This window comes from Haliotis rubra, unplaced genomic scaffold (assembly GCF_003918875.1).
Source record: "Haliotis rubra isolate DU_JTF1 unplaced genomic scaffold, ASM391887v1 Scf256, whole genome shotgun sequence".
In the NCBI taxonomy this organism is placed as follows: domain Eukaryota; kingdom Metazoa; phylum Mollusca; class Gastropoda; order Lepetellida; family Haliotidae; genus Haliotis; species Haliotis rubra.
Window position 1 is genome coordinate 1,001,594 of NW_025766625.1, and position 131,474 is coordinate 1,133,067.

The 131,474-nt window shown below is 42.1% G+C and overlaps 4 protein-coding genes across 5 annotated transcripts; 2 read left to right on the forward strand and 2 right to left on the reverse strand.

Annotated features, from left to right (window-relative positions):
* Nucleotides 1-369: 369 nt before the first annotated feature.
* LOC124279754 lies at nucleotides 370-21,829 on the reverse strand. 2 transcript variants are annotated; one of them, XM_046715622.1, is made up of 4 exons: nucleotides 21,749-21,829; nucleotides 21,368-21,449; nucleotides 2,077-2,213; nucleotides 370-815 (listed from the first exon to the last, which is right to left on the reverse strand). In XM_046715622.1, exons 1-4 carry the CDS (start codon nucleotides 21,777-21,779, stop codon nucleotides 736-738), a joined length of 330 nt encoding a protein of 109 aa, XP_046571578.1. In that variant the 5' UTR covers nucleotides 21,780-21,829; the 3' UTR covers nucleotides 370-735. The 2 variants fall into 2 exon arrangements, with proteins under 2 accessions (XP_046571578.1, XP_046571577.1); XM_046715621.1 differs by lacking the exons at nucleotides 21,368-21,449; nucleotides 21,749-21,829 and adding exons at nucleotides 3,053-3,134; nucleotides 4,092-4,210.
* Nucleotides 21,830-26,718: 4,889 nt separating this feature from the next.
* On the reverse strand, nucleotides 26,719-45,301 carry LOC124279753. Its single transcript, XM_046715620.1, has 4 exons — nucleotides 45,177-45,301; nucleotides 44,386-44,467; nucleotides 43,392-43,528; nucleotides 26,719-27,217 (listed from the first exon to the last, which is right to left on the reverse strand). Exons 1-4 carry the CDS (start codon nucleotides 45,205-45,207, stop codon nucleotides 27,138-27,140), a joined length of 330 nt encoding a protein of 109 aa, XP_046571576.1. The 5' UTR covers nucleotides 45,208-45,301; the 3' UTR covers nucleotides 26,719-27,137.
* A 42,563-nt stretch (nucleotides 45,302-87,864) lies between these two features.
* LOC124279782 (uncharacterized protein K02A2.6-like) lies at nucleotides 87,865-88,797 on the forward strand. Its single transcript, XM_046715661.1, has one exon. It carries the CDS (start codon nucleotides 87,865-87,867, stop codon nucleotides 88,795-88,797), a length of 933 nt encoding a protein of 310 aa, XP_046571617.1.
* A 27,687-nt stretch (nucleotides 88,798-116,484) lies between these two features.
* On the forward strand, nucleotides 116,485-127,767 carry LOC124279755. Its single transcript, XM_046715623.1, has 5 exons — nucleotides 116,485-116,885; nucleotides 119,624-119,953; nucleotides 120,930-121,046; nucleotides 123,518-123,593; nucleotides 123,840-127,767. The coding sequence occupies exons 1-5, from the start codon at nucleotides 116,804-116,806 to the stop codon at nucleotides 123,904-123,906; spliced, it is 672 nt and encodes a 223-aa protein (XP_046571579.1). The 5' UTR covers nucleotides 116,485-116,803; the 3' UTR covers nucleotides 123,907-127,767.
* Nucleotides 127,768-131,474: the final 3,707 nt, after the last annotated feature.

The following is a 131,474-nucleotide window of genomic DNA, read 5'->3' on the forward strand; positions in this document are numbered from 1 at the left end:
TCAAGTCGGAATCTACATGTTTCTGTGTGGGGCAGGACCTCGATGTAAGAGTAATAGGGTACTGATGCCGATAGTTTTTCTACACTTCATCAACTCTGTCTGCATCAGTTTGCGAAGGCGTGGCAATGCATTTATGGCAACACTACAGAGTGAGTGAGTGTATGAGTTGGATTATACGACGCTTTTAGGAATATTCCAGAAATATCACGGCGGGGGGACACCAGAAATGGGCTTCACACATTGTACCCATGTGGGAAATCGAACCCGTGTCATCGGCGTGACGAAAGATCGCTTTGACCATTGGGCTACCCCACCGCCCTTACAGATTCAAGAAAAAAACCACTAAACACAACAAAACAAATTAAATTGGTAAAATAATCATTTATAATCAGAGCAAAATCATCGAACAAGTCAACATGCGACTATGTTTTATGTTACTCGTAGGAAATGTTCCAGCAATCTCACAACAACAGCATTCCAAAAGTGCTATATATACACTGCATGTCAGGCCAACGCCAAGTCAAGGAAGATGCCATGCACATATTCTCTTATGCTGTCTAACATACAACTATAATAATAGTGTAATGATTTCTGTAACATTTTTTGCACAAAATTAACCACTGAACATTCATACATCTACATAATTATTCGATAAGTGACATTTGTTTCTCGATGCAATCCCAAAAAACACTGAGGAATAAAGGCATTTAGTTGTTCTTAAAACAGCCTTTCGGATTAAAAGTGAGTTTTGATCAGCGTTACCACTACGGACAGGATGAGAGCCATGCTGGAGATGCTTGCAAGGCTGGCACCACCTGGAAAAGAAAGTAAATAATACTTGCATCAGTTGATGTACACTTGCGTTAGAAAAAGATTAATTGCAATATATATTCCGTCCATGAAACAACCGAAATATAAAATAATCCCAGCGTGAATGATTAAGGGAAGGATATCTCAAGGACAATAATTTCTCGGGAAACAAGGTCATTTCATGGAAAAAGAAGGTGTACATATCATCTGACCAAGGAATTGGAGCGGCACAAGGACAGTGAGATTATAGCAGACAGGGGGACAATAAGACATTACTGGGAACGAATACATCACATTACAAGGATCACAGGTTAAGTCACTACTCGCAGGATAAGGACATCTGTGATTCAAGTGCATCTCGGAGGACAAGGACACCTCAGGTCAGAAGGGCATTTCAGGTTATAAGGACATTTCAGGTGATAAGGACATCTCGTGGAATAAGGACTTCTCGGCTGATAAGAACCTAGATCTCCTAGTACTATACTGTGCGTTTTATTTGATATCGACAATATATTCTTGTTTCTATTTTGGAAATGTGTGAGCTTGAAATTTAATTGCATTACCTACAGGATGAATAATACTGCTCTGAGCAATATTCCAGCTCTATTATGACTCTCTGCGAGCAAAACAGTGATTGCAAACATGTTCAGCAATCTGAACAATCATCCAAGTCACATAGCCTGACCTTTCGATCAAAAACTAACACTCTTGTGTGTTTGTATGAATTTATTGTTTATGCAGAAATGACATACTCTGCCTCTGTGACACTCTGTCTTGCCACATCCTGTATCTGTTTATGTAAATACTGACCGTTTCATTAACAGAACTGATTTCAGTCTCTTTTGAGGGTTATGAGGCTGTGCCTTCTCGTGTACTTGATTATGGATAGATCGCCGGATATCACTATCTTCATTCAAATATACTCATTCCAATAATGGTTGTCACCCCCCTCCCCACCCCAACCCCACACACACCTCACACCCCCACCCCACACCCCCTCTCCAATTAAAACAATTGAAGGGCGTGACAACCATTATTGACATGAGTATATAATCACCAAAAAAAGGATCATTCCAGTATCTGTGTGACATTGGTAATGGTCAAAATGTTCAGTGAAGCTTATAGATAGGGAATCTGGAAATTCAATCGCTAACATATACCCTGATTTAGTAAGGGCATATAATTCGTTCTCCTGAAGAAGATGAAACTAAAATAATATTTGGAAAACAATCCATATATATATATATTTATTTCATCGGTACTTACTGCAGCCCAAAAGTGCTCTTATAGCTGTGTTGCTGGTGATGGCGGCGTCGATGAGTCCCTTCTGAACTAGATCTGATGTACCGCTGGTACAGCTGCCGGACTGGGCGGACAGACAATCGAGATAGTCCTTGTAGCTCCTGTGTGCAGATAAGACTAAAGTAAAACACTGCACCTCCAGTGACTAGTTATATTTTTGTTATGATTTCAATTTGCAAAAATGAACGGGATTATGAATTTGAATGAGTGTCGAGTTTGGATATAATGAAATCTCTCCACTTTTGCACACTTGAGAAATAACAAATCTGAAGAAAAGACAACATTAAATTGAGTATATGAAGCAGATTACTTGAATGTTTCTTTGGAAATAACGTGTAAAATATATTTCATCGGAGCTGGACTTTTTTGAATGGTAAATTCTACCTATGTGCCAAAATTACTCCCTCGATCGCAGTTGTACGAATATGATTGGAGTCACTTTTAGGATGGGTTAACCAAATAACAATCATAACCAGAGACTTGTCATTCAGATCACAGACTTGTCTTATACTGTCATGCTGCCACTGGGCCATGTCGGGTGGCAGGGTAGCCTTCTGGTTAAAGCCATTCGTCCAGTATTTCTGGTATAATCTGCCACAGTATTGCCGGACTATTGCTAAATGCGGGTTAAAACCCGAAATGTTTGATAACGCATCACATTATTATCTATCTCAGTTTTGAACCATAATCCCCAAACATAAAGATACATTATTTGAACAGTTACAGGTATATTTCAACAAGGTTATTTAAAACATTGTAATTTTCTGTTAAAACGGTGGGCGAAAGTTGTAAAGAAACAAGATGTGTTTTTTCAAGCTACATTCAGATGTGGCAAAATAGAGTAACTCAAACGTATTCCCAATGTAACTACAGTCGATCTGTCTCGACAATCAAAACACCTAAGCTGGGGCTCAATAAAACAACAAAATATGTCACATACGTGCATCCGGCTGTCCCCGTCAGCGCACCCGTCAGGGAGCAAGAAGCAAGGTTGCAGGAGGCCACTGACCCGAGCAGGGAACCTGAAGCAAAAGCAAATCTTCATTTGGCGTTCATTGTAATATATTTCGGTCCGGTTGAGAATCATTACTCCTTGCCCCGTGGTAATCCTGGCGGTTTTAGTGGGAGAGTCCAGATATGTTGGATAAAGGGATATGTAAATGAAAATAATTCGCTGACATGTTGTTGAAAGCAAATGGGCAAACCTTGCACTGAAAATGCATGGGGTATCATGAACATTCCCTGACCTTGTTATCATACAGACTGACTGTGTTGCTATGTTTTTGTTCAGGGATCAGCACATTTTATGCATGAAAATAGTGTAAACGTCCCTTTGTTCACTTGATTATAGATACATAAGAAAGGTAAGGTGAATCATCGCTTACAGAAAAACTCAAGAAGATGACGTGGCCCTTATAACATGACTGCTATACCCTTGATGACAGAAGAAGGAAAATTAAACTCAAGTAAAAATATACAATATAGAAATATAGAAGGTATAGAACAAAACGGGTAGCATATGCATTACTTTTTACTATGGAGAGAATAATGATAAGCATGTAGCATTAAAATGAGCCCTTCGACCGAGGAGCGTGTGGCAACCTTCGACTATGAACGGAACATTCGTATTAGTTGTAGCAACTTTTCAGAACGATAATCAGGCGCTGTACCTTTGAATGAGAACTTAAAGTGTGGAAGTTATGTGTATTAAAACATCTAAGCGAAGACAACATATCCGTATCCTCAAATCAAGATAAACGAATTGCAAATAAGAACTTTTCTCCTCTTTCAGATACAACTTTCACACAGAGTAAGAAGCCAAATTTATATATTAATTCTATAATCATTTCATATTAAGCACCATATGATATTGCTGGAATCAGGAATGGCAGTATCATAAATTTAGTTCACTGTTATTATGTAAAATGTATACTATTAGTATGAACAGATTTTACACCTGTATAAGTTAAGATACTTACCAAGCAAAAGAATTGCTATCGTAAATTTCATGGTTGCAGGCCGCTGGTTTGATAAGATCGTGGTAGTGACTGGACAAGAGTTGGCTGTGACGATAGGTGTAGTGTTTCGCAAACCCTCAAGCTGTGGGTCTTATACCTGTGTACGTGCCGTCATGGTGATGCCGGCAATTGTGAACTGAAGTTCACCAAGAAACAAAACTCATTTGATCCCTTCTCTCCCACTCCCTCCGGGCAACCCCTCCCCCTCCATCACAATGCTGACCTGCATTTTGACATTGTTTTATTTATCGCACAGTATACAAGGAGGGTACCCTTGGGTAGGCGGGACAATTTCTTTTAATTCAGTAAAATAAAGCTCACATTTGACTTTTATGTTGTGTTTATCACTCTCTTCCCTCTTTGGAACCCCAGGTATCACCAGTAGTGATTCAAAATCACATGCTCAACATATAGTCCGATTCGTACTATACTAGCCACATAAAGAAACTGTGCATTGTCAAAATATTATCCCAGTACGATAACAATGTCAAAGGTACATATAAACTTTAATGGAAGGATCATGAGACCATAACAAGTCGGGAGAATTTCGATTGAAAAGTCAATCACAATGACGTCACCAATCCACAAGCGGGACAGGGGTTAAACGACCAACGATCATGTCACAAGCTCAATAACGGGTATGTCCACCATCGGCATTGAGAACAGCAGTGCATCGACGACGCATAGAGCCTATCAAACGTGCAAGGAAGGCTTGTAGGATGTCACGCCAGATTCTCTTAAGTTGTGTTGCAAGGTCAAGGACGTTATCTGGCGGATGAGGAAGAAGGCGTAGACGTCGATCCATCTCGTCCCAAACATGCTCTATCGGGGAGACATCCAATGAATTTGCAGGCCAAGGCAATAAGTCAACGTTGTGATGTTGCAAGAAATCCATAGCAACCCTTGCCGTATGAGGGCGGGCATTGTCCTGTTGGAATGTTAACCCAAGGCCATGACGTTGCAGAAAAGGAATTGCCACAGGTCGAAGAATCTGATCCCTGTAGCCCCCACCAGTTAAGTTGCCCTGAACAATCACCACAGGAGTTCTTTGGCGTGCTGTTATTCCACCCCAAATCATCACGGAACCACCACCAAAGCGATTCCTCTCCAAGACACAGGCCTGTGCATAACGTTCTCCCACGCGTCTATAGGCATGTTGACGTCCATCACTATGGGAAATGTTAAACCTGACTCATCAACAACCAAAACAAGGGTCTGCGGACATGATTTCGGCACCACATTCGCCGAGCTTGTCGATGACATCGTGTCAGGATAGGCCGTATGGCGGGACGTCGTGGTCTGATCCAGTGATGTCCTAAACGTTGTCGAACTGTGTTGGGTAGGATACGGCGAAGTCCTGGGATGGTTCGGGCAGTCATCACTGCAGTCTGAAACCTGTGGCGTCACCCTTATCCATACGTCCTGTCTTGGCGTTGTTACACGTGGACGTCCAGAACGTGGCCGATCGATGACGTCACTTGTGTTCTGGTAGCGTCTCACCAGTGCAGAAATGGTGTTCCGGTGGCAGTGGAAATGTGCAGCCACTTGTCGTTGAGACGTTCCCCCACGGACCATCCGAATGGCCTCATGGCGTTGTGCAGACGTGAGCCTTGGCATGCTATGCGTTTCAATAGCCGTTTAATATTTTGAACGATCGCAAGGGCAGGGGTTGAGCTTTCCAAAGTGACAGTATTGTGTGGCATTCAATTGCTCTGTTTATCTTTCCAGGGATGCACGTGCAACAACGTATTGCACGTCTCAAGGACGAACCCACTGACGTCACGGAATGTGGCACGTGCATGCATGTTGGATACATGTCACTAATCTCTGGGTTTGAATCCTTATGTGTCTACACAGGTTTGATATATTTAGATTTTAATTTTTGTATGCACAGTTTCTTTATGTGGACGTCCAGAACGTGGCCGATCGATGACGTCACTTGTGTTCTGGTAGCGTCTCACCAGTGCAGAAATGGTGTTCCGGTGGCAGTGGAAATGTGCAGCCACTTGTCGTTGAGACGTTCCCCCACGGACCATCCGAATGGCCTCATGGCGTTGTGCAGACGTGAGCCTTGGCATGCTATGCGTTTCAATAGCCGTTTAATATTTTGAACGATCGCAAGGGCAGGGGTTGAGCTTTCCAAAGTGACAGTATTGTGTGGCATTCAATTGCTCTGTTTATCTTTCCAGGGATGCACGTGCAACAACGTATTGCACGTCTCAAGGACGAACCCACTGACGTCACGGAATGTGGCACGTGCATGCATGTTGGATACATGTCACTAATCTCTGGGTTTGAATCCTTATGTGTCTACACAGGTTTGATATATTTAGATTTTAATTTTTGTATGCACAGTTTCTTTATGTGCCTAGTATATAATCAATGAATGGATAAAGCTGTTTACAGAGGTTACTCATGATATAGGTAATGATTTTTGTCGATTACGTGTATTTGATATCTGTATCAGAAGCTGAAGATACTTTAATCGATAGTCAAAATATCTTAATACAAGTCCTTCCGTATTGTCTTGCATGAGAAACTTCATTACAAACAGTATTCAACTCCTACACCGACTCATCTCTATTGTTTGAGGCACATTTGTTTGGTTTATCAATCAAGCAGGCAGGTGTTCGTATTAATCAGATATATTTATACTAGTATATTGTTATTTCGGAGGCAAAGGGTCGGTCAACTGAATTTTCATTCGCAGGATTTACAAGTTTGGTTTGGAGAACGCACAAATCTGTTTCCTTTTGTTCAGTCTTACAACCAGTCTTAAACAATCATATGACCAAGGAATTGAAGCGGCACAAGGACAGTGAGATTATAGCAGGCAGGAGGACAATAAGACATTACTGGGAACGAATACACCACATTACAAGGATCACAGGTTAAGTCACTACTCGCAGGATAAGGACATCTGTGATTCAAGTGCATCTCGGAGGACAAGGACACCCCAGGTCAGAAGGGCATTTCAGGTTAAAAGGACATTGCAGGTGATAAGGACATCCCGTGGAACAAGGACTTCTCGGCTGATAAGAACCTACTAGTACTCCCCGGGTACACATGCTTTATGCGTGAACCACCCCATGTCTTTCTCTCAGTTGTTTAAATTCCATACTAATTGGCTTCTCTCCAAGGCTCTTGAAATTGAACCGTGGCTTTTAGTTGCGCAATATGACGACCGAAGCGTTATAAAAAATATTCTTAGGCGTCTTGCGTGTCAATGGTAACTGATTAACAATTCGTACCTGGAAGCAGAGTCGATTGTGCAATTTATGTCCACCATCGGCATTGAGAACAGCAGTGCATCGACGACGCATAGAGCCTATCAAACGTGCAAGGAAGGCTTGTGGGGATGTCACGCCAGATTCTTTTCAAGTTGTGTTGCAAGGTCAAGGACGTTATCTGGCGGATGAGGAAGACGGCGTGACGTCGATCCATCTCGTCCCAAACATGCTCTATCGGGGAGACATCCAATGAATTTGCAGGCCAAGGCAATAAGTCAACGTTGTGATGTTGCAAGAAATCCATAGCAACCCTTGCCGTATGAGGGCGGGCATTGTCCTGTTGGAATGTTAACCCAAGGCCATGACGTTGCAGAAAAGGAATTGCCACAGGTCGAAGAATCTGATCCCTGTAGCCCCCACCAGTTAAGTTGCCCTGAACAATCACCACAGGAGTTCTTTGGCGTGCTGTTATTCCACCCCAAATCATCACGGAACCACCACCAAAGCGATTCCTCTCCAAGACACAGGCCTGTGCATAACGTTCTCCCACGCGTCTATAGGCATGTTGACGTCCATCACTATGGGAAATGTTAAACCTGGACTCATCTAACCAAAACAAGGGTCTGCGGACATGATTTCGGCACCACATTCGCCGAGCTTGTCGATGACATCGTGTCAGGATAGGCCGTATGGCGGGACGTCGTGGTCTGATCCAGTGATGTCCTAAACGTTGTCGAACTGTGTTGGGTAGGATACGGCGAAGTCCTGGGATGGTTCGGGCAGTCATTACTGCAGTCTGAAACCTGTGGGTCACCCTTATCCATACGTCCTGTCTTGGCGTTGTTACACGTGGACGTCCAGAACGTGGCCGATCGATGACGTCACTTGTGTTCTGGTAGCGTCTCACCAGTGCAGAAATGGTGTTCCGGTGGCAGTGGAAATGTGCAGCCACTTGTCGTTGAGACGTTCCCCCACGGACCATCCGAATGGCCTCATGGCGTTGTGCAGACGTGAGCCTTGGCATGCTATGCGTTTCAATAGCCGTTTAATATTTTGAACGATCGCAAGGGCAGGGGTTGAGCTTTCCAAAGTGACAGTATTGTGTGGCATTCAATTGCTCTGTTTATCTTTCCAGGGATGCACGTGCAACAACGTATTGCACGTCTCAAGGACGAACCCACTGACGTCACGGAATGTGGCACGTGCATGCATGTTGGATACATGTCACTAATCTCTGGGTTTGAATCCTTATGTGTCTACACAGGTTTGATATATTTAGATTTTAATTTTTGTATGCACAGTTTCTTTATCTCACCAGTGCAGAAATGGTGTTCCGGTGGCAGTGGAAATGTGCAGCCACTTGTCGTTGAGACGTTCCCCCACGGACCATCCGAATGGCCTCATGGCGTTGTGCAGACGTGAGCCTTGGCATGCTATGCGTTTCAATAGCCGTTTAATATTTTGAACGATCGCAAGGGCAGGGGTTGAGCTTTCCAAAGTGACAGTATTGTGTGGCATTCAATTGCTCTGTTTATCTTTCCAGGGATGCACGTGCAACAACGTATTGCACGTCTCAAGGACGAACCCACTGACGTTACGGAATGTGGCACGTGCATGCATGTTGGATACATGTAACTAATCTCTGGGTTTGAATCCTTATGTGTCTACACAGGTTTGATCAATTTAGGTTTTAAATTTTGTATGCACAGTTTCTTTATGTGCCTAGTATATAATCAATGAATGGATAAAGCTGTTTACAGAGGTTACTCATGATTGAGGTAAGGATTTTTGTGGCTTACGTGTATTTGATATCTGTATCAGAAGCTGAAGATACTTTAATCAAGAGTCAAAATATCTTAATACAAGTCCTTCCGTACTGTCTTGCATGAGAAACTTCATTACAAACAGTATTCAACTCCTACACCGACTCATCTCTATTGTTTAAGGCACATTTGTTTGGTTTATCAATCAAGCAGGCAGGTGTTCGTATTAATCAGATATATTTATACTAGTATATTGTTATTTCGGAGGCAAAGGGTCGGTCAACTGAATTTTCATACGCAGGATTTACAAGTTTGGTTCGGAGAACGCACAAATCTGTTTCCTTTTGTTCAGTCTTACAACCAGTCTTAAACAACCATCTGACCAAGGAATTGAAGCGGCACAAGGACAGTGAGATTATAGCAGACAGGAGGACAATAAGACATTACTGGGAACGAATACATCACATTACAAGGATCACAGGTTAAGTCACTACTCACAGGATAACGACATCTGTGATTCAAGTGCATCTCGGAGGACAAGGACACCTCAGGTCAGAAGGGCATTTCAGGTTATAAGGACATTTCAGGTGATAAGGACATCTCGTGGAACAAGGACTTCTCGGTTGATAAGAACCTAGATCTCCTAGTACTCCTCGGGTACACATGCTTTATGCGTGAACCACCCCGTGTCTTCCTCTCGTATCAGCAATTTGCTGAGTTGTTTAAATTCCATAATAATTGGCTACTCTCCAAGGCTCATGAAATTGAACCGTGGCTTTTAGTTGCGCAATATGACGACCGACGCGTTATAAAAAATATTCTTAGGCGTCTTGCGTGTCAAAGGTAACTGATTAAGCAATTCGTACTCTGAAGCAGAGTCGATTGTGCAATTCTCAGTATAACAGGAACATGTATTTAAGGATCGCGATATACAAGTAATGGCATCATGTGTTTGCAAACAGATAAGCGTATCCTCGGTTGTTCCTCAAAAGTTATGAAATGTAGACACGAGCTGCAAAAACATTTCCTGATTTTAGGGGAAAGTTGCAAAATTGACCATTGGAAAGTTAAAGTCACAATCATTTAATCATTAATATGCTTAAAAGCTCTTCCTCTGTCCAAGTATATATGGATATTTTTTAGATATTTCTTGCCTCCTGTGCAGTCAATTTTAAGACTTTTTAGTCCTCCAGTTATATATACTTGATCATATGCTCTTCTAGGTTATTTATCGAAAAAATTGCTAACGCATGATTAAATCCCAAATTATTTCAGCTGATTTGCTATGTGTACGACAATACTGCTAGTAACCAATCGAAATTTATGTCTCTAAGTTGCAGAAAGTTATTTCATATAAAAAAATTATTTTACATTTATGTTCAACCACTTTGATCTTTGTCTTAAACACTGTTGAGGCCAAAATGATTACGTATTTTATGAGCGCTTTATGTAAATTCCCACTCAGGTCATGGGAGGTAACTCTAATTCAGTTTTGCTTTAAATGTAGTGTCGCATGCGCACGCGGGTAGAATGCAGGGTAGAATGTGGAAGGACACGTGTGGAGGGAGAGGTGATACAAAATGGTATGGAAACACTTTATATTTCTCAACATACTACATGTATTTAATGTTTATTTGATAAGCAACAGTTGTAAACGATATATTCTATTCTGTTGCAGTCAATCGTTCCTTTGCGTCCTTTTCGTCTTGAAGTTGAAAGTAGTTGTTTGAACCAACGCGCAAGTTGACAAGTCTGTACCACATCATGGGGGGCACATGTATTCAGAACGTGTTCAGAACAAGATGTAAACTGAATGAAAATGAATGCAGAAATAAAACAAAAAGGATGAATTGACTTTATTTTCACACGTCGTCTATGAATGTCGTCTACAAACACATTACTATAGCTGCTGCAGAAGCCTTGCCTCACATTCGAATACAGCGAAGACGGCTCTGGTGGTAGACTTCGTACAGTCTCGCATGTACAGACCCATACACACACCAACAAGTGTCATGGTGTGTACATCGAACGTACCCATGGTATTGAAAAGTGTGCTCGATTGAATTACACGTTTTTAGGTATCCTTACACCCTTGTATTGGATTATGACTTGCAATGAGTTTTAAAAAAAGAGGTTGCTTGAAAATCCTGAAATCTGTCCTGTATCGAATACTAGAAAAAATAATAAATCTGAAAGAAGAAAACAAAATATTCAGTATCTTAAGATTATTTAAATATTTGTATTCAAAAAAGGTGTAAAGTATATTTGATTCGAGCTGAATAATGCTTGAATAATAAATGTACGTCAGTGCGACAATGACCAATCCATGTCCATTCCAATCGCTGTTCTAGGAATGGGATTTGAGTCACTTTTAGGATGGGTTAACCAAATGCTTACACAGTTCATAACCACAGACATGTCGATCTTCTGCAGGAATCACTTATACTCCATGCTGCCACTCGACCACTTGGGGCGGTAGGGTAGCCTTCTATTTAAGGCGTTCGTTAAGTATCCCCTGTAACCTCTGCTACCGTATTGCCGGACCGTTGCTTAATGCAGGGTAAAATGTTTTGATGACGCATCGAATTATTATCTGTTTCAGATCTTGAACCATAATCCTCAAAATACAAAGATACATTATTTCAACAGTTACTGGTATGTTTCAACAAGGTTATTGAACATTGTAAATTTCTGTAAAAACGATGTGCGAAAGTTGTAAAGAAACAAGATAGTTTTTCGAAACTATATTCAAAATGCAACTACACTCGGTCTATCTCTACAATCAAAACACCTATACCAAGTATGTTCCACAAGTCCATCCTGCTCCGCCCGGGAGCATAAAGCAATGTTGCAGGAGGCCACTGACCCGAGCAGGGCACCTGAAGTAAAAGCAAGTCTTCATTTGGCATTCACTGTAATATATTTCGGTAATGTGTTACTCCTGGCGTTTTACATGAATATTTAAATGAAAAAATTAGTTGACTTGTTCTATAAAGCAAACATAATTCTCAAATGAGCAATGGGTTGATATTGTTATTTCGACCTTTACGTTATCGCTTATGAGTTTATTAAAAATATTTTAGAATTATGATTTGGACCATCGATCAGTTGATTTGGAAAACATTGCACTGAAAAAGGCATAGGTTGTCAAGAACATCCCGGACCTTTTTTCATCCATTACTAAAACATGCTGGCATACCGATTAAAACAATGACTGCTGATATAACACTGAGATTGACCGTGTAGTGCTAGAGAAGTGTGTCTGTGTCCTTTCTGGTCAGGGATAATGCAAATGATGCACAGTGCCCTTTGTTCACTTGATTATAGATCCATAAGAAAGGTAAGTTGGGTAAAATCATTTAATGAGAAATATCAACCAACTCAAGAAGATGATCTGCCCCCTACAACATGACTGCTTCACCTTTGACAGAAGAAGGAAGATTAGAATCAAGTAGAAATATCGAATATAGAAACAAAGAAAACACAACGGGTAGCTTAAGTTATATGTTTTACTAAGAAGGGAATAATGGAAATCACGTCGCATTAAACAGAAAAAGACCACATCACGTCGCATTAAACAGAAAAAAGACCACAGGCATTCGTCAGGAATCGTCACCACTTGTCCCTTCTGTAACCTTCAAGAAGACTTGTCCCCTTCTCGATGAATGTTATGTGCTTAAATATGACTAACCAATCAGAATGCGCGTAAGGATTGAGGTACTTATAAATATAATCCCTAGTACTTAAATCGGCTGTTACATTATGTCATTGTTGACAAAATCCTGAAAAATATATACTTGTCATTTTTACATTACAAAGAACATAGCTAAAATACTTGTGTTGCCTAATTTGAAGTTTTTAATAAGGATAAAGCCATGAACAGTGAGAGATTCAAATACATACTAGCTGTTTTTGTACGTGGTTTGTAAAGGTTCTCTCCTTTCTCCTTGAGTGTTTCTCCGGACTATCTTGCGGGCTTGCTTTGGAGATTTTACGTGCGCTTTCCAACGTTTTTAGATAGTGTAAGTATTAACAGCTAATATATTATTCATAACTAATCAACTTTAAACTTTAACACTGTACTAACATTTCACTTCGCTTTGAGATTTCACTTCAGTTTGAGATAATTATAAAAGTCATTAATGAGTATCTTGTTTTGGGACTTATTACAGCTGAAATATTATGTTATTTCAATATTCTATTCAGGAAGAAGAAAATCACATTTGCCATATATACATGTATATACTTAACCACTTATTTAGAAAGGTATAGCTGGAAATGTATAGCTGGTAATATTAACATTAGAATATGATTGTGTTCATCGAAACACCATGATGATTGTCTAACTTAGGTTTTAAAAAAAAAGGCAAGTTAAGAGTGCTTCAGTAATGTCCAATACTGTAGGAATTAAACAGAAATGGAGTTTTCATTCTTGTTTGAAGTAGTTCTGATATGAAATCCTTCCAAACGGGTACGAGTCGGTAACACCAGTTTGTCATGATTGCACCTCACATAGATGGCGTTAGATAACATAACTGCTATACTTTTGAAGGAACTCTTAAAATCAAGTAGAAATGTACATAACGAGAACGAACGGGTAGCAGATGCTTTACCGTTGACTAAGGAGGGATATGATGGAAATCATGTAGCATTAAAATAAGATGTTCGAACGAGTGAGTGAGTTTAGGTTTACGCTGCACTCAGCAATATTCCATATGGCGGCGGTCTGTAAATAATCGAGTCTGGACAAGACAATCCAGTGATCAACAGCATGAGCATTGATCTGAGCAATTGGGAACCGATGACATGTGTCAACCAAGTCAGCAAGCCTGACCACTCGATCCCGTTAGTCGCCTCTTACGACAAGCATGGGTTACTGAAGGCTCATTCTAACCCTGACCTTCGCGGTTCTGTTCGAACAAGTAGCACATGCCAATCTTTGACTATGAACGGAACATTGATAATCGTGAAGTGTTGTCGCAACATCTCAGATCGAGTATCATTTGTTGTACCTAATGAATAAGAATAAATGAACTGTTTAAGAGGCATTCTAGAAGTTGTAAGCAACAGGAATGACAAGTCTTTATGGATGATCAACTTCTATATTGTACAATGGCGACGTCATGCTGTTCTCTTGCCTCGGCTTATCTCATATATATTCGTGCTTGTTTTCATTGTTAATCATCTTGTTTTATCAGCCATTGTCTTTGTTAGCCCTCATGTACCCTATATATATCCTGCTGTACTCATTCACCACCTCATGCTTCAAAACGGTATAAGTATCTGTACCGAAACGTCGCAATTGTACAATAAAGAAGTTGATCCTCCATAAAGACTTGACCGCCTCTGTGGTGTAGTGGTTAGAGCGTCCGCCCGGAGAGCGGAAGGTCGCGAGTTCGATCCCCGACCGCGTCATACCAAAAGACGTTAAAATATGGTACTTGTTGGTCCCTGCCTGGCACTCGGCATTAATGGGTACAACAAGGACTGGTCGGCTCGGAGTCAGTATAATGTGTCTGAGTGGGGTATTCATGCTTCACTGCGGCATGGTATCTCAGTGGGCTAGCACTATAAAACCAGCTTCAGTCTGGGCTAGTACAAGCAGCCGCAATACATAGAGAATACTACACGAGGTCTCATTACATACGAATTATACGAAACGAGTGTCCTTCCTATGGTATCTGACCGAGCGAAAGCGAAACAGGAAGGTCACGAGTTTCGTATAATTCGTATGTAATGAGACTGAGTGTGGTATTTTATTTATTACCCACGTCTTAAATGCATTAAATTGACAAAATAGCGTATTTGTGTTATGTTGCGGAAGAGTTTTGTACTGTAGTACAAGTTTTGCATGACGTCACACTGAAATGACGTCACTGCCTTGGTAACCGACGTCACGATACCTGTCAGTTGTCATCGCCTCGTACAGCATCCTACAGTAAACTACTCCGTAGCACCTCGTTTCTTGGTTTCCAGTTGCTTCATTCGGCTAACATCACTGGTGGAAACATTGCGTTTATGTTTTTCGACGGATATAATGTCTCAGTTCGACTCACAATTAAACAGCGACATGGCAACGTTCGCAGTGTTTACATTCCAACAATGCATTTAAATATTAAGTTGTAGAATGAATGAATTCACGTGTTTGTTATGAATGAAAAAATAGTTACGTCAGAATGTGACCTAACTGAGAGGTCATCGGTTATCCAATCAAATCGTTAGAATCTCAGGTCAAGTCGTTACGACACAGGTCAACGTGATACGACACTCGTGTCCCCGACCGTGGCTGCAACTACCCATACGTTGACCATGTCGGTAATAAACATACACACGCATGCACGTCGTCATATGAGCGAAATATTCTCAAGCACGACGTTAAACGCAATTTCACCTCACCTCACCTCACCATAAAGACTTGTCATTCCTAAGAATAAGTGGTTTAACAAGGAGATATCATAACCACCCCGGTTCATTTGCTATGCCTTCACCACCTTTGTCAACCCACTGGCTTTATCAGCTCACTACCTAACCAATTATATTAATTATATCGTTCTCTTGTTTTCCTTGTTATACTCAGTATATATACTTTGCCTCCACTTTATGCTACATTCCTGATTGACAGCGATACAAGAATCTGTATCGAAACGTCGCACTCTCGTAATAAAGAAGTTCTCATCCATTAAGTTTGTCTATTTTGGTACTTCCCAGCTTCTATAGTGCCACTCAAAGAAGTCATCTACTGATGTATTTCATAAGGAATATCATCACAACCTCTCCCTCCCACTCCTTCCGCCGTCCCCTCCATCACAATGCTGACTTGCATTCTAACAGTGATTCTTTTGAAATATTGCCGATGTGACGTTTTCCACTATAGTCTACACAGAAGAAAACAATGAATCGGGTAGGTAGTTTTCTAAATGCAAGGCAATAGAAAATTAAAGAAAAACAATCTTCTTTTTGAATTCAGTAAGTTAAAGCTAATAGTTGTCGCATATGTCCGTGTAACTCAGATTTACCAACCGACATAATAATAAATAATAAACATACATGTATTTGAAATGTCACCTACACTCACCTTGATGAGTATTTCAATAAGAGAAGAGTCTATGAGGCCCATAACACCACAGGTTAAAAACATCACGATGTAACTGCAATTGTTCAAGAATGATCAGGGGCGGTGGGGTAGCCTAATGGTTAATGCGTTGGCTCCTCACGCCGAAGACCCCAACATGTGTGAATCCCATTTCTGGTGTCCCCCGCCGTGATGTTGCTGGAATATTGCTAAAAGCGGCGTAAAACTAAGGTCAGTCAGTCAGTCAAGAATGATCACAACAATCCAAATATTATTGATTAAGCCTGTTTTTTACTACAGGAGCCATCGATTTGGCATCACACGTTTCCCTGTTAGGAATCCAGGTATCATCAGTTGTGAATCAAAATCACATGCTCAAAATATGGTATGTATGAATGGAACAGAACACATTTAATAGAGGCTACTCATAATTGAGGAAACGCCTTTTGTGGCTGACAGTATTTAACTGTATCAGAAACAGAAGGTACTTTAATCAATTGTCAAAATATCTTAACACAAATCTCTCTGTTCTGTTATACCTGAATGACCTTATTACAAAAAGAACTGTACCCTACTCGAGGGATAACATATTCCGCTTGAGTTTGTGAGTTATAGAAGTATACCACTATCTCCTATTGTTCAAAGTCCTACACCGTAAACTTATCATGTGTGCACATGCATTATGTATGAACCTCCTCGTGACATACTCTCATGTCGACAATACGCTAAATTCAAACATAATGGACATGTCCCCATGGTGCTTGGAATTGACCCGGGACTTTTCACTTGTGCAATAAAATGACAGTTGTGCAATAAAATACTTTCGAAAGCGTCCTGCGTTTCTAATTTACTTGATTAAACGATTCGTACTCAGAAGAAGAGTTGATAGTGCAAAGCTCACGTTGACATAAATACGTTTTTAAGGACCACTATATGAAAGTGATGATATTGTTGTTCGTGAACAGATGCAGGTGCGTCCTGCCCACCTGTGGCGTCCGCCACAGTCAAATGTAACGGCAAGTTATTCTGATTCTTATAATATTGATTGCGTCAAATCTATAAATGTCGTTCACATGTCTGCCATAAACCTTGCTGAAAACTTTACTGAGTCCCCGAATGCTGCCACCTTTGGGCAAGGGTCGTATGACGCTCTTGGAAATCATGGTAGAAAGCTTAAGTTTATTCTCGATTGTTCCTCAAAAGTTGTGAAATGTAGACTCGAGCTTCAGAAACATTGCTTGACTCCAAGGGGAAATTGCAAATTGAACCTGGGCATTATAGTTGCGCAATAAGACAACAATTACGCAATAAACTTTCAAAAGCGTAATGCGTGTCAAATTTGTTTGATTCAACAATTCGTACTCCGAAGCAGAGTCCATTACGCAATTCTCACTTTGACATGAACGTGCTTTTAAGGACCACTATATAAATGTGATGATATTAGTTGTTCGTGAACAGATGAGTGTATCGTGCTCAACTGTTGCATCCGATTATATGCATAAAACACCTTCTTCTGTCCACATTTTGCAAGCTTTTGGATACATATTTCTAGATCCTCCTAAATCATCCAGTTATACTTTATCATATGTTCTGGATTGTTTTTCGCCATATTGCAAACGTATGATAAAGTCATAAATTATTTCAAATAATTAACGGGGCGGTGTGGTAGCCTATCCGTTCGCTCGTCACGCCGAAGACCCGGGTTAGATTATCCGCATGGGTACAATGTGTGAAGCCCATTTCTGGTGTCCCCAGCCGTGATATTGCTGGAATATTGCTAAAAGCGGCGTAAAACTGAACTCACTCACCCACTCAAATAATTAACTGATACAATACTCTCAGTAACCAATTGAAGAAAGGTATTCCACAAAAAAGGATTTCAAAGTGAATGTTTAACGAATTTGACCTGTTTTAGAGACGTTACTGTAGCAACTGCAGGAGCCTTGACTCACTATCGTGACCCTTGACTCACAGCGAAGAAGGCACTGGTGTTTGACTTCACAGTCTCGCATGTCCAGACTCATACACAAACCAACACGTTATCATGTGTATATTGAATGTACCCATCAACGCTGGTATTGAAAGGTGTGTCTGACTGCATTACACGTTTTAGGTCGGAGACACGACCCACGCGGGCAAGCGACCTTTTGGATTGTAGTGTCCCTCGAGCAATAGGCGGGTTGTTTTTGCAGTGATCAGCTTCGCATTGCCACATCCATCGAAATACCAAAGAAGTGTTTATTTTGTTAACTGGAACGTATGAGACGAAATACTAAACTAATGCGTGTACTTCTATTACGCTTGATTCACATAAAAGATATTTGTACAGAGCTGTTAATTATAATTCCTGTTAATAAATGCACACAATTTCCATTCTAACAACAATATTACCATGTCAATCTACCGGTCGGGTACCTATTCATTGCTAGGTGAACAGAGGAACATTCCAAACAAAGTCACTTGCCTAAGAAGACACTATTTACGGAGCTTAATGTTTCCATGTGGGACAAGACCGAAGCCCCAAAAAACAACAACAACAAAAACCCCGCCCTCCACCCTCCCCAACCCCCAAAAACAAAAAACAACCCAAACAACAACAAAAAACTCCCCAAAAGCCAACAACAACAAAACAAATACAAAACAACAACAACAAATAACAGTATAAATTGGCAAAATAATAGTTTATTTATCAAAACTAAATCAACGAACAAGTCAACATGCAAATATAGTTTTACGCTACTCGTGGAGAATGCTCCAGCAATTTCACAACAACGGCAAACACAAATTGCTTAAGTGAGCGTTGTGTATATGGGTTGGTAATCTACTTGACCAAAGCCAAGTCAAGGAGAGTTGTATAAACAGACTGTTCATGCTGTCCTACATACAACTAGAAAAGTAGTGTGATCATTTCTGGAACAATATTTGCACAATTTTTACCACTTAACATTCATGTGTCTACACTATTCTGCTATCAGTGGCATTTTAGGTTACAAAAAATCGTAAACAAAAGGATTTTTTTATGCAAGGCGAAAAAATGCTTAAGAAAATGGACCCTGAGTTGTTCTTAGACCAGTCTGCAGGATTAAAAGTGAGTTTTCATCAGCGTTACAACAATGGACAGGATGAGAGCAATGCTGGAGATGCTTGTGATGTTGGCACCACCTTGAAAAGATAGAAAATAATACTTGCTAGAATCGATAAACACAACGTCAGAGAAAGGTTAAATGTAAATTATACTCCGTTCACGAAAAGACTGCCCCCCAAAAAAACAAAACAAAAAAAACAAACAAAAACCAAACAAAAACAAACAACAACCCACGAATGGGTGAGTAAAGGATATTTCAAGAACAATAATTGTTTGTGGGAAGAGGACATCTCATGGAAAAACACCCCAAAAACATCTCGCGTGACTAAGGAATTCGTGCCGCACAATGACATTAAGATTGTAGCAGGACAATAAGATATTCCTGGGAACGAATGCGTCACAAAACAAGGATCTATCACATGACTGCACTTCTCGCAGGACAAGGACATCTGTGAATCAAGTTCATCTCGGAGGACAAAGACATCTTAGGTGATTAGGGGTTATCACAGCGCCAGGACATCTCGGTTAATAAGGGTAAATCGGAGGAAAATGTCTTCCTAGGTGATAAGGACATTTCAGGTGATAAGGACATCTCATAGGACAAGGACGTCTTGGGTGATAAGGCCCTAGCTCTGCCAACACTATAATGTTTCTTATTCAATATGCATAATGTATTTTTCTTTAATTTATTGAAATGTATAAGGTTAAAATTTAACTGCATTACCTACAGGTTGAATGAAACTGCTCACAGCTGTCTTTATGTATGCGAACTAACAAGTGAGTGCAAACATGTTCAGCATAATGAGCAAACAGCTCACCGAAGTCTACAGCCTGACCTTTCGATCAAACTTTAGAGAATCAAGCTAGCACTCGTATGTTTTCGTATGAATAAATTGTTTTTTGCGGAAAGGGGCTGTGGGGTAACCTAGTGGTTAAAGCGTTGGCTCCTCATGCCGAATACCCGGGTTCGATTCCCCACATGGGCACAATGTGTTAAGCCCATTTCTGGTGTCCCCCGCCGTGATATTGCTGGAATATTGCTAAAAGCGGCGTAAACCTAAACTCAGTCAGTCAGTCAGTTTTTTCGGAAACTACATACTCTGCCACTTTGACACTACGTCTTGTCACATCCTGAATCTATGTACGTGAATACTGAGATTAACAGAGTATCTCATCAGCAAAACTGATTTCAGTCTATTTAGAGGCTTTGGAGTCTTTGCGCTACTTAATTACTTAATTATGGATCGACAACCAGATATCACTAGCTTAATTCGAATATAAGCACCAAAAGTGATGACTGTAGTATCTGGGTGATCTTTAGTGGATAGATCTTTTGTACATTCTTCCCAGAGAAGTGTCCAGATAGGGTTAAGTTGTTCAGTGACACTTATGGATGCGGAATCTGGAAATCTAACCACCAACAGATACCTGGAGTTAGTTAGGAAATATGAAGATGAAATTAAAATAACCTTTTGAAACAAATAATCCAAACATAATATTTTCATCGGTACTTACTGCAGCCCAAAGCTAGTTTCAAAGCGTTGTTGGTGGTGATTGCACCGTCGATGGCTAACTTATTAGATACGTCTGCAATGCTGTTAGTGCAGGTGCCGGTCAGGGTGGTCAGGCAGTTGATATAGGTTTGGTAGTTCCTGTTGCAGATGAGACAAAAGGTCACACACTGGACCTCCAGTGATATTCCTGCTAATGACTAGTTATAGTTTTGTTATGATTTCAATTTGCAAATACGAATGGGATTATGAATTGCATTGCGTGTCAAAAAAAAGAGACGTTGTTAACGAGTTTGGATATACTGAAATCTTTAGAGTATCGAACACTGAAAAGAATTCCGGTATCGTCTACCAAAGTATTCAACAATGTTATTTGCAACATTGTAAGTTTTTGCTAACATGATATAGCAGAAAGTATAGAAAGCAGATGGTTATTTCAATCGGATCGAAGCTACAGTCAAGATGTGGCGAATCGAGTAACCCAAACGTATTCCCAATGTAAAATACTGTCGATCTATCTCGACAATCAAAACACCTACGCCAGGGCTCAATATAAAACCAAAGTATGTCACATACGTGCATCCGGCTGTCCCCGTCAGCGTACCCGTCAGGGAGCAAGAAGCAAGGTTGCAGGCGGCCACTGACCCGATCAGGGCACCTGAAGCAAAAGCAAATCTTCATTTGTCATTCACTGTAATATAATATCCCCGTTGAGAATCATTACTCCTTACCCACGCCTTTGGTAATGTGTTAATCCTGGCGGTTATAGTGAGAGAGTCCGGAAACTTTACATACTGAATAAGACGGGGAAAATAAAATATCTATAATCATTTCAGATTGGGCACCATCTGATGTTCCAGGAATCAGGAAAAGCAGTATCATACATGCAATTCATTGTTACCATGTAACATTAATAGCATGAACAGATTTTACACCTGTATAAGTTGAGATACTTACCAAGCAAAATAATTGCTATCGTAAATTTCATGGTCGCAGGCCGCTTGTTTGCTAAGAGTGTTCTACTGACTGGACGACAAGTAGCTGTGCTGATAGGTGTAGTGTTTCGCACGCACTCTCGCTTTGAGTCTTATACCTGTGTACGTGTAGCCATGGCGATTCCGGCAATTGTGATTTTCACCAATCAAACAAAACTCATTTGATCCCTGTCAGGACATTGTCACACACACCCTCTCTCTCCCTCCCTCCGCGCGCACCCCCGCCCCCTACCAGACATTGTTTGTTTATCGCAAAGTATACAAGAAATTGGTAAATATTTTGGTAGGAAGGAGGTCGTGCATTAAATTCAAAGCAATATAAAATTAAAAGAAAGACAATATGTTTTTAATTCAGTAAATTAAAGCTCACATTTGCCTTATATGTCCGTGCTTATCAAGCTCAGATATATCAACCGACATCAAATGATAGACGTATATGAAATGTCACTTTCACTCACACTGACAAACATTTCATTCGTCCGATAGGCAATGAATGGTCAATGCTGCTAACAGTAAACCGTTAACAGTTAACAGAGGCTACTCATATACAGTACAACCAGAAATTATTGAGAATTTAAGATTGTAATTTTTGTAAACAAAAATCACTCATTACTCACGTATTAAATGTGAATATTAGCAGAACATAACTCCAGATTCAAAGACAGGTGAACAGTTAGTATTTTGTCAAGTCACCATGGGCAGCAATGCAGTCTTCAATGCGGCGGGGCATACTACTGATCAAAGAAGTAAGAAAGTCGTGGTCCATGCTGTCCCAATATCGGACCACCTCTTCTTTCATTTCAGAAATATTTGTCAGAGTTTTCTTATTGACACTCTCCTTCATAAGTCCCCAAACATTTTCTATTGGATTTAGGTCAGGGCTATAGCTTGGCCAATCTAATAATGTCATATTTTGGGTCCGAAACAAGGCCTGTGAATGCTTTGAACGATGTTTTGGGTCGTTGTCCTGCTGGAAAATCCAAAATTTTCCATAGAACACGTGAGCAGATGGAAGTAAATGTCCCTCGAGAATATATGTGTACCGCTCACTGTTCATATTCCCTTCAAATACACAGAGGGGCGTTGCCCCTAACACAGATATGCCACCCCACACGTTAAATTTCGGACTGTACTCTGGGCGCTGATACAAAGGTTTTTCAGTTTGTTTGGTCCAGAATTTCAGTGTATTAGGAAACAGCCACACAGAACTTTCATCTGAGAAAATCACATTGTCCCAGTTAAAATCTCTATGCTGTAAGCTCAAGTTCAACCTTCGCTCCTTTTGTTCAGGTTTCATGATCGGTGATGGATTTCCTCGACTTTTTCTTCCAACCCATTGCATGCAGCTTAGTTCTCATTGTCTTCTTACTTCAGCCACAGTTCCTCTATCAATCATATCCAGCCTTAAGTTTTCCAAACTCCTTCGTTTCTTTTTAGAAACAAGAATACCAAGCCGCCCCCTGTCAACGACAGTCAATCTTCTGGGCCTACCCGCACCTCCCTGGTGCTCAATGCCATATCCATTTGCAATTTTTTTCAAAACACGATAAACAATGGACAAAGGGATTCCTGTTCTACTTGAAATCACTTTAGCTGGTCTGATGTCCTTGTTATTATACTCTAAAATCAACTTCCTCTTCTCTAAATCATCCATACTGAGGATCACTGAAAATGTCGTCTGTTAGCAAGTAAACAAAGGGGGATAACTCTTCACAAACTAATGAAAAAGGATTAACTGAGTTGTCTCTCTTTAATGAAACCAAGCACTTGATAGCTGGTCAAGGTTGTTTAAACTAGAATTCCAATTTAACATATTCCTAAATTCCCAATAATTTCTGGTCATACTATACAAACATAATACAAACACACACAACCCACCCCACCCCACCCCATCCCTACACCGACTCATTTTGATTGTATTAGGCGTATGCGTTTGGCTTACCAATCTAGCATTCATGTGCTCGTATTATTCAGATTATATTCATATATATCAGTTTTTTTATGTATTGTTATTTCGGAGGCAAAGGGTCGGTCAACGGATTTCTCATACACAAGATTTACAAGTTTGTTTTGGAGAACGTACAAACCTGTCTCCTAAAGCTGAAACCTAAAACATAAGTCACCTCCTATATGTGCACATGCTTTATGTGTAAACAACCCCGTGGCTTTCTCTCGTATGTATGGCGCAATGTACAGTCACGCTATAGAACAGCAGTTGCCCTATAAAACACTTTCAAAAGCGCCCTGCCTGTCAAAATTTCTTGATTAAACCATTCATTCTCTGAAGCAGAGTCCATTTTGCAATTCACTCCTTGGTATGAACATGTTTTAAGGGATCACTATATAAAAGGGATGATATCAATATCAATTCAAACCTGTCGCATCCGCCACAATCAAATACAACAACACGTCAATTTCTTTTCAGCTGCCACACTTATTCGTCATACTGATTGCATCAAATCTATAAATGTCGTTCACATGACTGTCATTAATCTTACTGAAAACTTTACTGAGGCCATGAATGTTGCTGCCGGTGGGGAAGGCTCTTGGAAATCAAGGTGGAAAGTATTTATTTATTTATTTGTTGATTATATATTAGTTAGTTAGTTAGTTAGTTAGTTTACAGACAGACAGACAGGTCTATTTCAGTAACTGACTACTGGCCCAGAATACATACATTGATGATTTGTTTCCTTGGGCAAGACTATATAATCCATATGAACACACCAGTCATTTAATGTATTTTTGTTTGTTTAAAGGGTTGTAAAAGCCGTCTACGTGTGTAGAACTTCAGGTGTCAAAAAGCATGAAAAAAGTAAGTTTTTACTTAGGTAAGTAAAAGACGACATTGTGAATCGGGTGGTCAGACAAGATAATAATAATAATTGGCCAATTCTAAGCGCATACAACATGATGGACACTATCAACCCGGATAACCCAAGCTGCCCGTGGGGCGCTAGAAGGTTAATAGTCAAATGACTTATACCACCGGGTACCCATTTTCTGCTGGGTGAACCGAGGCAATTTTGAACAAACTCACTTAGGTGAGACCATACTAGAAACTCTCTGGTATCAACCTGCCAAACACAGTCACCTATCCAAGACTCTCCGTGACCAACGTTGCTTAAGTTCACCTGATTTGTTGCCTGCGCTCTATGCATAAGGTCACACAGCACCACTTAAATAACACCGTGTCATAATGCATGGACTGCGCGTCGATGCTCATTATATTAATCACTTGTTTGTATGGTCAAAAGGGGCTGTTGAGTAGCCCGGTGGTTAAAGCGTTGGCTCGTCACGCCGAAAACCCGGGTTCGAATCCCCACATGGGTATGTGTGTGAAGCCCATTTCTGTTGTCCCCCTCCGTGATGTTGCTGGAATATTGCTAAAAGCGGCGTAAAACCAAACTCAGTCAGTCAGTCAGTTGTATGGTCAAATATTTACCATAGGAACAATGCTGAACTGGATGGGACATACTGAGCACAATAATAACGAAAGACGCGACTTGAGTACACCCAGTATCCTGTCTACCCGTGAAGATCAGGGTTAGAATTGATCTTCAGCAACCCATGCTTGTTGTTAGAGGCGACTAACGGGATCAGGTGGTCAGGCTCTCTGACTTGGTTGACACAAGTCATCGTATCCCAATTACGTAGATCGATGTTCATGCTGTTGATCACTAGATTGTCTGGTCCAAACTCGATTATTTACAGACCGCCGCCATATCGCTGGAATATTGCTGAGTGTGGCGTTAAACGACAACATTAAATCAATCAATCAACGTATGTGGAATTTCAGTACTCTAACCTACACATATAAAATTGGATTGGATAAACGTACAAAGTTGAGATGAAGATCCGGGTTAGAATTGGTGGAACGTTTATTCTCCATTGTTTCTCAAAGGTTGTGAAATGTAGACACTAGCTGCAGAAACATTGACTGATTTTACAGGAAAGTTGCAAAATTGACCATTAAAAAGTTGAAGTCATAATCAAGTTAACATTTATATGCTTAAACACCTGTTCTTTTGCGTTTCGATAAAGACATTACTGAAGCAACTGCAGGAGCCTTGTCTCACTATCGTGACCCTTGACTCGCAGCGAAGAAGGCACTGGTGTTTGACTTCACAGTCTCGCATGTCCAGACTCATACACAAACCAACACGTGTCATCATGTGTATATCGAATGTACCCATCAACGCTGGTATTGACAAGCGTGTTGGGTTGCATTACACGTTTAAGTTGGAGACACGACCCACGTGGGCAAGCGTCCTTTAAACTCAAACAAGTTGAGTTGTTATTGCAGTGATCAACTTCACATTGCCACACCCATCGAAATACCAAAGAAAGTGTTGATTTTGTGATTGGAACGTATGTGACGAAATACTAAAAATAATGTTTGTACTTCTATTGCGCTTGTTTCCACATAAAAGATTCATGCTCAAAGCTCTGACATTATTTCCCCTGTCAATAGATGAACTCGATTTTCATTCTTACCATGTGGTGGTTAACAGCAAAATTAACATGTCATTCTACCGGGTACTCATTCACTGCAAGGGGAACAGAGGTACATTCCAAAGAAAGGCAATTGCCTGGAAAGAAAACATTTGCAGAGCTACTTGTTTCCGTGAGGGACAAGATAGAAGCCCAAGAAACTATAACTTGGACTGTTGAGGCCGTCGGTAATTGGGTACCGATGCCGATGCCGATAGTCTTTCAAAAGGCCATCAACTCTGTCTGCATCAGTACTTACAAACCCGTACAAGTGAGCGCAAAACTGCAAGTAGTTGACTGCCTGAAAAACAATTTTAAGGGAGTGGCAATGCCTTTCCTGCAACACTACAGACTCAAGTAACCTAAATTAGATTGAAATTGCAACACGAACGGTTGACCATTCAAAACAAACTACTAAATACAACAAAACAAAGTGAATTGGTAAAATAATCATTTTTATCAGAAAAAAAGACAACAAACGAACACGTCATCCCTCGAGTATGGTTTTACACTAAGAAAATGTTGCAGCAATCGGCATCCCAAAAGTGCTATTTATGACCTACATGTCAGGAAGCAAACCTCGTGTACCTACTTGGCCAACACATGGACAAAGAAGATGGTATGCATAGAATATTTCAGCAGTCTAACATACAACGAAAACAACACTTACTACCTAAGAACTCATCACATTTGAAATAAATTTTGCACAATATTATCAAGTGAACATTCATACATGTACACATCCAAATTATTCGATCATTTTAGGGGACAAAAACGTAAGCAAAAGTTTTACGATGCAAGGCGATAAAACACTGAGGAAAATAGGCCCTGAGTTGTTCTTAAACCAGCCTTTCGGATTAAAAGTGAGTTTTCATCAGTGTTACAACAACGGACAGGATGAGAGCCATGCTGGAGATGGTTGTGAGGCTGGCACCACCTGGAAATGAAAGAAAATCGCTAGAATCGATGTACATAAACGTCAGAAAAAGGTCAATTGCGAATTATATTTCAGGATCACAAAAAGACCGGAATCCAAAAAGAAAAAAACAGCTCAGTGAGTGAGTGAAGGTATATTATGTAAGGACAAGGGACAAGGACATTTCATGGGAAAATACGTGTACATCTCGCGTACCAGTGAATTCGAACGGCACAATGACAATAATATTAGAGTGAGTGAGTTTAGTTTTACGGCGCTTTTAGCAATATTTCAGCAGTATCGCGGCGGGGGACACCAGAAACGGGCTTCACATATTGTACCCATGAGGGGAATTGAACCCGGGTCTTCGGAGTGACGAGCAAACGCTCTACCCACTAGGCTACCACACCGTCCCCAATAATATTATAGCAGACAGCAAGACAATTAGATATTACAAGGCACGAATCTATGACATGACAAGGTTCTGTCACAGGACAAGTGACAATGCATTTAATGAATCACGAAGAACAAGACCATCTCAGGTGACAAGGGTATCTTAGAGGACAGACATCTCAGGGGATAAAGGCATTTTGGAGGACAGGGACACCTCAGGTAATAAGGGCATTTTGGAGGACAAGGACATCTAAGGTAATAAGGTCATTTTGGAGGACAAGGACATCTCAGGTAATAAGTGCATTTTGGAGGACAAGGACATCTCAGGTGATAAGGGCAGTTTGGAGGACAAGGACATCTCAGGTGATAAGGGCATTTTTTAGGACAAGGACATCTCAGGTGATAAGGGCATCTTTGAGGACATAGACATCTCAGATAATAAGGGCATTTTGGAGGACAAGGACATCTCAGGTGACAAGGGTATCTTGGAGGACAGACATCTCATGGGATCAGGGCATTTTGGAGGACAGGGACACCTCAGGTAATAAGGCCATTTTGGAGGACAAGGACATCTAAGGTAATAAGGGCATCTTTGAGGACAAAGACATCTCAGGTAATAAGGGCATTTTGGAGGACAAGGACATCTCAGGTGATAAGGGCATTTTGGAGGACAAGGACATCTCAGGTGATAAGGGCACCTTTGAGGACATAGACATCTCAGGTAAAAAGGGCATTTTGGAGGACAGTGACAGCTCAGGTAATTAGGTCATTTTGGAGGACAAGGACACCTCAGGTGATAAGGACATTTTAGAGGACAAGGTCATCTCAGGTAATAAGGGCATTTTGGAAGACAAGGACATCTCAGGTAATAGGGCATTTTGGAGGACAGGGACACCTCAGGTGATAAGGACATTTTGGAGGACAAGGACACCTCAGGTAATAAGGGCATTTTGGAGGATAGGGACATCTCAGGTAATAAGGCATCTTGGAGGACAAGGACATCTAAGGTAATCAGGGCATTTTGAAGGACAAGGACACCTCAGGTAATAAGGGCATTTTGGAGGACAGGGACATCTCAGTCAATAAGGGCATCTTGGAGGACAAGGACATCTCAGGTAATAATAAGGGCAGTTTCGAGACAGGGACACCTCAGGTAATAAGGGCATCTCGGAGGACAGGGACATCTCAGGTACTAAGGCATCTTGGAGGACAAGGACATCTAAGGTAATAAGGGCATTTTGAAGGACAAGGACACTTCAGGTAATAAGGGCATTTTGGAGGACAGGGACATCTCAGTCAATAAGGGCATCTTGGAGGACAAGGATATCTCAGGTTATAAGGGCATTTTGGAGGACAGGGACACCTCAGGTAATTAGGGCATTTTGGAGGACAGGGACAGCTCAGGTGATAAGGGCATTTTGGAGGACAAGGAGATCTCAGGTAATAAGGGCAGTTTGGAGGACAAGGACATCTCAGGTGATAAGGGCATCTTTGAGGACAACGACATCTCAGGAGCTAAGGGCATCTTGGAGGACAAGGGCATCTCAGGTGATAAGGGCATTTTGGAGGACAAGGACATCTCAGGTGATAAGGGCATCTTTGAGGACATAGACATCTCAGATAATAAGGGCATTTTGGAGGACAGGGACACCTCAGATAATAAGGTCATTTTCAACGACAAGTATATCTCAGGTGATAAGGGCATTTTGGAGGACAAGGACATCTTAGGTAATAGGGCATTTTGGAGGACAAGGATATCATAGGTGATAAGGGCATTTTGGAGGACAAGGACATCTCAGGTAATAAGGGCATTTTGGAGGACAGGGACATCTCAGGTAATTTGGGCATTTTGGAGGACAGGGACACCTCAGGTAATAAGGGCATTTTGGAGGACAAGGACATCTCAGGTAATAAGGGCATTTTGGAGGACAGGGACATCTCAGGTAATTTGGGCATTTTGGAGGACAGGGACACCTCAGGTAATAAGGGCATTTTGGAGGACAAGGACATCTCAGGTAATAAGGGCATATTTGAGGACAACGACATCTCAGGTGATAAGGGCAATTTTTGAGGACAAAGACATCTCAGGTAATTAGGGCATTTTGGAGGACAAAGACATCTTAGGTGATAAGGGAATTTTGGAGGACAAGGACATCTCAGGTGATAAGGGCATCTTTGAGGACATAGACATCTCAGGTAAAAAGGGCATTTTGGAGGACAGTGACACCTTAGGTAATAAGGTCATTTTCGAGGACAAGGACATCTCAGGTGCTAAGGCCATTTTGGAGGACAAGGACATCTTAGGTGATAAGGGCATTTTGGAGGACAAGGACATCTCAGGTGATAAGGGCATCTTTGAGGACATAGACATCTCAGGTAAAAAGGGCATTTTGGAGGACAGTGACAGCTCAGGTAATAATGTCATTTTGGAGGACAAGGACACCTCAGGTAATAAGGGCATTCAGGAGGACAAGGACACCTCAAGTGATAAGGGCATCTTTGAGGAGAAGGATAGCTCAGGTAATAAGGGCATTTTGGAGGACAGGGACACCTCAGGTAATAAGGGCATTTTGGAGGACAGCAACACATCTGGTAATAAGGGCACTTTGGAGGACAAGGATATCCCAGGTGATAAGGGCATTTTGGAGGACAAGGCCACCTCTGGTAATAAGGGTATTTTGGAGGACAAGGACATCTCAGGTAATAAGGGCATTTTGGAGGACAGGGACATCTCAGGTAATTTGGGCATTTTGGAGGACAGGGACACCTCAGGTAATAAGGGCATTTTGGAGGACAAGGACGTCTCAGGTAATAAGGGCATCTTTGAGGACAACGACATCTCAGGTGATAAGGGCAATTTTTGAGGACAAAGACATCTCAGGTAATTAGGGCATTTTGGAGGACAAAGACATCTTAGGTGATAAGGGCATTTTGGAGGACAAGGACATCTCAGGTGATATGGGCATCTTTGAGGACATAGACATCGCAGGTAAAAAGGGCATTTTGGAGGACAGTGACACCTCAGGTAATAAGGTCATTTTCGAGGACAAGGACATCTCAGGTGATAAGGACATTTTAGAGGACAAGGACATCTCAGGTAATAAGGGCATTTTGGAGGACAAGAACATCTCAGGTGCTAAGGCCATTTTGGAGGACAAGGATATCTCGGGTAATAAGGGCATTTTGGAGGACAAGGACATGTCAGGGAAATAGGGCATTTTGGAGGACAGGGACATCTCAGGTAATAAGGGCATTCAGGAGGACAAGGACATATCAGGTGATATGGGCATCTTTGAGGACAAGGGTATCTCAGGTAATAAGGACATTTTGGAGGACAAGGACACCTCAGGTAGTATGGGTATTTTGCAGAACAAGGACATATCAGGTAATAAGGGCATTTTGGAGGATAGGGACATCTCAGGTACTAAGGCATCTTGGAGGACAAGGACATCTAAGGTAATAAGGGCATTTTGAAGGACAAGGACATCTCAGGTAATAAGGGCATTTTGGAGGACAGGGACACCTCAGGTAAGAAGGGTATTTTGGAGGACAAGGACATCTGAGGTAATAATGGCATTTTGGAGGACAAGGATATGTCGGTAATATGGGCATCTTGGAGGACGAGGACATCTCATTTAATAAGGGCATTTTGGAGTACACGGATATCTCAGGTAATAAAGGCATCTTGGAGGACAAGGATATCTCAGGTGATAAGGGAATCTTTGAGGAGAAAGACATCTCAGGTAATGAGGGCATTTTGGAGGACAAGGTCAGATCAGGTAATAGGGCATTTTGGAGGACAAGGACATCTCAATTAATAAGGGCATTTTGTAGGACTAGGATATCTCAGGTTATAAAGGCATCTTGAATAACAAGGACACCTCAGGTAATAAGGGCATTTTGGAGGACAGGGACATCTCAGGTAATAAGGGCGTCTTGGAGGACAAAGATAACGATATCTCAGGTAATAAGGGATTTGTGCAGAACAAGGACATCTCAGGTAATAAGGGCATTTTGGAGGACAGGGACATCTCAGGGAATAAAGGCATCTTGGAGGACAAGGACACATCCTCAGGTAATAAGGGGCATTTTGGAGGACAGGGACACCTCAGGTAATAAGGGCATTTTGGAGGACAGGGACACCTCAGGTAACAAGGGCATTTTGGAGGACAAGGACACCTCAGGTAATAAGGGCATTTTGAAGGACAAGGATATGTCAGGTAATATGGGCATCTTGGAGGACGAGGACATCTCAGGTAATAATAAGGGCAGTTTGGAGACAGGGACACCTCAGGTAATAAGGTCATCTTGGAGGACAGGGACATCTCAGGTAATAAGGGCATTTTGGAAGACAAGGACATCTCAGGTAATAGGGCATTTTGGAGGACAGGGACACCTCAGGTGATAAGGACATTTTGGAGGACAAGGACACCTCAGGTAATAAGGGCATCTTGGAGGATAGGGACATCTCAGGTAATAAGGCATCTTGGAGGACAAGGACATCTAAGGTAATCCGGGCATTTTGAAGGACAAGGACACCTCAGGTAATAAGGGCATTTTGGAGGACAGGGACATCTCTCAGTCAATAAGGGCATCTTGGAGGACAAGGACATCTCAGGTAATAATAGGGGCAGTTTCGAGAGACAGGGACACCTCAGGTAATAAGGGCATCTTGGAGGACAGGGACATCTCAGGTACTAAGGCATCTTGGAGGACAAGGACATCTAAGGTAATAAGGGCATTTTGAAGGACAAGGACACTTCAGGTAATAAGGGCATTTTGGAGGACAGGGACATCTCAGTCAATAAGGGCATCTTGGAGGACAAGGATATCTCAGGTTATAACAAGGGCATTTTGGAGGACAGGGACACCTCCAGGTAATTAGGGCATTTTGGAGGACAGGGACAGCTCAGGTGATAAGGGCATTGTGGAGGACAAGGAGATCTCAAGTAATAAGGGCAGTTTGGAGGACAAGGACATCTCAGGTGATAAGGGCATCTTTGAGGACAACGACATCTCAGGAGCTAAGGGCATCTTGGAGGACAAGGGCATCTCAGGTGATAAGGGCATTTTGGAGGACAAGGACATCTCAGGTGATAAGGGCATCTTTGAGGACATAGACATCTCAGATAATAAGGGCATTTTGGAGGACAGGGACACCTCAGATAATAAGGTCATTTTCAACGACAAGTATATCTCAGGTGATAAGGGCATTTTGGAGGACAAGGACATCTCAGGTAATAAGGGCATTTTGGAGGACAAGGACATCTTAGGTAATAGGGCATTTTGGAGGACAAGGATATCATAGGTGGTAAGGGCATTTTGGAGGACAAGGACACCTCTGGTAATAAGGGCATTTTGGAGGACAAGGACATCTCAGGTAATAAGGGCATTTTGGAGGACAGGGACATCTCAGGTAATTTGGGCATTTTGGAGGACAGGGACACCTCAGGTAATAAGAAGGCATTTGGAGGACAAGGACATCTCAGGTAATAAGGGCATATTTGAGGACAACGACATCTCCAGGTGATAAGGGCAATTTTTTGAGGACAAAGACATCTCAGGTAATTAGGGCATTTTGGAGGACAAAGACATCTTAGGTGAGGATTTTGGAAAGGACATCTCAGGTGATAAGGGCATCTTTTGAGGACAAGGACATCTCAGGTGATAAGGGCATTTTGAGGACATAGACAGCTCAGGTAATAATGGCATTTTGGAGGACACAGGACACCTCAGGTAATAAGGTCATTTTGGAGGACAAGGACACCTCAGGTGATAAGGGGCATTTTGGAGGACAAGGACATCTCAGGTGATAAGGGGCATTTTTGGAGGACAGGGACACCTCAGTAATAAGGGCATTTGGAGGTAATAAGGGCATTTTGGAGGACAGCAACACATCTGGTAATAAGGGCACATTTTGGAGGACAGGACACCTCAGGTAATAAGGGCATTTTGGAGGAAGGGCATTTTGGAGGACACAGGACAACTCTCTGGTAATAAGGGCATTTTTTGGAGGACAAGGACATCTCAGGTGGGCCATCAAAGGGCATTTTGGAGGGACAGGACATCTTTGGAGTAACAAGGGATTTTGGAGGACAGGGACACCTCAGGTAATAAGGGCATTTTGGAGGACAAGGACATCCTCAGGTAATAAGGGCATCTTTGGAGGACAAGGACATCTCAGGTGATAAGGGCATTTTTGAGGACAAAGACATCTCAGGTAATAAGGGCATTTTGGAGGACAAGGACATCTTAGGGATAAAGGGGAATTTTTGGAGGACAAGGTAATAAGGGCATCTTTGAGGACACAGGACATCTCAGGGTGATAAGGGCATCTTTGGAGGACAATGACATCTTAGGTAATAAGGTCATTTTTCGAGGACAAGGATCTCAGGTAATAAAGGGCATTTTGGAGGACAAGGACATCTCAGGTGATAAGGGCATTTTGGAGGACAAGGACATCCTCAGGTGATAAGGGCATCTTGGAGGACATGGACATCTCAGGTAATAAGGGCATTTTGGAGGACAAGGACATCTCAGGTAATAATGTCATTTTGGAGGACAAGGACACCTCAGGTAAAAGGGCAGTAATAAGGGCATATTTTTGTGGGACTAGGATATCTCAGGTTATAAAAGGCATCTTGAATAACAAGGACACCTCAGGTAATAAGGGCATTTTGGACAGGGACATCTCTCAGGTAATACAGGGCGTCTTGGAGGACCATCCCAGGTAATAAGGAGTGGCTGCAGCAAAGGACATCTCATTTTGGAGGACAGGGACATCCCTCAGGGAAAAAAAGGCATCTTTGGAGGACAAGGACACCTCAGGTAATAAGGGCATTTTGGAGGACAGGGACACCTCAGGTAATAAGGGCATTTTTGGAGGACAGGACACCTCAGGTAATAAGGGCATTTTGGAGGACAAGACCTCCCAGGTAATAAGGGCATTTTGGAGGACAAAGGACATGTCAGGTAATAGGTGATCTTGGAGGACGAGGACATCTTAATAAGGGCAGTTTGGAGGACAGGGACATCTCCAGGTAATAAGGGCATCTTGGAGGACAGGGACATCTCAGGTAATAAGGGCATTTTGGAGGACAAGGACATCTCAGGTAATAGGGCATTTTTTGGAGGACATTTTGGAGGACAAGGACACCTCCAGGTAATAAGGGCATCTTGGAGGATAGGGACATCTCAGGTAATAAGGCATCTTGGAGGACAAGGACATCTAAAAGGAATCCGGGCATTTTGAAGGACAAGGACACCCCAGGTAATCATGGCAGGAGGACAGGGACATCTCAGTCAGGTCATAGGGCATCTTTGAGGACAAGGACATCTCAGGTAATAAGGGAGCAGTTTGGAGACAGGGACACCTCAGGTAATCATGGGCATCTTGGAGGACAGGGACATCTCAGGTACTAAGGCATCTTGGAGGACAAGGACATCTAAGGTAATAAGGGCATTTTGAAGGACAAGGACACTTCAGGTAATAAGGGCATTTTGGAGGACAGGGACATCAATAAGGGCATGGAGGACAAGGACATCTCAGGTTATAAGGGCATTTTGGAGGACAGGCACACCTCAGGTAATTAGGGCATTTTGGATGACAGGGACAGCTCAGGTGATAAGGGCATTGTGGACAAGGATCTCAAGTAACACAGGGACAGTTTGGAGGTCCAAGGACATCTCAGGTGATAAGGGCATCTTGAGGACAACGACATCTCAGGAGCTAAGGGCATCTTGGAGGACAAGGGCATCTCAGGTGATAAGGGCATTTTGGAGGACAAGGACATCTCAGGTGATAAGGGCATCTTTGAGGACAGGGACACCTCAGATAATAAGGTCATTTTCAACGACAAGTATATCTCAGGTGATAAGGGCATTTTGGAGGACAAGGACTTCTCAGGTAATAAGGGCATTTTGGAGGACAAGGACATCTTAGGTAATAGGGCATTTTGGAGGACAAGGATATCATAGGTGGTAAGGGCATTTTGGAGGACAAGGACACCTCTGGTAATAAGGGCATTTTGGAGGACAAGGACATCTCAGGTAATAAGGGCATTTTGGAGGACAGGGACATCTCAGGTAATTTGGGCATTTTGGAGGACAGGGACACCTCAGGTAATAAGGGCATTTTGGAGGACAAGGACATCTCAGGTAATAAGGGCATATTTGAGGACAACGACATCTCAGGTGATAAGGGCAATTTTTGAGGACAAAGACATCTCAGGTAATTAGGGCATTTTGGAGGACAAAGACATCTTAGGTGATAAGGGAATTTTGGAGGACAAGGACATCTCAGGTGATAAGGGCATCTTTGAGGACATAGACATCTCAGGTAAAAAGGGCATTTTGGAGGACAGTGACAGCTCAGGTAATAATGTCATTTTGGAGGACAAGGACACCTCAGGTAATAAGGGCATTCAGGAGGACAAGGACACCTCAAGTGATAAGGGCATCTTTGAGGAGAAGGATAGCTCAGGTAATAAGGGCATTTTGGAGGACAGGGACACCTCAGGTAATAAGGGCATTTTGGAGGACAGCAACACATCTGGTAATAAGGGCACTTTGGAGGACAAGGATATCCCAGGTGATATGGGCATTTTGGAGGACAAGGCCACCTCTAGGTAATAAGGGTATTTTGGAGGACAAGGACATCTCAGGTAATAAGGGCATTTTGGAGGACAGGGACATCTCCAGGTAATTTGGGGATTTTGGAGGACAGGGACACCTCAGGGTAATAAGGATTTTGGAGGACAAGGACATCTCAGGTAATAAGGGCATCTTTGAGGACAAGGACATCTCAGGTGATAAGGGCACTTTGAGGACAAAGACATCTCAGGTAATTAGGGCATTTTGGAGGACAAAGACATCTTAGGTGATAAGGGAATTTTTGGAGGACAAGGACATCTCAGGTGATAAGGGCATCTTTGAGGACACAGACATCCCAGGTAAAAGGGCATTTTGGAGGACAGTGACACCTGAGGTAATAAGGTCATTTTCGAGGACAAGGACATCTCAGGTGCTAAGGCCATTTTGGAGGACAAGGACATCTTAGGTGATAAGGGCATTTTTGAGGACAAGGACATCTCAGGTGATAAGGGCATCTTTGAGGACATAGACATCTCAGGTAAAAAGGGCATTTTGGAGGACAGTGACAGCTCAGGTAATAATGTCATTTTGGAGGACAAGGACACCTCAAGTGATAAGGGCATCTTTGAGGAGAAGGATAGCTCAGGTAATAAGGGCATTTTGGAGGACAGGAACACCTCAGGTAATAAGGGCATTTTGGAGGACAAGCAAACACATCAAGGGCACTTTGGAATAGTGGGCATTTTGGAGGACAAGGATACTCACCTCTGGTAATAAGGGATTTTGGAGGACAAGGAGGAGGGCAAGGACATCTCAGGTGGGATGGAGGACAGGGCATTTGGAGGACAAGGACACCCTCAGGGTAAGTGGGCATCTTGGATTTGACATCTCATGTGATAAGGGCAACTTTGAGGACAAGGACATCTCAGGTAATTAGGGCATTTGGAGGACAGGGACATCTCAGGTGATATGGGCATTTTGGAGGACAAGGACATCTCAGGTGATAAGGGCATCTTTGGAGGACAGGTAATATAAGGACCAAGGACATCCCAGTTTTGGAGGACAGTGACACCTCCAGGTAATAAGGTCATTTTGGAGGACAAGGACATCCTCAGGTGACATGGACATCTCTTGGAGGACAAAGACATCCCAGGTAATCTACACATTTTGGAAGGACAAGGACAGGTGGACAGGCCATAATATGATTTGGGAGGACAAGGGACATTTTTGGAGGACATCAGGACATCTTTGGAGGACAGGTAATAAGGGCATTCAGGAGGACAAGGACACATCAGGATATGGGCACATCTTTGAGGACAAGGATCCTCAGGTAATAATGACATTTTGGAGGACAAGGACATCTCAGGATCAGGTAATAAGGGCATTTTGGAGGACAAGGACATCTCAGGTACTAAGGCATCTTGGAGGACAAGGACATCATCATCAAGGACAAGGTAAGGGCATTTTGGAGGACAGGGACACCTCAGGTAAGAAGGGGCATTTTTGGAGGGACAAGGACATCTGGAGGTATCAATGGCATTTTGGAGGACAAGGATATGTCAGGTAATATGGGCATCTTGGAGGACGAGGACATCTCATTTAATAAGGGCATTTTGAGGACACGGATATCCAGGTAATAAAGGCATCTTGGAGGACAAGGACATCTCAGGTGATAAGGGCATCTTTGAGGAGAAAGACATCTCGGGTAATGAGGCATCTTGGAGGACAAGGTCAGATCAGGTAATAAGGGCATTTTGGAGGACAAGGACATCCCAGGTAATAAGGGCATTTTGTAGGACAGGACACCATACATCTTGAATAACAAGGACACCCCAGGTAATCATGGGCAGGACAGGGACATCTCTCAGGTAATAAGGGCATTTGGAGGACAAAGATAACGATATCTCAGGTAATATGGGATTTGTAAGGCAGAACAAGGACATCTCAGGTAACAAGGGCATTTTGGAGGACAGGGACATCTCTCAGGAATAAAGGCATCTTGGAGGACAAGGACACCTCAGGTAATAAGGGCATTTTGGAGGACAGGGACATCTCAGGAAATAAGGGCATTTGGAGGACAGGGACACAGGTAACAAGGGCATTTTTGGAGGACAGGACACCCCAGGTAATAAGGGCATCTTGGAGGATAGGGACATCTCAGGTAATAAGGCATCTTGGAGGACAAGGACATCCCAGGTAATCAGAAGGCATTTTGAAGGACAAGGACACCTCAGGTAATATAAGGGCATTTTGGAGGACAGGGACATCTCAGTCAATAAGGGCATCCTGGAGGACAAGGACATCTCAGGTAATAAGGAGGCAGTTTGAGACAGGGACACCTCAGGGGGCATCTCGGAGGACAGGGACATCTCAGGTACCAAGGCATCTTGGAGGACAAGGACATCCCAAGGTAATAAGGGCATTTTTGAAGGACAAGGACACTTCAGGTAATAAGGGCATTTTGGAGGACAGGGACATCTCAGTCAATAAGGGCATCTTGGAGGACAAGGATATCTCAGGTTATAAGGGCATTTTGGAGGACAGGCACACCTCAGGTAATTAGGGCATTTTGGAGGACAAGGACAGCTCAGGTGATAAGGGCATTTTGGAGGACAAAGGAGATCTCAAGTAGGTAATAAGGGCAGTTTGGAGGACAAGGACATCTCAGGTGATAAGGGCATCTTTGAGGACAACGACATCTCAGGAGCTAAGGGCATCTTGGAGGACAAGGGCATCTCAGGTGATAAGGGCATTTTGGAGGACAAGGACATCTCAGGTGATAAGGGCATCTTTGAGGACACATAGACATCTCAGATAATACGGGCATTTGGAGGACAGGGACACCTCAGATAATAATCATTTTTTCAACGACAGTACATCTCAGGTGATAACATTTTGGAGGACAAGGACATCTCAGGTGATAAGGGCATTTTGGAGGACAAGGACATCTTAGGTAATAAGGGCATTTTGGAGGACAAGGACATCTTGGAGGTAATAGGGCATTTTGGAGGACAAGGACATCATCAGGTGATAAGGGCATTTTTGGAGGACAGGGACATCTCCAGGTAATAAGGGCATTTTGGAGGACAAGGACATCCCAGGTAATAAGGGCATTTTGGAGGACAAGGACATCCCAGGTAATAAGGGCATTTTGGAGGACAGGGACAGCTCAGGTAATAAGGGCATTTTGGAGGACAGGGACACCCCAGGTAATAAGGGCATTTTGGAGGACAGCAACACATCTGGTAAGGGCACTTTGAGGACAAGGACATCCCAGGTGATAAGGGCATCTTTGAGGACAAGGACACCTCTGGTAATTAAGGGTATTTTGGAGGACAAAGACATCCTCAGGTAATTAGGGCATTTGGAGGACAGGGACACAGGTAATTTTGGGGACTTGGAGGACAGGACACCTCAGGTAATAAGGGCATTTTGGAGGACAAGGACATCCCAGGTGATAAGGGGGCATCTTTGAGGACAACGACATCCAGGTGATAAGGGCATTTTGGAGGACAAAGACATCTCAGGTAATAAGGTCATTTTGGAGGACAAAGACATCTCAGGTGATAAGGGCATTTTGGAGGACAAGGACATCTCAGGTGATAGTGGGCATCTTTGAGGACATAGACATCAGGCTCAGGCATTTGGAGGACAGTGATACCCTCAGGTAATAAGGTCATTTTGGAGGACAAGGACACCCCAGGTGATAAGGGCATTTAGGAGGACAAGGACATCTCAGGTAACCCATGTCTTTGGAGGACAAGGACATCCCAGGTGCCAGGCCATTTGGGAGGACAAGGATATCCCCGGGTAATAAGGGCATTTTGGAGGACAAGGACATGTCAGGAAATAAGGGCATTTTGGAGGACAGGGACATCCTCAGGTAATAAGGGCATCCAGGAGGACAAGGACACATCAGGTGATATGGGCATCTTTGAGGACAAGGACATCCCAGGTAATAAGGACATTTTGGAGGACAAGGACACCTCAGGTAGTATGGGCAGATTTGCAGAACAAGGACATATCAGGTAATAAGGGCATTTTGGAGGATAGGGACATCTCAGGTACTAAGGCATCTTGGAGGACAAGGACATCTAAGGTAATAAGGGCATTTTGAAGGACAAGGACATCTCAGGTAATAAGGGCATTTTGGAGGACAGGGACACCTCAGGTAAGAAGGGTATTTTGGAGGACAAGGACATCTGAGGTAATAATGGCATTTTGGAGGACAAGGATATGTCGGTAATATGGGCATCTTGGAGGACGAGGACATCTCATTTAATAAGGGCATTTTGGAGTACACGGATATCTCAGGTAATAAGGGCATTTTGGAGGACAAGGACATCTCAGGAAATAAAGGCATCTTGGAGGACAAGGATATCTCAGGTAATAAGGGCATTTTGCAGAACAAGGGCATCTCAGGTAATAAGGCCATTTTGGGGGACAGGGACACCTCAGGTAATAAGGGCATTTTGGATGACAATAACATCTCAGTCAATAAGGGCATCTTGGAGGACGAGGACATCTCAGGTAATAATAAGGGCAGTTTGGAGACAGGGACACCTCAGGTAATAAGGTCATCTTGGAGGACAGGGACATCTCAGGTACTAAGGCATCTTGGAGGACAAGAACATCTCAGGTAATAAGGGCATTTTGAAGGACAAGGACACCTCAGGTAATAAGGGCATTTTGGAGGACAGGGACATCTCAGTCAATAAGGGCATCTTGGAGGACAAGGACATCTCAGGTAATAATAAGGGCAGTTTGAAGACAGGGACACCTCAGGTAATAAGGGCATCTTGGAGGACAAGGACACCTCAGGTGATAAGGACATTTTGGAGGACAGGGACACCTCAGGTAATAAGGGCATTTTGGAGGACAGGGACAGCTCAGGTAATAAGGGCATTTTGGAGGACAAGGATATCTCAGGTGATAAGGGAATCTTTGAGGAGAAAGACATCTCAGGTAATAAGGGCATTTTGGAGGACAAGGTCAGATCAGGTAATAGGGCATTTTGGAGGACAAGGACATCTCAGTTAATAAGGGCATTTTGTAGGACTAGGATATCTCAGGTTATAAAGGCATCTTGAATAACAAGGACACCTCAGGTAATAAGGGCATTTTGGAGGACAGGGACATCTCAGGTAATAAGGGCGTCTTGGAGGACAAAGATATCGATATCTCAGGTAATAAGGGATTTGTGCAGAACAAGGACATCTCAGGTAATAAGGCCATTTTGGAGGACAGGGACAGCTCAGGGAATAAAGGCATCTTGGAGGACAAGGACACCTCAGGTAATAAGGGCATTTTGGAGGACAGGGACACCTCAGGTAATAAGGGCATTTTGGAGGACAGGGACACCTCAGGTAACAAGGGCATTTTGGAGGACAAGGACACCTCAGGTAATAAGGGCATTTTGAAGGACAAGGATATGTCAGGTAATATGGGCATCTTGGAGGACGAGGACATCTCAGGTAATAATAAGGGCAGTTTGGAGACAGGGACACCTCAGGTAATAAGGTCATCTTGGAGGACAGGGACATCTCAGGTACTACGGCATCTTGGAGGACAAGAACATCTCAGGTAATAAGGGCATTTTGAAGGACAAGGACACCTCAGGTAATAAGGGCATTTTGGAGGACAGGGACATCTCAGTCAATAAGGGGATCTTGGAGGACAAGGACATCTCAGGTAATAACAAGGGCAGTTTGAAGACAGGGACACCTCAGGTAATAAGGGCATCTTGGAGGACAAGGACACCTCAGGTGATAAGGACATTTTAGATGACAAGGACATCTCAGGAACTAAGGGCATCTTTGAGGACAAGGGCATCTCCGGTAATGACGACATTTTGGAGGACAGGGACATCTCAGTCAATAAGGGCATCTTGGAGGACAAGGACATCTCAGGTAATAAGGGCATTTTGGAGGACAGGGACACCTCAGGTAATAAGGGCATTTTGGAGGACAGGGACAGCTCAGGTAATAAGGGCATTTTGGAGGACAAGGATATCTCAGGTGATAAGGGAATCTTTGAGGAGAAAGACATCTCAGGTAATAAGGGCATTTTGGAGGACAAGGTCAGATCAGGTAATAGGGCATTTTGGATGACAAGGACATCTCAGTTAATAAGGGCATTTTGTAGGACTAGGATATCTCAGGTTATAAAGGCATCTTGAATAACAAGGACACCTCAGGTAATAAGGGCATTTTGGAGGACAGGGACATCTCAGGTAATAAGGGCGTCTTGGAGGACAAAGATATCGATATCTCAGGTAATAAGGGATTTGTGCAGAACAAGGACATCTCAGGTAATAAGGCCATTTTGGAGGACAGGGACAGCTCAGGGAATAAAGGCATCTTGGAGGACAAGGACACCTCAGGTAATAAGGGCATTTTGGAGGACAGGGACACCTCAGGTAATAAGGGCATTTTGGAGGACAGGGACACCTCAGGTAACAAGGGCATTTTGGAGGACAAGGACACCTCAGGTAATAAGGGCATTTTGAAGGACAAGGATATGTCAGGTAATATGGGCATCTTGGAGGACAAGGACATCTCATTTAATAAGTGCATTTTGGAGTACACGGATATCTCAGGTAATTAGGGCATTTTGCAGAACAAGGGCATCTCAGGTAATAAGGCCATTTTGGGGGACAGGGACACCTCAGGTAATAAGGGCATTTTGGATGACAATAACATCTCAGGTGATGAGGGCATTTTGGAACACAAGGTTATCTCAGGTAATAAGGGCATTTTGGAGGACAGGGACAATTCAGGTAATAAGGGCATTTTGGAGGACAAGGACATCTCAGGTAATAAGGGCATTTGGAGGACAAGGCAGGTAATAAGGGCATTTTGGAGGACAGGGACAATTCAGGTAATAAGGGCATTTTGGAGGACAAGGACATCTCAGGTAATAAGGGCATTTGGAGGACAAGGACATCTCAGGTAATAAGGGCAGTTTGGAGAGCTTAATACGAATATAATCACCAAAAGGGATTATTGTAGTGCCTGGATGACCTTTCGTGGATAGATACTTTTCATATTCTTCCCACGGAAGTGTCCAGTTAAGGGTAAAGTTCAGTGACGTTTATGGATGGGGAATCTGGAAATTTAACCGCTATCGGATACCCAGCTTTAGATAGAAAACATAATTTGCTCTCCTTTTAAACAAATAATCCAATTATAATATTTTCATCGGTACTTACTGCAGCCCAAAGCTGTCCTTAAAAGTGTGTTGCTGTTGATGGCGGTGTCGATGATTCCCTTAGCAGCTATATCTAGTGCACTGGTGCCACAGCTGTTCTTTTGGGTGCCCAGACAAGTGATATAGGTCTGGTAGTTCCTGCGTACAGATGAGACAAAACGTCACACACTCGGCCTCCAGCGGTATTGCTTCTAATCACTCGTCATAGTTTTGTTATGATTTCAATTTGCAAAAACGAATTGGATTATGAATGTCGATGAGTGTCAAAAAAGGCGTTGTAAACGACTTCGGATATCCCTAACTCCTTAGAGAATCTAACACTTAAAAACCGACAGATGTCCGGGGAAAAGAATATTTTCAGTACCTCAAGCAGATATACCTGTGTAGAATAAGGTGTAATATATATTTAATCCGAGTTGAGTAATTGTTCGAATGATAAATGCTACATCAGTTCCAAAATGATCCATCCATGTACTCCGTTGGTCGCAGTTCTAGGAATGGGATTTGAGTCACTGTTAGGATGGGTTAACCAAATACAGTTCATAACCACAGACTTGTCATTCCTCTGCGGGACTCACTTATATTCCATGCTGAAACAAGACCACGTGGGGCGGTAGGGTAGCCCTCAAGTTAAGGCGTTTGACCGGTATTTCTGGTACACCCTGCCACAATATTGCCTGACTATTGCATATTCAGGGTAAAACCCGAAGTATTTGGTAAAGCATCGCCTTATCATTTCAGATTTGAATCATAACCCCCAAAATATCAGATACACATATATTTAAACAGCTACGGCTATAGTTCAACGAGGTTCTTTGAGGGAATGTCAACTGCTGTTAAAATCATAAAGAAATATGCTTGTTGTTTCAGTCAGAATGAAGCTACATTTCAGATTATGGCGAATCGAGTATTCACAATGTAACTGTTGTCGATCTATCTCTACCATCAAAACACCGGGGCCAGGGCTCCTTATAAAATCTAAGTATGTCACATACGTGCATCCGGCTGTCCCCGTCAGCGTACCCGTCAGGGAGCACGAAGCAATGCTGCAGGCAGCCACTGACTCGAGCAGGGCACCTGAAGCAAAAGCAAGTCTTCATTTGACATTTATTGTAATGAATTTCACTGAGAATCATCACTCCTCGCCCTCACAGTTGGTAATATCTTAATCCTGGCGGGTTTAGTCGGAGAGATCGGAAAATTAGGTTTCCCTGTACATTAAGGTGGATCATCGCTTAAGAGACAAAAAGCCCATTTCACGCTATACGTTTGACTGAAGAAGGACGATTAAAATCACGTCAAGTATAACAAGAACGAGCAGCATATGCGTTAACTTGAAATAATGAGGGGATGATGAAAATCATGTGGCATTAAAATAAAATCTTCAAACGAGAAGCGTGTGCCAACCTTTGACTATAGCGGAACCTGTATAACAGTGTAGTGTTGTAGCAACATCTCAGAACGGGCACTATGTTCTGTATCTTTTATAAAGAAATGAAACATTACGTTCACGTGTATTAAAACATCTAAGCACCATATGGACAACATATGCGTTTCCTCAAATCAAGAAAAACCAATTGCATAATTATAATAACGATCCTCCTCTTTCGGATACAAGCTTCATACAGAGTAAGAAGGGACAAATAAAACATCAATAATGGTTTGAACTTGAGACCAAATGAAATTCTTCTAATCAGAAAAGCGGTATCATAAATTCAATTCATTGTTAACGTGTAACATTAATAGCATGAACAAATTTCACACCTGTATAAGTTGAGATACTTACCAAGCAAAATGATTGCTATCGTAAATTTCATGGTCGTAGATTGCTTGCTTGCTGAGAGATACTAGACTAGAGTGAGCTGTGACGATGGATGTAGTGCTTTGCAAGCACCCTCGCCATGGTTCTTAAACATGTGTACGTGTCGTCATGGCGATGCCGGCAATCCATAAAACATAACTCGTTTCATCCCTGTCAGGATAACACTGAAGTGAATCAAAATAACACCCCCTCCCTCACTCTCCCCCTTCCCTCTCCAACCCAATGCTGACCTGCATTATGACAATGTTTGGTTGTCGCTATGGTGTTAGTATAAAACGATAAATGTTTTAGACAATTACAAAAGACAAAAAAGACAATGCTTGGTAAGGCAATCCACAAATAGAAATAATAAGATGCCCCAAAGAAAAGAAACAATGTTACAGTTATATTGCGGATGGTACTGTGTATTGTTTTTTTAAAGTTCATTTATATCAATAAAATGTTCATAAAAGTTTGGCTATCTGTTTCGGAAATGTGGCTTTCCCGGCCTGTAACCGTTTGGACATGTTTACTAGTTTAGCCAAGACTGACAGACAGATAGTTTATTAACATCTAACCTCAATGTACATATGAGATGCTATAAGATAACATTATATAAAATGAGCCACTCCTGTTGGAGTTATGAGAAGTTGTGTACCGGGTGGTTTTGTTTGTTATCAGAAGAATTGTGTTTGTTTGTTGTTTAACGACTCGCACAGCAATATTCCATCTATATGGCGCGTCCTGTAAATAATAGAGTCCGAACCAGTCAATCCAGTGATTAACAGCATGACCATTGATCTATGCACTTGGGATACGATGACGTGTAGACGAGAGTGACCACCCGATTCCATTAATCGCCGCGCGGGTTGCTGAAGACCAATTCTAACCTGAAAGAAGAGATACCACAACAGTGCGTTATCAAAACCAAGGTTAAAACGTGTTTAACGACGGGACATACAAATATTCAACAATATGTAAGTATAATATACCTGTATTGAAGATATTATCAAGACGCGATTAGGGACATTGATCATTTTCCACCCAAATGCGGGAGGGATGTGTGGAAAATAAAATTTGTTCCAGAATATACTAAATACAGTACAACCAGAAATTATTGAGAATTTAAAGATTGTAATTTTTATATTTTTTTCTCTCATTACTCACGTATTAAATGTGAATATTAGCAGAACATAACTCCAGATTCATAGACAGGTGAACAGTTAGTAGTTTGTCAAGTCACCATGGGCAGCAATGCAGGCTTCAATGCGGCGGGGCATACTACTGATCAAAGACGTTAGAAAGTCGTGGTCCATGCTGTCCCAATATCGGACCACCTCTTCTTTCATTTCAGAAATATTTGTCAGATTTTTCTTATTGACACTTTCCTTTATAAGTCCCCAAACATTTTCTATTGGAGTTAGGTCAGCGCTATAGCTTGGCCAATCTAATAATGTCATATTTTGGGTCCGAAACCAGGCCTGTGAATGCTTTGAACGATGTTTTGGGTCGTTGTCCTGCTGGAAAATCGAAACATTTCCATAGAACACGTGAGCAGATGGAAGTAAATGTCCCTCGAGAATATCTGTGTACCGCTCACTGTTCATATTCTCTTCAAAATACACAGAGGGGCGTTGTCCCTAACACAGATATTCCACCCCACACGTTAAATTTCGGACTGTACTTTGGGCGCTGATACAAAGGTTTGGGTCCAGAATTTCAGTGTATTAGGAAACAGACACACAGAACTTTCATCTGAGAAAATCACATTGTCCCAGTTAAAATTTGTATGCTGTAAGCACCAGTTCAACCTTCGCTCCTTTTGTTCAGGTTTCATGATCGGTGAAGGAATTCCTCGCTTTTCTGCCAACCCATTGAATGCAGCTCAGTTCTAATTGTCTTCTTACAGACAGCCACAGTTCCTCTATCAATCATATCCAGCCTTAAGTTTTCTAAACTCCTTCGTTTGTTTTTAAAAACAAGAATACCTCAAGCCATATCAATTTGCAATATTTTTCAAAACACGATGAACAGTGGACAAAGGGATTCCTGTTCTACTTGAAATCACTTTAGCTGATCTGATGTCCTTGTTATAATACTCTAAAATCAACTTCCTCTTCTCTAAATCATCCATACTGAGGATCACTGAAAATGTCGTCTGTTAGCAAGTAAACAAAGGGGGATAACTCTTCACAAACTAATGAAAAAGGATTAACGGAGTTGTCTCTCTTGAATGAAACCCAGCACTTGATAGCTGGTCAAGGTTGTTTATACTAGAAATCCAATTAAACATATTCCTAAAATTCTCAATAATTTCTGGTCATACTATACATAACTTGAAAGAAAATGCTGCAGCTCCTAAAGTACTGTGCAAAACATGTTCGGTTCCAAACAGAGCAAAAGAGGATATGTTCCATATAACGTCAGTTTAATATAGCAGTGTATTAAGTATACGTATTTATTTATAACTGTATATTATGAAAGTATCAAATGACCTTCAAGTTGGTAGCAATTGTTCAAGTCGTTTCGACCTACATGATAAAATGTGCATTAATCTTTCTTGTATTTGCTCGAATGTAAGTATGAGTCGGACTATATAGGGCATATTTGCTGTTGGTAACTATTTTTGGACATTATGTTTCACTCCCCGTCAGTTTCAGATACTCCGAAACACTATCACACAGAGTCAGAAATCGATCATACACGTGAAAAAGCTTGATTCATTGATGTTGTATGGCTCTGGGCGTTTTGCAATCTCTTCAAATCTTTCGCAATTCCTTCTTGCACCATACAATGTAACATTTTACTTATCCGACCTCTAAAGTAAATAGGACAATCGTTGCCAAAGCAAGTGACAACAAACATATTGAGTAGTTCCTGGAAAAACCCCAACACTGTCGGGGCTCACTTGACATACTTAGAACAAAGTTCGTGTCGGTGTTGTCTTTGATAATTCTGAAACTTAAAGCAATGTAATATGCATATATGTTGACACGTGGTTTAAACATATTTTATTCAGAAGAAATGAAAAAGATTGGCAAACAAGCTTTATGGCTTATATTAATGCCGCTCCATAATACATGTATAGATTCACATAATGTTGTAGAATAACAATAATAACAAGCTGTGAAAATAAGAACAAGTTATCTCTGAATGATAACGATCTTGGTTATTACTAAATTACTTTAGTTTATACAAATAAAAAGACAGTAGAAGCTACAAAGCTTTTATGAATCAAATTGTTTTGTTTGAACAATGAGTCGATGAACTGACTATAGAATATCCATATGCGTCTGATATGATACTGACTTATTACCGTTTAGCACATCCTGCAGGGAGACGCCTTTCACATAGAAATATGATTCATATCGAATGCTATTATATTCAGGATACATGAAGAAATAGTGGAATACATCCTCAAAATGACTGACTGACTGACTGAGTTTGGTTTTACGCCGCTTTTAGCAATATTCCAGCAATATCACGGCGGGGACACCAGAAGTGGGCTTCACACATTGTACCCATGTGGGGATTCGAACCCGGGCCTTCGGCGTGACGAGCCAACGCGTTAACCACTAGACTACCCCACCGCCCCCTCATAATGACGTGAGCAGGAACAAGATGCATTGTCAGAAATGAAACGATTATATTTATCACTGTTTAAGTCAATGCATCCTAGTGACAGGCAGGCATGAATCAAAACAAATGAATTGTTTTCTACATTTTTACGACCGCATATGTCGGCGCGCCCTTTAGTAATGAAACAAATATAGTGTTGCATGTGAATTATCATTGTCACCTCCATCGTTCAGCTTTAGTGGCCCAGTGGTTTGACATGTACCCGGGCAGCGGAAAATTCCGACACATGTCTTTACACGTCTTCAGTCAAGCACAAAACTCTGGATTGCAACATTCCACCTGACCTGATATTTGAGGCTCCACATCGATGCCCATACGGCATTTAGTACAATTCTTATAAATGAAATATATGGAAGAAACCCTTATATTTTATCAATAAATGAACTCTAAACATTTAAGTTATCAGAAATAACTTTTAAAGACAACAACTTTATATATGAAGTGGGACTTAGTTCGAAACATGCCTCATGAAACATTCAAAGCCTGCCCTACTATTATCACGATCTTATTGAGATGCTAGTTACTGGGGTGTTCGGGTTGGTATCCATCGCATGCCTGGCTTGTGGGTCGTCAGGTACCTTCTTCTCATCACACTTTCTTCTTACGGCCTCACCGAGGTCAACGTGAGTGTGTGGTTCATTGTTCATTTATACACCTGATCGACTTATCGATTATTGGAAACTGGAAATCACTCAGGTGTCAACTAAATATGTGATATAGAAGATTCATGTTACGTTCGTGGAAGAAATATGTATAATATATCAACAACACATTATTGTAATAAAATGAAACATGAAATGACGTCAATATATTGAGTGAGTGAGTGAGTGAGTGAGTGAGTGAGTGAGTGAGTTGGGTTTTACGCCGCTTTTCCAGCAATATCACGGCAGGGGACACCATAAATGGGCTTCACACATTGTGCCCATCCCCAATATATTGAACTAAGAACCCTTCAATTGTACAGATGATTTAGACCCACGCGTAAGAACCGTTTAACATAAGGAGTGTACGGTTCGGAATTGGTATAGGGCTATCAGAATCGATAAGTTCTCGCAGGAACATATATTTCTGTCTCTGAAAGAAGACAAAGTTGTTTTCGTTTCTTTTGTTATCTCTTAAAACTAATTTTTCATCAAACAAACAAATATATACACCTGACATATCTACATGCTGTATCTATACATCTGATCTAAAGACGTTTAAAAGACATTACGTGTCCATTTAACGGGGTCAAAGATATTTCTAAGGCCTGTTCAACATGTTGACCTCTATACAAAATGAGGTCGTTGTTGTGTGACGAACTATCGATCACATGTGTTTGCTTATACGTCAATGCGCTGCATTAGTCCGTAGTATGTGTGCGTTCTGACCAAATCTATATCAGTTGTAAGTCATTTAGTACATGGTGGCACATGATTGTTAATATGGCATTGTTTAATCTAATTGGTTATTGATTATTAGCCTGACCTGATATCTAGGTAAAACGTTTTATACGACTTGTGCACATTACAACACCATAACCCTGGTGTTGGATAGGTAAAGCTCGTTTTTGACTTACTGAAAACAGACATTATCTCAGGTAATGAGGATGTGGTGCTGAATATTCACCTTGACATTGCTACGAAACCGACAGTTGATCAACCATGCCGTTAATCTTAAACATGCCAGTTGACACACTGCAAGTATTGTTGTGACTGTAACAGTACTAGTTTCATGCGTTCAAAGGTTCTAAAGTTGAAGCAGAACTACAATTATCTTCCTAATGTTTTAAACTGCAATCAAAACACTCCACGTGGTTAGATACTGATGACAATACCAATTTGCCGTATGTTAATTTGTCCTTCAAACGGCAGATCATGAAGGGAACAAAGGTTTACAGGGATTTAGTATGTCCCGAGCACGCTACTGCTTATAGTTTAGACTGGTCGTTAAGCACGGTCCATTGGGTGAGAGGTCGACTCGATCAATTGTTTGCAATCCTGGTTCCGTTTCTTTGTATGCAGATATGTACGTATATCGCATTAGCCATAACAAAAAAAAGCTGAATTATTGTGTGTGACATCCGGATAATATTTTCCACTGCTTCATGATTACTTTTTCAGAGTTAGATACAACAGATATATCACGTACGGTGGTCAACACAAGCAATTCATCACGGTGGTCAGAAACATCACGTATATGACAGTGGTCAGTAACATCAGGTATATGGCGGTGGTCAGTAACATCAGGTATATGACGGTGGTCAGTAACATCAGGTATATGGCGGTGGTCAGTAACATCAGGTATATGGCGGTGGTCAGTAGCATCAGGTATATGACGGTGGTCAGTAACATCAGGTATATGACGGTGGTCAGTAACATCAGGTATATGACGGTGGTCAGTAACATCAGGTATATGACGGTGGTCAGTAACATCAGGTATATGACGGTGGTCAGTAACATCAGGTATATGACGGTGGTCAGTAACATCAGGTATATCACGGTGGTCAGTAACAACAGGTATATCACGGTGATCAGTAACATCAGATATATCACGGCGGTCAGTAACAACAGATATATCACGGCTGTCAGTAACATCAGGTATATGACGGTGGTCAGTAACATCAGGTATATGACGGTGGTCAGTAACATCAGGTATATCACGGTGGTCAGTAACATCAGGTATATCAAGGTGGTCAGTAACATTAGGTATATGACGGTGGTCAGTAACATCAGGTATATGACGGTGGTCGGTAACATCAGGTATATGACGGTGGTCAGTAACATCAGGTAAATGACGGTGGTCAGTAACATCAGGTATATGACGGTGGTCAGTAACATCAGGTATATCACGGTGGTCAGTAACAACATATATATCCCGGTGGTTAGTAACAACAGGTATATCCCGGTGGTTAGTAACATCAGGTATATCACGGTGGTCAGTAACATCAGGAATATACGGTGGTCAGTAACATCAGGAATATATGGTGGTCAGTAGCATCAGGTATAGGACGATGGTCAGTAACATCAGGAATATACGGTGGTCAGTAACACCAGGAATATACGGTGGTCAGTAACAACAGGTATATGACGGTGGTCAGTAACATCAGGTATATGACGGTGGTCAGTAACATCAGGTATATGACGGTGGTCAGTAACATCAGGTATATCACGGTGGTCAGTAACAACAGGTACATCACGGTGTTCAGTAACATCAGGTATATGACGGTGTTCAGTAACATCAAGTATATCACAGTGGTCAGTAACAACATATATATCACGGTGGTCAGTAACAACAGATATTGTAGGCGATATAACCTTAGTCACGGTGATCAGCAAAATAACAACAGCTATAAAACATGGCCAATAGTGAAACCAGATCATGCACCGAGTTACTTCCCCTTGATATCTTTCCTTACTATCGATACGTGAAGAAATCAAAACAAAACATCAAAGAGAATCACTGGATTTATTACACATTGTTTCACACACACATTTTACTTACAAAACAACATATATATCACGGTGGTCAGTAACAACAGGTATTGTAGGCGATATAACCTTAGTCACGGTGATCAGCAAAATAACAACAGCTATAAAACATGGCCAATAGTTCAGATACCAGATAACCTCCACGCAAACAGAACAGGATACTACTCCCTAAGTGCAGCCCTATTTGACTACACAGATACACTCTCCATTATAATTACATTGGCATAACCTTAACAAAAGGTGCCTAAGGGTCTTAAGCGCTAAAAACCACACTCCACGAGGTTCTTTCAAAGACACACAGAGGAGTACATGTACATAAACAACGTGTGACCCAACTCGAGATTGACTATCAACCCAACTGGCCAATAGAAAGAGAGCCTGCTCCTTCCCTATTCAGGGGAGGCACTCCTTTAATATCACGGGAAGTAGCCGCCACAGACAGTGAGTGAGTGAGTGAGTGAGTGAGTGAGTGAGTGAGTGAGTGAGTGAGTGAGTGAGTGAGTGAGTGAGTGAGTGAGTGAGTGAAACGAAGTTAGTTAAGTGTTTCTGAAACAAGAAATATTTTTGCTCTTCAGATTGTGTCTTGGTCAGAGTGTGACTCCGTTAATGACATATCTGATTTCAAAGGTATCAAGAGGCACAATAATAAGGCTGATATCTCTCACGTTGGCTGTACAGACATTCTGTTACAAGAAAGTGGTCTTCAGCCTTTTGTCTCTGGTATAATTGAGCAAAACTGCATTGGTCAACCATTTTGACATGAGCCAGTTTGAAATGTAATGTCAGTAGTGTTGATCTCACGATGACTGACGTGCTGTGCCTTAGAGATATCTGTCTTGTACTTTACTAGTTTCTTATTCGGAATAATCTGTCCTCATGAGTTAAACTTTCATCCTTTGGACAGCCACGAGAAGGATTCCCGTGTAACCGGGAAACAAGTCCTACATCATTGTGCACCAATGTGAAATATTGGAATGTTTTAAAATTGTATGTCTTCATCACGACTGTTTCTAAATGCGATTCTGCCCTGATGGAGAAGTGTTGCTCTGTTTTTTAGGCCAGGGATCAATATGTACTGTGCGTGTAAATGATGGGCATTCTTATATATACTGAGAGAAAAAAGACAAAGGATCACAGGAAAATTCAAGCGTTCCTTTAATATTTTCCAGTTTTCATCACCAGCTTTGAATAGCGCTGTGGCGTGAAAACTGGAAAAAATAGAAGAACGCTTATTGCATCCCGTGATCCTTTTATTTATTTCTCTCAGTATATATTGATCATCATCACCCTCACTCTCCCCTGACCTCCTCCCTCCACCTCCCTCTCCATCCCAACGCTGACCTGCATTATGACAATGTTTGGTTATCGCTATGGTGTTAGCATAAATCGATACATTTTGAGACAGTTGAAAAGACAAAATTTACAATGGTTGGCAAGGCAATCCACAAACAGAAATTATAAGATGCTACAAAGGAAAAAACAAACAATGTTACTATTGATTTGTGGGTGGTACTGTGTACTTTTTAAAAAGTTCATTTATTTCAATAAAATGTTCATATCAGAGACAAAATTAGCATGTATGTTTGACGTCTCTACGTCTTAAGGGACAAACATGGTCCCAATATACAATCAGGTATATGACGGTGGTCAGTAACATCAGGTATATGACGGTGGTCAGTAACATCAGGTATATGACGGTGGTCAGTAACATCAGGTATATGACGGTGGTCAGTAACATCAGGTATATGGCGGTGGTCAGTAACATCAGGTATATGACGGTGGTCAGTAACATCAGGTATATGACGGTGGTCAGTAACATCAGGTATATGTAACATCAGGTATATGACGGTGGTCAGTAACACCAGGTATATCACGGTCAGTCAGGTATATGACGGTGGTCAGTAACATCAGGTATAGGTAACATCAGGTATATGACGGTGGTCAGTAACAACATCACGGCCAAGTCAGTAACATCAGGGTATAGCACGGTGGTCAGTAACATAGGTATGACGGTGGTCAGTAACATCAGGTATATCACGGTGGTCAGTAACATCAGGTATATGACGGTGGTCAGTAACATCAGGTATATGACGGTGGTCAGTAACATCAGGTAGGTATGACGGTGGTCAGTAACATCAGGTATATGACGGTGGTCAGTAACATCAGGTATATCACGGTGGTCAGTAACATCAGGTATATCACGGTGGTCAGTAACAACAGGTATATCCCGGTGGTCAGTAACACGGTGGTCAGTAACATATATCACGGTGGTCAGTAACATCAGGAATATACGGTGGTCAGTAACATCAGGAATATATATGGTGGTCAGTAGCATCAGGTATAGGACGATGGTCAGTAACATCAGGAATATACGGTGGTCAGTAACACCAGGAATATACGGTGGTCAGTAACAACAGGTATATGACGGTGGTCAGTAACATCAGGTATATGACGGTGGTCAGTAACATCAGGTATATGACGGTGGTCAGTAACATCAGGTATATCACGGTGGTCAGTAACAACAGGTACATCACGGTGTTCAGTAACATCAGGTATATGACGGTGTTCAGTAACATCAAGTATATCACAGTGGTCAGTAACAACATATATATATCACGGTGGTCAGTAACAACAGATATTGTAGGCGATATAACCTTAGTCACGGTGATCAGCAAAATAACAACAGCTATAAAACATGGCCAATAGTGAAACCAGATCATGCACCGAGTTACTTCCCCTTGATATCTTTCCTTACTATCGATACGTGAAGAAATCAAAACAAAACATCAAAGAGAATCACTGGATTTATTACACATTGTTTCACACACACATTTTACTTACAAAACAACATATATATCACGGTGGTCAGTAACAACAGGTATTGTAGGCGATATAACCTTAGTCACGGTGATCAGCAAAATAACAACAGCTATAAAACATGGCCAATAGTTCAGATACCAGATAACCTCCACGCAAACAGAACAGGATACTACTCCCTAAGTGCAGCCCTATTTGACTACACAGATACACTCTCCATTATAATTACATTGGCATAACCTTAACAAAAGGTGCCTAAGGGTCTTAAGCGCTAAAAACCACACTCCACGAGGTTCTTTCAAAGACACACAGAGGAGTACATGTACATAAACAACGTGTGACCCAACTCGAGATTGACTATCAACCCAACTGGCCAATAGAAAGAGAGCCTGCTCCTTCCCTATTCAGGGGAGGCACTCCTTTAATATCACGGGAAGTAGCCGAGTGAGTGAGTGAGTGAGTGAGTGAGTGAGTGAGTGAGTGAGTGAGTGAGTGAGTGAGTGAGTGAGTGGAGTGAGTGGAGTGAGTGAGTGAGTGAAACGAAGTTAGTTAAGTGTTTCTGAAACAAGAAATATTTTTGCTCTTCAGATTGTGTCTTGGTCAGAGTGTGACTCCGTTAATGACATATCTGATTTCAAAGGTATCAAGAGGCACAATAAGGCTGATATCTCTCACGTTGGCTGTACAGACATTCTGTTACAAGAAAGTGGTCTTCAGCCTTTTGTCTCTGGTATAATTGAGCAAAAACTGCATTGGTCAACCATTTTGACATGAGCCAGTTTGAAATGTAATGTCAGTAGTGTTGATCTCACGATGACTGACGTGCTGTGCCTTAGAGATATCTGTCTTGTACTTTACTAGTTTCTTATTCGGAATAATCTGTCCTCATGAGTTAAACTTTCATCCTTTGGACAGCCACGAGAAGGATTCCCGTGTAACCGGGAAACAAGTCCTACATCATTGTGCACCAATGTGAAATATTGGAATGTTTTTAAAATTGTATGTCTTCATCACGACTGTTTCTAAATGCGATTCTGCCCTGATGGAGAAGTGTTGCTCTGTTTTTTAGGCCAGGGATCAATATGTACTGTGCGTGTAAATGATGGGCATTCTTATATATACTGAGAGAAAAAGACAAAGGATCACAGGAAAATTCAAGCGTTCCTTTAATATTTTCCAGTTTTCATCACCAGCTTTGAATAGCGCTGTGGCGATGAAAACTGGAAAATAAGAGAGGAACGCTTGCATTTTCCCGTGATCCTTTATTTATTTCTCTCAGTATATATTGATCATCATCACCCTCACTCTCCCCCTGACCTCCTCCCTCCACCTCCCCTCTCCATCCCAACGCTGACCTGCATTATGACAATGTTTGGTTATCGCTATGGTGTTAGCATAAATCGATACATTTTTGAGACAGTTGAAAAGACAAAATTTACAATGGTTGGCAAGGCAATCCACAAACAGAAATTATAAGATGCTACAAGGAAAAAACAAACAATGTTACTATTGATTTGTGGGTGGTACTGTGTACTTTTTTAAAAAGTTCATTTATTTCAATAAAATGTTCATATCAGAGACAAAATTAGCATGTATGTTTGACGTCTCTACGTCTTAAGGGACAAACATGGTCCCAATATACAATCAGGATTCATGAGGACATGTTTGCTAGTATAGCCAAGATGTGTACCTGGTGGTTTTGTGTGTTATTAGAAGAGTTGTATTACACTATCGAGGTTGCATGTGGAAAGTATAACCTTGCTGAAACTTACGAGCACGATGACTTTAGAACCCACTGTTACAGATTCTGCCGTGCCCAAACGAAGCCATTAGGAACAGAGAACTGAGACGCGACACACGACTGGATCATTCATGTTGACGGTGTGTACTTTGGAGTGATACGGGTGTTATCGGGGTGTTTTATATATTTCCTGGGTACAGTAAACTAAGTAAATCCACCTTACACCACAGTGCGTGAGGTGGGCGAGTTGAAATAGGATTCGTCGTTGCGCTCAAGATTATTTCTCTATTTTATGGACTTGTCTGACCCCGATTCAAATATTTAATATTTACAGCTAAGAATCTACAATATTGCTAAGAGTGGCGTTAAAAAGCATATACGACTAAAGTGCTGTCGCCAATGCTAGAACAAAATCATTTCTGGCTTTACGTCATCAGTACGAATCAAAGGGCTACAAAAAGAACATAAATAAAAAGAAATACAGAATAAGATGAAGCAGATCTGCCTTATCTAGCCTATCCTAACTGACACTGTGATTAGCCTAAATGGAAACCTTTACAGGTAAAAGGATGACAAACTTAGAACATATGCGTGTCTGTTGTCATGCATGTATGAATTGGCCCTTAGCCTGAGCTAAATACCTGATGCCTGTTCAGCAGTGATGAACTCCCAATTCTCACTCATGTTTCTCACATGTGCAATTGCCACCTGGCTTGAGGAGGTGGAAACATATTGTTGTATTGTACGCAGTTGACATATGCCTTGACAGGACTAGCTATTAAGATATGCCCTGCAACATATTATCTTGGGAAAACAAAGGAAAAATTACACATAAGAAACGAAATTATTAGCAGGTTGGTGTTTCAGAAACAAGGAATATTTGTTATTCTTCAGAGTATTTCTTGGAGTCTGACTCCATTGATGACATATCTGATTTCAAAGGTATCAAGTGGCGTAACAACGCTGTTCAGACGCTCTATTAGAAGAAAGTGATCTTCAGCCTTTTGTCTCAGACCAGGGAGTCGGGTATAATTTAGCAAAGGCTGCTTGGTCAACCTTTTGACATGAGCCAGTTTGAAATGTAATGTCTTCCCACGAACCGTTTGCAATTAGCCCAGAATAGCTCAGTAGGGTTGAGCACACGATGACTGACGTTCTGTGCCGCAAGTATATTTTTCTCGTACTTTACTTGTTTCTTATTCGGAATAAACTTTCCTCATGAGTTAAACTTTCATCCTTTGGACAGCCACGAGAAGGATTCCCGTGTAACCGGGAAACAAGTCCTACATCATTGTGCACCAATGTGAAATTGGAATGTTTTTAAAATTTAATGTCTTCATCGCGACTGTTTCTAAATGCGATTCTGCCCTGATGGAGAAGTGTTGCTGTGTATGTTAGGTCAGGGATCAATATGTACTGTGCGTGTAAATGATGTGCATTGCTAATAGATATCGACCATCAACCACAGGAAGGATAAGTCGGTCACACGCCACTGATTTCCCTCAGCCATCGCTTAAGAGAAAAATATATCAATCATGCCACGTAGATCAATTGTCCAAACAACATAGCTTGTAGGTGCGTAACTAATGAAGGAATAGTTCAAATCGTGTAATCATTTTAGAACGAGTAGCTTGTGCTTTACCTTTGACTAAGGAGGGATCAGTGAAAACGTGTTGCATGAAAACACGATCTTAGAAGGGGTAGCCAGTGCTTTGACTGAGGAGGGAATAGTGAAATTTATGTAGCATGTTTAGAACCAGTAGCCTGTGCTATAGCTTTCTCTGAGGAGGGAACAGTGAAAATAATGTAGCATTAAAAGAAGATCTAAGAACGGGGTAGCCTGTGACTAATGACTAATGAATGAACTGTTAAAATCGTGTAGTGTTATAGCAACATCTCAGAACGAGTAGCATATACGACTAAGAAGGGAACAGTTCATGTGATATTATAACATTTAAGAAAAAGTAGCAGATGCTTTCCTGACATACAGGTTTTCACTGAAAAGTCATAGTCATTAAAAATCTAAAGTCGCATGGAGAATCAATTATAGGATTTAAGCTGTTTTAAAGGTTAGGTCATATTACAATTTACATGAGTGTGAAAGTCAGACCTCATATTCAGTTGATATTATAACATATTTATAGTTATTATTCTTTGATTCTTTTCGAGTTTCCAGAGAAAAAAAACAGCTTTCTTACATCTACGAGCCTGTACCCCACTTATGCATGGTGATATCCGGGGGAACAGAGTGTATTCTTGAAAGAAGAATATTTCCTTATGATTGAATTTTATAAGCCTCAAGAACATCACAAGTGTTTTATCAAATCTATTCCACATATGCATGGTGATATCCGGGAGAACAGTGTGTATTCCTAAAAGAAGGACATTTCCTTATGATTGAATTTGTAAATCTCAAGAAAATCACAAGTGTTGTATCAAATCTATTCCACTTGCTTCATTAGAATTAGTGGAATGTAACTGTCTTTCCCCGTATGTATTTAGCCATGCTGGCTATGCCACATGAGTGTTTGTTTTAATGTTTTCCTTTGTTCTTTTAATGTCATGTCGCATATAGATTGGCATTCTTGTCACTCCTTCCTTGACTAATCATGGAAAATATTTTTCTCTTATCCTTCATTACATCAATAATGATTGAAATTTCCTTTGACGGTAAACTGTGAAACTGGGGTAATGAAACAGCATTTATGGAGTACCCGAAGGAAACTACTGCGTCATACATTTCAAAAAACTAATGTTCCGAAATTACAAGTCAAAACATAACAGTATGATTGTCTCATTCCCAAAACATAAATGGTTGTTTACGGTAACCATTGACGCTCGGGTGCCAGCTTGTGTGTTGTTTTGTACTTCATAACTGTGAGTTCAAACGACCACGACCATGACCATTAACAATTTCATACGACAGAAAATATGTAAGAAAAATACAATGCAGCTGTATATAATGACATGTGACAGATAACTAGGTGACAGGAACAGTTACATGTCAGGTTTAATGTGCATCTGAAGGGTATTATGTTCAAATTATAGTTTCTGTTCATGTATGTAGATGTGGAACACAATAACAGACAGTAGCGATACAGGGAACATTTACATTTCCGTCATAATAACAGCTAAACATAATTATTATACACAAACTAGGAAGGTTAAAATATATCATAAAACCATATATTCAACCATTTAGAACGATGAAAACAAAGACTAAAATTACTGTTGTCATAATAATAGCCCAATACATCATCTCTGATATCGGTGAAAGATGTTTAAGCAATACCATATCTGCCCTTGAATGTTCCTACAATGAAGGATTGCTACCGGACTTCAGTGGAAAGGGGGTCTGTTTGGAGAGTAGTGGTCGGTAATTCCAAGACGATACTTGTGGGCCTTAAGGGTAGAATACTCATCCCTTTTCAACATAATGATAGTTGATATTTTCGGTGGAATCTACACTAAAGTCAAAACTTCAAAAAAATTGTCAACGACGGCGCACTTTCGGTATGCACAAAAGGTATAAAAAAAGGCTAATAAGCTACTTCGGCAGGCACTATAAAAAGTCCAAGCTTTTCATTAAACCCCGATAAAACTCTGGAATCGTCCTGAAACGTAAACATATTACCCCCTGAATTCATAAAAAGCACCACTGACGCAAACTAATTTCCTAGGCTTATGTTTGATAAGCATCTCACCTAATATTTAATAAATTCAATATATTTGAATAAATCTAATAAATATGTGCTCAAAGGAATTAAACTGATTTCAATGCTTGGTCGGGTCTCGCCGAGGAACCTATAATGAGATCCTGTTATCACATATGCAAAATAATATACACATATACAGGTCCAAAATAAACTACGACAGTGTAATCTACAACACCCTAAACGACTCACTAAACAATAAACTAAACTCAGAATAATACAAAGCCCCCAAAACACACAGCAGGGAACTTCAGTTATCTCATTAGAAGCACTAACAGGCCAAATCCTCCTTCAACGAAGACGACAACAGGTAAACGTCTTGGCATCAAGCCAAAATAAAACCTATTATCAAATACATGTAACTCACAAATGCCCACATATGCCCCAAACTCGCAAAACATCACCTCACTCCAATATCACAACGCATAACAAACTAAAACACCACCTAAATAAGGTAAAACAAAACACCAACCCGTCCAGTATCTTCACTCCTAAACTATCAAATCCCTAAAATAAGCACAAAACTCTCCTCCAAAATGAAAAACAACAACAAAAAACAAAAAACATAACATTTATAAATAATCCAAACACTGCCAAAAACACAAAACTAGCTTATATACATAAACACCGGTGCCTCGTTTACACAGACGGGTCCTTTGATCGGGTACAAAAAACAACCTAACCTAATAAACCAAATACTAAAAAGCACACACTATCTTCACGCCTTAAGTAAAGAGTAGAGTTAATATGGAATCCTGTCCAAGTCGGTGTGGGCCGACCAAGCAGCCGAAGCGGCCATAAAATTGTCAAAAGTTAACTTAAACATTCAGTTATCCAACAACGAAATGAAAAGCCTGTCAAATAAAAAATGCGTCCAATAGTGTCAAAGAAACCACCAAAATTCAACAACTTAATTAAAAGATCTACTCCAAAAAAACACTCAAAATCTAAAAATTATATCATAAATCTTATATACAGACAAGGCGATAAGTAAATTACAGGTCACATAGGATTAAATAACCACAAACATAACAAAAACTAAATATTCACACCGAACGGGCTAAATCACACACTACAAACAATACAGAATAGTGCTCCAGAGTTGACTGGAAACTAACACACACCTAAAACTACAAACATTTCTGAGCCCACTAAATAACACACAAACCTTTCAGGCCACAGATAGACAAATCTAAAAACCTAAACCTATGATAAGGGGAAAAAATAAATAAATCAACATCATAATTCCGTTTTCCCCATAATTACTAGCATTTTCGCAAATTAAAAATTGGTACAAAAATCTAATATGCAACCACAACGCTACCCCATCCAAGTTGCTCTCCTTATAGGTCATTACACACGGGCCTGTGTGCGACATACGCAAATAGTCGGAAAGCATACGTAAAATCATCCTCATCCCCTGGACTTATCATGCCCACAAGCCCCAGTGTCCAAGAGCAAGGTTAATGTCTCATCATCTGTCCATTATTGTCTATTTCTATATATGTACATGTGTTTACAAATACATAAATTGTCAATCAGGTATTCCGATTGCTTGTGTCAGGACGACCGAGAGTATAATGTCTGGCTCAAAGGAAATGCCCTGATGGTAAATTGGACCTCCGCTCACCTCATTTAGGTTTGAAACGGAAACTCTGCTCATTACTGTTCTTGTGATTTATGAGCGTGTATCCGTCCTCATATTTAAACACAGGTATTAATGATACATCGAACCGTACTTGACAGTGATACTGCACCTTAATTAAATAGGCACCAGTGAAAAGTGTTTGTTATAGTTGTGTCTCCACACGACAACAGGAAGATTTATATGTATGTTCTGTGATACTGCACGCCACTAACTGATGCTGGACAACCAGGACATACACTTTCGTCATTTGAAGAGGATGCTCCACTCAGACTGACATATCGTGTGCTATTCTAGTCCTTACAATGAAATGACACGGGTATCTGTTACAAAAACAGCATGCAGTAAAGTAATGAAGTGTTGCTTAAATCAATGCATCAGGAGCTTGTAAATATTTGTATGGTGAGTCCATACTGAGAAAAGAACGCTTGCTTTTTAGTTTTCTTTCCTTTCATTCCACTACTTGAACATTAACCACGCTGTTAAGTAAAGGATGGCCACCGTTTAAGTTAGGGCCGTCCAGGTCCAAGAAGACAGAGTTACCGTGATGACATGGTCCTAATTCGCCTGGCAAAACGCAAACCCATTGCCATATGTCAAAGAACTGCACCAGCAGTGGGCGTCGTGAAGAGGCATTGATCTTTACGTGGTGTATCAGGTGTAAATTAACATGCGTGAAACGGGAAATTTGAAATTCAAATCTCCGAGTAAATGTTCGGTATTTCTATCTCTAAACATACACTAAGCCGTGAATGGTGATTTCGTATCTGAACACATAACGTGTAATGCCTTTGTGTAGCGGTGTAATTTGAATTTCATTCTACATCAAAATGAAGGGTTACATAGGAGGGACATATAGTATAATTTTTACTGGACAAAAATAGTTAGGGATATGTAAATTTTGAAATTATGAATAATGATCTATTTATTCATTGATACACTGATAAAATATCAATCATAAAAATACCAATATCCCTAACTTATTTTGTCCAGTATATATCATATCACTGTGGAATCTGGGGGTCAATCAAAAAGACTATCTCTTTGTGATCCCCCAGTAAAAGAAACGTGCTTCGTAATTAAAGAAATGAACACTGAGATTCCGTTACTTAACAGCTTATATATTGTTATATATCTGTTAAATGCTTTTAATTTTTATTGTCACTACGGTATTACATGGAGACACATATTTCTTTGTTTTTCTTGACAAAGTGTATTGCGAGTGCCAGGAGAGCAAAATCCAGCGTTCACTACAGCGTGACCAGTCCCGATAAAGCTACATAGGTTTTGAGAAGTTTTTGTTCAGGTTTAGCTTTCCCCGGCCAGAACCGTTAAAACATTAAGATCCGCATCGAGACGCAGGAATCACATACATGAACCCTTACACGTGAAACAGGTATAATGAGGCCAACCGTTTATGAATTGGCACCAGTAATGTCATACTGCAACGGACATAGGCCATAGTGTCTATTTTGGAAATTATACTGTGGGTAAAAGTGTTAAACATGAATCGACTTCATGCAAAATATATAGTTGTGACATAAATAATTTGTGTTAACTATGAAACAACTTGGTAAATACTTTTTATGTTAAGAAAGTGCAAGAAAAATAGGCACATGCATATGTATATGTTTGTGTGAACTTCCTCGTTTCAAGATCCCTTTCGCAGCTGGTAAATGTATGGAATAATATCACATTTAAACAAAAGAATTCGAAAGTGTATGTTTGAGCAGAAAAGATAAGGACACTCAACAGCTGTGCATGGCAGATGGTGTCTAAAAAGTATAAACGATGCATTAGAAGCGCCGTCTCATGTTCGTTACATCTGACGCGCTGTCTCATGGACTTGTGGTGTGCATTGGAAGTGCTGTCTAAATTATTTCTACGGCACATCAGCAGCGCTTTCTCAGGCGCCTAATGGTTAAAGCGTCCGCTCGTCACGCTGTGGCCCGGGTTCGATTACCCATATGGGTACAATGTGAGAAGCGCATTTCTGGTGTCCTGCCTTTTCGTGTGTATGTGGTAGATCACACCTGTTAACAAGTTTCACTTGCCTTTTCGTAAGCACCTGTTGATACTACTGTTAAGATGCTCAAGATGTGGTCGGAATCGTGTTGTGGGCTCCGATTTTGTCTTGGATTTCTGACGGTTTTGGAATCGGTTGTGTACCTTTTACCAACATCTAAACTTAAGTTATATCACATATGCCATATTCTCATTGTCCTTAATGGGGTGGTTGGGTGGCCTCCTGGTTAAAGCGTTCTCTCGTCACGCCGACGACCCCGGTTCGATTCCCACATGGGGACAATGTGTGAAGCTAATTTCTGGTGTTCCGTGCCTAGAAGGAACATTGTCACGATGTCGCTGTCAAAAAAGCAAGCAAAATTGCGACAATGCAACAACGCGACATTTTGGTCATTTGTCGCATTGTCGCGCTTTGAATAATTTTTTTGGGGTGCATTCATAGGGCGATCTTGAAAATCGCCCTTTGGATGAATAAAAGAATATTATTCAAAGGGCGACAATACTACAAATGGCCAAAATGTCGCGTTATCGCATTGTCGCACATTGGTTAATTTTGCCTGTTTTTGTAAGGGCGACAATGTTCCTTCTAGGATTCCATAGAAATCGGCGTAAAACTAAAACTCATTCATTGTCCCATCATGGTATATCTATGTCCGACTATATGCACAGATATCGTTGATCATGGCGTGCATTATAGTCATTATGTTTAATTACATTTTGGTGTGCATTATATCTGTCACAAACATGTATGATGATGAGAGCCAGTAGACAATGATGAGACTAAGGTAATGAGATTGCCGTTCTGTGAGGCTCATGTTCATGGCATTTAATTCTTATCTGTTAAATGCTTTAATTTTTATTGTCACTACGGTATTACATGGAGACACATATTTCTTTGTTTTTCTTGACAAAGTGTATTATGAGTGCCAGGAGAGCAAAATCCAGCGTTCACTACAGCGTGACCAGTCCCGATAAAGCTACATAGGTTTTGAGAAGTTTTGTTCAGGTTTAGCTTTCCCCGGCCAGAACCGTTAAAACATTAAGATCCGCATCGAGACGCAGGAATCACATACATGAACCCTACACGTGAAACAGGTATAATGAGGCCAACCGTTTATGAATTGGCACCAGTAATGTCATACTGCAACGGACATAGGCCATAGTGTCTATTTTGGAAATTATACTGTGGGTAAAAGTGTTAAACATGAATCGACTTCATGCAAAATATATAGTTGTGACATAAATAATTTGTGTTAACTATGAAACAACTTGGTAAATACTTTTTATGTTAAGAAAGTGCAAGAAAAATAGGCACATGCATATGTATATGTTTGTGTGAACTTCCTCGTTTCAAGATCCCTTTCGCAGCTGGTAAATGTATGGAATAATATCACATTTAAACAAAAGAATTCGAAAGTGTATGTTTGAGCAGAAAAGATAAGGACACTCAACAGCTGTGCATGGCAGATGGTGTCTAAAAAGTATAAACGATGCATTAGAAGCGCCGTCTCATGTTCGTTACATCTGACGCGCTGTCTCATGGACTTGTGGTGTGCATTGGAAGTGCTGTCTAAATTATTTCTACGGCACATCAGCAGCGCTTTCAGGCGCCTAATGGTTAAAGCGTCCGCTCGTCACGCTGTGGCCCGGGTTCGATTACCCATATGGGTACAATGTGAGAAGCGCATTTCTGGTGTCCTGCCTTTTCGTGTGTATGTGGTAGATCACACCTGTTAACAAATTTCACTTGCCTTTTCGTAAGCACCTGTTGATACTACTGTTAAGATGCTCAAGATGTGGTCGGAATCGTGTTGTGGGCTCCGATTTTGTCTTGGATTTCTGACGGTTTTGGAATCGGTTGTGTACCTTTTACCAACATCTAAACTTAAGTTATATCACATATGCCATATTCTCATTGTCCTTAATGGGGTGGTTGGGTGGCCTCCTGGTTAAAGCGTTCTCTCGTCACGCCGACGACCCCGGTTCGATTCCCACATGGGGACAATGTGTGAAGCTAATTTCTGGTGTTCCGTGCCTAGAAGGAACATTGTCACGATGTCGCTGTCAAAAAAGCAAGCAAAATTGCGACAATGCAACAACGCGACATTTTGGTCATTTGTCGCATTGTCGCGCTTTGAATAATTTTTTTGGGGTGCATTCATAGGGCGATCTTGAAAATCGCCCTTTGGATGAATAAAAGAATATTATTCAAAGGGCGACAATACTACAAATGGCCAAAATGTCGCGTTATCGCATTGTCGCACATTGGTTAATTTTGCCTGTTTTTGTAAGGGCGACAATGTTCCTTCTAGGATTCCATAGAAATCGGCGTAAAACTAAAACTCATTCATTGTCCCATCATGGTATATCTATGTCCGACTATATGCACAGATATCGTTGATCATGGCGTGCATTATAGTCATTATGTTTAATTACATTTTGGTGTGCATTATATCTGTCACAAACATGTATGATGATGAGAGAGCCAGTAGACAATGATGAGACTAAGGTAATGAGATTGCCGTTCTGTGAGGCTCATGTTCATGGCATTTAATTCTTAAAGGGAAAGTGTACACGATAAAATCACATTTATTCTTCTGTGAAACAAAGTAAGATATTTTAAATATTTAATATCAATGCTTGAAATTATACTCATTTTTCTTACAATGAAAGTATAACCCTCAAAATAAGTGCTGAAATGTTATGCCATTATGTGGCCCTTGTTTGTCGAGCTAAACAGGCCAGAGTTACCGCCATTTGATTATGACGTAATGGGGAACATTCCTCAGTTATCTCCCTTTACTGCGCCAATAGATGGCGCCAATCACTACGGTCCTACGTGTACTTCAAGCATAATGATGGCGTTATAAGTTTGTTGCACGGTCGATTTCAAATGCGCAGCAATATTACGATGCCTGAGACGTGCTGCCGTGCCTCGAGATGCTGCAATAGAGGTTCGACGTGTCCGAGAGGTCAAAACTTGCTGAAATGGTGGTTGACTATCATTCGAAGTTGCGACGAATGGAACAAAAGCATGACGAAGTAGCCGTCAGCTCTCGCTGGTCTCACTCTCAGTGTTGTGCGCCATCTCCACTTCTGACAGAGCGATTTCGTTACTGTAACTAATTATGGTAAGTACCACGTATTTTGTATCTTTTACAGTTTGAAGAAAACGTTGTTATTGTTTTTCTCCTTGCCAAATTTAGTTAACGTGCATGCCAACCGAAATTACGAGCAGGGGTTTTGAATCGATTCAGGGAAAAAGAATGTGTTGCTTAAGAGGGACACATGCTGTACAAAACTTTTCACGCGAAACATTAGGGGCCTCTCACTGTAGTAATCATCAAAACTTACAGTTCACAATCTTTTCGCTTTACAAAGGGTGGGTACGAGTTCCTTACGTACCCCCAACCTAATTTTTAACCATAAACTATTGTGTTAGCTCATCACAAAAATAGGCGGGGGTACTAAGGAACTCTTTCCAATTATATCTTAGCAAAGCATTCATCACTTGATATGGCTTGTTGATGTTACCTGCTTGTCTTCTCTCATACAGCACCTGGTCATGCATCATAAATACAGTTGTCAGTTTGACACTTGAGTTATATTGAGTAATCTTCTTAAAATTCTAATGTATGTGATATTTTCACATATGCTTATATCACCTGATGACAGGTAGGTTGAGTAGGCAAGTAAATTGGAACAGATCCCAATTTATTATTTTCAATGTTTTAAGGTAATTTGCATTTCACAAGTAAATTTTCATGTGAACCTGTCGGTTAACTTTCATTTGCTTCTTGCTTTTAAAAAGCAAGTTAGCATCATTATATACATGTTTGCAAAGTTGTTTATGTTGACAATAACACCTTTGCTCCCTTCATCATGTTCATTGTGGAATTAAAGTTTACCAAGAATGCTAATACACAATTGACTTTTTCCCTTTAATGCATGATATTACATCTCCCTACAGGTGCCTGTTGTCCACAAAGATGAGGCCTAGGTGATTCCAGAATACACATGATACAGGTTAATGTTTGTTTACTTTTGGTATGAATTTGTCTGAATAATGTCTGGTGTACTTGTTGAACACACTTCTTTGTATCAGACATATATCCCTATAGAAAAAAAAAAAATAACGAGGAGAGTTACTTGTTTGATAACAGTGTTAGTAGCTACACCACAATGTCGCTCATATTATATTAAAAAGAAGTTGTATATCCATAGAACTCTCCTTGTTGTTCATCATACCAACTTCTAAATGCCACTCAGAGAAGGAAAAAATGTCAGCATATTTAAATTATGCTTCTCTATAGTTGAAACATTTGTTAAGAAAAATGTTTTCCAACCTTTGACCTATTGGAATGAATATGTTCATTATGTTACAAGTCTTTCTCCACAATAAGTAACTTAAATCTGATAATTATACATTTTCTCATAACTGGCAGTCATGAGATAATATTACCCTGTATCAGTTTGGATAGTAATACTCCACTGATGTTTTTCAGGATCAACACCTCTGAGACAACAGAGAAAAACAGATGCTGTATGACCAGTTCTTTCCCTGGACTGTATCAGCTAACCCACTTAATGCTGGTGGATACTTGTGATGTTAAATGGAACATCAGTGACGTCACTGGGGAGGAAACAATCACCCATGATGAATTTGATGGGAAGAATATTGAACCAAACTTCTCTCCATACTGGGCACAGGCCAAATATGAAAGTAAATGTATATCAACACAGAGATAAACATGTCAGTGCTTCCAGTACTAACTACTATGCTTAGTGCTGCAGCAATTTTCATTTTGCACAGGACTGTGAAAATATTCAGACTTCATTGTTGTACTTCCATTTTTGGTGCATATGCATGTTACCTAAATTATCTGTACAGCAATATTGACAGTATGATTGTCAGTCTGGAAAACATCAACATGCATCTGATGTAAGTGTTAATCAAGGTTCTTCAAAGGAGATCATCATTTTTTACTGTATGTATGTCTACATTTATGAATGTCCATACATGCAGAATATAATATGTTGAACAATAAAAACTGAAATGACAACCCAGACTTTGATGATTTTTGTCTGATGATAATTGACACATGAGAATAATAATTATTATTATAGGATACTTATATAGCGCACATATCCAGGCAACTAGTGCTTGCTCAAGGCGCTGATATCTTTTATCATAAGTATTGTAGAATCTCAATTGTACCATTTAGACTACCATTCAAAAGCTAAATTATTCCTTGTTTCAGTATTTCAAATACACACTGACACTGTGAGTTCATTATAATTGTGATGAGCCTTGATGTAATTTGCAAACCCTTCACACATGCTGGAATTACAAATGTGAAAAATTTGTATTCAAATTTAAAAGGCTCCCACCTTTAAAGACAATGAACCCGATACCCCCTTGCTTCTGGCATCAGATAGTTCAGACCTCCAGTAATAGTTCAATGTGTTTATAATATTTCAGTATTTAACCCATGCTTAGTTACATTATTTGACAACAACTGAAACACAATTTCAAATAATATTCTTGTGTTTTCAAAATGTGCACTGTCATTTAGATATTGGTTATTTGTGTTGAGAAGAGACAGCCTTTAAAAATGGTACAGATTGGGGTGGTGTCATTATGCCAATTTACTGTACATTTTGGGGATTGAATAATAGCCTAAGGGACCGTTCATAATATATTTGGGGATGTAGGGTGTGAAGTGATGATGAATTTAAGGGGGATCACCTATTTAGTTCTGGAAAGGTAGAGGTTTTGATTTTGAATATGACATATGCAAAGGGGGTGTCATGAATTGTAGGGAGGTCATTCACATAGTGATGATTTTTATGGAGAAGCATGTACAAACTCCCACCCCATTAATTATGAACGGTCCCTACCTATGTATGTAGAAACTATAAACCGGAAGTCGTGTGCTTATTTATCATGTGAATGGGTGTAATATATTTTGTTGAACACACTGTCACCGAGTCGTTAATTCGATAAAAATTATTAATGTTTCAAATCCTATCGAAAACGATCCGTTGACATAGCATGTCCTCTTTCCATTGCATCCCAAAGAGTTATAGGCTATGAGAATAGGTTGTGTACGTGAACGAAAAGTGAAGCACTTATGTTGTGCGCGTAATCAGGCCAGTGATAACGTTATTTGTGTAACGCCAATTTCAGTGTACCCTTATCCTATGTTCTAACAACTATTACGACGCCGTTAATGCTCTGTGTAATGTGACATAGTGGGGAGTAAATGGTTTGACGAATTTACAAAGCAACTACTCAATAAGAAATTCTGCAATATTACTGAATTTAGACTGGTCTCCTGTCTAGTCCCGAATCAAAAGATAATAATACGGAAATTTATCACGTGAGAAAAGTTTGTGAAAATACGAAAGAAGCATAAGAACTGAAAATGTAAGCAGCAGGACAGATTGATCGTGTGTATTTTCATTCACAACCTCACATCAGTGAAAATACCAAATATGTGTAACAATGTTGACGTACGTATGACATCACTATCGGGAAGCGACATTCTCAAAATGGCGTGTTCACTGGTTTGTGTACGCCGGGTTTTTCGACGGAAATTTTCGTTGTTTCAAGCAACGTAATTACATAAATGTGACATGTAAATAGTCCGAAACATTCTGACAATCTGCTGGTTGTTATTTTCTTTTTGTTTTCATTGTGACCAAGGGAAATAGTCAGAAATGAGGAGAGCTTCCATTGTCGGTGTGCGTGCGTTTGCGTCAGTCATAGCGTCCCGCTTTCAGAAACTGTATAATATGTTGTGATGAATCTCGGAAATCATTGGAATACACCTATTTTATTTAACTATCGATTCGCTTGATACGATACCTTTCCCATGCATGGTCTAAAACTAATGAGCAAGTGTATGCATCAAAAGTAGGCGAACAGATACACAAAGTGAAATCTGAGATTGATTTTGTTTACAAGTGGTCGTTTCCCAGCTCGGCATCTGATATTTAGAGAATAACCCACGAGGTATGAGTGATTACGGGAAATATGTCCCAAGTGAAATTAATGTTCACTGTCCCTCGCTAAAACTCGGGACAGTGAACATTAATTTCACGAGGGACATATTTCCCGTAATCACTCGAACCTCGTGGGTTATTTTTTTTATTACCCATTCTGTAATTAAACCGAAAAACCAGTACTTATGAACTCAAAGCCGCACCTCGTTATGTGTTTACAACGTAATCAGCTAATCCATATTAATGCGCAGAGGAAACCAAACGGCTCACGCCTAATGAAATCGCATACGAACCCCAATATAGTACTGTAGAAAACGGTATGAAAAACAACACAATTCATCAGTTTCCAAATTCGTTTCATGACGATTTTATTAATAATTTTTTTATTTAACGTCGTACTTGAGAATATTTCGCTCATATGACGACGTGCATGCGTGTCTATGTGTAGCTGCTTGTACTAGCCCAGACTGAAGCTGGTTTTATAGTGCTAGCCCACTGAGATACCATGCCGCAGTGAAGCATTGATACCCCACTCAGACACATTATATGTCCGAGCCGACCAGCTCTTGTTGTACCCATTCATGCCGAGCGCCAGGCAGGGACCAACAAGTACCATATTTTAACGTCTTTTGGTATGACGCGATCGGGGATCGAACCCGCGACCTTCTGTTCTCCGGGCCGGATACAAAGCAGCAAAAACATGTCAATGTTTTTCAACGTTAACTGATACAACAGTGAAAATCTGCAAGAGAAGAATAAAACGCAGGAATGGTGAACTTATTTCTAAGAAGACGGTTCACAATTATTAACGTTTGTCAACATTTTGACTTTGACCTAGTTTTGGCTCGCGTCAGAGTCCTTGTCAGAAACGATAACTCCAACTTTAGTCCGAGTCCGAGTCGACAACAGGCAAAATACGCCTTTTCGGTGCAGGTGGTTGGTTGAAAGAAGAATCATTTGAAATAGTGAAGTTGAATACTCCACCGTAAATTGGACCAGAAAAAAGAGTATGAACAGCATGGATATCATGGGAAACTGAATTCATCTGGGACATAACTGATTGGGACTGATTCGACTGAGGCTTTGGTGCATTTTGTAGGCAAGGGAGAGACAGGCCTGTGTCACGTGGTGTGGAATCACAGTTGGACGACAGAAGTCTGTTGATGTTTTGGTGTTGTTTTTCATTCATTGTGGAATAACTGTTGATGGATTGAACATTTTTGTGCCCTGACACTTGCATGATCTGGTGAGCTGGAACACCTTTGTCTGACAAAGTTTGAATCATGCATTTCCTGGCGCTATGGTTTGTCAACCGTTTGTCATTAGAAAGCCTTGCTTTACTTGCCATTGTTTTCATCAGTGATCCCAGTTTATTTCTGCCAACCGGTTTACGTTTAAACCAAGTATTCCCGGTTCGTACCCGTAACTGGGTGTTTGTTGCCAAATAGAATGGATGATCATCATTGGAGAAGTTTAGTGGTCTCAAGGCACGGTACGACTTGTAAACAGCGACTGGACAACACAGATCCCCAGGTTGTGCCCATGCTTTAGGAGCAAGATCGCGAGACTGGTCACCCTGACGGGTTTTTGACTGCCGTTCAATATACTGGAGATATTCTCGGTTCTCTGAATCAACTTTTAGTGGTATATCACCCCATTGCATACGCCTGTGCGGGGTCGACGATCTCAAGCCAAAATAAACCATGTTGTTCCACCATGATGTGTTTAAAATGGAATCTGGCGTGCTGGTGCCTAGTTGGCCACGTTCACGGAGTTTCTGTGATTCAGTGTCGGATACAGGATCAGCACGGAATGATAGGTTTCCTTTACCTTGTTTTTTTAATGACTTGAGTTTTGATTTCAAAACCTCCCGCAGTTTCAAGAAATACATTGATTCGGCTAACACATGTGAGTACCCATTACGCTTCAAATAGCGTTCAACGCTACCCTTTATTCCCCGGAGGGAAGACGGTTCATACTCCGAACCATCAGATTTTCTTGCCGATATGAAAAATTTACATAGGATAGTGTTCAGTTCATGGGGGTCAATGTCTTCAAGTTGTCTTGGATCATTAAAAAGACTCTCGCGAAGAAATCTATAAACAAGATTCATGTCCAATTTTGTCATTTTCATTGTGTTTTCGTTTTCGTTCGCAGCCAAGAAGTTATCAATGTCATGGTCATAAACAAGAACAAATCTGTCAAAAGTTTTGTGTTTTCGATTGGGGGGGTCAAAACAATCATCTTGTAGCAAGTCATTTATGACACTCTGGGGCAGGTGGGGACTTTGGTGAGAAGCCGACTCGCTCGAGATTGTTTCAACTTCCATTTCTACATATTCCGTGTTTATCACATACACGTGAAAGGAATTTAGCGGTTGTGTTATTCTTGTTACACGTCCTGTAATGTACTGGGTAGCCATGTTTGTTTACAAAGACCACTTTATGATTATCAATTTTAGACATTTTTTTATTACAAAACATGTTAAGTAGACGACGCTATATTGTTAATGAAGTATGACATAAAACATTAAATTAGCATCAAAATCGAAATCCTGTATGTTGTTTTTGTTCTGTTTTTTAAATCTCGAATAAGTGCGATTACATCACGGTCAATTTATCAATGAATCGATGAAACTTTATGAATGAACGTAGTGTGTGAAAGTAGTTCCGGCATCCAATGAAAATGTACAAATATACGATCAACCAATCAACGTCGAAAATCACTAAATTGCACACTGTGCAAATATTAAAAAGATATTACACGGGATCTCCTCACCCGTATGGGTAATAAGTTTCGTTATATTTCACTGAAACAAATTGGTGACAAAGACCATTTGTCCTAATATTTTGAACTGTATGAGGAATTCAGGGATTCGTGTAAATGTATGTGTGACGTGATTTTATAAACACTCTGCAATGTGGCTGAAAATTCACTTTGACGTTAACTGTGCGTATTTTCCAAAACATTCCCAGCTATTCTCGGTTCATCGACAATGTTTTAGTACGAGCATTAATTTGGTGATTCGATCAAACAACAACAACAGCAATACCGCTTATCAGAATGATACGTTTTGGGTTTTTATTTTTATTTTAAATTCAATTCTCCCAGCAAAAATTGACATTTGAATGAAGACATACTATGAATTAGGCAAAACACAGTGAATGGGGATTTCGTAATGTTTCAAAACTGGCCAGATTTACGATGCATGTAATTTTCAGTATTGCCTTACAATGATGATGATGTCATAGAAAAACGAACTTCAAACAGAATTAAAACTGCCAATTGCATTTATCTTCGTGATGTGTTTGTATTAATTATGCAAAAGGTATTTATTTCTCAGGTATGAAGTATATTCAACATGATATTAAACAATGTTATGGGGAAATTGCCAGTATAAAATTAATTGTTTAAAATACAATTAATTCCATAGAATATATTTTGAGTATTTAATAATTGATTAACATTTATATTATCTGTGTAAGGACACACCATGTCAGGCAGCAACTTTAATATGTTGTGGTGACCCACAGGTTTCGTGCATACAACAAATAGCATCAGCCAGAATGGACTTTGTAGTTCCTGCGATATTTGGATATGGTATCGATAGGTGGGAAGAGTGGAAGATTTATGTAGGAATTAAGTAACAAACGTAGAATGCCGACACATTCACCGATGGCAAGCTAAATGCAGTGCATAAACGTTTTAGTTTTTTGTGAAAAACGAAAAGTACTGTTGAAAGACGACCGACTCAGGTTGAATGTTGTACAATTTGGTTACGTGGTAACACTGTTTGTACAAAGACTTAAGAACCACACCTATACTTGCACCACGTGAAATTGGTCTAACAACGTCATTCCTTTATAGGTTTGGCACCAATGACGTCATTTCCAAGGGACATAAGCCATGGTGTGTTTATTGTGGACATAGAACTCTCGGTTAATGTGGAAAATTTGAATCGATATAACGCAAAAAATATATTAGTTACTTCTGATATCTGTACTGTTTTGGCTATAAAACTACTTGACAAACACTTTTTATGATGAAAAAGTGCAAGACAAAAAGATTAAATTTCGTGTAAACTTGCCCTTTAAAGAATAACCGAGGACCACTAAGATCATGTGTGTGACGGTTCACATCAGGCTGTTTACACGGGTTCAAATATATTTATAATTAGTTGTGCAGGTAAGCTCGCTTCAAACTGTCAGGGTTTAGCCGCATGAGGTCTACAAGGTTCACTTCAAGCCGACAGAACATTGTCCTTTTAAATACGAAAGAAAAAATGAGTTTGTTTGATTTAACTGAACGCGTAAAGACGTGGTGTGTATGACAGACTGGTGAGATCGGGTCACCAGCTGGTGATAAATATTTATGAGAAAATGATCAACCAGGTGATTAAAATATTCTGATTAATGTTAGTTGTTATGTGTCCTAACTACACATATCGAAGATGATATGAATGAAATGAAAAAGTATCTGTACATGTCTTCTGCTAAAACACACTAATCATCTCATTCCGAAAACATAACATGTGTTATTCAACCTATTATCTATTTTTAGTTTAACATACTTTTTATGTACTTAGGTGCGAAAATACTATCCATATTCTATAGTTAAGCTGTGTTTTGCCCTTTTATAAATCCCAATAGCTGAGAAATAGGAATCCCTCTAGTCGCTGTTGCTTGACTGACAATATCAATCAAGAAATTTGAGGAGTGTGATACCACCGTTCGCTGGCAATATATTCCCATTCGTTCAGTGCCCATGTGCACCCCTCCATCAAGCCTCCATCTCCTCCATCTACTGTTAAAACATCTCATTATTTGTAGATCATTGGCTTCCACGCCTTACCTTCGTCAAACTCATTGGCTTCATCAGCTTACTGCCTATGTCAATTAGGTTGTTTTCTTTGTTACATTGTGCGTGCGTGAAACCAGGGATTTCACGGGTCTACTCCCATTTGTGAGAACTCCCAGCTGTGAGACTCCCAGTTGTGAGACAGTGGAGTAGGTAAGTAGCAAAGAAAACACACCTTACTCCCCTATCTGATAGAATGGATTAACCCCAGCTAAATAGGGATTAGCTATTTAACTGAATCTTTTGGAGGTAGCTTAAAGATAAAGTAATTAACTTACTCAGGTAAATGGCTTTAAACAATAAACACTTTGTGTAGGTAACTTCGTGATCAATATGAAAAGTGTCAAAATCTCCAAACATGTAAAAAAGTGTTTTATGATGAGACACAAACATCATAATAACGCAAATCACCAAAATGTGTGAATCAAACATCATAATGAAATATTTAATGAACTATTTCTTCTGTGTAAATATAATGATAATCTCTGTGTTAAGTTTAAATATAATGATAATCTCTTTCAGTATTTCAGTATTTAACTTGTTCTTTATTGAAAACAATAAATGCTCTTCAACGAACAATGTCTTCTGTGTAAATTAACTCATTAATGAACTATGCCTCCTGCGGGTACTCTTCAGCAACAGGGCTGTTCCCACTTTCATCGTAGGGATGGGGAAGCACCACCTGTGTGCACTGAACCATTAATTAATGTGTCTCACAACGGGGAGCTCTCACAAATGGGAGATTCAGTGATTTCGTGAAATCACTGTGACCCCCAGAGATTGGTGTTCCATTACACACATTTCCTGTTAGGATATCAGTGAATGTGCGAAGTTAATGATTGTAGCTTAAAACTTTACTGTTGAGTCTCATTTCACCCCTTAAAAACTTTGACTATTTACTGATGACACTAAGTCAAGCTAAGAGAGGGATAACACCGATAATATTCCAGTTGATGTTTTAACAAATGACATCTGTATAGATTATCTTCATAAACTGTTTTCTACATGTTATGAGACTGGTCATGTACCCTCCAGCTGGGCCCAGGGGATCATTACCCCTACACCTAAGTCTGGACCTGACAACCCGAGAGACCCAATGTCTTATCGCGGCATTACACTAGTGCATCTAATTGTTATGATTAATAATTTGTCGTTGGGTGTTGATATAACGATACCAACGTTGTGTATCAATATTCCTTTGTAGTTTCAAAAGTTACAGAGGTTGTTTTTAGCGATTTCGTTTATAAATGGAAACAGCACCTTTTACAAGTTGGTAGTTTAACTGGTAGGGGAGGTAATACGTTACACACGTACTGTACTTTAAAGTTGAATTTTTTGCAGTGATTTTTATGTTAATTGTAATGTCTCGCTCTATGAGAAAAGCACTAGATTTGTTTAGATGTGCGGTAGCGCCGCTTAGAATGGAAACTGTTAAGATTTTATTGAAGATGAGTGTCATGTTTTATTGCATTGTCCTTTGTATGCTGATGAGCGATTGCAATTTTTATCTAAATGTACAAGTCTTTTAGATGTTTTTTTAAAAATCTGGGTATTTTGAAAAAGTTAGTTTTCTTCTAGCTTGTCCAGGTGTATCGTTTTTATCTGTCAATATCTGCCTTGATATTCTTAAAAAGCGTACTGCAAATTTGTATATATCTTCTTAATGTAACTTGTACCCTTATTATTGCATTTTTAATATTCATATATTATACTCTGTACATTGTGGCACAAATGTCTCTCATAATTCCGTACGGAATGGCTCAACATTTTACAGTGATATAGCATCATTCGTTTTCTTTATTGAAAATAGACGTTTAAGTTTAAACAGACTAGGCCATTCATAGAAATAACTTGGAATATACATCATCCCGCTGTTGAAGAGCTTTGGGATATGGGTTTGGGAAGGAAAAGGTATTTTTCAAAGCACATATTTCATGTATGTCCTCAGCGTCTTCTTTCTACGAATAATGTGACAATGGACTGTTTCTCCACACAGCTGTGATTTTCGAGTCGAATTGTGGTGGTCAGGGTTTATAGAAATGTAACCGTTGTCCTAACCAGTGTAAATCGATACCTTGTAAATGTTTTAATGTGCAACTGAAGTGTAATAGCTTGTATGATAACAGGCTATCTTGTCCCAACAAATGAATTTTATCGGGATATACTCTGTACTCGCATTATAAATTTGGTGTTCTCTATTTAAATAAGGGCTTACAGGGAAATCCCTGAGCTAATATTTCAGTAATTTCATGAAATCCCTGGAAGTTTTAGGGAATACATGAAATCCCTGACGGGGGTCACAGGGATTTCATGAAATCACTGACTCTTTCAGGGATTACGTGAAATTCGTTCGTTCATTCATTCCTTCGTTCATTCATTCCTTCGTTCATTCCTTCGTTCATTACTTCGCTACAATGCATGAGACATACGCTCTCTCTCATGACACGAGAAGTCCACTGCCATGTACCAAAGAGAGCATCTGTTACCGAGGGATCACCTCGGACGGACAGTGACCGTCTGACGCATAGCACTGACCAATGTGGCCTAGTTAAGGTAGAGTGGCGTCCATTACCCACGCGTACGTTAATTAGCACCAGTGTGCGAAATAGTTTCCAAATTTGGCTAGCCAGTCGGGCTAGCTATGCCTGAAAGTTGCTAACCCACAAAATAATTCAGGGATCACCAGCCCGAAATTTGAATGTAGACACGGGTTTCACCAATAAGCTGCTAATATGATGAACATTTTTATCAGGCCACCCTCTTGCACGATTTACAAGTGTATTATAAATTAACAAGTGGGAGAGAGTGATATATACTGAACTTCATTGAAAACGCACCAGTCTAAAATTGTCCATATTTTCATCAAATGGATTTCAGCATGACAATGATCAATGAATATAATTAACATGAAGTCCAAGGGCATGTCCAGTTAAAAAATGCTTTAGAAACAAATTCATGTCCACAGTATGACTCTTAATTCCAAAATGCATCAACATGCAGCCACGCCATGAAAAAAGCGCGAATTTCATTCTGAAATCATACTGACTGACATTAAAAGCAGGTGTATGAGAACCGATTCTCATTGCTTCACTAACGATTGTGAAATGAGGACAGACATTCCGAGGTTAACACCTCACGAAAGAGAACGTGCACTAGGCATGATTCAGGTTGGCACCACCAGCAGGGATATTGCTCGACAATTGGACTTGGCCACTCCACCATCGTTAGGCTTCATAGCCGACATCAGTAGACAGGCAGCACCCGTGACCTCCAATGACCTTGGCAACAACGTGTTACGACGCTCCATCAGGATCGCCATATTGACCTTGTCCATATCAGTGATTGAACACTGCCGACTGCCAGGACTGCTGCACTAGTTCAAGGTTGACGTGGGGGTCATCAGCGCTGACTCCATGTGACGCCGTCTACACGCTACAGGGCTCCATGCTCGACGTCCTTACGTTGGACAAATTCTGACTGACAGACACCGTAATGAGCGTATACAATGGGCCAGCGGGCATTTTCAGTAAAGGTTACAACAATGGCATGGTGTGGTAGTCACTGACGAGTCACGTCTTCATCTACGTAATGCTGACGGCCGATTACGTGTTTGTTTTAGACGTGGTGAACGTTATGCTGATGAGTGTGTGGTTTAGACAGACCTTTGGGTGGTGGGAGTGTCATGGTCTGGGGTGGAATAAACTACAATCACAGGACTGCCTTCATGTCTGTCAAGGGAGATTTAATGCCCTTTATTACCGTGAACAGATTCTTCAGAATCACATCGTATCTTTCTTTAATCACCACCAAGATCTCCATACTTTTCAACAGGACAACGCACGGGCACACACAACAAGACTTTCCATGAAGTATCTGGCCCCGCAACAAGTCCAGGTTATTCATTGGCGAGCACAGTCGCCAGATGTATCCCCCATGGAGCAGTTGTGGGACGAAATTGGTCAAAGTCTTTCGCGGCGACAACAGATGCGAAGCATCCGGGAACTTGAGGCTGCACTACTGCAGAAGTGAAATGCCATCCTCAAGAACTCTATTCGGACGCTTATTGACTCAATGAGGAGACGTTGAACTGCATGTGTCAATGCAAATGGCGGTCACACGCGATATTGACTTTTCGATTTGACCCCACGTGTGTTTGATCCTTTCTGACTGTGGAACATTTCAATGAATGAGCGTCTTTTCTATGTTTTTGTCAGTCGTCCATCTTTTATTATCCACTCTAAAAATATCGATTCCTTACACGTGCTTTTTATAATCTGAACTTTTATAAGTGGTGCGTTTTCAATGATGTTCAGTATATTTACAAAATGACCCCATGAAAATTCAATTCACTCGCCAGTCGGGCCAGCGACTGTGGAGATTTACTTGCCCGATTGGAATTTTACTACTCACGGGCTAGTGGCTATTTCGCACACTGATTAGCACCCATAAATAAGTTACTCCACAGTATGTCATCAGGAGTAAGTACATGTACATATATCGCCAAACATGCTGGAAACAGCAGGACATTTTTGTGGGTAGTGTTTATACCACCACAGTGTATCGTAACCGTTGTCACAAAGGATTATACAGTACGTGGCTGCAACAATATGTATAGTTGACAACAAAATTGAACAGAACAGAAATTTTATTCTAAAACAAATATGTAATATTTATCAATTTGCTGTATGTTCTCTGTGTCACTATGTGTGAGAATTACATTTCTGTTCTGTTCTGTTTTGTTCTGACAACCACACAGCGAGAAGACAGTGAACACGCACAGCAGATTAATTCGAAATAGGGTTGGGATGAAATTCTCCAAGAGATGCTTTCCCCATCCACGACACAATAGTGTCAAACATTTACAGAAACAGTCTAACAAATCCCGTGAAACATTTAATGAGAATATTTGCTTGAACTACGAAGTACAGATAATACGAATACGAATAGAAGTTCGCGTCCATTGGTACCTTTCCTGAGGACGAATCAGAGGGCGGTAGTGGTCATTGTTGTTCGCGTCCGTTGGTATCTTTCCTGAGGACGAATCAAAGGGCGGCACTGGCTTTAGTTTCTCCTTTCGGTCCGGACATAATGTCGCTGGTCTCTTCGCTGTTGTGACCTTAAAGTTAAAAATATATTTCACTATTTTGAATGTTTTAGTCAGTAACTGCAAGCGCATGTGTTTCTTTGTGTTACACAGCTTTGTCAAATGCAAAATAAAAAATACATTTCCGTAACCACAGGTAATAGCCGATGAAGGCAGCGTCCATTTTACGATTCCGACCATATCGCTGGCACGTGTCAACCAAATAGTGATAACACCAGACGTTCGCAAATAGATGAAGACGTGGATATAACCATTCTGTAATGATGGGATAAAATGACTCTGTATGGAGTCAACCACAAAAAACTCCTTTTATCTCCCAGAGGAGACACTTGTTAAGATAATTACAGATCTTCAACATTCGACTGTTTTGCTTAAGAAATGAGATGTTTGCTGGCACACAGGCTAAAGTCTGATGCACTGATCTCAGTTATTTTCTGAGAGTGAAAACATACGTTTTGGTTATTTGGGGGAACTCACCTGTCAAATGTACTATGGTGTCAAATAATTGAAATGTTCGTTTTCCGACCCTCTTCATTGGTTGTTTTCCGCAACACAGAAAACCTTAATCGATTCATTCTCTTCCTGCTCCGCCTCCACCTCATTCACCTTTTCCTCGTCCTCCTCATCTCACATCAGTCGTCAGCATAACGGGTCAATTAACATATTTCACACTGGATATCCGTGACAAGATAAAGGTCTTCAAGAAGGCCAATTTCAGGCATCCATCAAAGGCCTTTTTGCAAGGGTCATTTTTGGGATGTTTTGGCATAAATAAGTGGCGTCCATATCACTGATTTAGTATGTAGAATGAGAATTCCGTTGTGAAGAAGTTAGGTCATGACACAGACAGGCAATAATTTAGGTCTTAATTATCTTAATTATCTGGTGACTGCCTGTAAAGAAACCACTTGGGGCAATTTATACTATTACTATTGGGCATAGCAACAAAACCCCTTCCACGCCCATATTAAATTTCTGCTTAATGTAACATGTGTATTATTAATCACTAACAAATGGTACAAAAATGTGAGCGTATCCTGCTCCAATGGTGTCATCCGTCATTAATAAATATAAACGCGACTTAACTGTTGTAAAAAAACAGCACGATATTCCACGGATTTGGGATTGTGTTATCCTCTAAACTAACAATTCAAGTCTACACTACAGTGAGAATTGTTGATGGTCATATGTCACTGAAGGTCCAAGGTAACGATCGAAAATATTTGAACCGTCTGGAATTGCTGCTTGCAGAGTTTCAGTTTTCAGGGCATAACATAAATGATCATGTGGCACAATATAACTAAAAGGTGACAGAAGAACTTTCAAAAGACCTCAAAAAGCTGTTTTGTAGGTGTTGATTCTAGCTATGATGTAAATTAAGTAGCCACTGTATAGCGTTCTATGATATCATTATAGGATTCCCTCTGTTTTTGTTACTAAGAATCTCACAATACCATTCTACACCAGAGAAATGGCGAAGGTGCTCTGCCCCAGCTTGTGATGTGCCGACGGTCTTCTCAGAGAAACTCGTCTCATTTCAAAAGTTATTGAGTTCACTTTTGTTACATTCTGTCTTGGAGTAACGTGGGAAGCCTTCCTACAACAATATGATCGGATGGTCTTCCGAAAAGGTTTAAAAAATCTTATGAAAAGAAATATCTTGAACACATGATAGGAATAGAAACACATTGCAACAAAGCTGGACACACCAGGAGTGGTTACCCTCCACGCTTGGACAAGGTGCAATGGTAGAAAGGATGTGATATGAAAAATCATTATGACAATATTCATCAAGGCAAGCTTAATCTTTCTCGAAGTGTTACTATTTTCCCCGCTTGTGAAAAAAGGAGGGAGGCTTCTCACGTACTTCCTGATCTTGTAGAAGAGTCTGGCAGTGACACACACGGGCACTAACGTAACATTTGTAATACAAATCACACCAAACCACCAGTTTCTGCTTGTGTAGGTTGGAAACCATCTGAGGAGTCTTTCGTCCCAAACGTAAAAGTCATTTGTTGTGTAATGAAGGAAGGGTAATGCAAGGTTGAACAGCCATGAAAACAGGATGACTTTGGTCAGTTTCCTCCACGACATATGAAGTCGATAAGTAAGATGCTCACATGTTGCAAGGTAGAGATTCCAGCCGAACGCCATTATACTGTAAGCGACGATGCCATTGAAAGCTAACCCAAGAGAAGTCAGAATTCGGATAAACTCTGGCGATATGATCATAGTTTGCAAGGGTATATGAATATAGATTAAACTGGTACTTAGCTCCAAACAGATATCCGCCACAGCCTGATTTATGAGCAGCTTCCCCGAATATCCCCGCAGAGCTTTAGTTTTCATAGTCGTTACAATGATGACTCCATTGCATATTATGCTCCAGATGTTGAAGGATAGCGTTAACGACGTCATAGGTAAGGAGGGGCTCCTGGAGGTGTCGTTTCCAGCCATGGTATATACGTTATGTGAACTGTATAGTGTTCAACTATATCAAAGCTCAGTAAAAGATTCTCCTTCACCAACCCACGACTGATAGGGTGTAAGATGTATATTCTCACAGCGACTAGATTATGAATCTGCAGGTGTGTCGAAGGTAGGCGAGGCACTTCTTAAATCGATAGATTCCTGACGCGTTGACTTTCTGATACTTTCGCTCGGAACAACTTATTACGAAGAAATATTTGTCTGAAGAGAAATTTCCATGAACCCCTTGAACCAAAATGGTTAGCCCCGGCGTGTTTGTAACCAATTATTCGTCTCTCTAATGACAAGAAAAGTGAACTGATACGAAGGTGATTACTTCTTGACGAATGTCGACTTGGCGAACCGTTGATGGCAATAAGACGCTCGTATGTCACATCCGCCCGAAATATGCTTCAACAAGGCCTCAGATGCAGGTTAATGAAGTCATAAATTCAACTATTCAGCGAGGCAGCCTGATGAATGTACCGGTAATGTGGAACCACCGCATGGCACTCTTCCTATCATTAATAATACCTTTGAACACCTGGAGCCAACAATAATTAATGTTTGATACATGTTTAAGTTTTTGTCGTTTTGTTGACTTTTAACGCAGCATCGTTCTATCTATATGATGGAGGTGTGTAAATAACCGAGTCTGGACCAGACAATCCAGTGACCGACGTCATGAGCATCGATCAACGCGGTTTTGATATGATGGCATGCATCAACCAGGTCAGCGCGCCTGACCACCCGAGCCCGTTAAACCACCTCTTACGACTAGCATGTTTTGTTGAAAATCCGTTCTGACCGGGTAGGGCAAATTGAGTCGTCGCATATGATATGATCTTGACAAACATACATTACATAGAGAATACTAAACGAGTGTCTGTCAGATACCATTTATCTTACAACGAGTTGTTTCAAAACGTATTTAACGAGCGAAAGCGAGTTAAATACGTGTCGTATCAGCTATTCTAGTATGAACTGTACAACCCTAAATGGGCCTCTATCCCCAACAGGGCCCCAGTGCTATTTATAGTGTGAGGGGGAATAACTCTGATTGCCCTTGTTCTAGGCAGTTGAGAGCACATGGCCACTGCCTTGCCATGCTTGTTATGTAAGCCCATCTTGAGCTAGAATAAACCCACATACTTCAGTGATAGTTGTCCTTCATATCACCACATGGTGTCAGAAGTGGTTCAAAGCTCATCATGGCAAACTTTCAGATCACTCCACCTGAATCTTTTGACTTTTCTAACCCTGAAAGTTGGACTCGTTGGATCAGAAGATTTGAGAGATACCGGATCACTTCCAGGCTATCTACTAAGGACTCTACAACTCAGGTGAATCAGTTATTGTATCTAATGGGTGCTGAAGCAGATGATATTCTCCCTACGTTTTCTCTCAGTGAGGATCAAGAAAATGACTATGATACAGTAAAGCAGAAATTTGATGATTATTTCTCAGTGCGCAGAAATGTGATATTCGAGAGGGCGAAATTCAATCAGCGATGCCAAAAAGAGGGAGAGCCTGTTGATTCCTTCATCACTGATCTGTATTCTCTTCTGAAAATTGCAATTATGGTTCTCTTCATGACGAGATGATCCGAGACAGAATAGTTGTTGGAATTCGTGATATGAGACTGTCAGAAAAACTCCAGCATGATTCTAATCTCACTCTACAGTCTGCTGTTAGTCATGTGCGCCAGTCAGAAATTATTCACAAACAGCAACCAGTTATTCGTGGAGCTACAAGTAAGCCTGATGTAACTAGCAATTCCAATGTGGAGGAAGTAGTGTCTCCATCAGCAAAATCCAAGAGATCACAGCACAAGCCAAAATCAAAGAAATCTTGTCCATTCATTGATCGCTCCAAGCCTAAACCAACATGCAAATATTGTGGAAAGAATTCTCATCCTAGAAGTGAGTGTCCTGCATCTAATTCTACATGTCGCAAATGTGGTAAAGCCGGACATTGGGATGTTGTGTGTCGAAGTTCTAAATCTAGACTGTCAGAAGTCAGATCTACTCCGAAGTCTCCTACAAATGAGCCTGAGTATGCCTTTGTCGGGATGCTCAGCACAAGTTCATCTCAGCCATGGACTGTAAACCTGAAGATAAATTCATCTGTCACAGAAGAATTCAAGATCGACACAGGGGCTGACGTTACGGTAATTCCGTATGATGTCTACACATCTCAGTATCTTCCCCGTCTACGGAGAAGCGACAAAAGGCTGTATGGTCCCTCAAACTCCTGCTTGAGTGTTGTTGGAAAGTTTCGCGCCAAACTCAAGTGCATAAACAGGGATGTTGAAACAGAACAAGACATATATGTCGCCAGAGGTCTCAAACGTTCTCTACTTGGTAGACCGGCAATCGAAGGACTGCACCTCATCGAACTCATTGATAGTGTTACAGGTGACAAATGGAAGGAACATTTCCCTGAACTTTTCTGTGGATTAGGGAAAATGGAGGGCGAATACACCATCAAACTCAAGGAGAATGCAAAACCTTTTGCAATTTCTACACCTAGACGTGTACCACTTCCTCTCATGGACCGCGTGAAACGTGAACTTCAGTCTATGGAAGACAACGGCGTCATATCGAAGGTCGATGTTCCTACCGAGTGGTGTGCCGGTATGGTAGTGGTTCCCAAGTCCTCGGAAAAAGTAAGGATTTGTGTTGATCTCACCAAACTAAACGAATCTGTGAGACGTGAAAATCATCCACTCCCAGCTGTAGATCACACTCTCAGTCAGTTAAGCGGAGCAAGAGTATTCACCAAACTTGACGCTAACTCAGGATTCCATCAACTCCTATTGTCTGAAGAATCCAAACTTCTCACTTGTTTCATTACACCTTTTGGTCGATATTGCTTTAATCGACTCCCGTTTGGCATTTCGTCTGCACCTGAACTCTTTCAGAAGAGAATGCAACAAATCTTAGAAGGACTGGATGGTGTCGTTTGTCAAATGGATGACATTCTCACATATGGGCGTGACGACAATGAACACGATCAGCGCGTTGAAGCAGTCTTATGCAGACTTCGGGACGCAGGTGTAACTCTCAATAGTGACAAATGTCAGTTTTCCAAATCACAAGTGAAATTTCTCGGACACATCATCGATCAAAGTGGTATTCGGGCCGACCCAGATAAAATCAGCGCTATTTTCGAAATGCCAGAACCACAGAATGTCTCAGATATCCGAAGGTTTCTCGGAATGGTCAACCAACTTGCAAAGTTTGTTCCAAATCTTGCCTCCATCACGCAGCCTCTTCGTGAACTCCTTGTCAAGGACCGACAATGGATATGGGAGGAACCTCAGCGAGCTGCATTTCAGTCAATCAAATCTCAACTCACATGTGCTCCAGTTCTTGGACATTATGACCCAAATGCAGAGACAGTGTTGTCAGCCGACGCATCTTCCTATGGATTGGGTGCGGTAATCTCACAAAGATGTGACAATGGAGTGCACAAACCAATCGCATATTGCTCCCGCTCGATGACAGAGACAGAGAAGCGCTACGCACAAGTAGAAAAGGAAGCACTAGCCATTACTTGGGCATGCGAACGTTTCCGAGATTATCTACTGGGAAAATACTTTCACATCAATACTGACCACAAACCTCTTCTCGCTCTTCTTGGTAACAAGTCTCTTGACCAACTCCCACCAAGAATACAACGATTCAGAATGCGCGCCTCATGGCATATTCATATGACATTTCTCATGTTCCTGGGAAGCAGTTGTATTCTGCAGATGCGCTCTCCAGAGCTCCTCTTAACTTGCCACTCTCCACTGTGGAATCTTGTCTTCTAGCGGACACAAACATCTACGTTGACTCAGTCTTAGCAAACTTACCTGCTTCTGATCAGCCTCTGGATGAAATTCGTCTCAAGTTGCGCCAAGACCCTGTCTGTTCACTCATCATGAAATACTGTCTCGAGGGATGGCCAATTTATACATCTCTTCCAAACTGCACAAGATCTTACTGGCCTTATCAAGGAGAACTTTCCGTGGTCGAAGGGCTCTTACTGTTCGGAAAAAGGCTAGTAATTCCATCTTGCATGAGAGCAGAAATGCTTGATATCATTCACTCTACTCACCAGGGCATAACCAAGTGTCGTGCTCGTGCAAAGGAATCTGTATGGTGGCCAGGACTTAGTTCTCAGATCGAACAAATCGTTATGAGTTGTCGTACTTGTGCTCGTAGTCGACCTAACTCTCATGAGCCACTCATCCCGTCAGAAATTCCTACTCGTCCATGGAGTAAGGTATCCACTGACCTGTTTGAAATCAATTCAAGTCCATACCTGCTTGTCATAGACTACTACTCGAAGTACATCGAGATAGCCAAACTCTCCAGTACAACTTCAGCATGTGTTGTAAACCATCTGAAATCCATCTTTGGAAGACATGGAATTCCTGATATCGTCGTCTCTGACAACGGTCCTCAGTACTCGTCGTACACCTTCAAGACTTTCTCAGAGGACTACCGTTTCAATCACATCACGAGCAGTCCGAGATATCCTCAAAGCAACGGAGAAGCCGAAAGAGCTGTCAAAACCATCAAACAGACTTTGAAGAAAGCGACTGACCCATATTTGGCATTGCTAACTTACAGAAGTACGCCTCTGCAATGTGGTTACAGTCCAGCGCAGTTGTTGATGGGACGTAATCTACGTACAACTCTTCCTGTTCATCCATCACAACTTGAACCTCATTTGCCTTCTTCACAAGAAGTTGATTCATCTTTCAAGCAATCTAAACAGCGACAAAAGTCTGACTACGACTCACGTCACAGAAGTCGCAATCTTCCACCAGTAAAGGAGGGAGATAAGGTGTTAGTTGATGATCCTGAAGCAACTCGGGAAGCCGAAGTATACAAGAAAGCAAACACTCCACGTTCTTACTACGTGAAGTCAGGCGACAATCTCCTGAGAAGAAATCGAAAACATCTTGTATTGTTGCCACCACAACTGCAGTCAACTTCACATCGCTCAGAACTACTTCAATCTCCAGTCTCCACTCAGCCACAGTCAAGCAGTGACATTCCTCCAAACAGTACAGTCACCAGATCAGGAAGGGTGTCCACCAAGCCAAACAGACTTGACCTGTAGTGCAGTGTAGTGTGTGTCAAGCCAGACCAGTGACTTTTAAAGTCTAGGGTTCTAGGGATAAGATAAATCTATCCTAGTGTTCTTTTTCAGCTTATGGACATTTAAATGTGCATGCCACTTAGCATAAAAGTTATTTCTTTGATTATTTCATACACAGCCATGTCCACATTAAGTTACTCGTTATTTCTGGCTTGTTCACTGATAAGTGTTCTATTCTTACAAAGGGGGATGTGGTATCAGCTATTCTAGTATGAACTGTACAACCCTAAATGGGCCTCTATCCCCAACAGGGCCCCAGTGCTATTTATAGTGTGAGGGGAATAACTCTGATTGCCCTTGTTCTAGAATAAACCCACAGTTGAGAGCACATGGCCACTGCCTTGCCATGCTTGTTGTGTAAGCCCATCTTGAGCTAGAATAAACCCACATACTTCAGTGATAGTTGTCCTTCATATCACCACACCGCCATTTGCACTCATGAAGCCTAGCAAAACGTTCCATGTTGATACATTGTTTCAACGAGTGTGTTTTTGTTCTGATTGTCATGGGTGAATTTGATAACATTGGAATCACATAGTAGCTCGAAGTTGGAAGTGGGTCTTCATCATACTGTATCAGTGAAAAATGTCATCTTCATCAATGCATCAAAGAAACAACGAGGCAAATCGATCTCACAATGGACAGGCACTGACGTTATCGCGTCAGGTATTTTTGCAAGACGATACATGACACTTGTCGCATCTCTCCAGTAAAAGTACCAATGTTGTACATTTTGAATATTCGAAGGGAATCCCGGTCTTAATTTCTAACGGCGATTTTCACATAATTGTTTACACAGGTATCACTGATTGTTCGAGCCATTTTGAATTCATGACTGGAAATCTAAAGTGTTAATAAAGGAGTAACAGGTTTCTGTTCGATTGAAGCCCAAGTAACTTATCAATGAATTTTAATCAGGAAAGTAGTCCGTCATAACCTGACCCTAGGTCATCACCATGGAGTAGCCAATCACGGGATTAAAAATCGATCTCACACATATGTGTGATACCAGTTTTCTCACATGGGTTTCTCACCCACGGGTGTGTAAGAAAAAAAAGATTACAGTAGGGCAGCATTTCCAGTATAGAGTAGAAAGAATAAATTAACATCTAAATATTCTACCCTTAAAACACTATACATATATTATGCTACCTTGATCAGACTATGAACTTCTTAACATATTCGCAGTCACTGTCGCAACTAGAATTGTACTACGTGCCAGTGGCTTTTGGGTGTGGAACAAAACATATCCGGGTTAGAATTGGTCTTCAGCAACCCATGCTTGTTGGAAGAAGGGACTAACGAGATCGGGTGCTCAGGCTCGCTGACTTGGTTGACACGTGTTATTGTTGATCACTGGATTGAGTGGCCGAGACTCGATTATTTACATACCACTGCCATATAGCTGGAATATTGCAGAGTGCGGCGTGAAACTAAACTCACTCAATCCAATACCGTCAGAAGTGATAACATATACAGCCAAACACTAACACTTACTGCTATAAAATATATATTGCTGAGTTTAGCGTTTAACTGTACAGTCACAGATTTTTTGTGGAAAGGGTTTTGACAATTTAATTACTAATTACTAGTTACTAATACCAGAAACTAATATCTCTTACAATTTCTGAATGTTAAGCTATTGCCGATTACGTTCCTACTTTTAAAAGAGTATTTTCACACAATAAATATGGATGTCAACCTGTATCATCGTACTGTTCAAGCATATATTTAGTATTGGTTGCCAAATCTATAAATCTATATTATGCTTGATATATTCGTGTCTATCATAAATTGATAAACGTTGTGTTGAACAACATATTTCTTTCCTTAAAAATGGTGATAGTTTCATGACATAAATTTAAATCTTCAAGACATTATATGTCAAGTTTGGTTAATCAAGAATTCACTGTATATTACAGTAGTTCCGTATTTCTTTTTCCGTCATACGAATTGTGAAATGTCACATGAAAAGTGCTTTGTGACATCTCCCTTTCCTATAATAAATATATAAATGACAGAATGACGAGAAATAATCACGAACAAGTTCGATTTCAGAAATATACTATCCCCAAAAAGAAACGCATAGGCGTTTTGTATTTTGAAAAATTCTAATAATTACCTATTGTGCTGAAACAATCATCAAAATTTGTAACAAAAGTGTTGATAACATGATTTTACACAATTGCACAAGTGAAAAGTCGACTTTACCTGAAAATGTTGATTTTGATGAGATTTCTTACAAGAATTAAAAAGTCATCGCCACAACGCAACAGAAATCACCGTATAGTTGAATTGTGCAGCAAAGAGCATGCACCGTCTGGCTATAAATATCCAGATTACTTTCGGAAATCGGCATCCGTTTTGAAGGCGTTTCAAGGTCAAATCACCAAGCCAAGTCTTGACGCTGCGACACGGAACATCGCCATTGAAAGAATGCACGCTGCAGATTACCAATTTCTGTTGCCAGGCGTCTCAATGTTAGTTTGAGCACGATATCACGGCTTGCACCACATTACAACCTAACAGGTATAACAAATGACCGTCCCCGTACAGGCAGACCTCGAGTCACCACTGCAGCCCAAGATCGGTACATCCGGGTACTAAATTTGCGTGATCGTATTGCCACGTGTAATAGCACAGCAACCAGGGTGCCTGGACGTCGGAGGATATTTGGTCAAACTGTACGGAACGGGCTGAGTGAGATTGGACTGAGAGCCAGGAGACCTGACGTCGGGACCATGCTACGTCGTCACCATCGCGCTCAACGTATCCGTTAACTAAAATTATTCACATGGTTGTATAGACACTACCTTCTTCTAAACAGATGTCAAACTGCATTTCTTAAAGTCTATTTGTGGACATTTTCGCATCAGACTTCTGGGTTATGCGTTTTTCTTGTTTGGAATAGTATATATTGGTTTATTTAGAAGTTAGTTTGTGTTCTGTACAATAGTTGATGCCTAAGGTGCGAATCTTGTCAAATACAATTAATGTAATAACTATATTTCATATCATTAAAAGACATTGCTAAAAGTGAAAAATTCCCATAAATATATTGCATCTTGTGTAAAGAAAGAGTCAAATCCAGGTGTATCGTTTTTCTGATATCACAAAAAGTAGACATATCTCATAACGTGAAACAGAAAACGTATACAAACTTTGATGAGACTAACACTGTTCACATACGGCATACCGGCACGTGCCGCACACACACACACTTACATGCACACAGACACGCACCCACAAAGACACATTAAGAAACACACACAAACACATAAAGAAAATCATCATTTTGTTGAACTGCAAGGCATGATATCAGTCACATGCTGGTAACATATCAGTCATATGCTGGAAACATACCAGTCATATGCTGGTAACATATCAGTCATATACTGGTAACATATGAGTCACATGCTGGTAACATATGAGTCACATGCTGGAAACATACTAGTCATATGCTGGTAACATATCAGTCATATGCTGGTAACATATGAGTCACATGCTGGTAACATATCAGTCACATGCTGGTAACATATTAGTCATATACTGGTAGCGTGTTATTAAATCTCTGTATAAGACAGTCCTATAATCTTATTTCACACAGACTTGGTGAAGATAGCTTCAGAGAATGTAATCATGAATGCACGATGTGCAAGACATCCACAAAAAGGGTTAGACTAAATTCAACAAAGGGGGACAACTCCTACGAGACAACATGCACGGATAAGTTTTGCTTCTGTTGAAAAGTAACAGATCAGTCATATGCTGCACAAAATACAACAGCCAACATACCGCCTATCATACGATTATATGTTACAGCGCAATGCACGTATTGGAATCACTCAAGGGGAACCATATATTCACTTTCACGGGTAAACACGTTATTAGGAAGAACTTGCATAGTTTTAAAGTTCCATTTCTGTTGTCTGACGCCGGGATATCGATAAATCTATAATTTTACTAAAAGCGTCGTAAAACCATACTTAATGACTGTTAATCAGTTACTCCGTGTGCTGGTACAGCAGACATTGTTTCGTTGAACTTGGCATGTGTGTGTAGCTCAATATTTCGAGATATGAGACATGTTGTGTTAAATATAGATCATGTGTATACTTCCATGTGTTAATATATCAGGAAATGTTATCTTTGCAAGCGTGTGCGTGTGCGTGTGCGCGCTTGCACGTGTCTATAGTGCTCGGTACTGAGATACCATGCCGCAGTTAACATACACGCCATGAAGACTCCCGGTCCATGTTTCATACGCTTATTATCGAACGCAAGGGAGAGGAAACAGCAAGTAGCAAATTTTAACGTGTTTTGGTACTAATCGAACGGGAATCGACCCACAGAACACCCGTTCTCCAGATAGCCGATTATCTATCCCATGGGCCACATGGATATACACTGTTATGAATAATATTCATGCCAACAAAATGTTTGGAACAAACCCAATCTGACCGATTGACTCCCCTTTGTATGTGTTTGTTTTAGATGCCACCAGTCGGGTATCGTGAGCACTTGGTACCATAGGTTTTGTACAGTGATCCTTAAATATGCCAGTGATATAGCCAGAAACACTTAGTCGAATCAAGATAAGTAGATAGTTATGATGGTTATGGTTTGTCACAGAGAAATATAAAATACGCACTTCGAGCTTTAAGATGTCTCGAGATATGGACGTATCTACATGTGTACATATCAGGTATCGTCACAGATAAATCAAGTAAACGCTTAGTGCTTGGATACATAGATCTGCAGGTATGAAACATATTGATTATTTGGGGATCCACACAATTATCAACAATGCTGAACATGTCTAGAATCCTCATTTAGTTGGGAGACTAACATATATATTTTACAGTTATTCATAACATTCATTTCTAGTAAATGTTTTGATAACCCTTTATAAAAGCACCTGGTGTCATCACTGATTTTCAGGGATTCCTTCACACGATATTCTCCGTTGTTTGCCCTTTAATACTAATGTTGTGACGTTTTATGTTTCGTTGAGATCCATACACTTATCAATAACAAACACTACTTGTGTTATTGCGTAAGGAAACGGGAACATGTACCCTGCCCACTATTTTCTGACGAGGTGTTGACATTGTAGATGAAACTGAGATAACTTGAATTCCCGAGCTCGCTAGGTAGGATTTGAAAGACTTGACTCAGATATGCTTGCCTGACATTTGTTATTAGCCTGGGCCTAGATTTTCGAAGCTCTCTTAGCACTAAGATAGTCGTAAGTGCCATACCCTAACATTAACTTACGACTACCTTAGCGCTAAGAGAGCTTCGAAAATCTAAGCCCTGGTCCTCTTTAAACCCAACAGTCGCAGTATCATTCACAATGTACCTGTTGATCTTAGTCCATAAAAAGAACATTACCCTGCAAATGGTCAATAAAAGTAGTGGCGATGACAAGACCCGGTAGACAGGGTATTTCTGACAGCCATGGCTGTTTTGCTTTTCAGCAGCATACAGCTTGTGATGTTAAAATTTAAACAAACAAGTTTATCAGTTACCTGTAGAACCGGTACAACTGGTTAATACTTGTCTTTTTTACACCGTCAGTGTTCAAACAACATGCACATTCTCCCCACAATGTTAACGCCTGGATAAGTCCATTGAGTATATTTCTTAAACAAAATTGGGTTCAGACGTTGGCATCTTGAGTCAGTATATTTATATTTCTTTAAAGAAATTGAGGTGAAGCTATTTCTTTGTGTGACATGATTATTATCGAATGTACAGAACAATAGATTCAGAAGGATAATAAGTGACACTCGACTGAACATGTTGAAATACTTCTTGCGACTCATATTCAGCTGTTTCTATACAGAACGTTACGGGCACTCTAGGTATGTGAAGAATGTCGAAACGATGTCTTCATTATCACTATCAAGTCTATTTAAGTATAAGTACAGCTGTACAAGTGAAGATCCTGGTCAGAATTGATCTTCAGTAACCCATCCTTGTCTTAAGAGGTGACTAACGGGATCGGGTGGTCAGGCTCGCTGACTTGGTTGACACATGTCATCGCATCCCAGTTGCGTAGACCGATGCTCATGCTGTTGATCACTGGATTGTCTGGTCCAGACTCGCTTATTTACAGATCCCCGCCATATAGCTGGAATATTGCTGATCATGTCATCGCATCCCAGTTGCGTAGACCGATGCTCATGCTGTTGATCACTGGATTGTCTGGTCCAGACTCGCTTATTTACAGATCCCCGCCATATAGCTGGAATATTGCTGAGTTGTAAAACTAAACTCCCTCACTAACAATGTCCAACACCAGGTCAACATCAGGGAATAATCTGTCACAATTGTCCGCCGAAACAGATTCTTCTTGGCGTAAAAGACAACACAGCAGTGACAATTAACAGTTCACTGACGCACACAAAATAAAAACCTGAAACAAATTGCGTATTGTCAGTGATTGCGACGTCCTGATACTTGCTGATAAACTGTAGGTGTAGCAATGTCATGAAGGACAGTTTAACTTCAACCATATGTGATATTTCAGGTGAACACTTGCCTTGCCTTTGCCGTTGTTTGTAACCTGGCAACGGTTGGGCAGGATACGATCACATTTTCGTGAACGTCTTTTATTAACATTGTTTAAAAGGGATTTCAACAACAAAGTTATAAAAGCGCCTTATTCTGCTATGGTCTTTGCCTTCAACATAGATCAATGCTCAATGATACCAAACGGACGTCAAATACATGTGGTTAGCAGAATAAACAGTTGATTTGTTGACTTGGTATAATGTCACAAGATAGTCACTTCGTTACGCAAGTAAACAAATGTAACTTACAGGTATCTTTACTTGATACCAGTTTTAAAACCAATAACAATGCAGTAGGCTCTAATTAATGAGAAATGCATTCACATTTTACCAAGATGGATTTGTATTGTGGGTCACAGTATCAAGTCACACAGGGTCAGCCTTCACCTTCATACATCTTAGTACAAGCTTCATCATACATTGTCGGCCTACATCCTGATGCATCTTAGTATAAGCCTCAAGTCACAGTGTCAGCCTACACCTTGATACATCTTAGTATAAGCTTCAAGTCACAGTGTCAGCCTACACCTTGATACATCTTAGTATAAGCTTCAAGTCACAGTGTCAGCCTACACCTTGATACATCTTAGTATAAGCCTCAAGTCACAGTGTCAGCCTACACCTTGATACATCTTAGTACAAGCTTCGTTATACATTGTCAGCCTACATACTGAAACATCTTAGTATAAGCTTCAAGCCACAGTGTCAGGATAAACCTTGATACATCTAAGTATAAGCCTCAAGTCACATTGTCAGCCTACACCTTGATACATCTTAGTATAAGCCTCAAGTCACAGTGTCAGCCTACACCTTGATACATCTTAGTATAAGCCTCAAGTCACAGTGTCAGCCTACACCTTGATACATCTTAGTATAAGCTTCAAGTCACAGTGTCAGCCTACACCTTGATACATCTTAGTATAAGCCTCAAGTCACAGTGTCAGCCTACACCTTGATACATCTTAGTATAAGCCTCAAGTCACAGTGTCAGCCTACACCTTGATACATCTTAGTATAAGCTTCAAGCCACAGTGTCAGGATACACCTTGATACATCTAAGTATAAGCCTCAAGTCACATTGTCAGCTTACACCTTGACACATCTTAGTATAAGCTTCATGTCACAGTGTCAGCCTACACCTTGATACATCCTAGTATAAGCTTCAAGCCGCAGTGTCAGCCTACACCTTGATACATCCTAGTATAAGCTTCATGTCACAGTGTCAGGATACACCTTGATACATCTTAGTATAAGCTTCATCATACATTGTCGGCCTACATCCTGATGCATCTTAGTATAAGCTTCAAGTCACAGTGTCAGCCTACACCTTGATACATCTTAGTATAAGCTTCAAGTCACAGTGTCAGGATACACCTCGATACATCTTAGTATAAGCTTCATGTCACAGTGTCAGGATACACCTTGATACATCTTAGTATAAGCTTCAAGTCACATTGTCAGCCTACACCTTGATACATCTTAGTATAAGCTTCATCATGCATTGTCAGCTTACATACTGAAACATCTTAGTATAAGCCTCAAGTCACATTGTCAGCCTACACCTTGATACATCTTAGTATAAGCTTCAAGTCACAGTGTCAGCCTACACCTTGATACATCTTAGTATAAGCTTCAAGTCACAGTGTCAGGATACACCTTGATACATCTTTGTAAAAGCTTCAAGTCACATTGTCAGCCTACACCTTGATACATCTTAGTATAAGCTTCATCATGCATTGTCAGCCTACATACTGAAACATCTTAGTATAAGCTTCAAGCCACAGTGTCAGGCTACACCTTGATACATCTTAGTATAAGCCTCAAGTCACATTGTCAGCCTACACCTTGATACATCTTAGTATAAGCTTCAAGTCATAGTGTCAGGATACACCTTGATACATCTAAGTATAAGCTTCAAGTCACAGTGTCAGGATACACCTTGATACATCTTAGTATAAGCTTCATCATGCATCGCAGCCTACATAATGAAACATCTTAGTATAAGCCTCAAGTCACAGTGTCAGCCTACACCTTGATACATCTTAGTATAAGCTTCAACTCACAGTGTCAGGCTACACCTTGATACATCTAAGTATAAGCTTCAAGTCACATTGTCAGCCTACACCTTGATACATCTTAGTATAAGCTTCATCATGCATTGTCAGCCTACATACTGAAACATCTTAGTATAAGCTTCAAGCCACAGTGTCAGGCTACACCTTGATACATCTTAGTATAAGCCTCAAGTCACATTGTCAGCCTACACCTTGATACATCTTAGTATAAGCTTCAAGTCATAGTGTCAGGATACACCTTGATACATCTAAGTATAAGCTTCAAGTCACAGTGTCAGGATACACCTTGATACATCTTAGTATAAGCTTCATCATGCATCGCAGCCTACATACTGAAACATCTTAGTATAAGCCTCAAGTCACAGTGTCAGCCTACACCTTGATACATCTTAGTACAAGCTTCAACTCACAGTGTCAGGCTACACCTTGATACATCTAAGTATAAGCTTCAAGTCACATTGTCAGCCTACACCTTGATACATCTTAGTATAAGCTTCATCATGCATTGTCAGCCTACATACTGAAACATCTTAGTATAAGCTTCAAGCCACAGTGTCAGCCTACACCTTGATACATCTTAGTATAAGCCTCAAGTCACAGTGTCAGCCTACACCTTGATACATCTTAGTATAAGCTTCAAGTCACATTGTCAGCCTACACCTTGATACATCCTAGTATAAGCTTCAAGCCACAGTGTCAGGCTACACCTTGATACATCTTAGTATAAGTCTCAAGTCACAGTGTCAGCCTACACCTTGATACATCTTAGTATAAGTCTCAAGTCACAGTGTCAGCCTACACCTTGATATATCTTAGTATAAACTTCAAGCTACAGTGTCAGGCTACACCTTGATACATTTTAGGATAAGTCTCAAGTCACAGTGTCAGCCTACACCTTGGTACATCTTAGTATAAGTCTCAGGTCACAGTGTCAGCCTACACCTTGATACATCTTAGTATAAGTCTCAAGTCACAGTGTCAGCCTACACCTTGATACATCTTAGTATAAGTCTCAAGTCACAGTGTCAGCCTACACCTTGATACATCTTAGTATAAGTCTCAAGTCACAGTGTCAGCCTACACCTTGATACATCTTAGTATAAGTCTCAAGTCACAGTGTCAGCCTACACCTTGATACATCCTAGTATAAGCTTCAAGCCACAGTGTCAGCCTACACCTTGATACATCTTAGTATAAGCTTCAAATCACAGTGTCAGCCTACACCTTGATACATCCTAGTATAAGCTTCAAACCACAGTGTCAGGCTACACCTTGATACATCTTAGTATAAGTCTCAAGCCACAGTGTCAGCCTGTCTCAAGTCACAGTGTCAGCCTACACCTTGATACATCTTAGTATAAGCTTCAAGCTACAGTGTCAGCCTAAACTTTGATCCATGTAAGTATAAGCTTCAAGCTACAGTGTCAGCCTAAACTTTGATCGATGTAAGTATAAACTTCAAGTCACGGTGTCAGATTAAACGTTGATCCATGTAAGTGTAAGCTCCAACTCACAGTGTCATGTTATACTTCGATGCATTGAAGTAAAACTGATATGAAATATATGCAGTTTCAGCATGTAACCGAAAGTCACGAAGTGCATATCATAATTACCGTATGAAAACATACACTGTTTACCTTCGCAATAGCAATGCCATAATTATCTCTACACTCAACGTTTCATATCTATGTCATATCTACATACAACGAGGGAGGGGTGCAAAGAGAGGAACAGCCAGGTGTGCGAGAAAGGATGGAGACAGGACGGGTGTAAATGATTCAATAACTTTGTCGGCACTTGTGCACGTGCTCCGCGTACACCTGGCTGTTCCTCTCTTTGCAGTCCTCCCTCGTAACAAATAGTGAACTGTGTCAAAATTTTAATGATAGTTTGTTAAACAACTTTTTTAAATTTTAGTACATACATTCTCCAAAAAAATCATAGAGTTGGACTGGTGTTTTGAATATGATCAGTGTTTCATAGAACATAATATGTTTAGTAGTTTTCGAGTTAGATTACAATTTATCTGTCCGCTTTTGAGCCAAACGGACTATGCCAGTAAACTCTTAAAACAGGCTACCATCATTCGGAAAAGCTTGAAATTTGTCAATATACAACCAAATACAACCAACCAACCAACTAGCCAGCCAGCCAACCAACCAACCAACAAACCAGCCAGCCAATCAACCAGTCAACCAAACAAACAAGAGTACTTAAACAGTTGTGAGTGATAGTGACCCCGATGAACATAATGACTAAGTAAACGACACGAGACAGTGTTTTATTTACTTGGTTTGTCGTTCAGGGTATGTGGAAAGAGCTAGGTGGTTGAAGTAGTGTGGTTGGGCTTGTCCGGTAGGTGTTGTTTCGAGGGGTACGGAGAAAGGGCCTGGGGGCTGGAGTAGTGTGGGTGGGCTTGTACGGTAGGTGTTGTTTTGGGGGTATGGAGACATAGTCTGTGGGTTGGATTAGTGTGGGTGGGCTTGTCCTGTAGGTGTTGTTTTGGGGGTAAGGAGATAGGGCCCTGGGGGTTGGAGTAGTGTGGGTGGTCTTGTACAGTAGGTGTCGTTTTGAGGGTATTGAGAAAGGGCCTGTGGGTTGGAATAGTGTGGGTGATCTTGTCCGGTAGGTGTTGTTTTGGGGGTACGGAGAAAGGGCCTGTGAGTTGGAGTAGTGTGGGTGGTCTTGTCCGGTAGGTGTTGTTTTCGGGGTGCGGAGAAATAGCCTGTGGGTTGGAGTAGTGTGGGTGGTCTTGTCCCGTAGGTGTTCTTTTAGGGGTACGTTGAAAGGGCCTGGGAGTTGGAGTATTGTTGGTGGGCTTCTCCGGTAGGTGTTGTTTTTGGGGGTACGGAGATAGGACCTAGGGGTTGGAGTAGTGTGGGTGGTTTTGTCCGGTAGGTGTTGTTTTCAGGAAGCGGAGAAAGGGCCTGTAGTTGGAGTAGTGTGTGTGGTCTTGTCCGGTAGGTGTTGTTTTTAGGATACGGAGAAAGGGCTTGTGGGCTGGAGTAGTGTGGATGGTCTCGTCCTGTAGGTGTTGTTTTAGGGGTACGGAGGAAGGGCCTGTGGGTTGGAGTAGTGTTGGTGGTCTTGTCCAGTAGGTGTTGTTTCCGGGGTGCGTTGAAATGGCCTGTGGGTTGGAGTAGTGTGGGTGGTCCTGTGCGGTAGGTGTTGCTTTAAGGATTCGGAGAAAGGGCCTGTTGGTTGGAGTAGTGTGGATGTTCTCGTCGTTAAGGTGTTGTTTTAGGAGTATGGAGATAGGGCCTGTGGGTTGGAGTAGTGTAGGTGGTCTTGTCCGGTAGGTGTTGTTTTGGGGTACTGAGATAGGACATGGGGGTTTGAGTAGTGTGGTCGGTCTTGTCCGGTAGGTGTTGTTTTGGGGGTACAAGGATAGGACCTGGGTGTTTGAGTAGTGTGGGTGGTCTTGCACGGTAGGTTTCGTTTTGAGGGTATGGAGAAAGGGCCTGTTGGTTGGAGTAGTGAGGGTGGCCTTGTCTGGTAGGTTTTCTTTTTGGGGAACGGAGAAAGGGCCTGTGGGTTGGAGTATTGATGGTGGGCTTCTCCTCTAGGTGTTGTTTTTGGGGGTACGGAGATAGGACCTGGGGATTGGAGTAGTGTGGGTGGTCTTGTCCGGTAGGTGTTGTTTTCGGGTGCGGAGAAATGGCCTGTGGGTTGGAGTATTGTGGGTGGTCTTTTCCTGTAGGTGTTGTTTTGGGGGTATGGAGATAGGGCCCTGGGGGTTGGAGTAGTGTGGGTGGTGTTGTCCTGTAGGTGTTGTTTTTAGGATACGGAGAAACGGCCTGTGGGTTGGAATAGTGTGTATGGTCTCGTCCTGTAGGTGTTGTTTTAGGGGTACGGAGATAGGAACTGGGGGTTGGAGTAGTGTGGGTGGTCTTGTCCCGTAGGTGTTCTTTAAGGGTAACGGAGAAAGGGCCTGGGGGTTGGAGTATTGTTGGTGGGCTTCTCCGGTAGGTGTTGTTTTTGGGGGTACGGAGATAGGACCTGGGGGTTGGAGTAGTGTGGGTGGTTTTGTCCGGTAGGTGTTGTTTTCGGGAAGCGGAGAAATGGCCTGTAGTTGGAGTAGTGTGGATGGTCTCGTCCTGTAGATGTTGTTTTTAGGATAGGGAGAAACGGCCTGTGGGTTGGAATAGTGTGGATGGTCTCGTCCTGTAGATGTTGTTTTAGGGGTACGGAGATAGGGTCTGGGGTTGGAGTAGTGTGGGTGTTCTTGTCCGGTAGGTGTTGTTTTGGGGGTACGGATATAGGACCTAGGGGTTGGAGTATTGGGGGTGGTAAAGTCCGGTGGGAGTTGTTTTGGTGGTATGGAGAGAGGGCCTGTGGGTTGGAGTAGTGTGGATGGTCTCGTTCTGTAGGTGTTGTTTTTGGGGTAGAGAGATAGGGCCTGGGGGTTGAAGTAGTGTTGGTGGTCTTGTCCGGTAGGTGTTGTTTCCTGGGTACGGAGATACGACCTAGGTGTTGGAGTAGTGGGGGTGGTAATGTCCGGTGGGTGTTGTTTTGGGGGTATGGAGAGAGGGTCTGTGGGTTGGAGTAGTGTGGGTGGTCTTGTACGGTAGGTGTCGTTTTGAGGGTATCGAGAAAAGGCCTCTGGGTTGTAGTAGTGTCGGTGGTCTTGTCCGGTAGGTGTTGTTTTTGGGCGTACGGAGATAGGACCTGGGGGTTGGAGTAGTGTGGGTTGTCTTCTGCGGTAGGTGTTGTTTTCGGGAAGCGGAGAAATGGCCTGTAGTTGGAGTAGTGTGGATGGTCTCGTCCTGTAGGTGTTGTTTTAGGGGTACGGAGATAGGGTCTGGGGTTGGAATGGTGTGGGTGTTCTTGTCCGGTAGGTGTTGTTTTGGGGGTACGGATATAGGACCTAGGGGTTGTAGTATTGGGGGTGGTAATGTCCGGTGGGTGTTGTTTTGGTGGTATGGAGAGAGGGCCTGTGGGTTGGAGTAGTGTGAATGGTCTCGTCTGTAGGTGTTGTTTTGGGGGGTAGAGAGATAGGGGCCTGGGGGCTTGGAGTAGTGTGTGGTCTTGTCCGGTAGGTGCCAGAAGGAAAGGTGGAGAAAGGGTCTGGCCGGACCAAATGGACAGTGGCTGGAGGACCCGACCCGGAGGAAGGAAGGGTCTGTGGGAGTGGATGGAGCCGAAGAAACGGAAAAAATGGCCCAGGCTGGTGGAAGGAGCCGGAACAGTGGCCAGGACATGGACATGGACGGCCGAAGAAGGACCCAGGAGTGGTGGAATGGAGAAATGGCCCAGGAAGGAGACACAGGTGAATGGACCGGAGGGACCTGAGGAAATGGCCCAGGAGGAAGGAGGAAGGAAGGACATGGAGAACGCATGGAGGCACGTGGAAGGACCCGAACCCAGTGGAGAGGCCCCAGGAAGCAGTGGAATGGAGAAAGGCCCAGGACCCGAACCAGGAAGGACACGGACATGGCCCTGTGGACCCGGACACGAGAAAACCCCAGGCTGAGTAGTGGACCACAGCAGTGGAGAAAATGGTCAAGGAACAGCCCAGGAAAAGGAACCGGACATGGACACAGGCATGGAGAAATGGCCCCAGGAAGAACCCCAGGACACGGAGGAAACCCCAACCCCAGGCACGAGACAGGAACCAAGGAGGCATGGAGAGGGAGCCCAGCAGTGGCACGGAGGTATGGCCCCAGGACCAGGACACGAGAGAAAGGTCTGTGGCAGGAACCAGGAATGGAGAAAGGCCCAGCACAGTGGAGGACCGAACCATGGAGAAACGGCCCCAGGGCTGGAATCCCAGACCCCAGGCATGGAGGAATGGCCCAGCATGGAGTGGATCCCAGGAAAAGGCCACAGTGGACGAACCTATGGACAATGGGCCCCAGGCACGAGAAAGGGCCCCAGGAAGGAGACAAAAATGAAGGACCCAGGACCGAAATAGCCCCAGGACCCAGGCACGGAGAAAGGCCCCAAGCACACAATGGATAACCCAGGACAGTGGCCCTGTGGCTGAGTCCCAGAACACAAGGAGGCACCGGAGATAGTCCCATGGACCCGAAACGCCCCACATGGATCCATGGAGGACAAGGAGGAAGGACCACCGGAGGACATGGCACAACCCCAGACACGGAGAACGGCCCCAGGCTGAGTGGATGGCCCAGGCACGGACAAGGAACCAGAGGCCCAGTGGCACGGACAGGAAGGAACGGAAGAAAGGGTCTGTGGCTGGAGAGAACCAGAATGGAGAAAGGCTGGAGTAGTGAGGAACCACAGGAGAAATGGCACAGGGCTGGAGGACCAACCAGTGGAACCAGAAAGAGCCAAGGAATAGTCTCTGGGGCTGGGAGTAGTGTGTGGTGGAAAGAACCTGTAGGGAGAAATGGATAATGGAGAACGGTGGATGGTCTTGTTCCAGGAAAAGAAAATGGAGGAACTGGGGTGGAATGTTCAGCATGGAAGAAATAGTAGTGGCCCGAAACCAGAAAGAATGGATGGAGAAGGAAAGGAGGGGACGGAAAGAAAGGTACAGAGAACTGACTGGAGGGTCTTAACCATGGAAAGAGCTTGGTGGAGAAATGGTTTGTTGGAGTAGTCTGGATGGAATCCTGTAGGTGAAAGTGGAAGGAAGGAAAAGGGAATGGAGGGGTTTGGGGAAGGGAATGGAACAGTGGAAGGGAAGGATAGGGACGGGGGGGGTGGAAGAAATAGTAGGGAAACGGAAACAGATAAATGGAGGAATGGAATGGGTTTGAAGAAAGGAATGGATGGGAATGGAAGGAGTGGTGGCCTGGAAGAAATGGAGAAAGGGCTGGGAGTGGATTATTTTGGGGCACGGAGCGAGTCTGGGGGTCGGAGTAATGTGGGTGGTCTCTGTCCGGTATGGTGTTGTTTTAGGGTACAGAGATACGTCCTGGGGGTTGGAGTAGTGGGTGGTCTTGTCCAGCAGGTGTTGTTTTCGTGGTGCGTTGAAACGACCTGTGGGCTGGAGCAGTGTGGTGGTCCCGTGTAGGTGATGCTTTGAGGATACGGAGAAAGGGTCGGGCCTGGCTGGAGAAGGTGGATGTTCTCGTCGTTAAGGCGTTGTTTTAGGTGTAAGGAGATAGGCCTGTGGGTTGAGCAGTGCAGGTGGTCTTGTCCGGTAGGTGCTTGTTTTGGGGCACCGGAGATAGGATACGGGGGTTGGAGTAGTGGGGTGGTAACGTCCGGTAGGTGTTCTTTGGGGGCACGGACGAAGGGCGTGTTGGCTGAAGCGGCGTGTGGGTGTTCCTTGTCCGGTAGGTGTCCTTTGGGGGCACGGAGAAAGGTCCCTCTGGGTTGGAGTAGTGTGGGTGGGCCTACGCTGGCATTTGTTGGTTTTTTGGGTGGCGAGATAGCACCCTGGGGATTGGAGAAGGGTTTGATCTTGGTCCGGTAGGTGCTGGTGTGGGGGGCAATGGATAGGGCCTGTGGGCAGGAGAGTGAGGTGGTCTTGTCCGGTGGGTGCTGGTTTTGGGGGCAAGTAGATAGGCCTGTGTGTTGGGAGCAGTGTAGGTGGTCTTGTCCGGTAGGTGTTGTTTGGTGGTACGGAGATACGTCCTGGGGGTTGAGTAGTGGGGGTGGTAACGTCCGGTGGCAGTTGTTTTGGGGGCATGGAGATAGGTCCCGGGGGCTGAGTAGTGTGGTTTGGTCTTGTCCGGTAGGTGTTGGTTTTCGAGGCGCGGTGAAACGGCCTGTTGGCTGGAGTAGTGTGGGTGGGTCCCGTCCGGTAGGTGTTGTTTCGAGGTATGGAGATAGGCCCTGGGGTTGAGTAGTGGGTGGTCCTTGTTCAGTAGGTGTTGTTTTCAAAGCGCGGAGAAACGGCCCGTGGATTGGAGCAGTGTGGTGGTCCTTGTCAGGTAGGTGTTTGTTTTTAGGATACGGAAAAGGGCCCTGTGTTGGTTATGGTGGATGGTCTCGTCCCGTAGGTGTTGTTTTAGAGGTAAGGAAGATAGGACCCGGGGCTGAAGTAGTGTGTGGTCCTTTGTCCCGTAAGGCGTTGGTTTTTAGGATACGGAGAAAGGGCCTGTTGGCTGGAGTAGTGCGGGTGGTCTTGTCAGGCAGGTGTTGTTTTGAGTGGCATGGAGAAAGGGCCTGTGGCTGGAGCAGTGTAGGTAGGTCTTGTCTCGGTAGGTCGGTTTTGGGGGTACGGAGTTAGGGCCTGGGGGTCGGAGTAATGTGGGTGGTCTTGTCCGGTAGGTGTTGTTTTAGGGGTACAGAGATACGTCCTGGGGGTTGGAGTAGTGTGGGTGGTCTTGTCCAGTAGGTGTTGTTTTCGTGGTGCGTTGAAATGACCTGTGGGTTGGAGTAGTGTGGGTGGTCCTGTGTGGTAGGTGATGCTTTGAGGATACGGAGAAAGGGCCTGTTGGTTGGAGTAGTGTGGATGTTCTCGTCGTTAAGGTGTTGTTTTAGGTGTAAGGAGATAGGGCCTGTGGGTTGGAGTAGTGTAGGTGGTCCTTGGTCCGGTAGGTGCTGTTTTGGGGCAACGGAGATAGGACATGGGGTTGGAGTAGCGGGGTGGTAAATGTCCGGTAGGTGTTCTTTGGGGCACCGGAGAAAGGGCGTGTTGGTTGAAGTAGTGTGGGTGTTCTTGTCCGGTAGGTGTTCTTTTGGGGGTACGGAGAAAGGCCCTCTGGGTTGGAGTAGTGTGGGTGGGCTTCGCTGGTATTTGTTGTTTTTTGGGGTACGGAGATAGTACCTGGGGATTGGAGTAGTGTGTTTGATCTTGTCCGGTAGGTGTTGTTTTGGGGGTACGGAGTTAGGGCCTGGGGTTGAGTAGTGAGTGTGGTCTTGTCCGGTGGGTGTTGTTTTGGGGGTAAGTAGATAGGGCCTGTGTGTTGGAGTAGTGTAGGTGGTCTTGTCCGGTAGGTGTTGTTTGGTGGTACGGAGATACGTCCTGGGGGTTGGAGTAGTGGGGGTGGTAATGTCCGGTGGGTGTTGTTTTGGGGGTATGGAGATAGGTCCTGGGGGTTGGAGTAGTGTGGGTTGTCTTGTCCGGTAGGTGTTGTTTTCGAGGTGCGGTGAAACGGCCTGTTGGTTGGAGTAGTGTGGGTGGTCCTGTCCGGTAGGTGTTGTTTTTTTCGAGGTATGGAGATAGGCCCTGGGGGTTGGAGTAGTGTGGGTGGTCTTGTTCAGTAGGTGTTGTTTTCGGGGTGCGGAGAAATGGCCTGTGGATTGGAGTAGTGTGGGTGGTCTTGTCAGGTAGGTGTTGTTTTTAGGATACGGAAAAAGGGCCTCTGTGTTGGTTAAGTGTGGATGGTCTCGTCCTGTAGGTGTTGTTTTAGAGGTAAGGAGATAGGACCTGGGGGTTGAAGTAGTGTGTGTGGTCTTGTCCTGTAGGCGTTGTTTTTAGGATACGGAGAAAGGGCCTGTTGGTTGGAGTAGTGTGGATGTTCTCGTCGTGTAGGTGTTGTTTTAGGTGTAAGGGGATAAGGCCTGAGGGTTGGAGTAGTGTTGGTGGTCTTGTCCGGTAGGTGTTGTTTGTGGGTACGGAGATAGGACCTGTTGGTTGGAGTAGTGTGGGTGGTCTTGTCCGGTAGGTTTTGTTTTTGGGGTACAGAGATAGGACCTGGGGGTTGGAGTAGTGTCGGTGGTCTTGTACGGTAGGTGTCGTTTTGATTGTACGGAGAAAGGGTCTGTGGGTTGGAGTAGTGTGGGTGGTCTTGTCCGGTAGGTGTTGTTTTGGGGGAACGAAGAAAGGGCCTGTGGGTTGGAGTAGTGTGTGTGGTCTTGTCCGGTAGGTGTTCTTTTGGGGCTACGGAGAAAGGGCCTGTGGGTTGGAGTAGTGTGAGTGGTCTTGTCCGCTGGGTGTTGTTTTCGGGGTGCGGAGAAATGGCCTAGGGGTTGGAGTAGTGTGGGTGGTCTTGTCCGGTAGGTGTTGTTTTGGAGGTATGGAGATAGGTCCTGGGTGTTGGAGTAGTGTGGGTGGTCTTGTCCGGTAGGTGTTGTTTTCGGGGTGCGGAGAATTGGCCTGTGGGTTGGAGTAGTGTGGGTGGTCTTGTCCGGTAGGTGTTGTTTTAGGGGTACAGAGATACGTCCTGGGGGTTGGAGTAGTGTGGGTGGTCTTGTCCGGTAGGTGTTGTTTTTGGGGTACAGAGATAGGACCTGGGGGTTGGAGTAGTGTCGGTGGTCTTGGTACGGCAGGTGTCGCCTTTGATTGGTAATGGAGAAAGGGTCTGTGGCTGGAGTAGTGTGGGTGGTGCTGTCCGGCAGGCGTTGTTTGGGGAACGAAGAAAGGGCCTGTGGGTTGGGAGCAGGTGTGGTCTTGCCCGGCAGGTGTTCTTGGGGCTACGGAGAAAGCGGGGCCTGTGGGCTGGAGAGTGTGGAGTGGTCTTGTCCGCTGGGTTGTTTTCGGAGTGCGGAGAAACGGGCCTAGGGGTTGGAGTAGTGTGTGGTGTATCCTGTCCGGTAGGTGTTGTTTTGGAGGTATGGGAGATAGGTCCTGGGTGTTGGGGTAGTGTGGGTGGTCCTGTCCGGTAGGTGTTGTTTTCGGGTGCGGAGAATTGGCCTGTGGGTTGGAGTAGTGTGGGTGGTCTTGTCCGGTAGGTGTTGTTTTAGGGCACAGAGATACGTCCCGCGGGGGTTGGAGCAGTGTGGGTGGTCTTGTCCAGCAGGTGCTGTTTTCGGGGCGCGCTGAAACGGCCTGTGGGTTGAGCAGTGTGGGTGGTCCCGGTGTGGGCTGGAGAAAAGTGGGTGGTCCTGTGTGGTAGGTGATGCTTTGAGGATAGCCGGAGAAAGGGCCTGTGGGGGCTGGAGTAGTGTGGATGTTCTCGTCGTTTAGTACGTTGTTTTAGGGGAAGATCCTGGGGGTTGGAGATAGGGGGTCTTGTTCAGTAGGTGCTGTGTGTTGGAGCAGTGTAGGTGGTCCTTGTCCTTGGTAGGTGGCTTGTTTGGTGGTACGGAGATAGGACACAGGTGTGGTTGGGTAGTAGTGGGGTGGTAATGTCCGGTGGGTGTTGTTTTGGGGGTATGGAGATAGGTCCTGGGGGTTGGAGTAGTGTGGGTTGTCTTGTGTTGGTAGGTGTTGTTTCGAGGTGCTGTTTGGGGGTACGGAGATAGGACCTGGAAATGAAATTCGGCTTGTTGGGCATGGAGTAGTGTAATGTGGTCCTGTCCGGTAGGTGTGTGTTTTGATCTTGTCCGGCAGGTGTTGTTTTCGAGGCATGGAGATAGGTCCCTGGGGGGTTGGAGTAGTGGGGGCTGGTAGTGGGGGTGGTAAATGTCCAGTAGGTGCTGGTTTTCGGGGTGCGGAGAAATGGCCTGTGGATTGGAGTAGTGTGGTGGTCTTGGTCAGGTAGGTGTTGCTTTTTGAGGATACGGAAAAGCGGGCCCTGTGTTGGTTAGTGTGGATGGTCTTGTCCCAGTAGGTGTTGTTTTAGAGGTAATGGAGATAGGACCCGGGGGTGGAAGTAGTGTGTGTGTTCTGTCCGGTAGGTGTTTGTTTGGGGGTACGGAGAGGTCCTGGGAGTTGGAGTAGTGTGGATGGTCTTGTCCTGTAGGCGTTGTTTTCGGGGTGCGCTGAAATGACCTGTTGGTTCGAATAGTGAGTGTGGTCTTGTCCGGTAGGTGTTGTTTTTAGGATACGGAGAAAGGGCCTGTTGGTTGGAGTAGTGTGGATGTTCTCGTCGTAGGTGTTGTTTTAGGTGTAAGGGGATAAGGCCTGTGGGTTGGAGTAGTGTTGGTGGTCTTTTCCGGTAGGTGTTGTTTGGGGTGCACGGAGATAGGACCTGGGGGCTGGAGTAGTGTGGGTGGTAATTCCGGTGGGTGTTTGTTTTGGGGGTATGGCAGAAGGGAATGTAAACCAAATGGAGTAATGTGGGTGGCGGACGGTCCGGTAAACGTTGTTTTGGGGGTAGGGAATGGAAGACACGGCACGATTGAGGACACGGCTGGATCCTGGTGGTCCCAGAGCCCAGGGTGTTGACTGCGAGGCATGGAGACAGGGCCTGTGGTCTGGAGGGTAACGTGGACCCGGAATGGAGCTTGGTCCGGAGAAACGCTTCAGTTTGGAGGAAACGGAATGGAGATAGGACTCATGGAACCACACGAGTAGTGAAGGTGGTAAACCGGAATGGGCGTGGTTTTGTCCGGCAGGCGTTGGATTCGAGCCGGAGGCATGGAATCTGTGGGTCACGGAGTACGACGTGGGTGGTCCCACAGTGTCACGGAGGAAACGTTGTTGGAGCTGGCATGGAGAGGCGGAGAGGACCCTGGCTGGGCTGAGCAGTGGGTGGGTCCTGGTGGACCCAGTGGTGGAGGCGCTGAGTTTTGATCCCAGTGGCAGTATGGAGAAAGGAGCCCGTGGGCTGGAGGAGTGTGGGTATGGTCCCCGGTACGGTGGCGGAGAGAAAGGCGTTTTGGAACCGGCATGGAGAAAGGGCCTGAAAAGGGGTTGGAAGGTATGGAATGGTAACGGTAGTGGTTTTATGGGTGGCGGGAGAAAGGGCCTTGTCCCAGCCAGCCTGATGTCATCTTTTGTGGATCCGAAACCAGGATACGGAGCAAGGCCCGGACTGTGGGTTGAGCATCCTGTCCCTGTAGGACCCAGGAAAATCCCAGGCTGGAGGAATGGGCCCACAGCTGAGTAGGAACGAAGGGCCCCAGCATGGAGGCCCCAGTGGTTTGGAGGGACCAACCCACAGTTGGAGGTATGTTCTGGAGGACATGGAACCGGAGGCATGGAAATAGACCCGGAGGCCGGAGGACCACATGGAGAATGGAGGGACCGAAAGGCCCTTGCAGTGGATCCCTATCGGGCCAAACGGCCACATGGAGTGGTCCGAATGGACGCGGAGAAACGACCCGGCATGGAGTAGTGGAGCCCCAGGAACATGGCCCCAGTGGTCCCACATTGCCCAGGCCCAGTTGGAGGAAATGGACACTGGCCCGATACGGAGAAAGGATGGATGGCCCCTGGAAAGGAGACTGGACCAGACATGGACCTGAACCCGGTGACAATGGAGAAATGGTCTCGGAGTAGTGGATAAGGTGTTGTTTTAGAAGGTGGACCACACGGAGACAGGACCCGGGGCTGGAGTAGTGGAGAGGCACGTGGCCACAGCAGTGGCCCGGCAGACATGGATGGAGTAGTGGCCGGATCTTGTCCGGAGGTATGGAGGGCCAGCCCGGATAATGGAACCAGGCACGGAGACACCTGTGGCTGAGGACCAGGGTATGGAGGCCCCTGGAGGACCAGTGGCCCAGGAAGAAGGAAAATGGAGACATGGCCCCTGGAAGGAAGAAAATGGATAGGACAAGGAATGGATCCCATGAAGAGAGCCGGAATGGAACCAGTAGGAAGAAAGCAGTGGAGAAATGGAAGGAGGGACTTGAGCCAGGAAGAAAGCCGGAGGATACGGAGAAAGGGTCTTGTTGGAGGAAAATGGAAAAGGAGATAGGACCTGGGGGCTGGTGTTCTTAAACCAGGTAAATGGTGTTGGAGGAAATGACGGAGGGTACGGAGAAAGGGCCTGCACAGGAAGGACCAGGAAAGGATAGTGGCCTGTGTGGAACGGAAACCATGGAAGTTGGAGTATTGTTGAATGGAGGGTCTTCTCCGGAAGGTGTTGTTTTGTCAGCACGGAAGGATAGAGACAAGGATTGAGAAGTGCGGTGGAGATCCAAAGAAAGAGTTGGTGAGATGGACCTGGAGGCAGTGGAAGGGAGGGTGGCTGGGGGTGGAGGAAAGGGCCCTGTGGCTGAGCTGTGGGGTGGTAACGTCCGGTGGTGTTGTTCTTCTGGGGCATGGAGGAAGGGCCCGTTGGTTGAGTAGTGTGGATGGTTTTGTCCCGTATGTGTTGTTTTGAGGGTACGGAAAAAGGGCCCTGTGGGCTTGAGTAGTGTAGGTGGTTTTGTCCGGTATGTGGTTTTGGGGGGATACGGAGATAGGGCCTGGGGGTTGGAGTAGTGTGGGTGGTCTTGTCCGGTAGGTGTTGTTTTGAGGGTATGGAGGAAGGCCCTGTGGGTTGGAGTAGTGTGGGTGGTCTTGTACGGTAGGTGTGGTTTTGAGGGTATGGAGAAAGGGCCTGTGGGCTGGAGGAGTGTGGGTGTTCTTGTGCGGTAGGTGTTCTTTTGGTGGTATGGAGAAAGGGCCTGGGGGTTGGAGTAGTGCGTGTTCTTGTCCGGTAGGTGTTCTTTGGGGCTACGGAGAAAGGGCCTGTACAAGGTCAGTACTCCAATCCCCCATTGTTGGTGGGCCCGAAGGTGTCCGTTTTTGGGGCACATACTAAAAGAGATAGACTACCAGGGATTGGAGTAGTGTTTGATCTTCCGCTTGGTGTTGTTTTGAGGCATGGAAATTTTGGTCCTGGGGCTTTGAGTAAGTAGTGGGTGTTCTTGTCCAGCAGGTGTTGTTTTCGGGGTGCGGAGAAACGGCCCGTGGGTTGGAGTAGTGTGTGGTAGTCTTGTCAGGTAGGTGTTGTTTTGAGGATACGGAGAAAGGGCCCTGGGGGTTGGAGTAGTGTGGATGGTCCCGTCCTGTAGGTGTTGTTTTAGAGGTAAGGATAGGGACCTGGGGTTGGAGTAGTGTGTGGTGGTCTCCTATGTCCGGCAGGTGTTGTTTGGGGGGTACGGAGATAGGTCCTGGGGGATGGAGTAGTGTGGGTGGTCTTGTCCGGTAGGTGTCGATTTGAGGGTATGGAGAAAGGGCCTGTTGGTTGGAGTAGTGTGGTTGGTCTTGTCCGGTAGGTGTTGTTTTGGGGGTAAGGATAAAGGGCCTGTGGGTTGGAGTAGTGTGAGTGGTCTTGTCCGCTGGGTGTTGTTTTTGGGTTGCGGAGAAATGGCCTAGGGGTTCGAGTAGTGTTGGTGGTCTTGTCCAGTAGGTGTTGTTTTCGGGGTGCGGAGAAATGGCCTGTGGGTTGGAGTAGTGTGTGTGGTCTTGTCAGGTAGGTGTTGATGTTAGGATACGGAGAAAGGGCCTCTGGGTTGGAGTAGTGTGGATGGTCTCGTCCTGTAGGTGTTGTTTTAGAGGTAAGGAGATTGGACCTGGGGGTTGAAGTAGTGTGTGTGGTCTTTTCCGGTAGGTGTTGTTTGGGGCGTACGGAGATAGGTCCTGGGGGATGGAGTAGTGTGGGTGGTCTTGTCCGGTAGGTGTCGATTTGAGGGTATGGAGAAAGGGCCTGTGGGTTGGAGTTGTGGGGGTGGTAATGTCCGGTAGGTGTTGTTCTGGGGGCATGGAGGAAGGGCCTGTTGGTTGGAGTAGTGTGGATGGTTTTGTCCTGTATGTGTTGTTTTAGGGGCACGGAAAAAAGGCTTGTGGGCTTGAGTAGTGTAGGTGGTTTTGTCCGGTATGTGGTTTTGGGGATACGGAGATAGGGCCTGGGGGTTGGAGTAGTGTGGGTGATCTTGTCCGGTAGGTGTTGTTTTGGAGATATGGAGATAGGTCCTGGGGGTTGGAGTAGTGTGGGTTGTCGTGTCCGGTAGGTGTTGTTTTCGGGGTGCAGTGAAATGGCCTGTGGGTTCGAGTAGTGTGGGTGGTCTTGTCCGGTAGGTGTTGTTTTGGAGGTATGGAGATAGGGCCTGTGGGTTGTAGTAGTGTGGGTGTTCTTGTCCGGTAGGTGTTGTTTTGGGGGTACGGAGATAGGACATGGGGGTTGGAGTAGTGTGGGTGATCTTGTCCGGTAGTTGTTGTTTTGGAGGTATGGAAATAGGTCCTGGAGGTTGGAGTAGTGTGGGTGGTCTTGTCCATTAGGTGTTGTTTTCTGGGTGCGGAGAAATGGCCTGGGGGTTGGAGTAGTGTGGGTGGTCTTGTCCGGTAGGTGTTGTTTTTAGGATACGGAGAAAGGGCCTGTTGGTTGGATTAGTGTGGATGTTCTCGTCCTGTAGGTGTTGTTTAAGGTGTAAGGAGATAGGGCCTGTGTGTTGGAGTAGTGTAGGTGGTCTTGTCCGGTAGGTGTTGTTTGGGGGTACGGAGATAGGACATGGGGGTTGGAGAAGTGGGGGTGGTAATGTCCGGTGGGTGTTGTTTTGGGGGTATGGAGAGAGGGCCTGTGGGTTGGAGTAGTGTGGGTGGTCTTGTCCGGTAGGTGTTGTTTTGAGGGTATGGAGGAAGGGCCTGTTGGTTGGAGTAGTGTGGGTGGTCTTGTCCGGTAGGTGTTGTTTTGGTGGTATGGAGAAAGGGCCTGTGGGTTGGAGGAGTGTGGGTGTTCTGGTCCGGTAAGTGTTCTTTTGGTGGTACGGAGAAAGGGCCTGTGGGTTTGAGTAGTGTGGGTGTTCTTGTCCGGTAGGTGTTCTTTTGGGGGTACGGAGAAAGGGCCTGGGGGTTGGAGTATTGTTGGTGGGCTTCTCCGGTAGGTGTTGTTTTGGGGGGTACGGAGATAGGACCTGGGGATTGGAGTAGTGTGTTTGATCTTGTCCGGTAGGTGTTGTTTTGGAGGTATGGAGATAGGGCCTGTGGGTTCGAGTAGTGTGGGTGATCTTGTCCGGTAGGTGTTGTTTTGGGGGTACGGAGATAGGACATGGGGGTTGGAGTAGTGTGGGTGATCTTGTCCGGTAGGTGTTGTTTTCGAGGTATGGAGATAGGTACTTGGGGTTGGAGTAGTGTGGGTGGTCTTGTCCAGTAGGTGTTGTTTTCTGGGTGCGGAGAAATGGCCTGTGAGTTGGAGTAGTGTGGGTGGTCTTGTCAGGTATGTGTTGTTTTTAGGATACGGAGAAAGGGCCTCTGGGTTGGAGTAGTGTGGATGGTCTCGTCCTGTAGGTGTTGTTTTAGATGTAAGGAGATAGGACCTGGGGGTTGGAGTAGTGTGAGTGGTCTTGTCCGGTAGGAGTTGTTTTTTGAGTACAGTGAAAGGGCCTGTGGGTTTGAGTAGTGTGGGTGATCTTGTCCGGTAGGTGTTGTTTTTGGTGGTATTGAGATAGGTGTTGGGGGGTGGAGTTGTGTGGGTGGTCTTGTCCAGTTGGTTTTGTTTTGGGAGGAATATGGTCACGAACTTGGGGGTGATGTAGGGTAGAGTCGACTTCCCAGGTAGGTGTTGATTTTTGGAGTAAAAAGAACTGTCATTAGATTGTGGGGTTCTGTGCGTAATTTTATATAAGTGTGCCTAGTGGCTGGATGGATAGCATATCTGAATTACCTTTTTAATCTCTACGTCCTATATATATAGAACTCAGACGTGAACTGAGAAGTAGTCCTATGATGAATAATCTATACTTGTACTGTGATGTGTAATCATAAGCATTTCATCTATCGTGACGGTGACAGATAAACATTCATCTATAGCATTTATGTAATTTTTCTGAAAGTTGATGATAGGAAACATAATAGAAGTAATATATATCACACATAAACGTGTGTAAAACATGAAAAGAGGTGATTAATTGTAACTGTAACTGTCCTTGTTAACAAAAGAAATGTTTCAATTGAAATAAATCTATAACACATTGACAAACCATGACATAATTAAAGGAAAAATACTAATCTTGAATATCGACTTTTTAACACATAGTTCCCCAAGGGAGGTGGAGTACTGGGTTGTTTCCAGGTTTCAGGAAACCAAGTCATTTCTGTAGTGAGTAGCCTAGTTGATAAAACGATCGCTTGTCACGCCGAAGGCCCGGGTTCGATTTCCCACATGGGTACAATGTGAGAAGCCCATTTCTGGTGTGCCCCGCAATGATATTGCTAAGAACGGCGTAAAACTAAACTCCCTCATCAACCTCAAATAACGACTATCGTGACGTGACCATCCAGTTGATTTGCCCTTGCACAGCTGACTAATTAAAGGTACAGATTCTAAGTCGTCAAATTCTGTATATGCACTGTTGGACAATTCAACGTTCTATTCAACATATTCCACGCATGCACTGCTGACAAATTCAACGCAAGGTTTTTATATCGCCTGTGTATTTCCCAATCAATACCAGATTGATACCACACTTCCCTTGTAAGGCACAACACAGGCTGACAATGGTTTGCTTCAACTACATGTCAAACCGTTGTTGTATTGGCAGACATATAGAGGGTAGGTGAAGTCGTCCATAACTATACAATAATAGAAAATATGCACACAATTGTTGGTGTGGGTGTGTTGGTGTGTGTGTGTGTGTTGATGTCTGTGTGTGTGTGGTGTGTGTGTTTGGATGTGTGTGTGTGTGTGTGTGTGTGTGTTGGTGTGCGGGTGTGGATGCTGGTGCGGGTGTGGATGTGGGTGTGGGTGTTGGTGTGGGTGTGAATGTGAGTGTGGGTGTGGGTGTGGGTGTGGGTGTGGGTGTGGATGTTGGTAAGATGAGTTTGGGTGGGTATGTAACATACATACACATAAAAACCCGACTTGATTTCAGTGTAATTGGGATATGTATTATACGATCTTTTTACAAGACATAATTTTCGGTATGATAATGTATATCAAGGCAAAACTTATTGAGTATCCTCTTCCAAATATTTTCTCCAGTCCCTTAGCAGATGTAGGCCAGATGTTCAATCTTTCAATACAGGCCATTCGTCTTGCAGCGAACGCAGTAGACCAATAACATGTCGGTGCACTGGATCGTGAAGAAGACAGAAGGCAGGTTGCTGTTGTCGAAACACGAAAATTACTCATGGACTCGACAAGCTCGAACACATCCTCACACTACCAATGTCCCAAATAGCATCATATTAGCGGCCTGATTTATCGCATATTGGGAATGTTGAATTTGATATGAAAACTGGCATTTGCACTGACAAAGCATTCATAACAGTCGAGTTGACATTTTAACACTATCCCGCCTCGAGCCTAACACGGGTATTTGTAGTCCAGCCAGTACAAAGGTGATCTCGTTTAACCAGTTCACACATTTGCAGGTATCTATTGTGCTGGTCCAGCTAAATTTACTTATATGTCCCAGTTTGACGTATATCTATAGATCCCCAAATTGACCGTGTTCTCATTTTCAAGATTTAGTATAATTAATACAACAGCTTACACGTTAAACAGACCGAGCTTTTATGAATGGTTCCGCTTGGCTGACATCGTAAAGAAACGCGTCAGATGACATATCAATCTCTTGCCTGTTACACCAACAAATAGCTGGCGATATACGGGACGCACCAGGGATGAATATAAATAGCTGAAGATTCTTTCATAAAGTACTCTGAGGAACACAGTTACACCACAGCCACAACACATACGTACTGACGTGACGATATACCCGATCTACCAGTCACAAACCTGTTTCGTCCGGCAACTGAACAGAATGAAAATACCTCGGCCGGGTACACGACTGAGTGATAGCCTGATGCCACTCCATTTTGCCCCATTTGAGTATTACTGATTCCGTTTATTTAAGGATGGGAATATGTGATTGGATCTAGAAAACACGTTGATTCCAGCTGTCGGAGGACTAAATACAATGAAGAGGAGAAAATGTGTCGCCATGTTGGTGTTACCTTGGGTTATTGTTGTGGTGGTAACAATCATCGACATGGCGGAAGGTTGGTGTCTTGCGTGATGAATTTTTGCTTTCTTGTTTAGACGTACAAGTTAACGTGTCCTGTTTTGGTACATACCATTTTATTCCGTGTCATTGTGATGTACATACCTGCGAAGTGACTCATAAAAGGCAACCCACTTTCCCCTGACGCATTTTCTCCCCATGAACACAATTCTACTTGGTTGTTTTAATACCACAAGACTGTTTACCCTATGTTTATTGTTGGGAAAGCTTAATCTCAATAAACAGAAACGCCATCATTTCGTACATAAGGCACTTAACACAAGATGCTGAGTTGTTGTACACAATCGTTTGTCAGTTAGATGCCCTAGTAAATAATTTATTTGACAGCAGAAACACGTTTGACAAGCTTTATCATTATCAAGCTTCATATGCTTTAAGGTCATGGTCGTTAATGATCTTATGATATCATACTCGTGCATTAATTTGTGTACAAATCATCCAGTGCCTAAACTCGTTAGGCCAATTGTATTGGTTTGTGCGTCAGCTGGGTTTGATTCTCATTTATATATTGGCATTCCAGATTCAAAGAAACAGAGACGGCGTGAAGCGTCAAAAAATTACCCACATATTAGGGCTGGCCATCGATGTAGATCAAAGAGATCGATTATCGTTTACGTTTAATATTATCGATAAATAAATTATAGATTTGAGCAAAAATGGCAAAAAAAGCCTGAAATATATCAATATTAATATATATTTCACACCACTGGTGAATGGTGACATGTTTATGCATGGGTTAAAAACAAAACAACATCCTGAACATAATTTAGAAGCAGACCATGAATTTAAACCTAATTTTGTGTATTGTATGAGTAAATTAAAATTTTACTCTATTACAAGTGTTTTAGGTACGATATAGTCGATATACGATATGACACTGTTTTCATATCGACCATCATTAGTAATTGTTCCAGTTGACGATATTTCCGATTATCGATATTTTTAACCAGCCCTAGCTTATAATCATCTTATATCTGGAATTCGTGATGGTTTTAAGTACCATCAGGCACTAAGGTGTATAGACGCCATGTTTCAGAAACAAAAGCGAGTAATGACAATGTCGCCGCTTGTTTCAAACAAGAAAGAATAATTATCACAGCTTCGTGTCATTTGAACCAAGCACAAAATAGCAAATAGGACCATGGTACTTGCTATGGGGGTGGATGAGTGTGGTTTTACGCCGCTTTTAGCAATATTTCAGCAATATCACGGCGGGAGACACACGAAAAGGGCTTCACACATTGTACACATGTGGGGAATCGAAACCGGGTCTTCGGCGTGACAAGCGAACGCTTTAACCACGAGGCTACCCCAACGTACTATGGCGTTATTGAGCAGATTTTGTATGACCAGAAATTATTGAGAATTTTAGGAATATGTTTAATTGGATTTCTAGTATAAACCACCTTGACCAGCTATCAAGTGCTTGGTTTCATTCAAGAGAGACAACTCCGTTAATCCTTGTTCATTAGTTTGTGAAGAGTTATCCCGCTTTGTTTACTTGCTAACAGACGACATTTTCAGTGATCCGCAGTAGAAGAGGAAGTTGATTTTAGAGTATTATAACAAGGATATCAGATCAGCTAAAGTGATTTCAAGTAGAACAGGCATCCCTTTGTCCACCGTTTATCGTGTTTTGAAAAATATTGCAAATGAATATGGCATTGAGCACCAGGGAGGCGCAGGAAGGCCCAGAAAATTGACTGTCGGTGACAGGAGGCGGCTTGGCAATTTGTTTCTAAAAACAAACGAAGGAGAAATCTTAAGGCTGGACATGATTGATAGAGGAACTGTGGCTGTCTGTAAGGAGACAATTAGAACTGAGAAACATGCAATGGGTTGGCAGAAAAGTGGAGGAATTCCATCACCGATCATGAAACCTGAACAAAAGGAGCAAAGGTTGAACTGGTGCTTACAGCATAGAAATTTTAACTGGGACAATATGATTTTCTCAGATGAAAGTTCTGTGTGGCTGTTTCCTACACTGAAATTCTGGACCAAACAAACTGAAAAACCTTTGTATCAGCGCCCAAAGTACAGTCCGAAATTTAACGTGTGGGGTGGCATATCTGTGTTAGGGTCAACGCCCGTCTCTTTATTTGAAGGGAATAACAGTGAGCGGTACACAGATATTCTCGAGGGACATTTACTTCCATCTGCTCAAATGTTCTCTGGAAATTTTGGGATTTTCCAGCAGAACAACGACCAAAACATCGCTCAAAGCATTCACAGGCCTGGTTTCGGACCCATTATGATTGGCCAAGCTATAGCCCTGACCTAAATCCAAAAGAAAATGTTTGGGGACTTATGAAGGAAAGTGTCAATAAGAAAAATCTGACAAATATTGCTGAAATGAAAGAAGAGGTGGTCCGCTATTGGGACAGCATGGATCACGACTTTAAAAATTCTTTGATCAGTAGTTTGCCCCTCCGCATTGAAGCCTGCATTGCTGCCCATGGTGACTTGACAAAATACTAACTGTTCACCTGTCTTGAATCTGGAGTTATGTTCTGCTAATATTCACATTTAATACGTGAGTATTGTGTAATGAGTGAAAAAAATATAAAAAATTACAATCTTTAAATTCTCAATAATTTCTGGTTGTACTGTGTTATACATTGGTTAAACGAAGAAGTATTTCAATCTGCAACGTTATACCAATGCAGTAGTTCATCGACATGCAACATCGAATGCCATTTTATGTCATTTTAACAGGTGTCAAGACGTGTCTGAGATCAGGCCCAGAACCGGACCCGAGTCTAAGTCTGGAAATCTTCATAGACACGCTCAATGGACACAATGGAAACTGTTCCTGTTCATTACAAAAGGTCAATGTCATTTCTAATGTGACAATTACGGTGAATAATGTAGCCGGCATGTGTGAAGTTGGTGAATTGACTATATCAGACAGGAATGTGTGTGACCAAGTGAAGAAGAAGGAGCCAACATGGACTATACAATTGGCTCGTTTAGAGGATGTATTTCTCAACGTGACAGGCAATAGGAACCAATCTGTTGGGGGAGTCATCACCTTTACATCTCAAAGTAAGTTACAACAATGTTTTCGAAGCCTGTTTTGTCCAACGTAAATTACAGATGAAAATATTTGATGTCGTACGTGATGATAATACCGATGTAAATAATGCGGTAAAAACGTTCCATAATCTTTTGAGATCTCTACATGAAGTCCATTGTTCCATTCCAACATCATGAGCATGTATTTGTGTATTACGATGAAATAATGAACAAGCAGATAATACAAGGTCTTCGTAAAAGGTAAGCGTATCATATCACATCACAAACCGTCACAAACACTTACGATAGACAAGGCAACTGTCACGTAAAACGACACTGAATATCAAATGAGGCTATTGCAATGGACATCATATAAGTCAGTTGCCACACTGATGGCTCAAATTGGCTTCTACGTATCTACGATAAGTGTCATCATCATCATAACAACCTTTTCAAGAGTCGTATCACTTTGAGATCTTAGCTTAAAGAAACTGCTTGAGTAATCCTTACGAAACTGATGGGTAGGTGCTTGGCATGTTGGAAAAATTGACTGTATGAAGTTTGAAGTAATTTTCTTCTTATGAAGTCTTGTCGATAGCTAAAATTGACTGTATGAAGTTTGAAGTAATTCTTCTTCTTATGAAGTCTTGTCGATAGCTAACTGGCACTGTGACATATATATTATGCTGCTTTAACTGACGGTTGGAGAGCCTTATTGGTTGGTTGAGGTACATATTGGATGTCAGCTGAAAATATACATTCCATTTTGACGTCGTATGGTTTTAATTTGGCTGTCATCAGCCAAATACAAAACTGCATTAACATGCACATCATTCTGTGATATATGGTACCTTCCCTTTTAGTCATTGTATGTGCTATTAGATCATTTCATGCAAAAATCCGAAATATTTGGGTATTTTAAAGTGTGATTTCAGAAAAGGATAATGTCATCACGTGAATGTATTTCAGGATACACTTTGTAAGGTTTCACCATTTCCATTTGCAGATGACATAAGTCTTGCGTGTCTTCCGGCCGTTGAGACCATACCGGAAACAACGACACCAAAAATAACGACGACACCCATCACGACTACAACAACGGAAGGCCCCATTGAAGGGACACGTAAGCTCAATGTCATATATGTGATACTTGGTATGAAACTGTAACAGTTCTGGAAATGCAACCTTACTCATAGAAGTTATCAACCTAGCCCGTTAACCTTAACCATTGTCCTTCTTAATCTCTTTGGTTTGTAAAACTGTGAAATTTTAAAATGTATTCATGAATACACCTTCTTACAAAATTATATGTTCACAGTTATATGCGCCAACCCTATTCATAACACCAATGTTCTAACTGGTAGCTCATTGGCAATCTTCTTTGGCTTATCAGTCATGTGATGTGCTCTTAGGTGACTAAAAGTAGTCGAAGGTCCATGTCAGTTTCGGAAGCCATGTCACACCTCAAACGGTGGTCTCCACACTTACTAAAACATAAATACATTACAATATTGTATATCGTTTAATGGGAGGCTATTTTTACTGAACTTGTTATCGCTCGTGAGCATACAACTTGTGAGTAAACACTGAGACATTTTCAGCTGCCCAGCCCACATTTAGCGCATGCTGTGCTTCTTATCAGTAAACATAGTGACGTGGGGACCTTGTAGTAAAGGAGAACCCTTCAAAACAAAATTGATCAAATATTTTACTATTATGCTATACAGCCTTTAAATTTGTTTTTCATAACATTCAATCTTTTTCGAACATGAATAATTATAGTTTCTCCACAATAACATTTCCACACCAGGTTACACAAACAAGGAAGATCCTTTTAGGGGCTTTTACTTTTCAAAGGAGTAAATGTCATTAGTTTAGAAGCATCGAAGTATTTTGGGGATTCAGATCACGGCTAATAATGTGTCATTAATTGTCCGATCTTGTTTAAAAAATAGAAAGGTAACAAGGCACATGGAATCCTAAACAATGCAATTGATGTTAATATCCATCATTCGTTGAATACACATTGCCATTAGAACTTTCTCAGTAAAGTACAGATTCTAGTCGAGGTTGGGATTCGAATCTACACTCTCAGAGTCAACCACCTAATTGCCAGCAAACAAAGTCAGCTATCTAACTCACTCAGCTAGCGCTGCTTCCACTAGAATGGAACTCGTCTGACAAGTGTAGTTGACACGGCTCCCACGGCTGAAAACTATGAATACACAATGTCATTTAGAAAGTGATCATATCGAACATAGTTATATTTGGGTTTCTCAGTAAACTTCAGAATCTTAGTACTTTTGTTAGGTTGAGGCCCATCCGTGGTTCGAATACAAGCTCTCAGTGCCAGGCTCCTAATCCCCAGCACATAAAGTCAATGCGTCATCTGTTGCAAGAAGGGAATATTTGGGCACATGCTGAAACACATGATTAATTAAGGTATTTGAAAGTGTTATGAAATTGGCGGATGCGTCGGTAACCTAGAAATACAGAAATGTGAAATACTGAATCCATACCACTGGGTCACGTCTTGTCATATGAACAAATATGATGCTACTTGCAAGTGCTGTCAGGTGTGTGATAAACTAAAAATACCTGTTTGGCCAAATTGGTGTTTAAGTACAATAGTTCTATGAATAATTTTGACAGTTATTTGGATTTAGTTTATGTGAATGTGTATATGTATGTTGTTGATCAAAACCTACATGAAATATTAGATATTTGACCAAAATGTCTCAAACACAACTCAAATGAATGATGTTATACATACATACAGACTAACATTTGTATAGCGCCGATATCCAGCTCAGCTGCTCAAAGGCGCTTTGTTTTTTCCTCGATCACTGGATGTCAATCTCAACGGCACGTGTATTATCAATCTAAACTCCCTGGGGACCATACAACTCTTGCAGCCACGAGGCGCACCAAGGTAGTGTGGTTTTCCCATCCTTACGAGGTACCCATTCACAGCTGGGTGGACTCGGACACATAGTCACAGTACTTTGTCCAAGTTTACGGCACGTTGCTGTACCCGCAACTAGGTGTTTGCAAGTATTCATGTGGCCACCATTTGGTCATATACCAACGGATTCGTGGGTTCTTTTAAGTGCACAGGGTTGTGTACTGTACACTAGGGGTTGTGACAACACTGAAAGAGTTGACTCCAAGGTTTTTATACCTGGTCACAGGTGGGCTCGATCCCGTCATCTCAAGCTCGCTGGATCACTAGTCTGGCGCTTTAGCTGGTTCACCCACCACGCCCCACGCCCATAGTAGCATAAAATACCAATCTTCATGATTAAATACCACTTCGTTAACAATAAATGATGATGGTTTAGCATATGATTAATATCCATAAGCTGGTATTCAGATACATATTTTTCGTTCATCGTCAACACTTGTGGTATAGGTTGAGGATTTCACGCCGTGTGTGAAGCACATTTAAGGGGGCTCTTCTTTGCTGGAATGGTTCTAAAAGCGGAATAAAACCATACTCACTCATGTCATGATGTACGTTCATGTCTCACGTTCAGCACATGGACAATGTGAACTAGATTTCAAGACAATACAGACTGATGTTTATTTTTTCAGTTCTTGCTACTTCGTTCGGTGTGTTTGGTGGGTTCGTCATCCTGCTGATACCAATATTTCTCTGTGTGAGATACAGGTATGCAGATATTTAGGTTATTGAAACTCAAAATTCATATCCTTCCTTTTAGTAAACAAGTTATACCGTTGTTTAAATCGTTTGCAGACAATACAGAAAGGCAAAATGGCGTTAATCAATTAAATCTTCATAACAGTAATTGTGATGGTCTGTTCTTTGCTAAACTGTTAAGAATGTGGGTCTGTCATTCCTCAGTGCCTGTCTTCAGATCAGAAACATGGTTAACGTATTTCGAACATTTTGCAGAGAAAGAAGGAGAGAGAAGCACAACGCAAAGAAGGCCAATGCAGAACAATCCGTACAAGCCGTGTGAGAAAATACAGACCCTGAGATGCTAAAATACTCATGGTTTAAAACTCTAACCGGGATAAAACGACTTTACTATGGAGAGCCAAGACGAGGAAGGTCGGAAACCGGAAGCATCAACCAACTGGCTCTCAGGCAGGAAGAAGGTTTCGAAAACTGTTTGCTAGTAGGAAGGGCTCTCCTAGTTCGACAAGCACAAACAGTTTAAGCGCGAGTCCAGGTCCAGACAACAATGGGCCTGAAGTTTTAAATGAAGAAGACAATGACGAAGTGTTTGATGTCGTGAGTCCCCGGCAAGGTGGTGGGATTTTCATGGACCAGCGCAGTTTCAATGAAGAGCTGATGAACGTTCCTGAAGAGGCATCCACATCTGTGGATGTCCATTGCGATTCTCTCGTGCCAAACAAACAAGCTGATGAAAATAATCAACTTGATGTGAGTGATGAAACAGTGGAAGGGGAGTTTGTTAATTCCTTGTTCTCTGGCGTTGGTGAGGGTACGGAATACCTTTCTGAAAATGAAAATCCGAAAGTGCAAGAAGAAGGTTCAACTGAAAACAATAACGGTCTCACTGAGACACAAAAGAAATATCTAGTTTCTGGCGAACAAGTAACCGTTGTTCCCGATTCTGAGGTCATTCGGGACAAAAAGACCCTGACAGGGATATTAGCCAATGGCTACCCTAGTGACCATGTAAGTGCAGATGATGCAGTGCCTATCAAGTCACCGAAAAAGGCAAATGGTACCGCAGTATTTAGAATGTAACGGATGGATTGTACCTTGGTTGGATTTTTATCTCATTAATGTGTATGTGTTGAATAGTTTGGGTGCAAACCAAACAACGCCAAAATTGACGACATTGATACCTGTGGATACCATGTTGTGCCTGCGTTGAGTTACTGGTATCAAACATTTTAATCAAGATGCATAATGCATTAAATACATCATCAGCTTCCGGTGATGACGCTTACTGTACATAATACTGGAGAATAGGATAGTAGTGAGCAGGAAATGGACAATAATACTATTATGTTTGTAGAAGCATCACAAAGTTACAATGCAATAGAGTCTGTGTCGGCATATAATCGAGACCTGTTAGTCTCTAGTTTTGTATTGATGAATATGAAACTACAAAGCAAGAGAATATATCCAGTCGCAACGCCAGAACAATTTCCAATGGATGTAAAAGGCAACATAGCAGAAAATTATATATGAATGTATCTCTCAAAATCAGTGATGACTGCAGGTGCCCTGAAGGTAGGCAAAGGTTGCATTCTGACTGTGTTCAATTCTAAATCAGTCCTATATCACTATAAACAAAAGTGTTGTGTTGTGATGTCGAGAGACAGCGTTTTCATCACATATTCATATGATAAGTAGAGTATGGTTTAATGTTGCCGTCTGTGTACACGTCCTCTCTTCACACGTGAAGCGTCAGCTGGGTGATACAGTACCTCTTGTTTCTTTGAATCACCTGTCTCTGGTTCATCCATGTACATTGTCTAACCTGATTCACCCCATTGGCAACACTGAAATTTCAAATATGTCTTGCGAATGTATTTTATGATGCGAAGCAACCCCAATAATTGTATCTCTCCGAGAGACAGGTGTGCTTCAGCGTTTATGGACCCAAGCCCCATTTCACAAAACTATATTAGCGCTACGACTGTCGTACCTCCTATGCTGTAGCTTTGTGAAACGGGGCCCTGAGGCTGAATGACTGTGTAGTTACCCGGTGTACTTGTATTGACCACTGTAAAACCTGACTGTGTCACGATCCTCGAGTGGATCTGGGCATGTTGTCTGTGTGCGTGGGCCCACTGTATTGAAATATTTTATCTGGTCTTTACATTTATTCAAACCCTCTATGAAAACACGGTTCTATTATTATCGGCACGCATATGTGTGTCCAATGTTTATGGACACAGGGTACGTAAACCAGTTAGACAGGTATGTTGTATGGCTGTGATTATGTTTGGAGTATAATTCATGCATGTATTTGGACCCTGCACTATGCTAACATTTCAATGCGACGGGAACGCTATGTCGTGGGAACAGCTCACTCGTGACATATCCCGAATTTAAGGAACACGCGTGGACGTTAGTATCCTCAAAAAGCAAACATTTTGTAGCTGTGTCACTGGCGAAGTGTGTATACCTCTCTCCTAAATCATAGTTTCCAGATATTAATGTGAAAAATTCTTTGACATGGAAAATGAATATTACCTTCAAAAATAATAATCGATCGTGAGATAGTTTAGTTTATATTCCGCCCGAAACGATCTTAACACCTACTCAGACTTTTTAGTATACGCGCTTTGGAAATTGGTTCAGTATTCATAATTTTCTTCAGGTTATATATAGTTTTTTATGACCAATAGCCTAAAGTTCACCATGATCAAAGTATAACAGGTTTTTTCAACAAAGCCTGCAGGTTGTAATGTGAACCAGGCTGGCATGGTGACGGTAAAATCAATGAGACAAACAATCAAGCTTACTCGTGCGTCTGGATCCGGTAGAAATGCCTGATAGGAATATAATTTGCCCGAACCGTCGTTGCATGATATTAAATATATATTTGTAATAGACTAATAGTGTAATATACCATGGGCTGCTTGCAGAGCATATTTTATGAATATTAAATATGATTCACGAAACTAGGGTAACACAATTAATGTGTACAGGTAATTTCCATTTATCTTCCAGAATTCAGAATTGATGTCTTGCATTATATTATACCATTGCCTTATACAATTACACCATCTGTTCTTCAATTACAGGACGCAACTGCAATGTAAATGCTTGTGAAAACAGATGTATTCATCTTCGGTTCAGATCAAAATGTCTCATGTGATACATAGCTCTTTGATATTTAGTACGATGTGATGCGGACTGTGTCTCTATCCCAGAGGGCTGTACATATGCGTATATCTCATACTGCTGTATATCCGTCTATTGCTGTGATTAGCCTCGTCAGAACGTACTCTGTAACTGCGGGTCAGTTGTTATTTGATTGTGATGGAGACATAGTTGTGATACAGTTCAGATATGATTTATATTACAACTACTTCTTTTTGTAAAGGTATAACAATTTCGCATGCAAGATTAAAAATGGGGTGCAAATTTAATTTACAACATTCCTATGTCAAATCAAAACATGGCCATACAATGTGAATATTGTCCGTTCTTTTGTGGTAACAGTGAACCACCATGATAGGGAATTTACATAATGACAAAATACATATGATTAATGATGACATATTGTTGGTGTAGGGAAGAGCACAAATGTTCTCATAACGAATCTGAATTACTATCCCCCAGGACATACGTTCACAATTGTGACTATGGTGAACTCTTTAACCTTTCAGCAGATAGTCCCTGGTTCGAATCCTATATTCGTTCCAACTGTGTTTTGTCAGTTTGCAAAACAAGATACCACAATTAATCAGTTTATGTACCATGCCTCGCTTTGGGTTGGTCTCTTTACAGTTGTTGACACAACCTGACCAAGGAAATATTTTCAAAGGATTTATATTCCATCCAATTCACAGAAGCTATCCTATGGAATGGAGCATGTTTGATCTCAACAGCGGCAACTGCAATTTTTGTGTACATTCCATAATTGTGTAATTATGTAAAATTGTGTTTATTAAAGGAAAATTGCTTGTACCTCGCATGATCTTGTATGCTAGTATATGTGTATGCATTGATGAAGAACTGGACTGACAGACTCGTATGCAATGTGCTGATGGTCTTGAATCATGGCATTTTTTATGTTAGAAGTTCTTGTAAATTTGTGCCTAGATTATAACCATTGTTTGATACATGTGTCATTCTATTTTTCTACAATATACAATGTTACATAGTATAGTTTGTTTTGTTGTGTTTACATGTAATCATTCGCAGGTGTCAACGTCGTATGCACATACAGGGACATGACGTAATGTCTTAAATGTCACAAGGTGCTTATGCGTGTAACTTCATGAAATGTGATTAAAGTTTTCAGATATAGAGGATATGCTCACAAGTTAGAGAACACCTGAAATTACCACTATTTGAAAGTGATTCACGACGCATTCTCATGATATAGTCGGAATTATAAAACGGATTCTCTTTTGAGCAGAAAGCTAGAATAATTACAGAAATTGTTTTCGTTCTTCTATTACACAAGACGGATTTACCTGATCTCATTTTGTCAATGTACTGAGAAAATGTGACATTGTGGATGTTATTAATACATGGGATGTTTCGGTACACGGTTAAATCGATGAAACCAAGGACTGACTGTATATAATCTTTATTTACTATAATCATTAATCATTCCAAAGAATGCATAGGTACTACGGTGATAAGGGCACAAACTAATCGACTTTCAATAACCGGAATCCTCTGGCGTCTTGGGAAAGGTTTCGTGTAAACAGTAATTCGATACAAACAGGGTCCTTGTGTCCGGGCAAAAATCGTGTAGTTAATGAGGTTAAACAGACCATTGATATTCTGGGGTTGGGGATATAATTCGTATCGATTTAAAAATGCGTGTAGTAGTTACCGAAAAGGTAACAATCGACCCGCTCGACAAATCAACGACCCGCTCCCGTCTTCCCACGTATGGAATATTCAATAGAGGATATCTGCCTGTTTGTCGCTTCATAAGTATCAAGGTAGGGTGCTTAGATTTTGTCACAACAGCAATTCAGCTAGCCTTGGAGCTATGTGCTGTATTGTACCCCGATCGTAACATATCCGCCAGTCACAGGACTGGTATTGTCCACATACCCATAGGTAAGGTAAAATATATGGCCTCCATTCTCTAGACGTTGTATATCGCTATTGTCGCTTCGGTCTATGGGGTATAATCGCGCAATGTGAAGTAACTGTTACATAAGACTGTTGAATGATGCACTCTTTTCCCTATGACATCAACTGATCTAATGCTATGGAGTGTCCCGAATGAGGACAATACTGTTCTTTATAGTGCTGATATTTCAATGTTATACTATGGGCGTATTGTATGAATAGAAATACACAGCATATCATCTGAAAGGAAACACACCTGCATTAGACTGAACACATGCCCAAGCAATGAATATTGATCATATATGCTGGCAGGGAGACTTTGCAATCTAACGACATTTAGGAATCCATGTTCACATGGGGGAGGAACCATTGAAGTGTTGGGGCGGGGGTAGCCTTGTGGGTAAAGTGTTCGGACGTTACACCGAAGACCAAGGTTCGATCTCCTTCATGGGTGCAGAATGTGAAGCCCGTTTCTGATGCCCCTTACCGTACTATTGCTGGGATATTGCTAAAGGCGGCGTAAAACATACTCGTGCAATTAAGTATGTTACTTTTTTCAGTGTCATTAATATTTTTTTGCAATAATGATTAAACGTTTGATTTGAAAATTAAAAACAGGACATTTTTAACTAAAGTATGGTAGGTTGTGTTACAGAAAAACGAATATAGAATGCTATCACTAGTGCATAACAAGTCTCGATCACACATGTTTCATTGGTCTTCACATGGTCAAACAGAAAGGAAAGTGATATAACGGACGAGGTCAGTAGAACACCACGTGTTGGTGAAAGTGTAACGTTTATGTACACATCATTACATACGCAGCTTGTTATCAGCTGCCATGGAAACACACATACGTCATTACATACGCAGCTTGTTATCAGCTGCCATGGAAACACACATACGTCCAAACATGTTGACACACACACACACACACACACACACGCACACACACACACACACACACACACATATAAGACACATACGCTAATGGAAAGGTGTACGAAAAGCTTAGTTTTTAGACAAACCGACGGTGAAATGCATATGCCATCATGAAATTTCCACATAAACAGTAGATTTAGCACGAGCAACAACATAATAAAATGGGCACAAAAGTGTTACGCGTTCGACTCCAGTCGGTAGACAAGTGAATCTATTTACAAAACATGGCATCGGCCAAACTATCAGTTTTAAAGCAGTGTTGCATGGCCGTGCAATATATTGTTGAACAATGTTTTACCTGTAATATATTGTTTCTGTAGACGTTTGTATAATATGAGATACTGGAGAAATTTGTAGAGGGTTTGACGATAGTTCGTCAGGAATGTTACAGGAAATCGTCTGAAACGGCATAGACTGATCAGAACGTGGGATATACTAGAAAGATATATATGTTATATTTTTAAGGTACGATCAAGCTCAGTTTCTGTGTAAAGATCGACTTTTAATACTAGATATCGAGACTAACCAAAGTTTGGAAGCTTGACCGCTGTTGCTGATTGTGATTATTGTAATTGATGACTATTGCTACTACCATATGCTATGCATATTTTGTACTACTACTCCATTGTGTACCGCCATTGGGATGGCATTGCAGCTATTTTCATTTGTAGATCTAGTTAATTGAATATAGATGTCATTGCTAACTGTATAACTATATTCGCCTTTATATGTTGGTTTCACACTTTTAAGTTTTGTTTTCTGGTTATGTGTTTAATTCAATTTATAATAATAATATTTGTTCCCTCTACAGCATGCTCAAAGCGCAAGACATAGAATTATACGAAAAAGACATTGAGAGGTAATGAAAGACTACAGATATATCGAACATTGTTCAATGGATTATTGTTTACACTCATGGGCTAATCTGAAGAAGTGAGTCTTTAGTAAGGATTTAAAAGTAGAAAGCTCTGTACAGTCAGGTAGATATTGAGGTAGTTGATTCCAGGTTGTAGAGGCTTCATACGAATAGGACCTTTCACCATATGTAGATGTCCTCACAGTGGGATAACGAGGAGACGTTTATCCTGTGAACAGAGAGAGCGAGTTGAGCGGTGCTGTGTGAGGGATTGGGCCAGATACGAAGGGGCAGATCCAGACAGCTGAAGGTGAGGCATAGAAGCTTGAATTGAATCCTGTATCGAATGGGCAGCCAGTGTAATGAATGAAGGAGTGGCAGAGCGTCATCAGATTTACGCGATTGGGTCACTACACGTACAGCAGCGTTCTGCATACGCTGTAGCTTCCTTATCTGTGTCTTAGTGGTACCAGCGAGAAGAGAGTTACAGTAGTCAATCCTGATCATAACTAGAGACAGGACAAGCGTGGTGGCAGATTCCGTGGTGAAATATGGTCGGATATGTCCAATAGTGCGCAGTTGAACAAAACAGCTCTGAACTAGATGGCAAACATGATCATCCAGAACACAATTGAGTCGATAATCACACCAAGGTCTTTGACCTTGTCAGCAGTTTGGATGTTTGTATTATCAAACTCGAAATCTGTAAGACCACACCGAGATCTCCTTTGCTGTGGCTCTAGGACAATGCATTCCGTCTTGTCACTATTCAGTTTTAGTTTGTTGTAATACACCCACGCCTTGATGTCCACGCCAACATGTGGAAATCTATATGAAACATAGAAACACAAATATGTTGTTGCATTTGTAGTACATGTAAATATACAAAATATGGACACGGGTGGTAGATAGTCCGTAGGGTGATACAAGACCTGAATTATATCTTTATATATTTATGTTCTTAGTTTTTCTTCAAATGC

Bases quoted from the DNA above. Each gene is read 5' to 3' on its own strand.
- LOC124279782 (XM_046715661.1), top strand. From the start codon at position 87,865: ATGAGTTGTCGTACTTGTGCTCGTAGTCGACCTAACTCTCATGAGCCA.
- LOC124279754 (XM_046715622.1), bottom strand. From the start codon at position 21,779: ATGAAATTTACGATAGCAATTATTTTGCTTG. The intron at 21,450-21,748 runs GTAAGTATCTCA...CTTTTGCTTCAG, and splicing joins GATAGCAATTATTTTGCTTG to GTGCCCTGATCGGGTCAGTG. The intron at 816-2,076 runs GTAAGTACCGAT...TTTCTTTTCCAG, and splicing joins AAGAGCACTTTTGGGCTGCA to GTGGTGCCAGCCTTGCAAGC.
- LOC124279753 (XM_046715620.1), bottom strand. From the start codon at position 45,207: ATGAAATTTACGATAGCAATCATTTTGCTTG. The intron at 43,529-44,385 runs GTATGTGACATA...ATCTGTACGCAG, and splicing joins ACGGGGACAGCCGGATGCAC to GAACTACCAGACCTATATCA. The intron at 27,218-43,391 runs GTAAGTACCGAT...TTTCATTTCCAG, and splicing joins AAGGACAGCTTTGGGCTGCA to GTGGTGCCAGCCTCACAACC.
- LOC124279755 (XM_046715623.1), top strand. From the start codon at position 116,804: ATGAAGAGGAGAAAATGTGTCGCCATGTTGGTGTTACCTTGGGTTATT. The intron at 116,886-119,623 runs GTTGGTGTCTTG...TCATTTTAACAG, and splicing joins AATCATCGACATGGCGGAAG to GTGTCAAGACGTGTCTGAGA. The intron at 121,047-123,517 runs GTAAGCTCAATG...TTATTTTTTCAG, and splicing joins AGGCCCCATTGAAGGGACAC to TTCTTGCTACTTCGTTCGGT.